The sequence below is a fragment of the Perognathus longimembris genome, chromosome 19 (assembly GCF_023159225.1).
Source record: "Perognathus longimembris pacificus isolate PPM17 chromosome 19, ASM2315922v1, whole genome shotgun sequence".
Classification (NCBI taxonomy): domain Eukaryota; kingdom Metazoa; phylum Chordata; class Mammalia; order Rodentia; family Heteromyidae; genus Perognathus; species Perognathus longimembris.
The window spans coordinates 5,217,573-5,344,661 of record NC_063179.1 but is presented as its reverse complement, the minus strand read 5'-3'; the positions used below and the strand labels follow the sequence as shown (position 1 = coordinate 5,344,661).

Below are 127,089 nucleotides of genomic sequence, written 5' to 3'. Positions count from 1 at the left end.
GTTCTGACTCCCAGGACCTCGAAATGGGAGCTTATTTGCTAAGGGATTTTATAGAGGTAATCAGACCTTGAACTTGGTTATTGAGAAGGAAGTCCCATTCTGCAAGACTGATGTTCTCATAAAATAGGGAAATTCAGATGCAGGGCAGAGGGAGACAATAGATAATAAGACACAGGGAGAAGATAGTCTTCCACAGACGATGGAGAACCATCTGGAACAGGTTCAGAGAGAACCAACACCCCTGCTGGTAACTGAGGCTTGAATACTCCCCAAAGCCTGTGCTTCGAAGGCTTGGTCCCCAACCTGGTGGGGGGGGGGGGGCGCTCTGGGAGGTGGCTACCTCGTGGAGCGTGGCTTTGAAGGGAAATCTGACCTGGTCCCCTTCTTGTCTCTCTCCTTGGCCTTCCGGCTGCCGTGGGGTGAACTCCGGCTCCCACCACGATGAACTACGCTGCACAGGCCCAAAGCAGGAGGCCAAGGGCCATCAACCACAGCCGGGACGAGCCCTTGTCCTCCGAGGGAGCCATTTTCCATAGTGTAAAGAGCTGACCCACATACCCGTAGCCAGACTTCTAACCTTCAGAACTGTGAGATAATGAATTCATGCCGTTCCGGCCCCTCATCTAGGGAAGATGGAAATGGTCTAGATGACTCCAGGGCTAACTCATTATGGAACTAGAATCTGTCAAACACGGAGCCTGAGCTCTCTCCCTCCGGCTCCCAGCGGGGGCCTTACCTGCACTTTTCAAATAGCCACGGCTTGCAGAGAACGGGGAGCGGTTGGTTGTGAGCCGCCGGGTGGATGAGAGTGACAACGTTTCTTCAGCTCCCTGCTGTCCACGGGAAGCAGAACCTGAGAAGGAAGTGGCATCCGTGTGCCTGGGTGTCTGTACTGTCCTCGGCACGGCCCCGGGCCCAGAAAGTGTCTCCAGCATTCCCGAGATGCAAACAAGAAGGCACAACTTGATTTGTCTGTATCAAACCGGCATCCATCTAACCAGGCCCTGGGCAGCCAGCCAGCCCTGCCTTCGTAGGCCCTGCGGCTCCAGCCGAGACCACAGAGCTCACGGACTCCGCTGGCCACGACTGTCAGGGGACCTGGGGGCTCCCGCAGTGGCTACTGCTCTGGCCTTCTTGCCTGTGGCAACTCCACCAGCTGCTGGGGATGCTGGAGTTCGGTGCTGGCCAGCGGCCAGATAAAGGTCAAAGCTGAGTTGGTACAAAGTCTAGTTGTGGGCATCATCTGCGAAACGCCACAGCTCCGTTCTCAAGGGAAGAAGGAGCTCTTCTGCCCATAGCAGTCCACGCTTAGATACGAAAGCCCTTGCCCCCGAGCTACCATATTAGGTCTGGGCGTAAGGACACGTGAAGTCCCAGGGCTGAGCCACAGGCAAGCTAGAAGGGAGGAGACACACTGGGCGTGTCCGAGAATAGATGCAGACTCACGAACTCACGTGGGGGTCAGACCTCCCCACCCACCCACCCGCACGCCACATCCACGGATTCCAACCGCAGGCTGAATATGCTTTTAAGAATTTAATTTTTTAAACAAAGGAAACATTTAAAGTGCATAGGTTATGTGCAAATATTATGCTACATTATGTAAGAGATTTGAGCATCCATGGTATTTGCATCTGTCAGGGACCCTGAAGACAATGCTCAGGTATCAGGCAGGGGTTGATTATAATCCAGAACAGTGATGCATTTCCTGTCCCTGTAATATCTCTCTATTTTAACTTGAAGAAGGTGGACTGAACAAATTACATCAGCCCCCAAGCTCCTCCATTCCCTATTTCTCTAGGTCCCTCTGCCCCCTGGTAACCGTTATAACTGCCTAACAAATCACACCCAAGAGTGGTCCGCTAAAGCACCACACATTTTTAATCTCACGGCCTCTCAGTGCGGAGTGCAGATGTGGCTCGCCATGGACTCCGAGTCTCTCACCAGTCTGGGCCCGCTTGTCTGTCAGGGATGTGGTCTCGCTTGAAGGCTCAGCCTGGGATGGGGGTTGGGGGGAGGCTTCCACCACCCATGTGGTCACGGGGGGGGGGGGGGACATGCTCACATCTCATTTCCTCTTCTTTGTGGCAGGAAGGATCTCACCAAACGCTGGCCTCTTGATCCTGGCCCCCAAAACCGTAAGCCAATACAAGGAGGCCCAGGTCCTGGGGGTTGGCCAGGAACCCTGCTCTGCTGTCCACCCCTCCTCCCTCTCCCCCACCCAAGAGGAGCTCAGATTGTTCTAGATCGCCTGTGTGTTCTGCCTTGTATTGGAAGATCTCTGTTCTGTGTTGTTCCAGCAGATTAGTGCTCAGCTCCGAAGGGCTCAACTCAGTGTGCTCTCATCTGCTCCCCAGAACATTCTAGAGAGTGTTATGCCAGACTTCCGGTCCCCAAAGACCACCAAGGAGCCGATACCGATGCAAGCACATGAGAATCTTTATTGCAAGCTCAAGCCTTGACTCCCAACCGTCACCGACGCAGCAGATCTGGATTGAGAGCCCCGACCCTCAGATAGGCAGGGTTTTTATTGTGATTACTAGAGGGGCAGGGAATTTCCAACTTGGCAGATACTTGATTGGATGGCATTTAGCAAGCAAGTCTTGTCCTCTTTCTATTGGCTATCTACCCTTTCAGTTATCTATTTTGGCTTTGATATTGGGAACTGGCCTCGATATCAGGAATTGACAACAGGTGGTCACATAGCACTGATGCAAGGGGTTAGTGCGGGGAGGTAGAGCAAGTCACAAATGGGTTAAACAAGCCATTTACAGAAGCAGAATATGCGGTCAGGCTGACCTAGTACCAACTTTAACAATTGCGACCATGTTTCCCATTACCACTAAGCAAGCTTGAGCAGGCTAAAACAATCCAATACTCAATCATAAGTAAACCAACCCGACAGTTACCATGGCATTTCTACTAGTATTATGGTTATTTCTATAGTCTATGACTATGATCAATTTTTACTGTCTGTTACCATGGTTGTTACCCAGGTATAGAGGTGAACAAGTGCCCCCTACATTTTTAAATGTCAAACTATAAGAAACTAGTCTCACAGGTGGGGGTGCAGTCCTCTATCATGGAGTCATCACCAGGATTTAGAAGCTGTTATCATTTTAACCTAAAACTTATATTTAGTTACTCCAGTTTTCAGGTCAGCCTTACAAGAGGTGTCACCCTCCCATGTCAGGGACTGCCAGCACTCTGAGGTTATGTATTTGACTGTGGTCAGGCCAGGCCTCCACCCTCAGTCTAGCTCAGAGCTTGGCCATGTAGAAACTTTCTCCTTGCCTCGTAGAGGGGCTGACCGGAGCGTCGGAAGATGGAAGAGCCAGAGACATCCCCAATTCCCTTCTGCTACTTGTCATTCCACCATGCCATCTGAAGGCGACTTGTTCTCGCCTAAGGAGCCTTTTAAACGCTTCCCATGCATTTTCTTAAAGGCAAAGGAGTAAAATGGTGCTCTTAGTAACAGTCTCCTAGAGTCTTTAAAAAAAAAATGGCAGCAGAAATATGCCGTTCTTCATTTCAAATTTCAGGCTCCCTCAGGATTGTCTTGTTGAAAGCCTCCTTATTCCTTGATGACTTTGCTGTGTGTTTTTTCTCACATATATATTTAGAGCAATTCACATAGCATTGTAGGAAATTTTATACAAGGAGACAAATGTCAAGACACAATATTGAATAACAATTTGAGTCCCAAAGCAAGATAAGTATTATTGCCTCTAGAACCAAATGATGCTCCCAGACCGTGAAACCAGCTTGTGCAAGGTCAGATGGCTTGCAGGAAGAGTCCACTCCATGATTTACCCTCCCCTCCCCTCACTGCTTGGCTAAAACACATCAGTATTTATCTTCTAACTTCCAAATAAAGATAAGAGGAATAATTTGCCAAGTTTCAGTTGGTTAGTTTTTCCTTCAGAGGTCATTTACTAAGCTATAATTTCATATGGGACTAAAGTTGACTTCGTATTTCTTGTTAGCTGTGAATCTCTTTTGAAAAGTACCCCAAAGTTTATCTCAATTACTCTGTGACAGAGTGACAAATTGAAGCCCAAAGAACACCCAGGAATTCCTCGCCCATGTGCATATATGTGTATGCACGTGTTTCTGCATGTCTGTGTATGTGCGGGCACGTGTACAGATAAAAATGACATGTGTGATACATTCTCAGTTTTATTTGGATTTCAGACATGGGTGTCTTGTTTATCTTTGTGTGTACATATGTCAAATCAATTATAATTTTATTTAAAGCTGTCTAACATGATAAAGAAATTTTCTGCATGTTAAAGCTAAGACGGACTAGTCCCCTCCCTTTATGAGCCAGATCAACAATGTTAAAGGAATTGCATCATAAAACAAGGATATAAAAACTCTCATCCATCAGACAGAAAATAAAGGCTAGTCTGGGGAAAAAAAAATGGGCATCAAATGGATTGATACATGGAGCGATCTTAACGCACTGTGGGACAATTCTATTCCGTAAATGGCAATGAAAAATCCCCGTGGCAGAAATAACAGCACATTCTCTATGAGTTTGCAACTGTGCTTTCAAGACAGTGGAAAGAAGAGTTCTCTCCACCCTCCTCAGTGCCTGGCCCTTCCCAGGCTGCTTCTTCATCCATAAACGGCCGAGAGGCCTTTGAGCTGCTGACAATGATCCTAACAACAGCATCGCGACTGACGCGTGGTCCCCAATCAGTTATGGAAGGAAGGTGGGCACTCCCCGTGCAGTAAGTGTCCTCTTGAAAGAAAGGGTTGGGCGGGGACTTCTGAGACCCATGCATCTGGGTTTGGTCAAGATGAGAGAAGCAGAACTGTAGACATGGTGTCCATAAACAAATGGGTGAAGCCTGTCTTCCTTCGGTGGCCCAGGCTTGTAATCCTGGCTACTCGGGAGACCTGACAACAGCAATTCATGAGAAACAGCCCAGGTGGGAAAAGTCTGAGGCACAGCTCATCTCCAGTTAATCACAGAAAGAGCCAAAAATGGCACAAAAGTGGCTCAAATGGGAGAGCAACAGCCTTGGGCAAATGGAGCCCAGGGATGCCCACCCCCCCCCCGCCCCCCCCCCCCCGGGCCCAGGGTTCAAGCCCCAGGACAACACAACAACAAAAAGCACAGGATGGAAGTCCTTCCTGTGGGTCTGCAGGTGACAATCTGCTATGGTTTGAACGTGGAGTGGCACTCTGAAGCTGGGGGTGGGGGGAGGGAAGGAGGGAGGGCGGGAGGGGGGAGGGAGCTGCCTGGGGCGGGCGCGGAGGAGGGGCCGGCGGGGGCGCGCGGGCGTCCCGTCCCGGCTCCCCTTCCCAGCAGTCACCGTGCACCCCGGGGACTCGCCCGGTGGGACCCGGCACCCACCACCCGTCTGGAGAAGCCTTCCGAGCGATTCCGCGGGGGGGGGGGGGGACAGCCGCCAGCCTCGCGCTGAGCCCCCTCCCCACCTCCCCGCCCCCCCCCCCCACGACTCCCCTCCACTCCCGGCGCCCCGCCCGCCTTCTCTCCACCGAGGAGGTGACTTCCAGCGTAGCGCCGGCCACGGCGCATGCGCGGCGCCCCGGTGACGTCGGCGCGCAGGGCGCGGGTGGGCGGGGCCGTGCCACGTCGGCGCTAGGCGGCGCGCCCCCTACCCGGCGGCGGCGGGACGGCGACGGCGGCGGCGGCGGCAGTAGTGCGTGTTCCCGCGCCGCCCTCTCAGGGCCGCCCTCGCTCGCTCGCTCCCGCCCGCCGCCGCCGCCGCCGTCGCCGCCGTCCCGCCGCCGAAGCCCGAGCGCCATGTCGTCGCCTCCCGAAGGGAAACTGGAGACTAAAGCCGGACACCCGCCCGCCGGTACTGACCGCTCTCCGCTTTCTCTGGGGGCGCGCGGGGCCGGGGGAGGGGGCCGCGCGTGGCCGGGGGAGGGGGGCGCGCGTGGCCGGGGGAGGGGGGCGCGCGGGGCAGGAGGAGGGGGCCGGGCCGTGGGAGGGGGCGCGCCGGGCCGGGGGCGCGCGGGGCCGGGGAGGGGAGCGCGCCGGGCCGGGGGAGAGGGGCGCGCCGGGCCGGGGGCGCGCCGGGCCGGGGGAGAGGGGCGCGCCGGGCCGGGGGCGCGCGTGGGCCGGGGACGCGCCGGGCCGGGGGAGGGGGGCGCGCCGGGCCGGGGGAGGGGGGCGCGCGGGGCCGGGGGCGCGCGGGGCCGGGGGCGCGCGTGGGCCGGGGGAGGGGGGCGCGCCGGGCCGGGGGCGCGCGGGGCCGGGGGCGCGCGTGGGCCGGGGGAGGGGGGCGCGCCGGGCCGGGGGAGGGGGGCGCGCGGGGCCGGGGAGGGGGCGCGCCGGGCCGGGGGCGCGCGTGGGCCGGGGACGCGCGGGGCCGGGGGCGCGCGTGGGCCGGGGGAGGGGGCCGCACGGGGCCGGGGGCGCGCGGGGCCCGGGGGAGTGGAACGCGCCGGGCCGGGGGCGTGCGTGGCCGGGGAGTGGGTTGCGGGGACCCCCACCGCGCTCCGCATGCGCGCACGCGCGAGGAGTTCAATTCTAAGCCCACGGGGATGCACGTGGCCCTGGTCCCCGCGCCGCGTGGCCGCACGATCGTGTGGAGGAGCCGCGGGGTTTCCAGTGCCCAGGGCTGGTTCTTTAAGCGCACCCTCAGTTCTGACACCCCACCCCACCCTACCCCCACACACAGGGCCCACATCCTCAGGACGACCCCAGTGTGTGTGCCTCACTGAGGACCAGCAGCCCAGCTGTTCCCGCCGGCAGGACCCAGGGGGGCAGGGAGTTAGAAACATGCCCCCCCCCAAATAGTGGGGGAGACTTTAGTTGGATGGGTGCCAAGTGTGTAGCCAAGTGAAAAGAGCTGGCACAAAGCCTATGCGAGGCGCTGGTGGCCCTAGCCTGTCATCCTAGCTGAGGATCACGGTAGGAAGCCAGCCTGTGATACTCAGATCTCCAATTCACCACCAGGAGAACAGACGTGGAGCTAGGGCTCACAGTGGTGAAACTCTTAACTTAGAGCAAAAACAAAACTCAGGGACAGCACCCAAGCTCTAAGTTAAAGACTGATCAACCCAAAACATCCTTCAAGGGGCTCCTATTGGCTAGAACTCTGATAACTGTGCCTGCAGATCTAGGCTGCACTGTGAGGACCCAGTGTTTACTTAGGTTCTGGGCAGGGCCAGCCCCTCCCAGCCTGGAGGTGGCTGACTGCCCCAGGGCCTTCCACTCTGGAATAGTGACTTTCTTAAAGGGAATGGGGTGAAATGATACTAAATCAATGCGGCAGCAATGGAAATGCATCCATACACAGTCGTGTGGAGCTTTTTTAAGACTGGAGGAATGAGTTGAATGGTTTTGATCCCTTGGAAAACTTTCCTGCGGAATTCTGGTTTTCTTTGACTTGGAAAGTAAACAGGCTTTTGAATGACAAGCTTAACAGCTGCTTTGTGCCTCTAGCAGTGTACTTCAGTTCCTGTTTCTGAGCTACACCATTTTCTTTCTCTAGGGTGCAAGTTTCCTCATCTGAAATGTCCAGGCTGGAGCAGTCACTCCTCTTCTCCCTAGGCTGTCGCTGGTGGGGCTGCCTTTGCTGCTGTGGCTTCCTTCTGTCTGGCCCTTCCTGGCACCCAGGGAAGTTGATCCTACAGATAAACTCCAGTGAAGTCCCTGTGGGGCCCGAGTCTCAGACGGGTGCTTAGCACGGTGGTTACTTCACATTTTCCCAGGGCAGTGAGATTTGGCGGGCAACAGGAAAGGCTGTTGCGCTGGTGCAGAGGTGTGAGTTAAGACAGTGTCCTTTGTAGACTGCAGTTCTCAGCAGCACCCTTGGGCACCCCACCACCACCACCACCAATCTGTTGAGGGCCTGATGTACAAAGATTTCTTCTTTTCCCCAGCGACGCCCCGGCGTTTTTGTTCAGTCTGGTGTTGCCAGAAAGTAGGCAGTTCTGCAGAATGAAAAAAAAAAAAGAAAAAAGCCAGGCAGCCCACTTTAATACAATAATTATCAAGAAGGGGGGAGGAGGGGCAGTAGCCCAGAGCACAGTTCATAAATCGTAATAGCTGCCTTTAAAATGTTGGAAACACTTGGATTAAGTGCTGCAATTGAATAACAGATTTGTGCTTAAATCCTCAATCAGAAATAATAAAAACTCTCTCGCTGAATCTCTCTCGCTGTGCTTTCTTGTGTTTTCTCATTTTCTTGCTGTCTGAGCCAAGTCCTCTCCTGTCCATCCCATAATACCTCTGATTTCCTCGTCACACTTAACCTGCCCTGCACGGCTTCTCCTCTCCTCCCTGCTCCAGTGAGTCTCCCCTCGGGCCGCTCCCCTCAGCCAGTTGAGGAGCCGAAGAAATGGCAGCTCTGGGGTTTGCTGGGTCTTAGCAATACGCCTGTGCAATCCTGAGCACTTAGTCATGGAGCAGCCACTTAGCCATGGGGATGTGAGGACTGTCCTTTAGGACACCAGCTGAGACGCTTGCAGTGCACTGCCAGGCCCAGCGGATAGAGCGCAGAACTGTCTGGTAGGAGATTATCCAAGTGTGGGGTCCAGGTATGCGCACAGGTATGAGCTTACGGAAGTTTATGAAGAGTCGCAGGCATGCGATGATTATAGAAGCTTATGGAGAGTCTCGGGCATGAGATTATGGGAGTTTATGAAGAGGCGCAGGTATGAGATTATGGGAGTTTATGAAGAGTCTCAGATACGAGATTATTGACGGTTATAAAGAGTTGCACAGGAGGAAGATGCCATGCCATGCACAGTATGGTTACTTGGGAGTGATTGGCCAGGCTGTATCGCATGTTCCCTGTGTGTCTTCCTAACTTAATCCTATCCTAATATTAGACTTCTGACCCCCCCCCATGTCCCTGCCACAAAATATCTGCAGAGCAATGGGCTGAGACTGCTTGTTTTATGGGACATATTGCAAAACTAACTTGGTAAAGCCAGAAGGTAGGGGAGGAGAAGGGAGGATGGAATTCAAGCCTCCCTCCTATTCATCTTGGCCAGGCTGAGCTTGGCAGAGATGGAGGGTACGGTCACTGGTACATGTGTGTGGCTGCACTGTACCCACCTATCCCAACACGTACTCCCTCATTTCCCAGGGTGCCTCATAAATCTGATACACAATAAATTTGATCTCAGGTTCTCTGTGAGAAGTAGCTTTACATCCCCTATTGAACCAAAATCAAGTATAAAAAGTATAAAATGAAAGTATAAAAATGACAGTTCAAATAAAACAGGAAGCAGATCGCTTGACTATTTTTTCATAACACCCCAAATCTCTGCTACACTAATCAGTCCAACACGAGCTAGGGACACGTTAAAAAAAAGTGTGGGTGATCATTCTCCCTGAACTGCCTTCCTCCAGGAGGTTTTTCACATCATGGAGACCATTCTTTTGGTAGTAGCAGAGTGAATTTGTCCTCCACTGTGTTAGCATCCTGTCACAGACAGACGAAACAAGGTCCTGTGTGCTCAGCCCACTCACTGATGACTCGTTGACGAGTACAGTGGGGAGCTCTTGCTCCCAGCATGCCAAGGGGCAAGATACCCCTTAGTTAACTGCCTCTTTCTAGAGACTTCCAATCAGGATGGGCTATAGCACTTCCAAGACAGTTGCAAGTTTCGCCTCTGTTCTTAGCAGAGGAGTTGGGTTATCTTCCCCTTCTAGCACTTCTCTGTGGGCTGTTTCTCTTCCCTACCTGAGTGATCTGCTTGTTTGTGGAAGGAAGATCCACTTCTGTAACACACACTGGATGAGGGATTTCCCACGGCGGCCCTCCTGCAAGGAGCCACCCAGAGGCCCAGCCCTTGGGTGCTGCCAATTCAGTGCCCAGCTGCTGCCGAGGCCGTGAGGGTGGTCAGGATTGCGGCGTGACCGGCATGCCACGAGGGGTCTCCACCGCCTGCTTCCTTCCCGGTGCTAGTTTCTGTGGTGATTATCAAATCGCAGTAAACCACAACTTAACATTACTACTCACATAGTGAGGAGTCCAAGGTCAAGGTGTTGCTGGAACGGTTTCTTCTGCAGGCTGTCTGGGAGAGTTGGTTTCCTTGCCCTTCTCCAGTGTTAGAGGTCACCCACCTGCCTTGGCTGGTAGGCCCCGCCTCCATCTTCAAAGACTGGCCCAGAATGAAGGCCCGTGGAAAGTGCTGGCTTACAGGTGCTGTCATCTTCACAGTGAGCTGTTCGAGCACCAAGGACGGAGCCCTAGGGAGGACTCTAAATATGTAATGCTGCATTTTAAAGCCTGTGTCGTGAGTCCCGCTACAGTCAAGTGCGTCCTGAGTGCCAGGCCCCGTGGGAGATGTCTCGGGGTGTCTGCCGATATTCATTCCACCCTCAGCTGTCTCTGGAGAAGGAGCCATTGTCACTCCTTCAGTGTCGGCGAGCCCCGAGGCCCCGAGCCGTGGCAGCTCACTCGGGCACAGACATGCATTGCGCATGTATGCGTATGCACCTGTGCGCATGAGCGGAGATGAGACTTGAACCAGGGATATGGCTCCAGGCTCAGGGCCCTTAAATTCAGCCTAGCACTCTTGCTAAAAGGAAGCCTGAACCTCTTACTAAGACAACAGCTACCACCCAACAAGAACTTGAGTTATTTTTTTTTCCTAGATTTGCAAATAATCCTGCAGTGATTACTGAGAAAAATGATTCTGCCATTGCCATTTTATAAATAGAGTTCTAGAGACACTGGTGCAGCAATCACAGTAAATATGTGCAGTCGAGTTTTTATTTTGCGGGGGGGGGGGGGCAGAATAGAGAGTTAAAATGAATCTGCCTCAGCCTTATTATCACCACTTCTTATTGCTGCATTAATCACCAGATACACTGAGTGGTATTAATGAAGTTAATTGTTTTTAGGAAGCGAACTGGCTGCCAGAGCTCACGTGAGCGCGTGAACCCTGCAGTGCGCGCACCTCCGGCGGAGGAGGGGACCGGCCTCTCCAGACCCTCCGATGTCACCCTGACATTCATTACTGGTTCCCTTTGTAGCTTGTCGTACAGCCTGTCCTAGTGTTTGTTGTCAAGAACCGCTGTAGCGGAACACCATGATTGGACAGTTCCAATGGCAGACATCTTTTCCTCGTCTCTAGTGGCTGGAAGTTGAAGGTCAGCGCATACACAAGGCTGATGTCCCCGGGGCTGCCTTTCTCCCCCTGGGGCTGGCAGATGTGGCCTGTAGTCCCGGAAGGTCTGGCGCTTGCCTCCTCCCTGGGCTTTCACCTGGCCTTTTCTTCATATACTCACATCCCCTGGCACCTCCTCCTCTTTACACCAACACCAGCTCTGCTGGACCTGCCCCGGGCTTGACTTCCTGACCTCTGTAGAGGCCCTGTCTCCATAGGCAGGAAGCCTGTGGTTCTAGGTTTACGGATTTCAACATGCATCGGCGGGAGGGGCCTAATAGCATCTTCCTTCAGCGTCTGATTGCCACAGGAGTGGCCGGGGAATGAGGAAAATGTATTTTTTTTTTTTTTTTTGCCAGTCCTGGGCCTTGGACTCAGGGCCTGAGCACTGTCCCTGGCTTCTTCCCGCTCAAGGCTAGCACTCTGCCACTTGAGCCACAGCGCCGCTTCTGGCCGTTTTCTGTATATGTGGTGCTGGGGAATCGAACCTAGGGCCTCGTGTATCCGAGGCAGGCACTCTTGCCACTAGGCTATATCCCCAGCCCAGGAAAATGTATTTTTTTTAAAGATTACATAGGACAGTTGTTTTAGGTTCTTACTCTGGTCAAGAACACTCGTAATTCTCAGATCTAACATCTCAAAAGAGTAGAAGATCGCATTAACATGCTAAGAATTTTATTTCCGGTCTCCATTTCGTAGATTAAGAAATTGCCTGCACATGATAGATCTTTTCTGGGTTGTGTTTTTTGATTTTCAGTCTGAGCTGAAAAGTGATGAAGAAAATCCCTAGGGACCAAAACCAAAGAAAGAACTCGTGCTATTCAGATAATTAGCAGGGGACTGGAGCCCATCCCAGGAGACAGGACAGGGGACCCCAGGCCCCAGCATAAAGCCAGGCGCTCAGAAGCCCAACCCTTCAGAAAATGGCGGAGGGAGGGGCCTGCCCAGTTACTCAGTGGGATAGCAAGAAACCCAGTACTGTCAGCCTGGGCCCTGGGTAGGGACGAGAATGTCTCCTTGAGATTTTGTAAAAGCTGGGCTGCTTCTCATGGGTGGAGTTCATGTTTACATTGTGTAGTCTCCAAGTTGCTGTGCTGACAACCCTTGGCCAGGGTTTCCAGGCGGCTGGACTGGCCTGGCAGACCCAGTTGCACACCTCTGTAAAGGGCTGCTGTCTGCACCGTGGGCCACAGAATAAGCCCAGAGAAGACAAGCAAAAGCCCACAGTCACCTGACCCAGGAGCAAGAATCTGCAGCAAGAATACACAACCCCGAGTAGACCCACAAAGACCTCAGGTCGCAAAGCAATCAGACACAGGTGTAAGACAAGCGTGTCTGAAATGATTACAGAAGTCATCGGAAACATGAGAACAGAGTAGGACCTCATCGATAAAGACCTGACAAAGCGGGGGCAAAAAATAAAAAGCTCTAGAAATGATTAAAAATCAATTCGTGGGTAAAAAGCAGATGTCTGGGAGACTTTCTGCCTTGGACTCTGATTTGTTTGCATAGTAGAACACGCCCTGTGCGTTGAAAAGCTGAGAGTGTGGCTGAGAGAGGGGTTGGTTCCAACTCGAGCGCGTCAGATCCACTGTTGCAGCTCAGCCTTTGATTCTCCTCGCTCCCTGCTTTGCTCTTTCTAATGAGCATCTATCTGCGCGGACGCTGCTGGCCCTGAGAAGCCAGCCTGCATCTTCATGGTCCGGAGGCCTGGACGTGGCCGTGTCTCCTAGGGACATGGGAGATGATGAACTTGGAGTGTGCGAGCCTCTGCCAACCTTGTGTTCAGCCTCTGCTTGCTGGTCGCCAGCATCACAGACTTGTGCCAGGCTCAGTGTGTTCCAGCCAAATGTGAGCACCACACGAGCCAGCTGCACCAGGAAAGTGGGCTGCATTTGCCCTGACGAGGTGCAGGCAGGGCTGGGGGGGAGGAAAACCAGGACCCTGGAGCCAATGAGTGCCAGGAAAATGGCTGGCCTGCTCCGGCACTGTCTCTCGGTCTTAGACAAATCCATTACCGCTCCGCTATCGAGCACTCTGGACATAAAGTAACGAGTGTCCTTTACAAGAAAATCGTCGAATCTGAAATGAAGGACCAAGGCTCGGGGACTCAAGATTCTAGTGAATCTGAATGACATATTCTAATGTGAACCAGGTTGTATAGCCTCAGCATTAAAAATAAACGAGTGACTAAACCAATACATTTAACAAATGCAGCATTGGAGGCTTGGGAAGGCAGGCCGCAGCAAAGCAGGGAGATGGTCTTGTGCATTCTGAGCATGGGGGCTTGGGGAGGCTGGAGCTCTGCTCTGCTTTGCCATACATTCTAAGAGTTCGCTGGGTCAGATACAGAGGTGGGAAGTTAATGGCTGTTAAGCAACTAACATAGCCCAACACCATTTTGGCTCTCAGCATCCCATCTCTTCACAGTCACAGTGTTCAAGATCTTGAATACAGATGCAGCTTCTTCAGAGAAGCTGGTGGTATGCTGCCAAGGAAGGCCAGATTTTTGGATGTAGGGTTATCATTTCCAAACACTGTTGCATGAACACTACTTCAAGATGATAACCAAAGCCTGACATCATTGGTTCATGCTTATGATTCTAGCTACTCAGGAGGTGGTGATCAGAAGTTTTGAAGTCTTGAAGCCTGGGTATACATGTGCAACTCCCATCTCCAGCAAAACCAATAGCTAGAAGCAGTTGGTACACACCTGTCATTCCAGCTATCTGAGGCTAGAATCAGGAGAAACACAGATCCGATCAGCTCAGACATACAACATGAGGCTCCATCTCAACCAGTAGTTGTACTAGTGGTGCCTCCTGTCAACCTACCTGTATGGGAAACACACATGGGTAGATCATAGCCCATGCCCTTCTCAGGCATATATGCAAAACCCTATTTTAAAATAATGAAGGTTATAAAGGGCCAGGATGTGACTCAAGAAGTCCAGTTCTCGTGTAACAAGCTCAGGGCCCTGAGCTCAGCCCCAGTACAGCCATCGGCTCCTCAAAATGATAATGATCACGATTACTAGGAAAAACATGCTCCGCGCCCTTCATAAAGCTTTCCGGTGACTCACGCCATCTCTCTGGAGGCAGTCCAGCTGATTCTGTGTAGCCTGGCATTTTTCACGTTCATTAGGTCCGAGACTCCCCAAGCCCTCGCCAGTTCCTTGCAGAATAGTGTTCTCTGGTTAGCCATCAGGCGAATTCAGGTGAACTGCTGCGAGGGCCTGCCTCACACCCGCTAGGATGGCTGTCACTAAGAGGTGACACAGTGATGCGTGGGGTGAAACGTCCAGAAGCAGAGCACTGGGGTGCAATGGCCCCACGGCTGACGGCGCCCCAAAAGGGCAAGTGAGGTTGCTGTGTGATTCCTAGGAATACACCCAAGAAAATGGACACACACACACACACATACACACAGCACGTACAACTGTTGCTCGCGGCTTCCACACTCACAAGCGCTGCATTCGACAGCTCGGTGTGTGAAGTCTGTTGTTCATGGCCTGCGTCTCAGCACAGCTGTTTGTAAAGCAGTAACGAGCGTCTACCCGGGTGAGGGCTGAGGACAGTTTGGGGAGGACCAGCCCACCCTCTTCACTGCTCCTGACTGGACTCTGCCTCTGGCCGGCGGCGGGGGGGAGGGGGGGCAGGAGGGGGAGGGGGCCCACACTGTGGCCAGGGCCCCCGGCCTGCTCTGTGGTTACACTATGCGCTCTCCAAACACTGGGGTAGGCCCGCCTGGGGACGTTTCTAGAAAGGCCTGAGGGTCTAGCCCCCACCCCCAGTTCACGGCTGTCACCAGTGGGTTCTCCACTCTGCTGTGGCCCCGGGCAGCCGGTCCCCGGGTCCCTGGGTGCTTCCTGGCCCTCATCGCGCCATCTCTGCTTGCTTTCAGTGAAAGCCGGCGGGATGAGAATTGTCCAGAAGCATCCTCATACCGGAGACGCCAAAGAAGAGAAAGACAAGGACGAGCAGGAGTGGGAGAGCTCCAGGTGAGTGAGGCCTTCCCGGGCCCACGCGCGCGTGCCTCTGTTCTCTCTCCCGGGCTGTGTGTCTCTTGTCCCTGGTGCAGATTGGGGGGGGGGGTGCAGAATTGAAGGGCAGGGCACGCCCTCGTGCACCCCGCCATCATCGTCCTGGGCCTCTCTGGTAAGGCCAGACACCGCCAGACGGAGGAAATGCCATCTCGCGGCTCCTCTACGTGGCTTGCATTGCACTGCCATGCTCGGTGTGTACGCTCGGGCCACCCACACACAGTGATTCTGCACCCGGACCCCGGCCCCTGGGACCGAAGCCCCTGGGCACCTGCGGGTTAATAACCGTGCTAATGAAACCTCAGCCGCCCATGCCGCCAACATAGAAAGTTCTGAGTTCCGCGGCGTGGCTGTACTGGTTGCGGTTTGGTAGTGTTTGGTAGCTTATGGAAGTGCTGGTGGTGTGCTTGCTAGACAGACACTCTGCCGTTGGAGCCAGTCCTGTTCTGCCTCAGTCGTTTTTCAGATGGTCTGGGGCTGGGCCTCGAGCCATGGTCCTCCCGGCTCTGCTTCCTAAGGAGCTGAGAGGAGCGCTGGGCGCCACCACTCCTGGCCTTGAGTTAAGAAATGTTTGCAAGGACATCCGGACTCATGGAGGCATCAAGTGACATCGCTGCCCCGGCCCTCGTGGGTCCTCGACCCTGTCTGCTACGGGCTGCTGATTTTCCCCGGACGCTCCGGTGATGAGGTTTGGCCCGGGGCCGCCGGCTCGGCGCGGATGCGGCGGATCTGTGCGTGCGTCCGCGGGAATGAACGGGGGCAGGGAGGTCTGCTGTCAGCTCCCCAAGGCGTCTCAGCCGGGGGGAGGAAAGGAGGCGTGGGGAGATGCGACCCTGACTTGGACCCGGCCCCTCACCCCGGCAGTCCTGAGGGCCGTCCTCCCCAGATGCACGTGGGGAAACAGAGGCACAGGCCCACCCGAGCTCCCCACCCAGTCGGCCGGCATTTACATGCAGCTCCGCTGGGGTCTTGAGCAAGCCAGGCCCCCGCGAGAGGGGCCCCGGTGCCCCCACGGGCCCACGCCCACGGGAGGCCGATGCGCACGTGCTCCGTCGGCTCTGCGCGGCTTCCCCGGCGGGAAACGTGTGTGGATGCGTGTGTGGCCCGGCGCAGGTCCAGCGTGCTCCGGAGGAGGCGGGCATTCTCCATGAGGTTTCCAAATGGTTGTCGTTCATGTTAAATCACGACGTCGGCCATGCGGCTCAGGTTCTGGTTTTGCTGTTTTTTGTGTATGTGTGTGGCGGTCCTGGGGCTTGAACTCGGGGTCTGTGTGCTGTCCTTTAGCTTCCTCCCTCAAGACTGGCAGTCTACTGCTTGAGCCACAGCTCCACATCAGGCTTTTTGGTGGTTCATCGGAGGTGAGAGTCTCACGGCCTCGCCTGCCCGAGCTGGCTTGGAACCGCGATCCTCGGATCGCAGGCTCCCGAGTCGCTGGGATGACAGGCGTGAGCCCCCGGCGCTTCCCAGCTGGCTCAGGCTGCGGGCTGGAGATGCAGGGTCCATGCTGGCTTCATCAGCTTCCTGCTGCCGGCGGGCAACTCGAGGACCTTCCCCTCCTCGCTCCCTTGCTGTTGCCCCGAGATAGGCCGTGAAGGCCCAGTTTGCCTTCTGACTCCCGGCCTCTAAGTCTCACCTGGCCGTCCCGGCGAGAAGAGCGGCTGGGTAGCAGCTGGCGTCGCCCCACTTTCCTTCCCAGGGCAGATGAGGTGCCTGTCAGGTGTCTCCCAGAGACCAGCATGGAGCCGCAGGGCAGGGCCCCCCCCTTACCACGATCCGCCCCTTCTTCCGCCCTGCCCCTGCTCACAATGATCTGCAGGCCTCCCTGTTGCTCAGGTGGACATTCTGGTCCCATCAGGGCCAGCTGGACTCCTCGGGGCCCAGCTGCTTTTTGGGGAAGCTCAGTCATGTGGGTCCGGGGTCCAGCCTGCCACACGGAGGTGGCGTTCTGAGGGGCCGGGGGGGACCTCCACCTGTGCTCACGGGCGGAGCGCAGCCCAGCCCCTCGCGCTGTCCGCAGGACAGGGTGGGCCGCGCCCAGCCCGGGGGCATCTCCACCACAAACGCGGCGCAGTCCTCTGTGTGGCAGATGAGTCCTCTTCCTGCGGTGCCCACACTGCTGCTGCCCAAGCCGCGCCCCGCAGCCGTCAGCTTTCCAGAACCGAGGGGGGGCTCCATCCGTGCAGAACCCCACACTGATTTCGCACCCCAGCAATTCAAAGGAATGTGTTCTGCATTCATTCTCAATTTATGCGTGTTCTTCCCTTGAAACAAGGTCTCGTAAGGTAGCTCAGACTGGCTTTGAACTTGCGAGCCTGCTGCCTCTGCTCCCCAGTGCTAGGATTGGTGCCCGGTTACACATTAGATAAAGGTGAAATAGGCACTATTTTGAATGTGTTGGTAATCATGGTGACTTTGCACCAGTATCTCAAGGACCAAATACCCTTGAAGTGACGGTTCTCATTAATGATTCCGGATGTGGATTTGAATTTCTAATGACTTCTGGTTTTGCAGGGGGGAAGGGCTGTTTCTTGTCACATCTGATTAGGTGGCTGCTGTTTGTCCTGGTGTTGATGAGCAGACCTGTGAGCTCGTCCCTCTCTCCCTTTCATTTTGGTCACTTGCGCTTATAAGTGGGATTGACTCGAGTCTCTGCCGGTTGGGGGCAAGAATCCTAAGTCATTTGTTCACTTTGTAAAAGTTGGTCTACATTCCTTCACGGTATGACACGCAAGCACAGCTCTCGGCGCTGGGAAGCATCAGGAATGAGGGAGAGCATTGGATTCGGTCCCCCGCGAATCACACAGAGTCACCACGCTGTGGGAGATTGAACTCAAGCGAAGAGACAGGCACGGGTTGGTGGGTGGAGAGCCAATCTGCCTCCTCACCACTCAGTATATAATGGCAGGCTTAGTTCATTTTGCTTTGTTTCACAAGATAAAAGAAAACAGATTTCCAGTGAATCCCATTTTCCTAACTAAATTGCAGTCCTCCTGGTCGCTCAGTCATTGATTGGCTGTGTTGGCACCAGCGCTGGTTTTGTTGCTGTGGTCAACATTTCTTCTCCCCATCCCCGTGGGAGTGGCTGTGTGTTATAGTAGAATCAATAGTTACACAACCATGTCCATTTGAAGCAGTTTTGCCAGTGGGCACACATGTAATCCTGGCTTATTTGGGAAGCTGAGATCCAAGCTAGTATGGTCCAAGGCCAACACGGGCAGAAAAGTTAAGAGACCCCCCCTTCTCAACCCAAGCTGGTTCCAGGAGCACATGCCTGTCGTCCCAAGCTACGTGGGAGGCTGAGGTTGGACGGAGGGCATGCCAGGCTGGCCGGGGCAGGAAGGCCGGTCTGCAGGGAGAGAGGCTGGGTGGGGGGTGCGCTCCTGCGGTCCCGGCCAGGGGCGAAGCCTGCATGCAGTAGGCTGACTGTGGTTTAGGCGCAGGCCTGAGCCAGAAGCAAGAACCCGTCCTAAAAACCATCCGTGAGAAATGGGCTGGAGCCCTAACCGTCTAACAAGCACCGGGCCTTGAGTTCAAACCCCAGTACCACAAACGAAAGGAAGAGTTTTTCTCAGAATTGTGCTATGACCGCCCTGGAAGTCACTGGTGTCAACGCTGCGGAGGGAGGACTCAGCTCAGGCGTCGCTGGCTTCTGGACTGTTACACACAAACACACACACACACACACACACACACACACACACACACACACACACACACCCCGCACTAGGAGAGCAAGGCTGGACTCTGGCAGGCAATGCATCGCATCCTCGTGGTATAGCCACGCGCATGCGGGCGTCCGTACGTCCTTGGACTCGGGATAAGAAAGCAGCGCGCGGGCCTGGCTCTCCCCGGGGCCTGTGTGCCAGAAATGGGCTTCCAGGGGGTTTGTGCAGCACCGTCTTGATGGATGAGGTTCCCGGGAGCCCTCTGGAGGTGGCTTCTTCCTGGAGGGGGAGGGGGAAGGAGGGGGGGAGAGGAGGGAGGAGGAGGGCTGCACGCCCCTTCCCAGGCCCTGTTCCTCAGCCCTCACTCTTGTTCGTGGTGGGACTCAAGTGTCCCCCGCTTTATGCAGAGTGTTTGTTTCTCACTCTGAGAAACAAGCGCGCCAAACCTAAACCACCTCTCTCGTGGTTGGTTTTTAGAGGGTAAAATATATAATCATGAGTGCACAGAAACGCGAGCCCTCTGTTGAGCCTATTGCATTAAAAGTACATTGCCGGAAACTTTTAAACCCTCTTTAAATAAACCTCATTGACTTCAGCCGTCTCGGAACCAGAGCCCTCTGGAAGCCCTTGGCGGATGTGCTAGCACAGTACTTGACACATAAAATCGCTAAGCAGCTCACTGAGTTACTCGTCTCTGTCGCTGAGAACGAGGCAGGTGGGACGGTGCTAAAGGCAGTCTCCGTGTGCCGGGCCCTCGGCGCACCAGGCAGGGTGCCCTGGCCAGTGGTGAACCACCCCCATGTCCCCTGGTGCTCCCCCGAGAGCACAGATTCAGAGCAGGGCCCGGGCTGTGGTGGCCCCTACCCAGGCTTGCCCGGGGAGCCCTGGAGAAGTAAGATACCAGAGGCTGCTGAAGGCCCGGAGGGTTCGAGACACCAGAAGCAAACCAGCCCTGGGTCAAGGCATCCAAAATCTACTTCTGTATCTAAAAGAGTCGAAAACCAGGTCTCTGGGAGATATGCGTACTCGATAACCAAGAGGGGCTATGGGCCATATGTCCATCCGTAGACGAGTGGATGAATAGAGTGTGGTTCGTGTGGAAGGGAAGGAAATCCAGACACCTGCTTCGAGGACCTCTCATTGTGTTCGGCGACAGAAGCCAGTCACGGAAAGACACATAGCCATGGGTAGCGTTTCGGAGATCCTCCAACATCCTATTCAGAGGGACAGCACTTAAGAGTGAGGGGTGGAGAGTGGGACTCAGGATGGAAAAGCTATGATGACCTGTTTAACAGCAATGTAATTTTGAGTCTACCTAACACTGCTGAATGGTACGTGCAAAATGGTAAAAGTAGTGAATTTTATTATGTAATACCTACCATCACGTAAGAGATGTGTTAGATAAAAGACCCCTGAAATGCCTCTGTGGCTGTGCTAAGTGGTTTGGTGACTCCTCGGAAATCTTAACAGCATCTGCGCGTGACCCATCGCTTCTGAAGAACCCAGATACCCGTGACCACAGCCCTGTGAGTCCCCCAGGAGAAGCAAATCTGTGGCGACAGAAAGAGATCACTAGCTCCAGCGATGGATGCAGACTGACAGCTTAGTGGGTCTGGGTTACTTGTGATGATGATTAAAAAAAAAAAAAAAAGTTCTAGAATTAATGGTGGTGGTGAGTAGCGTAAGATAGCATCGGACAGTGAATGCAATAAATGCCACTGACATGTAAAAAAGAATCCTTCTGCATAAAGCGTGGGCCCCTGGTCGTGGCCCAGGCCCACGTTCTCTTGGCTGGGAACATGGCTGCCCGCCCTGGTGAAGGGCGTTCTGCAGGGCTGCGGCTGCAGTTCTGGGGACTCGAGGTCCTTCTGAAAGGAGAAGGGGAGGCAGGCCCATGCCAGGAGGCGCAGACACTGCTGTCCCCTTGGACGGGGGCCGGGAGGGAGGGCTTAGCTGCGGGGAAGGGGGTCCCGCGGCTCCGCAGTGCCCCTGTCCACCACGCTGGCCTCCCTGAAGCTCCAAAAAATGGAGCAAGATGGTGGCCGAGACCATCAGAGGTCTCCAGGCTGACTTTCCTGTCCATCCCTTCGGCTAAATCTAAATGTTTTCCCTGGCACTTTCAAGTGGTGCTGTGTGTGTGTGTGTGTGTACACATGTGCACATGTACATACACATTCAAGTATACACATGTGTGTGCATGTGTGTGCCCAATATGTGTATATAGCTGTGATAATAAAAAAAAATTCCAGTACATACTTTCAACACGAATGGGAAAAATCCCACAGTTGAAGAACATCACATTCCCAGAAGATTAAGGAGAACACAAATGATTCATCCAAGAGCAAATATTTTGAAAACTAGTATCATTAGTAAGCAAATACAAAAAAAAAAAAAAACACGAAAGTTCACTTTCCCTGGCATGAGGAAAAGGAGACCATCTTGGTGCTCTGTTTTTCTCTGACTCATAGACTGGGTCACAGACTGCATTCTAGTCTGTAGCAGAGTGCCTCCTCCCACGCGCACGGTCTCCTCCCTCACGCGTGTTTCCTTCTTCCTACATGCCTCCTTCCTTATGCATGTCTCCTTCCTCATAAATGTCTCCTCCCTCTTGTGTCTTCTCCCGGAGTGTCTTCTTGTTGGGCTCTGACTTCTCAATGGTCTTTGCCAGAACAAAGCAATCAACATTCCCTTCTCCTCCCATCCCCATGACCAAAACCTCAGAGTAAGGTGGGGCCCTTCATAGCGCTCCAGCTACTGCCCATCGTGTGAAACCCCACACCCACACTAGAGACAGGCTGTGTAAACCCCGCTCCAACACTAGAGACAGGCCGTGTAAACCCCACACCCACACCAGAGACAGGCCGTGTAAACCCCGCACCCACACTAGAGACAGGCCGTGTAAACCCCACACCCACACCAGAGACAGGCCGTGTAAACCCCGCACCCACACCAGAGACAGGCCGTGTAAACCCCGCACCCACACTAGAGACAGGCCGTGTAAACCCCACACCCACACCAGAGACAGGCCGTGTAAACCCCACACCCACACTAGAGACAGGCCGTGTAAACCCCACACCCACACCAGAGACAGGCCGTGTAAACCCCGCAGCCACACTAGAGACAGGCTGTGTAAACCCCACACCCACACCAGAGACAGGCCGTGTAAACCCCGCAGCCACACCAGAGACAGGCCGTGTAAACCCCGCAGCCACACTAGAGACAGGCTGTGTAAACCCCACACCCACACTAGAGACAGGCCGTGTAAACCCCACACCCACACCAGAGACAGGCCGTGTAAACCCCGCTCCAACACTAGAGACAGGCCGTGTAAACCCCACACCCACACCAGAGACAGGCCGTGTAAACCCCACACCCACACTAGAGACAGGCTGTGTAAACCCCGCTCCAACACTAGAGACAGGCCGTGTAAACCCCACACCCACACCAGAGACAGGCCGTGTAAACCCCGCACCCACACCAGAGACAGGCCGTGTAAACCCCACACCCACACCAGAGACAGGCTGTGTAAACCCCGCTCCAACACTAGAGACAGGCCGTGTAAACCCCGCAGCCACACCAGAGACAGGCCGTGTAAACCCCGCAGCCACACTAGAGACAGGCCGTGTAAACCCCGCAGCCACACTAGAGACAGGCACACCCCTGGATCTCAGAGGCCAAGGAAGTCAGGAAGGAAAAATACAAACTGGAGGACATTGGAGTTGCCACTAAAAAAAATGAATAAAAAATGACTCACTGAAACTAAAATTCATGATGACTTAGAAGTGGAATCAAAATTTCCCCTAAATGGGAAGGGCCATGCCAACGGGGCCCCAAGCAGATCGTGCGGAAGAAGGCAGGGTTTGCTTTCCTTTCACCGGCTTCCAGATGCGATTGTAGATAGAAAGGACTGTGACCTTTTCCAGCCCCGCCAAAGCAGAGCTGCCTGGCACCTGGGCGGGGAGAGGCAGGGAGAAGACGGGTGGGGAACCCGACCTCTGGGAGGAGGTGGAAACCTACAGACACCCCGGGGACTTTGGGGGTTTGTCAGAGGCAGACTCCCTGGGTGACAGGCCCCGAAAGCCCAGCCTGGGAGCACAAGGCCCTCCTCTGCTCCTGGCCCCTGGGGTCAGCACCCTGAGGAGACAGAGCCCAGGGCGTTTGGCCTTGGGGCTGGCGCTTAGCACAGTGGAGTCAAGCTTCTCAGCGGCTGGTCTTCGTCACTTCTTCTGATCCTAAACTGCATTTATGATGCTGCGTTTAGCAATGTGGGAAGCAGTCTCGTCTCCTAGGGCTGGCCTCTCCTCATCTGCCTGAGGGAGTTTAGTTTCGAGTTAAGTAAGGGAAGGAACCCTAAACTCACCCAGGTCCTGGGTGGTCCCTGGTCAAGGTTGGTCTCTGCTGGGACTTCAGGGGTGACTTTCAGTCCTGGAAAGAAGGGAAGGCTCAGGTGTGGGCTCGCCTCTCCCTGCGAGGCTCCTGTCGGCGGGCCCCGAAGCCCGCCCTGTGCTAGAGGAGACGGAAGTGTAGCAGGTGCTCAAGGTCAGCCGGTCCTCACTGAGCTCTGGAGGGAGGGCGGCTCCCAGGGAGGACTTGGTACACTATTTCAGTCCTATCTAGAATGAGAGCGGTGTGCTCTTAAACCCTTTTAGTTCAGTGTGTGTTGTTGGTTTTTAACTGGAATGGTTGTGCCTCGTGTGGACAGCACAAGGAACAGAGTACCTGGTCTGTGGCGCACTTGCTACACACACACACACACACACACACACACACACACACACACACACACACACACACACACACACACACACACACACCAGGCTGACTGTGCTCTACCCAAACACTGTACCACTTGTGTTTGGGCATTTGCTTCAGGAACCTTCCAGACTGATGCCCGACAAGGGCACTGGATGACAGTCACCAGGATGCAGGGCAAGACGGGGGAATCGCCCGCACCCATGACTTCGCAGCCCAACGTTGTAATTAGGGTGAAGGTCCCGGCTCATAATAAGATGCGTAGCCAACGCAGGCTAGAGATCTGGGTGAAGGGGGAGCTTGATTTTTTGCATATTTAGTCTTTTGCCTTAGTGTCTGGCCTGTGATAGAATCTGTTCCCCGGCAAGAGCGACGTGATCATTAGTGTTCTGTAGCTTGCAGTCTTCTTCCTTACTAAACAGGCGCAGGAACTCTTGCATTTGCCCTTTGCCCAGACTTCTTACTGCTTGTTCCCGAGTGCGCTCGGCCCCTCACCTGCTGCCCTTCACAGGAGCCGAACGATGGTGCCTGGCTCTGCTCACATGACCGGCACGCCACAGGGGCTGTTTTCCGAGTCGCTGCTCCTGTGTTCTGGAATTGTTCCTGCAAGGCGGCCTGGGGAAAGGCAAGAAACCCTTTGGGAGACCCGACTTGGGCCCTCCACCTGCTAGCTCACAACCTTGTGCAAATCAAATTGCATTTGGGGTGTGCGTGTGCGTGTGCGTGTGTGTCTGTGTGTGTGTGCGCGCGCGCGCGCAGAGAAGACTGGTTAGTCCATCAGCCCCTGGCCCTGTGGCTCCGCTCTGCGGGCTCCTTCCTCGCTGCAGTTCTTGGAATCCTACCGTGGGGAAAGCCTTGCGTGTCCGCGCCGGGTGCTCCGTGGCGGGAGCACCGGCACTCTCCTCAGTGCTCTTCATTATCTCGCGGGCCCAGGTGGGCACGGCCGCCGGCAGCCGGCTCTGTGCAGCAGGGCGTAGGCCGCGAGTTAGCGGAGGGGAGGGAAGAGACTTAAAGGATTATGGAGATTTCAAGGAGGCTATTGGCCCGGTAGGTATCTTCCTGAGACGTTCATTATCAGTCACGATTTTTAAATCACATTTGGCACTTATCCCAGCCTTATTTTTCCCTCTACTTCTCTCTCCATGGCTCTCCATTTTTGCTTCTCTCTCATACCCTCCTGCCTACGGAAGTGGGAAACAATCTCCAGGCAAGCCAGGTGCATCGGTGCTTCCCAGAACCGGCCGCGGCAGTCCGTTCAAGCCGGCAGAGTTGATCAGAGGTGAATGCCGAGCCGAGTGGAATGGAAATTAATGACAGTGACCCTGACTGATACCCACATCCCCTGCTGGGGAAATTAACAACTGTGTTTATCTCTGCTAAATCTAGGCCTGGTGTAGCAAGAGGCATCCTGTCAGGACCAATTTGAGATCATCAAATTAATTGTTACCTGTGACAGGCTGACAGGTACGGGAAGTGATAAATAGCTCCTGCTGAAATTCCACTGCCAGTGCTTCTCATGGCCAGGGGGTGCGGGTGATGAAGCAAGCAACACCCTCCCTCCTGACAGCAGCTCGCCCCCTTCCAGAACGCCGGGCCTGCCATCCGGGTCCCTCGTTAGCCCGCGCTCTCCCCCGCCTTCGTGTAGCCCCTGCTCCAAGCACGGTTCCCGTTGGTTTCAAGAGTGCTGTTTACCAGGAGGCAATGTGGCTGATATTTTCTGAGGCATTTTCTGGGTCCCTGGGAATTGCCAGGTGACTGTCCATGAGACATGCCGGGGAATGGTAGCTGTACACACACACACACACACACACACACACACACACACACACACACAGTCTCCATCCCCGTGCTGAGACGCAGTGGGCGTGGCCAGAGGCCAGGCCGCTACACCCCCATTGTGTTCAGGAGCTTGGACTGTGCTTGCCATGCCTGGTACTGCAGGAAGCCGCCGCAGAGGACGCTGGGCGAGCGAGTCCAAAGGCTCTTCAGCACTTCCCATGTGCCCCTCCCCCTCCCAGACAGGAGGGTGGCAACCGCCCCTGTCGTCCCGTCATCTCGGGTGCAAGCCCACTGGAGTCGCAACTCCAGGAAACACGGCCCTCCTTATCGTCTGTTCATCTGGGCTTGCTCCTTTTTTTTCTCCCAAATTCTTTCCTGTTGTTGTTTTCCCCCCCCTTTAGGTCTTACCTGATGTTGTTGTTGTGTATTCATGTTACAAGTTTTCATGCCCTAAATACTATGGAATGCAGATATCAAGCCCTTTTAAGTGGTTATTTCTTCCTGCAGGGATTTAATAACCAGGTCAGTGACCGCTGTCTCTTAGACGTCGTGATGAATGTAAACAATATTTAGAACTGCGACTCTGTGATGTGATTGGAAAATGGCAGCGACTGGATTGATGGCAGGGTTACAGTACCCCGTGCTACTGGGCCCGTTCTAGGACGTAGATGCTGAGCGAACACCGTGCTCTGGGAATAAAGATGTCAGTCGGTCCGTTGGGTGGTTGTCCCCCCGCCCCCAGCCTACTTCATGGGTGCCCTGAGTTCTATGTCTGACCCCCTGATTTAAGAACTCCTATGCTATACGTCTTAGGTCTGTGTTAAAGCAAACCACACGTGTCCAAACTTACACGTCAGGTCTGCTCTCATTTCCTGTCACCTTGGGCAGCTTGTCAAAGGCCTGGGTTTCCACGTGACTCGCGGTTCTGAGCCCCGTGGGTCTCTTTCCGTAGAAGAGACCCGTGGCTTCACTTAAGAGGCTGCGGGGCAGGTCTGCTTGCCGCTCCCAGTCCTCATCACCCTTTCCGTTTTCAAGTCAGAGATAAAACACTGATGGAATGGCGCTCCCCGGAGGGATGACACCCCTGATGTTCAGCCCCCAGGCCTCGCCCCTTCCAGACTCTTCCTGTGCACACTGTGTGCGCCTCTGTATGCCTGTCAGGAGCCAAGTCCCACCGTCAGGGCGGCACTGGTCGCTGTCCCCTCCCGCCAGAGGCTGGAAGCTGAGGTCAGGGAGTGGACCGGGCTGCTTCTCTGAGGCCTGTCCTCCCGGGCTTGCCGATGACTCCTTCTCCCCGTCGTCCCTCGGCTGGTCTGCATCCTAATGGCTTTTTCTTTTATACCTGTTCTGGGGCTTGAACTCAGGGCCTGGGTACTGTCCTGGAGCTCCTTTTACTCAAGGCTAGCGCTCTACCACTTGAGCCACAGCTCCACTTCCAGCTTTATGCTAGTTAATTGGAAATAAGAGTCTCAAAGACTTTCCTGCCTGGGCTGGCTTTGAACCACAGTGCTCAGATCTCAGCCTCCTTGAGTGATTAACCAACGATTAGCCAGGGCTAATCACTTCTTATAAGGCCGCCCATTGTATTGGATCCCAATCCCACCCTGGTGAGCCCATAGCTGAGGTTCTGGGAGGAGGGACTTGAGCATGGGGGCGGGCTTTGGGGGGAGAAAGCATCTCAGCCCCGAGAGTCCCTCACTTGCACCGGTTGCTGCTGGCAGGTTTCCCCAGAGGAAGGGCGGGTGCCACCGCACACTTTCCCCTGACCCACTTACAGTGCTGGGCTCCCAGTCCTGAGTCGCAGCCAGTCGTGGAAGGCCGATTCCCAGGCTCCGTGAGGAGCAGGCCAGGTGCCTGTCCTTTGACTAGGAAAATAAGACAGATAGCAAAACCCCCATGTAGGGTGGGGCAGTAGAGTGTTCCAAATGACCAGAATGCAAGGGAGAACTTAAAGCGCCAGGAGTCGAAAGGCGGACAGCCTAACTCTCTTGAGTGTAAGCCCAGCAAGTCCCACTGTTTTCATAGTCCAAGGAAAATGGCCCTCCGGTTGGGCCTCTGCCCCAGCCCCACCCTGTGCAGGGCCGGCCTTCAGCAAGGAGCGAATGTGGATGGGCCACAGAGCTCTTGGCTTGAGGTAAAACTCTCATGGAGGTGAAATCCAGACCAGACTTGCCGAGGGGAAGACCCCTCTGCCATAGAAGCCACCCAGGGCCTTGGCCACTGTGAGCCGTCATCTGCCTGGCCCTGTTACTTACAGTGTGCAGAATATTCCACACACACACACACCCCAGGCTGACATCCCCATCACCCCAAACGTGGAGGGGCGGCCCCGTGGCGGGATTGCTTTCCTGTTTGACAATTTCAGGTATTTCTGCAGGTCAAGTCCTGCGTTCACTCAGGCTTAGCTAAAGCCCCGAGTGCTGCTTATTAGCTACACCATGTTTTCCCTCTGCCTCCTTTTCCCATGGTGCACGCTCAGGGGAATCTCATTTCAACCAATTTTCCACGCGGGTTCTGTCCAGCCCACGCCGTCAGTGCGGCCTGCTTCCGTCAGTCGGTCCTGCTCAGCTGCTTGTCCAGCCCTGAATGCCCACGGGCCTGCTTTTCCTCCGCCCCACCTTGTCCATCAACACGAATGCGCACACACACACACACACACACACACACACACTCGCGCCTCGGGGCCGTGTTCCAAGCAGGGGACACTACAGCACGCGTGAGCGGACAACCTGCCAGCTTGCGTCCATTGTCGTAAATGGCAGACCTGTCTGCTCCCTAACACACCACCCAGACTGTAACGTACTGGTGAGGAAGTGCGCGCTCGCTTTCGCATCCCACCGTCACTGGGTCCCAGCGAGCCGCCAGCTCCTCCAAGTGGGGCGCGACGAGCTGTGTGCGTGGAGGCATTCCTCGAACATGGCAGGTGCGTGTGTACAGATTGTTATTCGTAGGCTGTGTTAGATCTCTTCTCCAAACCTTGTTTTCTTGAAGGAGTTGACCGTTTTCCCTGACTTCCCTGTGGCTCTTTGCCCAGGGAACACAGACTTTAAGTGGGTGGAGGGTTTTCACGCATGGAAGCCGCCCTCATGCCTGTGTCTGGTTACGGGCTCTGAGAATGAGCTATGGGCCTGTCACGTGGGAGTGTGTTTAGTCACTTTTTCCATGGCTGGCAGAAATACCTGAGAAAAACAACCGATGGGGAGGCATTATTGATTTTGGCTCGTGGCTCTAGAAGTTTCAGTCCACTGTCCTGGGCTGTGTTGATTCTGGCTGCAGAGCATCATGGGAAGGAGCATGAGGCCCAGCCCAGTCACCTCCTGACAGGAAGCCATACGAGAGGGGGGCTTGGGACAAGAAACCACTCCCCAGTGACCTGCGTCCTTCAGCCAGCCCCCTACCCGCCCCCAGAAGAGTGCCACCCACTGGGGGGCCCAGCCGGGCCGGCAGGGGACATTGCCCACCTAGAGCATACCCAGTGCATAACACGCAGAGTGTGGCCGCAGCCCACGGTCGCTGAGAAACACAGGCGTGGGCACTCCGACATGTTCCCACAACAGCCCTGCTGTGCTGTCCACACCAGGCCTGGCCGTGAAGCGGGCTTAGTGAGTGGCTATCAGCTTTGCTTTTGTTTTGTTTTGCTAGCCCTGAGGCTTGAACTCAGGGCCTGGGCACTGTCCCTGAGCTTCTTTTGCGCACAGCTAGCGCTCTACCACTTATGCCCTCACTCTACTAACAGATTTTTGGTGGTTACTTGGAGAGAAGAGTCCTATGGACTTCCCCGTGTGAGCTGGCTTTGAACCACGGTCCTCGGATCTCAGCCTCCTGAGTAGCTGGGATTACAGGCCTGAGCTGATCGCGGCATTTTTAAACAGTGAAGAGGGAGCAGAGACTGTTAGTAGAATGCACAGCATACTATAAAAGCCAATATTGTTTAAGAGTGTGTGTGTATCTGTCTGTCTCTGTTTGTAGTGAGCTTCTTAATCCCCATGGGAAGAGGTCATGGGTATGTGTACATGAAAATGCACATGTGCGCTTGCACACACACACACACACACACACACACACACACACACACGGAAGATCCAGGGACCCAGGGTGGGCGCAGCCAGGCTGACCGGGCAGCAGGCCGGTCAGCCCCGGGAAGGCTGAGATGGGCCGGCGGTGGGGAAGGAATTCCCGGATCATCCTGCTTGGCCAAGGCAAGAGCTCGTTGTGCCCTGTGAGGGTCCCACGCCGAGGGTTCCACGCCGACGAGGCACGAGTGCCGAGGCTCCCGGTCCCTCTGTCCCCCGCAGGCCCGTCAGTCCTTCCACACCCATCACCCAGGACGGCCCTGCTGGGTCCCCACCACGGGTGGCCAGCCAGGGGGAGGGCTCCCCGGAGACGCCACACCCAGGCTGTGACGTCGCGGCATCTGGCACAAGCCCCGGATGCTGGCTACCTCCGAGCCAGCCATAGTGCACAAGCCTGAGGAACCTTGTTGTTATCGGTCCCTTGTGAGTTGCTGAATTACCTGGCATATTTATAGCAACTTCCCGAGAGCTGAGTCACTCACCCACCCCTTATGGGTCCTCGGGTTTATTTCTTTCCATTGCTAGGGGGAAGCGGCTTTTTAGGGCTCACATCGCGGGCCGCTCCCTCTAAGTGGTACTTGCAGAATTCGAAAATAGGATCCCACGAGCCGGCGGCTGACGCGGGAGCCGTGTGGCGTGCGGGGAGCGGCCGGCCGTACGGGCCTTCCCCGCGAACCCCCGGCCTCCTTCCCGGAAGGCCAGCCAGTCCACTCCCGGCCTGGACAGAAGGCCAGCCAGTCCACTCCCGGCCTCCTGCCCGGAAGGCCAGCCAGTCCACTCCCGGCCTGGACAGAAGGCCAGCCAGTCCACTCCCGGCCTGGACAGAAGGCCAGCCAGTCCACTCCCGGCCTGGAGTGCTTGGATTGGCCTGTTATTCTTAAGAAGAACCTTCCCTTCGGTGCCCGCAGCCAGTGGGTATACTCCCCTGCTCTTCGTGTTCAGTGATCAGTGTGCTTCGTCAGAGTAGCCACACACACACACACACACACACACACACACACACACACACACACACACACACACACACCACCAGTGACTGTGATGGCACAATGGCCCTATGTGAGAAGGGAATTGCAGAATTAAGACCTGGGTTCTGCAGGGTTTGATTTTTTTTTTCCAGTCCTGGGCCTTGAACTCAGAGCCTGAGCACTGTCCCTGCCTTCTTTTTGCTCAAGGCTAGCACTCTGCCACTTGAGCCACAGCGCCCCTTCTGGCTGCTTTCTATATATGTGGTGCTGGGGAATCGAACCCAGGGCTTCGTGTATACGAGGCAAGCACTCTTGCCGCTAGGCCACGTCCCCAGCCCCCTCCGCAGGGTTTGAGAATCGGGCTGAGGCGCCGGCCGCCCGGCCCTCGTACGCGTGATGGCGGCCGCAGCTCTGCGTCTTGAGGACGCGCCTTGGACGGCACGGCCCCTGTGGCCCTGGGTTGGGTCGTTTGCCCTGAGGGACATCCTACAGCGCCACCGTGAGCTGCCTCTGAGCTGAATCGGACCTCATTTCCTGCCGTGTCTAAGCCATCGTAGAATTTTATTTGTAGGGAAGTGCAGCCCTTCCTGGCCACCAGCAGGAGAGTAGGGCAGTCCTTTCCTGCCCCATCTGTTTACTCAGTCTCCCCAGAGTGGTCTTTAACAAGGCTGCCCCCCAGGGAACCCTCCCACTCACCTTCAGTGACGGAGATTTGACCGACTCCCTGCAGAAGGGCTTAGCCCCAGCCCCCTACCGAAAGGTGGAGAAATGGCCACGGGCTTCCAGGGCCCAGAGGACCCAGGAGGGGGAGCCTGGCTGCTTGGCAACGCCGGGACGGTGTCCCACTCCGGCCAGACTGTGAACAGCAAAGCTCAGTCTGCACATCGCTAATCACTGCTGCAGACTCCGAGGCTCGCCACGCACACGACGCCTGGGAACCGAGCAGCAAAGGGCCGCCCCCTGGCCAACCGCGCTCCTTGTGTGCATTTGCTGAGCACCACGCTGGGCGCTGGGTGTGCAACCACGTGCACTGCTGTCCTTACGGTGGACGGGAAGTGTTCACGGCAGCCGGCCGGGAAGACCCCAGCCCCGCCCTCCGCGTGGGGGTCGAGGAAAGCGGCGGGAAGGCGGCATGTGGGCAGCCTCCGAGGTCGGCATCTAGCAGCTGGCTCACAGGCGAAGGTCATAGCAGGCAGGCAGAGGGAACGCTAGTGTGTCTCCATGAGGGAGGGAGTCTTGATTGAGAGCCCCAGTAAAGCTGAAGATCTTTCTGGAATGGTGGATCCGCTTGGAGTGACCAGACCTGGTCGTCCTGCCACATCTTCAGGACTGAATGAAGGCGCTGTTAGTGACCACAGGCCCCTTCAACTCAACTCTCCCGCCAGGCCTGTGGTACCCGAGGCCTGATTCGCTCCCCACATTAAGTGTCCCCGCCCTCTGCTGGTGGCAGGGGTCACCGCAGGCCACCCGAGCCCTTTGCCTTTTTTTGTTTGTTTGTTTCTGTTTGAAAAGGACGGAAGACAAAACACAATGCCATCTGCCAGCGCAATCATTTCTGAAAACCACAGTGCAGAAAATGTGTGTACTTAGGTCCCGACAGCCGTTTAAGGGCTCTCTTGGCCCTGTTATTGAGCCATAAAGATGCCAGTGTTTTCTTTATATTCAGATCGGTTCCTTATTGAGGCAAGTGCTGAGGAAAAGCAACAAATTGCTTCTTGAGCTGGAAAAGAACTCCTGATTCACCCGTGCGCTTCGTGCAGGAGGGAACTCCGCCTTTCCGTGCTCAGAGCCAGTCCTCCGCGCCGGGCTTCACCAGTCGTTGGGAAACAAGCCATAGAGCTGCAGACGGGTTTTACCCAGGCACTTTGCTCCTGCATCTTTTTGCCAATCCTGGGGCTTGAACTCAGGGCCTGAGCCCTGTCCCTGAGCTGCTTTTACTAAAGGCTAGCACTCTACCACTTGAGCCACAGCGCCACTTCCATCTTTTTCTGTGTATGTGGTGCTGAGGAATCGAACCCAGGGCTTCGTGCATGCTAGGCCAGCGCTCGACCGCTAAGCCCCGTTCCCAGCCCTCTAGAACAATTCTGTATTGACCTTCCCCTGACGCAAGGTGGTCAGGCGGGCATTCTGGTCTGGAATAACACGGTGCAGAGCAGTACAGGGCCAACAGCACATGACCCAGAGAAACAGGGTTCTTGGGTTTTGTTTTTGGTTTGGGGTTGTTTTGGTTGGTTTGTTTTTGTCAGTCACGGGGCTTGAACTCCGGGAGGGTCACTACCAGCAGGTCAGGTCCTCCCAGTGTCCCCCACAGCTGGGGGCCGACAAGGCGGCGAGGCCTCGTTCCACTGTGAGAGGGGTTGGCAGCTGTCACCGGCTCCCTGGGCAGCCCGGCGCTCTGTTCTTGCACTTCCCTCACTCGGAGTAGACGCTGGTGGAAGAGGAAAGCGCACTGGCGTGACAGTCCACTCGTGAGCACCCTCCCCGGCGTGGGAATCGGCCCGCCCTCCCCCTAGGCGCTCCCGGTGACAGGATCGCAGCATGACTCGAGTTCGTCCGTGCTCGGCGTCGTGTTTCCCGGAGGTGGGCCTTGTCCAGCCTGCGAGGGGCGGCCCGGGCTGCTCCTGGCCGCCTGAGCCACCAGGCCTGTGGAAGGAGCGCTGTGGGGATGGCTACGGAGTCCAGCAAGGGAGAGTCACCCCATGCACTGGACCCTGGCCCGAGCTCTGCCCTGAGCTAGGTGCCTTGCCCCGGGACAGAGGGGGGAGGGGGGCGTTAGGTGCGTAGCCCCAGGACGGAGAGGGGGGGCTAGATGCTTTATGCTTGCTAGACAGTCACTCTACCAGCTTTAGCCGTCCCCACTCAGCCCTTACGCAGCTTTCTCTACGGCCATCCTAGCTGTAGTCTTGTGACTGCACGGGTCATTCTCCGGCTGTGCTGGGCACATTTTCCTGTGTGGCGCACAGACACTTCCTAGCCAGTTCTAGACTTTTCCGAGCATCAGAGGACCCGTCGGGGCTGGGCGTACGTGGGGGCTGCCACCCTCTTCTAGCAGGGAAGCTGAGAGCTCACCACAGCAGAACACCCCCCCACACACCAGCCCATCACTGAGTGCGGCAGGTGCAGTACCTGTGTTGACTCTGAAATGTGTTTCTTTGATGCTAGGCTGTGTTTATCCTAAAAGATGTCTTCTTTAGCGAAGTCTGCAGTGGGGGGAGGGGGGTCGTGATTGTGCATTGCCCCATACTGTCTGAAATAGATGAGGCAGCTGCAATTGAGTGGGTACTAGGGGACCCCTTCCTCCATGTAATTTCCTCCTGCCTGTGGTACCTGCCCCGGGGTGCTTAGAACAAAGGAGTGAGCAAAACTCAGGGTGGGTGGGTACCCTGGATTCTTCAGAGGCCCTGGGAAGTCCGGGGCTTCTCTACTTTTAAGTGGGGGGGTGGGGGGGGAGGGAAGATGGCTCTTAAAACAGCCAGCAGCTCCTTCGCCCATCCTGAGGGAATGGAACACGTTGATCGCGCAGGCTCTGCCCCCGCCCCCGGCTTGGGGTGGGCTCCAACGCCGTAAGGGGGGGCCAGGGGACAGGGGTACAGGAGTCACGTGGCTCTACCCACCCAGAAGCACTGGAGCAGTGGGTGCCCGTCACAAAACCACATCCCCGGCTCTAGACCGTGTTCTCTCCGGCCTAGACTCCCGCTTCCTGCGCGGGCATCGCGCTGATTCACCTTCGTTCAGGCTCCCCCGACCGTCTGGGGGACCTTAAGGAGAAGGGACCCCAGCTTCCGCCCAGCCTGGTGACCGCCCTGGTCAGCCTTCTCCCGTCCTCGGAGGACTGGCAGCGCCACCTGCTGGGCACGTGCGTCCTCAGCACCTGGGCCAGCCCGGCCGAGGCTCAGAAGAATGACCTCACGGAGAAACGGCCGCTCCCCTCTGCCGACCAGCCGCGCTAATGACTACTCTGGTGCCCAGAAAATGAATAGCCCCAATAAATTAAGACCAGGCCAGAAGCATAGTCCAAGAATTCAAAATGGGCAGGGAAGGATTTGCTTTCCATCTAGTTACTGGGAAATGATTCGAAAGCATTCCAGGTGGGAATGTATTCTTTCAACAGGTTCCACGAGCGGCTGAAATGAGGCTTGAGAACTTGTTTCCAGGTTGCCAAGGGGGCGGTGTGCCCTCCCCACCAGCCTGTCTGCGGTACCCAGGACGAAGCTAGCGAAAGCAGGCCCCTCCCTTGACACTGCCCGGCACGGCTGGAAGTCTTCCATCCTGTGGAGGGGAAAGTGATGGAGAGTTCCCACCCTTAGGACCAGCTTGGATCCCGCCTCTTCTTTTGACCTGGGACAGAAGCCCTTACTCTTCCTCCTCCACCTCCTCCTCCTCCTCCTCCTCCACGTGAGGCCCTCCCAAATGAGGGACTTGAACTCATGGCCACAACCATAGGCCCTAGACAGGCTTTGCTCCAGCGACACTGTGCAGCCTTCAGGGAGATGCTGACTCTCTGATTCACTGTTATCTATAAAATGGCAACAACACTGGAGAAGAAGGTTCCATGGGCTAGTTCCCCAAGCACGTAACGCGGTGTTGTACCCACAGTAGGTGATCCACGAAGAGTAACTGTTACCCTCTTAGATCGCCCCCTCCTCTAGAGAAAGCAGAGCCAACAGCATCTCGAAAGCTGCTCATCTCCCACCAGAGCAGGGCCGGGCGGGGCAGCGGGGCAGCGGGTGCCCGGCGGGTCTCGTGCGCGTGACATTAGCCGCGAGTCCTTCCAGAGCCCCCTGCACTGGCTTGGCGGGGTGTCTTCTCGGCATCTAACTGGAAGCTGTGCTCGAGCACAGCTGAGGAAAGGGGTGGAAACAGAAGCCACTTGAAGCCGTGCCGGAGGCCGGGCCAGCCAGCGTTCCTCCCGCCCGAGGCCCTGCCCTGCCCGGGAAGAGGTGCCACACTGGAGTGGAGTTGCACCCGTGATGGACGGCCACGCCAAGCAGGAAGCGCAAGTGTGTGTGTGTGTGTGTGTGTGTGTGGTGTGTGTGTGTCGCTGGGAGCCATCAGGCCGTCCCCAGGTCCACAGAACGGCGGGGCCCAGCGCACACGCACACCGGGGACAGCCCCCCCCCCCCGGGGCTCCTGCCCTGGCCTCTTAGGGCGAGGCCTGTGCCCAGAAATGTCACCTTGTAGCCAGAAACACAGCCGTGTTGTTCCAGACCCCTGCCGGCGAGGCCGCTTGGGAGTCCTGGAGCACGGAAAATGTCGGTGATGGGCAGGAGCGGCAGTCATTGGGACTCGGAGTCGGGCGGAATGTTGGCATCCAGTCCGGTGATGGCCGCGTTGGAGTTCGGGGGGAACTTCAGGCTCCATGGTGTCAAAGCACGTGAACCTCCCAGCCAGGCTGCGTGGGGGTTGTTTTTTCCTCTCTGGGCACAGCCATGCACCCAGCCTCGTGGCCAGGCCTTTCTCACTTGTGCACTGCTGCGTAGCTTCCCTACCTCGGAGAGCTCGGGAAGCCTTTGCTAGACCGCTCTGACCAACAGATCACACACGTTGAAGAAAGAGCTTGCGAACTAGGGGTGGGAAAGGCCGGGCCTTGGGGCTTGGGGCAAAGCTTGCCGGGGACCCGCCAGGCGGCTCGAAGCAGACGTGCCTGCAGGCTTCGCGGGGGCGTGGCTCTCGGTGTTCGTGAGACAGAATTTGGGGAGGGGATAAGGAGAATGTTCTGGAGGTGGGTCGTGACTTCCTATTGCACCTGTACCTCGCACTGCTGAATGGCAAGGCAGCAAATGGTCTGCCCTGAAGCAAGCTGACCCTCAGAGGTGCAAGACCAACCCCGCCCAGGCTCCTTCTTGGGGCACGTTTCTTTTTGTTTTCTTGTTGTTGTTTTGCTTTTGTTCTGTGCTGGTACCAGGCCTGAAACTCAGAACCTGGCGCTCTCATTCCGCTTTCTTGCTCGTGAACAGCGTTTAACGGCGCTCTACCACTTGAGCCACACCCCCCGACTTGTGCAGTTTGCTGGTTAACTGGAGATGGACTCTCGCAAACTTCTTTTCTGCCCAGGCTGGCTTTGAACCGCAGTTCCGAAGGTCTCCGTGGGTGTGAGCTGCCGGCATGTGGCTGTTTTGATTTTCTTTTTCAACACCTCACCTCCCACGTGGTGGGGGCACAGGGATTCCCCTTCTTTCCCCCCCCAGAACGGGCCCAGGGCCCATCACGCGGGCATCGCAATGAGCAACAGAGGAAGACTCCCGTCTCCTGGCTTGCTGAAAGGCTCATTGTGCACCCTGGAAGATGGATGGCCACATTCTCGTCGTCCCTGCTCCCCTATCGCAAATCGCGTCACTAAATCCACGCCTCCTCTTGTTTTCCAGCCCTCCTAAGCCCACCGTGTTCATCTCCGGCGTGATTGCCCGGGTAAGTGCTCCGAGCTGCCCCGTGGCATCTCCCGGTGGGGGGGTAGGCCCGGCCCCTGTCTGGGGATGGTGTTTCCCTCACGGAGCGTGCTCCTGCGGTCGGAACTGGGTAGAGCCCCCAGCCAAAGCCGCTGGCCTGGGAGGGAGGGAGGGAGGGCATGTTGTGACACATGACAGCTATATGCAATGAAAATGTGTCCCTGAGTTGAACAGTGCTCAGTCACATCCATTCATTTATGCCCCACCCCACTGCCCCATTGAGGACATCCAGAACCTTCTGTGGGAGTGACCCAGCGGGCCCCGTCTGACTCCTTCCCCGTCCTGTGCCTTTCCTGGCGGGTCGTGCCAGCAGGAGACTGTGGGTTTGGTGATTGGTCACAAACAGCACAAGTGAGGGGCCCCTCCAAGCCACCGACCCCCCCCCATCCTCCGGCCACGGCAGGCCCTGCGCCCCATCATCCCGCGGGTCCCCCTCCCCGGCTCCTCAGCACGCGTCTCCCCGGCTCCCCACAGGGCGACAAGGACTTCCCCCCAGCGGCCGCCCAGGTGGCCCACCAGAAGCCCCACGCCTCCATGGACAAGCACGCCTCCCCCAGGACCCAGAACATCCAGCAGCCCCGCAAGTGACCCCGCAAGCCGCCCCCCGGCCCCCCACCCACCCACCGCAGCCCCCCCCCCACCCACCCCGGCAGCCCGCACGGCCCCGCGCGTGCGGCCACGAGACCGGGGCCAAGCTCCTCCCTGCTCCTAAACTTCCACAATCAAATGAGAAACGGCTCACCCGGTAGGCGGCGGGGGCCGGGCATGGGAGCAGGGCCCCTCCCCCCCCAGGTGCCCCGTGCGCCCAGGAAGAGGAAGTCCTCACTGCCGCCCTAAGTCTGCGCTGGCGCGGGGGGAACGGCGGCCCTGCCCCTCCCTGAAAGCAGAAGGGCGCACACACGTGTGAGGAGGGGGAGGCAATGGCCTCGTGCTGGTTAGCAGGAGGAAATGCGGTAGAATAAGCCACGAGTCGCCATGGTACTGAGTCCGTCCCCCACCCCGTGACCCGGGAGCCCTCCCCCCCCGCCTCTCCCCCCCTCCCACCCCACCCCACCCCCCCGCCGTGTGGGTGACCCAGCAGGCAGCTTGAAGTCCGCTTTCATTCCCGGAGTCATTGTCCTCCAAATGCCACCCGGTCTGCTCCAGTTCAGACAGGCTCCCCGGGATGGGGGGGCAGGGGAGGGGGTACCCCCAGACTCACCAAAGAGCTGCCTGGGCGCTTAGCAGGTGTCCAGGGTAGAAGAGAGAAAAGCAGGTATGGGAGAGAGTTGAATGTGTGAAAAGATGGCGGAGAACGCCCCCTCCGCCCCCCCCCAGGGACCTGAAGCCCTCCTTCCTCTGGGAGGGAGAACGCAGCCGCCTGCTGCCCCCCCCACCCTCCACCCCAGCACAGGTCCACCCAGACCCTCCACCCTGGGCACCTCAGATCCTCCAGGTCCTGTCTTTGCCCCCACCCCCACCCCCAGGCTGCCCTGTTCTGCCCCCTGGCTCATGGCTGCTACAGCATTCCCTGCTTTGGAAGCTTCCAGAATGCTGCTCGTGGAGAGGGCGCGCCTGGCTCCCCGGCACGGCACGGCGGGGTTGGCCGCGGGCCTTGTGGAGCTGGGAGCGGCGTCTGTAGAGCCAGCCCCCCTGAGCACCATCGCCAGGCCTCGCGCGTCCCCGGTGCCCCCCCCCCCTTCCCCGACGGAGGGACCCGGCACCCCGCATTTCCCAGCCAGTGCCTGGTGCCTGGTGCTGGGCTTACAAGAAGCAGGCGTGGGCCCGGTGCCCTGTGCGTGCCTTACCCACGCGTGCCGGCGTGACCCAGGCGGCTCGGGCCATCCGGCGCCCGCCATGACATCCGGAAGCATCCATGGCCCCACGTCCAGAGGTGCGGGCCCTGGGCGCGGCCAGCCGGACGGACGCTGGACCGACAACCACACGCTGCTGTCCAGAACGACCTTCTCCATCACTGACTTCTCAAGAATAACAATGATGATTAAAAACCCCCCGCATGTCTTCTCTTGGTTTGTTGTTCTTCCGCCTTACATCTTACGGGGGATGCCAAATGGTTTCAGAAACGCACGCACACGCACGCACACGCACACGCACGCACGCACACACGCACACACACGTGGTGGGTATTTTCCAAGCTCGTTGCCCACACACAGAGGTGAACGGTTGGACACCTGGCACCTCGAGTGTAATCAGCTACCGTAATTGTCAGTGAATGAAAAGCTTAATGCAGCGGGCTGAAGCTTTATGACTTGGGCCGGCGGCTGGTCCCGTGCCAGGCTGGCCCGGGGCGGGGGGGGGGGGGGTGGGGGGACACATTTAAAAGAGAATCATTCCCGGTAAGCCCGCGGCTTTGGATACGCAAGGCACGTGCTTGTCTCAGAAGGTCCAGAGCACAGGAGGAAGACAAGCAAACGCCGCTGTCAAGCTGCGCGGGACAGGTCTGGAATCCGCAGCCCCCGATGGCTGGCCCTCGGCCAGGTGTCCCTCCTGCCTCCCGTACCACATGGAAGACACGCCAATGCTCTTACTCATTGTGTATCGTAGGGCGCCAAGCTGTGCTAAGTGATAAGCGATGGTGGGAACGCCAAGCAAATGAGGCCCAGGACCGAGCCAGAGCTTTTCCCATCTCCACGCACACCTGCTCCTCCACACGCGTGTCCTCATGACAGAGGACCACACCCTGGAGCAGCGCAGCACGAGGCCAGACTGGAGGTGTGACTCGAGTGGTAGAGCACCTACCTAGTAAGCGCCAAGGTCCTGAGTTCAGATTCCCAGTATCTCCAAATGTGCTCTCCGTTGAGGGGGAAGCAGTTGAAGAACGGCAGTGTGGGCAGGGCCCCCCCCCTCCCTCTGGGGCCCCTAAGGGCGGAAACTGACCTCCGGCCTCGAGGTGTCGGCCAGCATTGCTGTTCTCGGGCTGCTTGGTAGCAGCAAGATCCACTCTGGGCCGCGTGGCCGCGTGGCCGTCTCCCTCCGTGAGCCTCTGTGTCCGTCGCCCCTCTCCGTGGACCCCACGCGGCGGGTCAGTTCATGGCCTCGCCACTCCCGCACGGCCGGATCCACGCGAATGGCCCGCGAAGTCCTCGTCTGCAACCACGACCCGTGCGCAAGTCCTGCGGGTCAGGACCCTGTTCAACCCACACCACCACCCGGCGCTGCAAAGCCAAACCCCGGCGCCCAGCTCACGGCGTAGCGGCTCCCGCAAGCCGCTTTGCAGAAAGGCCCTGTGAGATTTCCTCACCGTGACTGGGCACAGAAGGCAAAACAGAGGAGACCGGGGAAGAGGAGCCCCGGGCACGGAGGCTGCTGTGCCTGGGCCCGGCAGCTCGCGACACTCGGCCACACTCGGCCTCGGCTGGGGAGCCGCCGTGTTTCTGCCGGTTTTTCTGTGTGACAGTGCCCGTCAGCAATCTGTCCTGCTCACGGGTGGGGAAACTCCACGGCAGCGTCCAGGGTCCAAGGTCCGTGTTGGCGCCGGGCACCGCTGGCTGTACCTGCCATCCTAGCTACTCAGGAGGCTGAGGATGGCAGTTCGAAGGCAGCCCGGGCAGGAAAGTCTGTAAAACTCTTTATCGCCAAGGAGCCACCAGAAAATCGAAAGTGGAGCTGTGCCTCAAGTCGTAGGACACTAGTCTTGGGCAAAAAGAGTGCAGAGACGGCACCCAGGCCCCAAGTTCAAGCATCAGGACCGGCACCCAAAAACAAAGTCACTGCGAGCAAACATTTCTCCAAATAGGAGACATCAATGGCCCATAAGAAAGGTGCTCCTTTCCCGTTACCAGGGAAGTGTAAATTAAAGCCACAGTGAAATGCCATTTCACCAAGATGGCTGGAATAAAAGAGTCAGGTAGTAACGGGTGCCGGCGATCATCAGAGCCCGGCACGGTGCCGGCGGGCGATCGGCACTTCCTCGCGCGGTGAGCCGGAGCCCGCGTGGCCCGGCCATCTGCCCCTGGCGTGGCGATGGGGCTCGGTCACGGCCAACGCCAGGAGGAGCCGGCGGCCGCAGGGGTGGGAACCTGAGCTGAGCCGAGGGGCCTCGAGCTCCCAGTGGCCAGACACAGACGGGCCCACGACTCAACAGCCCTGCCCTGCCTGGAGACCCGTCCCGGAGGTGCGGGGGGGGGGGGGACCCCCTGCGTGCACGGGAGTGGAGGGGCAAGGGAGGGGACCCCCAGCTCCGGCAGCCCAGAACTGGCGTAAGCGGGCAACATCCAGCCCGGCGGGTCTGCAATTCGTTATTTTTCCCAGCATCTGTCTCCTGCCTGCGCAGCTGCTGCTGTGCTGGGTAAACGCTGCTTTTCACACAACTGAGAAGTAAACTCCCCGCCCCCCCCCCACCCCCCCCCCACCCCACCCCAAGACTTAGCACCCTGCTGGCCGCTGCGGGATCAACACAAAGCAAACCCCCAAACCCAGGAGGCTTCGCAGAGCAGAGCTCCCGGGAGATCCGCCCGCCATATGCCACTGAAGGAGGAGGGGAGGCGGCCGCGGGGGGGGGGGGCTCCCAGCGCTCGAAACTTCTGCAAAGCAGGTGTGCGAGCCTGCGTCCCCGCACTTAGGACTGGAACACACAGTCAGGAGCCACCGCGCACGGCTTTCAGGCATGGCAGGCCACACACACAACACGAGTGCGATGCCACCGGAAGACTTACGAGCAATACAGCCCTCCCGTTTTGTATTTAATTCAATTAATTGCATGATGTCTGCAAGTAACAAAATCACCTATCAACACATGGCTCGGGATGCATTCTGCATTCCTGCCTCCAAGCTTGGCCTCCTGCCCGGTGTACTGGTGTATGCACTGTGTACTGGTGTATACACGGTGTACTGGTGTATGCACGGTGTACTGGTGTATGCCCGGTGTACTGGTGTGTGCACTGTGTACTGGTGTATGCACAGTGTACTGGTGTATGCACTGTGTACTGGTGTATGCACAGTGTACTGGTGTGTGCACGGTGTACTGGTGTATGCACGGTGTACTGGTGTGTGCACGGTGTACTGGTGTGTGCCCGGTGTACTGGTGTATGCACTGTGTACTGGTGTATGCACAGTGTACTGGTGTATGCACTGTGTACTGGTGTATGCACTGTGTACTGGTGTATGCACTGTGTACTGGTGTGTGCACGGTGTACTGGTGTATGCACGGTGTACTGGTGTATGCACGGTGTACTGGTGTATGCACGGTGTACTGGTGTGTGCCCGGTGTACTGGTGTATGCCCGGTGTACTGGTGTATGCACTGTGTACTGGTGTGTGCACGGTGTACTGGTGTATGCACGGTGTACTGGTGTATGCACTGTGTACTGGTGTATGCACGGTGTACTGGTATATGCACTGTGTACTGGTGTGTGCACGGTGTACTGGTGTGTGCACGGTGTACTGGTGTATACACGGTGTACTGGTGTGTGCACGGTGTACTGGTGTGTGCACTGTGTACTGGTGTATGCACTGTGTACTGGTGTATGCACGGTGTACTGGTGTGTGCACGGTGTACTGGTGTGTGCACGGTGTACTGGTATATGCACGGTGTACTGGTGTGTGCACGGTGTACTGGTATGTGCACTGTGTACTGGTGTGTGCACGGTGTACTGGTGTGTGCACGGTGTACTGGTGTATGCACTGTGTACTGGTGTAAGCACGGTGTACTGGTGTGTGCACGGTGTACTGGTGTAAGCCCGGTGTACTGGTGTATGCACGGTGTACTGGTGTATGCACGGTGTACTGGTGTAAGCCCGGTGTACTGGTGTGTGCACGGTGTACTGGTGTGTGCACGGTGTACTGGTGTATGCACTGTGTACTGGTGTATGCACTGTGTACTGGTGTATGCACGGTGTACTGGTGTATGCCCGTACTCCCAGGTACGAGGGGGCACGAGTAGATAATCCAAGACCATTCTTACCACCTTGCCCAAATAATAATAACTAAAGCTGAAGGTGTGTCTCAAGCGGTAGAGTGAGTGCCTGTCTTCAAGCATGGGGCCTTGAGTTCAAAGCCTAATCCTGCCAAACCAAAAGGGAAGAAATCATCTCCTGGGCTGGCGGAGGCTTCAGGCCCACCACCTGCAGGGCCGGTGGGGAGCTGGAGCCGTGGGGGGGGTGGGGGAGGGGGAGGGTAGCAGTGGGGTCTCAGCTCATCCACGGCAGAATCTCCTCTTGCTCAGGATGCGCAGCCTTGATCGGAGGAGGCTGTCTGCAGGGCAATCCACCGATTCAAATGTAACCCTCAGCCCTCAGAACCAACCACGCATCGGGGCCCCGAGGCCCCTGGAGCTCATTGGCTCTGGGTGGCGAAGCCCCGTGGGTCCGCCGGGCTTCGGTCGCCGCCAAGTGTGTGCGTGGCTCCAGCGCGTTCCGGCTGGCCTGGAACTCGCTCTTCCACGGCCGACTCTCTCAAATTCAATTAAGGAACGTGCGTGACAAGAGGAAATTATTTTCTCCCTGATCCTAAATATTATTGTAAATCTAGCTGCCATGCCTTTTCATATTTAAAAAAAAAAAATCCAACTTGTCAACTAGGGAAGAAAAACAAACCCACCAAATCGGATACAATGACGTAATCTGATCTCCAGGGTTCGGGTCTCGACCCGGAAGCCCTAAATGTGCTTTCTTTAATTCCATTCCCGCAGGGTCGTGTTGTACTGCCGCGGCCACACGACAGAGAACGCCCAACACCGTGTAGCACGGGGACTCTGTTTTCCCCCAAGGAAATTACCAGAACCTGTGTGTGTTGCTCCCCAGAGACAGCGAGAACTAAGGACCGCCTGGGTGACAAGGGTGGCGTCGCCCCCCGGGAACCCCTGGCGTTGTTGGGAGATGCGTCTGCTGGTCACACAGGGGGAGCGGGGGAGGGGAGTCGGTGGTAGCAGGTGTAAAACTAGGGGTGCGGCTAAATAGCCCCTGGGGCCCCGGGCAGCCCCCTACACAGGGCACGAGCCCGCCCAACATGCCCACGACACCCGAGCCCTGCCCTACAAGACTTGAAGTAATGTCGTGAGACCGTCGGAGGCGGCTTCCCCTCCACCTGGAACCTTGAAAACGCGGGGCACATCCCCATTTCTGGGGTGAGAGCATGTTGAGGGGGGGTCGCCGACGCAGCCCCCATGCTCCTGGGCGCTCTCCATCCCTGCAGCGGAAACGCAAATGGCTGTGGTGCGGATTGGCGCGTTAGACGCAGCAAAGCTGAGGGGGTGGGCGGAGGCACGGGACTGTCCTCGGACCCGGCAGGGAGGCAGGGAAACCACAGCAAGCACAGGGCGGGCCTGGCAATCAGCCCCTTCCACTGCCTTAAAGAACAGCCTAGAAACCTCTCTGCACCGTGAACGTGTGTGCCGCGAGCAATACCGGTCAAAGCTAACAGGACGTGGCGGAAGCATCTCCCTGTCTGCAGCTGACTAGGTCCTGTAACCATCCCCACAGATGGTCTTAGCACACCAAAGGGACCCCCCAAAACATTAACAACAAAACCACGAGGTGATTACCTCGCAGGCACAGAACTGACTCTCAGATATACAAAAGAGAACCAGCATCCATTTGCTGAGCAGGTATTTCTCCAAGGCCATAACCTGAACATAGTGAGATCATGATAAATGTTTACTTTGTTTAAGCCGCATAATCCTAGCCAGAGTTCTACTATCTTCCATTAATCATGAGGGCACTGAGACGGACATTTGCTATTGGAAAAGGTTCTGGGTCCAAATCGCCATTGCTGGTAGCACTCACCACCATTACCACCTATCCATCCCTTACCTGCTACCACCACCGCCACCCCATCATCATGACCACCTCCATCATCATCACCTCCATCATCATCGCCATCACCAGCACCATCATCACCGCCGTTCTCCTCACTGTTAACCCACTAACCACCATCAGAGCCCCCATTACCACCACCACGTGTCCTGAGCACTGACTACGTACCAGGCACCTCCACCTGCTAGGTACTCCTTCTTTGTGGATGTAGAATCTGAAATTCAGTGAAGTAAAATAGCATACTTAGTTCACATAGCTACTGGGTGGCAAAGCTTACGTGAATCTGACGCCAGGTTTTATGCTCCCTGCGACCCATATTTAAAGAACAAAATAAATAAAGGACTGCGGGGGGGGAGGGTAAGAGAGTTTGCCTGGCCTAGCAAGACCCTGGGACTGATTCTAAGCACTGGGGGGAAAAGGAGAGAGAGAGAGAGAACGAGAGAGGCTCTTCTCAACTGGTAGAAGTCACCCCAAATAGGGCCTCAAGATTTTGGGTTTTGCTTTTTTTTTCTTTTTTTGCCAGTCCTGGGGCTTGAACTCAGGGCCTGAGCACTGTCCCTGGCTTCTTTCTGCTCAAGGCTAAAGCACTCTGCCACTTGAGCCACAGCGCCACTTCGAGCATTTTTCTATATATGTGGTGCTGAGGAATTGAACCCAGGGCTTCACGTATACGAGGCGAGCACTCTACCACTAGGCCATATTCCCAGCCCCGGGCCTCAAGATTTTGAGGAACAACTAAAGCCAGAGATGTGTGCACTTCAAGTCTGAAGCCCATTTCTCTTGAAGGTGCCGGGTGGGGGGAAGCGGCTACACCGTGGAGGGAAGTAATCTTTGGAGGCAGGAGTTAGGGCCGCCTCCAAGCTGGGGCAGCTCGCTGTGCAGCGCCACGACCCTTCCGCGCGGACTTGCAGGTGCAGAGAGGGTGGACACGGAGCTGTGGACACGGAGCTGGTGGCTCCCGGGCAAAGCTGACGGGAAGCACAGGTCTAGCGTGGCCCAGGTGGGTCCCGGAACTCCGCCAGGATGCAGGCCGGGCCCCTCCCTCGCCTTCAGGGAGCTGCTTTTGCATCGCTTCCCCTTTCCACCTGCATGAGGAGGTCCGGCTGTGTATGTAAATGAAATAAATCCACTGCAACACCCGGACTCTGACTGCGCGGACCCCTCTCCGGAGGAGGTGGGCTGGGCGTGATGGAGAAAGTGTTTATTTGTGGCGAACTCCCAGTTGTAAAGCCCTTCTCTTTAGGAGGTTCAGTGGAAATGTGAGGAAATGACAACATGCACCTCTACCCCAATCCAAACAGGTCTCTCTCACACACACACACACGCACACACACACACGCACACACACACGCACACACACACACGCACATGCACGCACAAACTGGAAATTGCCATGCATTTCTTCCCATCTATAAACCTAAGTCGATCCAAATACCACACTTGTGTACCATGAAAAGGTTTATTTTGTAAATGATGCTTAATTATTTCAGCATTAATTTCCCTGTGTCTTTATGTCACATCGTTTTTTAGCTTCTTTGAAACATGACAAAAGTTGGGTGTTGTTGGAAGTCAAATAGGGAGAACACATTCTTTCTGCCGGAAAGTATCACATTTCACTGAAGGATAAAGAACCTCATGAATACGAACTGAAGCTGCTTCGGGGCTCAATCATTCCGAGGTCCCAAGATTGCCCTGAGGTCTAAATAGAAAAGCATCTTTTATAAAAATACTCACCTGAAAATAAAACCAGAAGTGTGCACAGTTCTGTCCCTATTCAACAGCTTTACAGCATCCAGAAGTTTCCTGGATCTTTATACAAGACAGAGCTCTACATTCAGAAAACAGCTTCTACCGTGATAACAGGCTCGCTACCACTGGTCCCCGGTGCCCAAGTCTGTCCCTCGCCACACATCACAAGGTCGCCTTTAAGTCCCAGACCCGTGGACATACAGGCGACGCCACGCAACCGCCATTAGAACGCAGGAAGCTCCAGTCAGATCAGCTCTGCTCCTGCGAACGCTTAGGGAGCCCCAAGATTCCAGCAGCCCCTGTGGGGTGCAGTGTCCTTTACGGATTCTTCCTGAACGTGGATCTAATACCCCCCAAGGTGCTGCTGGGGCTGTGTGGACACAACAGGAGCCGCGGCCTTCCCTAGAGCTAGGCGGAGGGAAACCGCTCTCGGCACCATCGTCCGGCGGAGTCACTGGAAAAGGCGTCAGGTCAGCTGGCACCGGGGGCTCGTGCCCGTCAGCCTGGCCACTCCTGGCCGCTGAGACCGGGAGACCATGGTTCGAAGCTGGCCTGGGAAGCCTACGAGAGTCTTATCTCCGGTGAACCAGCTCAGATCTGGAAGCGAAGATGTGGCTCAAGTGGTGCCTTGAGTTAAAAAGCCAAGTGAGAGCGGGGATCCCCGGGCTCCAGCCCCAGTCCCGGCTTTAGAAAGTGGCCAAATCGGTCCAACCAAAAAAACAACTTTTAAAAACTCAAAACCCTTCCCGTGATTTTGTAGCTGCTCCCTTAAAACGTCAGCGAAGAACAGTGACTCGAAGGGCGTCGGGACGCGTCGCGCAGCACACCCACGTGGGAATCGACGCGCAGCACACCCACGTGGGAATGGGCGCGCAGCACACCCACGTGGGAATCCGAGAGGCCGGCGGTGGCTCCGAGGCGGCCCGCCTCGTCCTAGGTCCTTCGTGTGGGCCCCGGGCTCTGCCGTCTCACAAAGCGGTGGCCCGCGGTGGGCGTGCCGTGTGGGAGCAGCCCGGGCCTGCGCGCCCGCACGGCGGGGGTGGGGGGGTGGGGGGGACACGTCGCCTTGGAGATGGTCCGTCCGGCTGGTTTGTAATTCGCACAAATGCTAAAAAAGGGAAAAGCATAGGAAAGCAGCGGCGGTGGGGCTGGCGGCGGGCTGCACGCGCCCCGGGATCCCTGAGAAGGCGCCCGTCCGCGGGCCCCGCGAGCAGGTGCGCCCCGCAAGGACGCCCGTCCCACGCCCGGAGCGGCTGGGGAGGCCGGCTGCGCGCTCCGGGGCGGGGGGGGGGGGGGGGGGGAGGGGGCGCCCCGTGTCTCCATCTTCTTTTCCGCACTGGGGCAGCTGGAGCAGCGCCAAGCAGGCCACGCAGGAGAAGCAAAGCGCTGAAGGAACAAGAGGAGGAAGAGGGCGGAAGAGAAGGGGCGCGGCCCAGAGGGGACGCGGGGGGGGGGGGGGGGGGGGGGGGGGGGGGGGGCGCTGTCCCCCGCGCCCTCGTGCACACGCTCCCGGGCAAGGCCGACCACGCAGGGCTCGGGAGCCGGAGCCCCCCGTGGACGCTGCCAGCACTCGGGGGCCCCCGTCTCATGGGACACTGGAAATGGGTGGCGGGGGGGGGGGGGGAGAGGGCTGGGCACACCCAAAAGCACAAGCGGCGTCGCACGGCTGTTGACACGGAGACATGCACGCGGGCACAGGCCTGCACGCCCACAGGCAGTGTGCACCGGCTCAAGGGGGGTGGGGGGGGCTCCCGCCATCCCCGGGAGGAGCTGCCGGGCTCACCGCAGTGTCGTCGGCCTGAGAACTCCAGAATAATCCTGGGGTGCATCCCCCCCCACCACCACCACTGCATCGACAACTCCAGCTGTGCACCTGCCGCCCAGTGGTTCTTGGGCGCAGCCGTCAAGACCCAGCCGAGATGAACCCCTGCGCTTCACAGAGGGCCTTGGGAAGTCAGGAGCTTCCAAGACAGGCTTCATAGTTTCAATCCATGGCTTCCAAGTGCTCTTTAGCTTACTATTTAAATAAAGTGCATATGTGACAGACACGCTAAGACCTAGCTACACTGCCTCACTGTCACAGGGACAGAGGAACCGGAAAGCTCCCACCGACTCAGAGCCTGCGGCGGGGGCCCTGCCCGAGTCCCGCACCTTGGAAATCCCGCACAGTTAGGCCTGGGAGGAGCTGAGCCCATCAGGGCGGTCATCAAAATAAAACAGAGTGGGGCTGGTGATATAGCCTAGTGGCAAGAGTGCCTGCCTCGGATACACGAGGTCCTAGGTTCGATTCCCCAGCACCACATATACAGAAAACGGCCAGAAGGGGCGCTGTGGCTCAAGTGGCAGAGTGCTAGCCTTGAGCAGGAAGAAGCCAGGGACAGTGCTCAGGCCCTGAGTCCAAGGCCCAGGACTGGCCAAAAAAATAATAATAATAAAATAAAATAAAACAGAGTGAAATCCACACAAGGAAATCTTTGGGTTTGAGCCTGGAGGAGAGGGCCATAGAGACGCAGGCCACCCAGGAGGAGCTGCCTAAAACAAGTTCGCTTAAAGCCAGTGGCGACCTCTCCCTCCCCGCCTCGGTGTCTCACGTACAGCATTCCCACTTCTGCACCCTTTGCCTCGTTTTTACACTTTAAAGCTACCCAGGTCGGATTTGCCTAAAAGCACATGCCGTCAGTTCTGTGTTTCCATCAACCATTTCTTAAATTGACCCCATTTTATGATGATGTTTTTCTTCTTCTAAGTTTAGCATGTTGAAGGTTTCCTACCCAGTGTGCCTACAGTTCCTTGCTTAACATGGTTTTAGTTCTAGCAATAAATGGGTATGCACTGGTGCATAATAATTTGACAACTTTTTCATTATTATTACTATAGTGACAATAGTGTTAAAAAATAAAACATAGCTGGGCATGGTGGTTCACGCCTATAATCCCAGCTACTTGGGAGGTAGAGAACGAGAGGGGGGAAGAGGGAGGTCTTCGCCACCACCCTGGGCAAAAGGGAGCCCCTATCTGAAAAATAAAGCACACAGGGCTTGGGGTGTGGTTCCCGTGGTAGAGCACATCAGGTGCTGAGTTCAAATCCTACTACTGCCAAAAAATAAAATCAGACAAATAATATCTGGTTCTCACTTGGTTATCTCACAGTAAAAAGTCAAGGTCTTCACAAATTGGAAACAAATATTCCATATCGCTGAATCAAATTAATATTAAAACCCGCTGCCTATGGGCAGTAACAGGAGCACAGCCAAGGCCCAACCAACACCTGCGGGAGAGCTCAGGGATCCTGAGTGTCTCCTGAAGAGATTGCAAACATTTATTGCAAGAACAGTATCGTGTGTGTGTATGTGTCTGTGTTGCGCACGCACAAGTCCTAGGACTTGAACCTGGCCTGGGTGCTGTCCCTAAGCTTTCTTGCTCAAGGCTAGCACTCTGCCACTTGAGCCGCAGCGCCCCTTCCAGCCTTTTGGGGGCTCATTGGAGATGAGCGTCTCAAGGGCTTTCCCGCTCTGGCTGGCTCTGCAGTTCCAGGTCCTCCGATCCCCGGCCACCTGCACAGCTAGGGTGACAGTCGGGAGCCCCAGTCCCTTGAGCCCAGGGTCTTCAGACGCCCGTAGTGACGCTGTCTTCACTCCAAAGCGCCCGCTCCGCGCCAACGCTGGAAAGTGTGCTAAGGGTCGCAAACACAAACCCAGGCGCCATGCCGGTGGTGAACTGCGCGGGGTTAGGTTCTTAGCCGAAGTTCCGCAGGAGGAGGCTTTCAGGCGGATTCCCCTGCGCTGTGGTGATCGCTGGGGAAACTTGATGAGGCAAAGAAGCTCGTGCTGTTCCCAGCTCCCTCTGGGGAGCAGCCTGAGCGCCCCACTTGCGGGGCACCCCACTTCGAGTGGGTGCACACCCCACTGGCGGGGCACCCCACTTCGGGCGCACCCCACTTGTGGGGCACCCCACTTCGGGCGCACCCCACTTGCGGGGCACCCCACTTCGGGCACACCCACTTGTGGGCACCCCACTTCTGTTGCACCCCACTTGCGGGGCACCCCACTTGCGGGGCACCCCACTTCTGGCACGGCCTCAGGGGGTCGGGGTTCACCCCCTCTCCTCCCCCTCGCTGGCCCCCTTCCCGGTGCGCGCCCTGCGCTCCGCGTCCCCGGCCCCCCGGGCCCCTTCACGTCCTCCTCCTCCAGCGCGGCGCCTCCCGGGCCAGGCGCTGCCTCTCGGCCTCCTCCGCCCGCCGCTTCTCCTCCTTGGCCTCCTTGTAGCGCCACTTGGGGATCTGCAGGTGGGCGCTGTCCTTGGTGCCGGCCGCGCGCTCGGGCTGGAAGGTGGGCGCGGGCGCCTTGCTGACGCGGACGCGGGGCACCACCAGGCCGGGCCGCACGCTGCCCCGCCGCCGCAGGAGCGGCAGGGCCAGGAGGCCGGGCTGGCGCGGGGCCGGGGGGCGGCGGGCCGCGGGGCTCGGGGGCGGCGGCGGCGGTGGCGGCGGCGCGCGGGCCTCGCCCCCGGCCCCGGTCCCCCGGGCCGCCAGGATCTCCGGCACGGCCCAGCGCCTCTGCCCCACGCGCGGGGGGCTGTCGGGGCACACGGTCCGGCAGGCGATGGCCACGGCGGGGCTGCGCAGCCCGGTGGTCACCCGGACCATGTGGTCCAGCGCGCCGCCGTCCTCCGGGCCCCGGGCGCCCCGCGCCGCCAGCGCCCAGCGCAGGCACCGCCGCAGCCTCTGCAGGCAGCCGCGGGGCGCCGCCGGCTTCCCCGCCAACGCCTCGCCGGCCGCCGGCCACTCGGGCCGGTACTTGTCCCCCAGCTGCTCCGGGCAGGGCCGCTCCAGCAGCCTCCGCATGAGCCGGGCGGCCTCCGCGCGGCCCGTGAACGCCGCCCACTCCTGCGCAGACAGCCCCCGCCGGGGGTCCCTGGCGTCCACATCCGCCCCTGGAACGCAACAGAAAAGGCGAAGCTGCGGGGGGGGGGTGCGGCCCCGAGGGACAGCACCCCCCAACACACCCCACCCTCCACCCCCACCCCCCCTCCCCCGCCCTAAGAGCATCCACCGGCTCCTGGGCCCCAATGCCGCCCCAGCCTGCTAACTCTGGCATGGGACACTCGGTGCTGGGCCCAGGTGGCCCGTGCCTGTAAATCCTAGCTACTCAGGAGGCTGAGGAGACCTGAGGTTCAAAGCCAGCCCAGGCAGGAACGTCTCTGACACTATTACCTCCAACTAACCAGCAAAAAGCCACCAGTGGAGGTGCGGATCCAGTGGTAGAGCACAAAAATGCTCCGGGACAGTGCCATGTCCTGTGTTCAAGCCCTAGAACCACCACACACACACACACACACACACACTACCACCAACACCACCACCAACAACAACAACAACCCCGTCTGCACTCAGCACCTAAGTGTGTTGTTTTCTTACACTCCATAGCTTTCCAAAAGCAGTGGAATGGCCAGGAACCATGGCACTATCCCAGGTTCCCATGAACAGGGGCCCTAGAATGTTCTGAAAACGTAACAGTAACAACCGCGTGGTTATCTCTGTCACCTTGCTGGCGGGTGACTGTGGGCCCTGTTGGGTGGGAAAGAGCCCCCCTCCCCGGCCCCCTCCACCTGCGCACACCTGCCTTTGCCAGCCAGGGAGCTACTACTGCCTGACGGGGGCGGGGGGGGGGGGAACGCATCTTACCCAATGCTGTCCCCCACACACCCCCTCTGATCCTAATGAACCAGAGGCGTGCAGGGATGGTGGTCATGGGGGGGGGGGGGGGTCCTGAGGCTGGGAACTGGGCTTTCTACCCACAGCACGGCAGGCAGGATGCTGCGTTCGCAGTGTCGGTGTTACGGGGGGGCGGGGGGGGGCGAGTCGGACCCTTTGCTAGGTGCTGACCTGAAGGTTACCTTCCACAACGCAGGTGGGCCTCGCCCAACCACTTGAAGGTCTTAAGGGCAAAGACGAAGGCTTCCTGGAGAGCACAGTCTACCTCGGGGCCAGAGCAGAAGCTGACTCCTGACGTCCTTGAGACTTCTACCTCTAGCTAGACACATTCTAGCAGCTCCGCTTCCCCCAGAGCCTTTTCCAAGTCAGGCTTCCCTTTCACTTGGTGAACCCTGCCTAGGTCTCCATGTGGTGTGACTGGAGACTGGAGAATTGACACCCGCTCTCTCTCGGTCCAATCCCAGGCCCACGGAGGGTTAAGAATGCGTTGGAGATTTCAAATCCCATTAGCTATACCTCTATTGGCAAAACCGTGTGGAGAACTCGGCTGGGGGCCTCCGAGGAATGGGACCCAGCCAGCCCAGCACCTCCAAACCCATCCCACACAGACGAGGGGCTGAGGGCTCAGGGCTTGGCCGCCTGTCAGCCATCACGACGACCCGCCGGGGCCCAGGCGAACCCAGCTCACCTGAGCTCACGCCCGCCCGCTCACGCTCCTCATTCCCTGACACACTAAAGAACAGTCGCGACTATGTGGAGCTGGGAAACAGGAACGCATGAGCTCCTGTCCGCGTGATAAACTTAGGAGGCGGTAAAAATGCCACGGCACAAAACAGACGACACAGTAAACCTTGATTCATCGCGTGTCGCTTTGAGAAAGGGACACGCTACGGAATTAAAGCCTTAACGAACACAGCACACAAGAGACATTGTCCAAATGTGAATGGAAAACAGAAGCAACCCAGCCACAGCTCCACACCCTTCCTCCGCTGCTCTTCAACGGGCATGCTCTCCTTCAAGACGCCCCTAAGACCCGAACCCGCGCGGCGGAGGCGGCCAGGGCCGGCTGACAGGACAGCTTCCCTCCTGGGTAGGTGGGCACTCGGTGAAGGACAGTACTGAGCGCACGAATGACACCCCACGAATGACGAGGCGCACCTCCCGCCCATAGCACATCACGGCTGCTGCGGCACTGAGACCGCGCGCTACAAGGCAAGCGCTAGGTCAACCGCTGCTACGCTACAGTGTTCAGGGACGAATGTGAGAAAGGGGTCTGTGGGTGTTGGGTAGAGATGCATTGTTTAAAAAAAAGTGGAGCTGTGCCTCATGCAGCTAGCCTTGAGCACAAAAGCTCAGGTCCTGAGTTCAAGCCCCAGGACAGACACGTGCGCCAATACCTCCTACGTGTGGGTGGCACCGTGCCGGGTCACACAGCTCCCCGCACTGGTTGATCACGGGAATTCCCTTCCGAAACGCCACGCCACACGCGGGGACCCCAGGAGGGCTCGCGGGCGCCCCCCTCCCTCCCACTCGACGCTGCTCCGCTCACGGCTCAGTCTGGGTTACCTCCGACCTCATTCTCAACAGCAGCGGCAGCCCCGGCCGGGCCTGGTCCATGGCCTGCCGTCTCTGCTCCCAGGATGCCAGGGCCCAAAGGTCCCCAGCAGGGGGACATCGCCCACGCGGAATCGCCAGTCTCGCAGTGACTGCCACCCGCAGCCCACCGCCCAGACTCCAGCGGCCCAGAGACCCCGACTGTGGCCCAAAGGCCCCTAAGGAGAGGGGTGCACTGTCCGTATTTGCTGCGGATTCCTGCCTGAAACCTGGAAGGAGAGGTGATGGCCAAGGGGAAGGAAGAACCAGGGGTGGGGGCTGGGGCGCCCGCACAGGATGGAGGCCAGTTCTGCACAGTGTCTGCCCACCTCCAGACTCCTAATGAAATAAAACAAGGAGATACGCTGGGCACTGGCTGCTCACTCCTGGTACCTTGGCTACTCCGGAGGCTAAGATCAGAGGATCCTTGTTTGAAGCCAGCCTGGGCAGAAAAATCCAGCAGACTCACAGCTAGAGTTAGCCAGCAAAATGCCCTCCCTCCCCCTTCTCCCCTCCTCTGTCGTGCCGGTCCTAGGGCTTGAACTCAGGGCCCAGGCACTGTCCCTGAGTTTGTGTGCTCAAGGCTGGCACTCTGCCGTTGGAGCCACAGCTCCACTTCTGGAGCTTCTTGTCTGGGCTGGTTTCAAACCAGGATCCTCAGCTCTCCGCCTTCTGAGTAGCTAGGGCGACAGGCCTGAGCCACCGGCGCGGGCCCGGCCCCCGACGCCACTGTCGGGTTTCCAACACGGGCAGCCCAAGGCCAGCCGAGCAAGGGCTGAAGGAGGAGAAGAACTGACTTTCACCACGCGTTCCCAGAGTCGTGTCCACGGTCCTCGCGCTCCCTGGTGTCCAGCCCCTCCCCTCCCCCGGCCGTGGACACCCCCCCCCAACACCCACCACCCAGCCACCTCTGCCTGTCTTGAGCACGGGAGGCGCGGTCAGTGCGATCTCTCAGGACTCACGGTCACAGGAAAGAGCCCAGCGAAGGCCGGGGGGGTGGGGCGGGGGGGACCAGGCCACCCCGGGATAGGATGGGTGGGCTCTGTGCACTGCTCCCCACGAAGGAAGGGGAAGGGGTACGCATCGCAGCCGCTGGCCCCTTCTCCAGAGCCTTCACCGAGGGGGCGTCCGAGCCCTCGCAGCCCGGGATGCCGGATAGAAGCCCGAGGGTTTCAACAGGCAGGGACACAGCGAGAACGAACGAGGCCTCGGCAGAGGTCAAATAGGTCAAACCTGCCAGGCCTCCGCAGATGCGGGGCTTCGGCCTTCGGACCCACGCGTGAGCAGCTCCGGTGGATTATGAATTCCCGGGCCCGCTCCATTTGCTACAGCAGCAGGAACGGACGAAGGCCGAGGGGAGCCACACTCCCTGAAACTCCGGCACCGAGGGGGCTTTTGTTCTTGGCTAAACCCAGTGCCGAGAACACAAAGAAAACCCACGACAGTGGCAGCACGAAGGGAACGCAGCAGCCCCTGGGATGTTGGATGTTAAAGCTGTGTCGCCTGGCACCGGGGAACCGTTGATTTCAGTTTCAAGTCGGGAAGGATTTTCACTGAACAGTTCCTGAGGGAAACCCACGGCCCGAGAGGCTCAAGGTCCTGTCCTGCCACATTTCAGGGACGGGAGAGGGGGGGAAGGCTTTCTCCAAGGTGACGGGGCGAGGAGGCACGACCCGGCTTCAACCTCACAACGGCCCACTCTGCGACTCATCAGAGACACAGGAAAGTGCCACGCGGCACCTCGCCACGGAACTCCGAGCCCAGCATGCGGGGAGCAGCCGGCCGGTCCCCGCGCCATCCCGCAGACCCTCAGCTGTGCCGCCTGCCAGCCTGTCCTCTGGGAACACACATGCCCGAGGGAGAAGAACTGTGAGCCGTGCCGGAGCAAACGGGCCAGCGGGGAAGGAGTCTTCAGCCGGGCTCAGGGGGCTGAGGTCAGGAGAGGATGCGGTGCAAGGCCAGCACTGGCAAAATGAGTGCAAGACACCATCTCGACTAATGAAAAGCTGGGTGTGCTGAGGAGCAGGGAATACTCCCTCCACAGCCGGATGGCCCACGCAAAGAGAAGACTCTATTAAGAAATGAACGGCGGGCTTGGCACTGGTGACGCGTGCCTGTAACCCTAGAGACTCGGGAGGCTGACATCTAAGGATCGCGGTAGGAAGCCAGCTTGAGCAGGGAAGGCCCTGAGACTCTTATCTCCAAACAAACACCAGAAGTGGAGCTGTGGTTCAAGTGGTAGATCTAGCACTCGCCTTGAGCAAAAACACTCAGGGGCAGTGCACAGGCCCCGAGTTCAATCCTGTGGACTGACATAAAATAAAAAGACAATAATAGTGATGGTGCGACTCAAGTGGAAGGGCACCTAGCAGCCTAGCAAGTGAAGCCGTTGTGTGGCACCCACCCGCTCTGTTCTGTGAGGGGTCTGTTGTGTTAGGGTGATGGCTGTTCGCAAGCTGTATTCTTCACAGGAGGAACTTCGCGTTCCCGGGGCCTGGAGGCTGCGTGGGAGACGCGGATGGACGGTTGGACGGACGGGTGGGCGGGCAGAGAGACGTACCTGCCAGCATCAGAGCTCGGATGCAGTCTGTCCGGCCCAGCATGGCGGCTTTCATGAGGGCCGTGAAGCCAAACACGTTCCTCCTCTCAAGGTCCACGCCCGGGAAATAGTTCAACAGGTAGTTGGTGATGGTGGCGTGGCCTGAAAGAGAATTGAACGTGCGTGTGAGTTCACGCAGCTATGGAAAGCGCTGGCTCCCACCAAGAGGAAAGGCGGGGGGAGGGGGGGCTGTGCCATCCACCTGCGTCTGGCCATTTCCCTGTCTGGCTCCCCAGAGCCCGGGGGGGGGGCAGGCGGAGGCTGTTGCTGGGTGGGAGGGGGGGCCCCACGTGGCAGGGCGGGGTCCCCTGGGGTGTAGAGGCCGAGGGGCGCCGCCTGGCTTCCCAGCCCGGCCAGGCGGGGTGCCACCAAGGCCAACAGATGCTGCTGAGCTGGGAAACGCAGTGCACGCACGCGCGCACCCCCTGCCCCCCACCCCTACCCCCACCCACCCCACCCCAGCCCCACGCACACGCCTGTCAGGACGGGAGTCACCCGGCCCCAACGTAAACCTCAGCAGGTGAGAACATTTCCTAGACCACAGCCATCTTCCCTCCCTCCCTCCCCTCCCTCCCTCCCCTCCCTCCCTCCCCTCCCTCCCTCCCAAGGAGACCATGCTATACATCGTACTCTGCACAGTGCTTCACCCACAGGAAACCCATCCTCGACCAGGGCTCCCTGCGCCCCGGCGGGCTCCCCGGTCCACCCCGCTGTCCCCGGGGCCCACTCACCCCTCCTCGCTCCTCCCCCCCCAGGGGGGTCCTGGCCTCGTTGTTGTCGGCACTGGACAACTTTCCCGTGGGGCCACCCCGGTGGTTAAACCACCCGCAGATGCCAGCAGCCCCCCAACTCCCACTCCTGCCCAGGCGGTGAGAACCAGGGAGGCGTGCAGACATTGCTGCCTGCCCCCCCCATGGGGAGGGTGGGGAGCACATCACCCCCACCGCACAATTCCACACCACTGGCACGCGTGTCCACCCCCCACACCCCCCCCCCCCCCGTCATCCCTCCCTTGCTGCGTCCCCACCCCAACACGCCGGTGTCCTGGCTGTGCCGGCCCCAGGGGAGGTGTGGGGTGTCCAGCCGCCCCCCCCCCCAGGGTCCTCAGCCACCTGCGGCCTGGCTCTCCGGCTCTGTGCGTCCCTTCCCCGTGGTCCTTCCAAGCCCCCTGGCGTGGTGGGGACTCAGCCCGGGCCGGCCCCTCCCCTCCCTCCCCTCGCCTGGGCAGGCCTGCACCGGGCCGGGCCGGTCCACCCGCACAGTCCCCTTCCCAGCCCCATCCAGAGGCCTGAGTGCGGGACCAGAGCCCAGGCCCTCGTTCTCCTGAGCTCTGGCAGCCCTGGGGGGTCCCCCAGCCCGCCCCCCCCCGGCATTGGTCCCCGAAGCAGGAGAAGGCGGGGTGACCCCAGGGCTGGCCGGGCTCTGGGAGCACGGGCATCGCCGAGGCGCGGAGCGTCCTCAGTGGATCCCGTGGGTCCCGTGGCCAAGCGGACGTGACATCCCCCCCACACCCCGCTCAGCAGCTTCCGGGCCCAGCTGCAGCCGGGGGGGGGCCACAGCTGTCTGGAGGGGAACCCCCCACAATCCTGAGGTACACGTGGCCACTCCCTGCTGCCGTCCCTCCCCCCGGCCCCAGCGCTGCCTAAATCCTGGGATTATCCGGTCACCAGCTGTCCAAATAAAAGCCAACGCGGAGCTAAGTCAGCAGCGTCCCGCGAGGAGGAGGAGGAGCGCGGCCAGCTCAGAGCTCACGCCGGCGGGAAAGACAGTGTCGCCAAGCCAGCAAGCGGGTGACAAGTGACCGCGACACACGCTCCCCGGGGTCCCGACAGCCCTGGGCCTCCTCTGCGGAGAGGAGGGCAAAGGCCGAGGGTTCAAACCGCTGACCTCCACCACGGCGGGGTGCGAGGGAGGGAACCCTTGGATCTGCTGGGCTTGGGAGCAGATGAAGGCCCGGAGCACCGCACCTGGCACTGAGACTCGGCCGGGGCCTTCGTGGGCAAATGGAGACTCACGGAGAGCCCTTTCTTCAAGGGTGCTAGCCTGTCGCCAGGATTTTCCACGCTGTGCCCCTGCACACACACACACACACACACACACACACACATTCTCTCTCTCTCTCTCTCTCTCTCGCTCTCGCTCTCTCCGTCTCTCTCTCTCTCTTCGGTAGCATTGGCAGGCAGGGAAAGGAAGAATGGAAATTCACCAACAGACAGCCCAGTGCCCAGACCCCTTCTCAAGCCACAGCCCCCATGGTCTGAGATGACGCGGACACCCCAGTGGCTAGTCGCCGGTTCTCCCAGGATTGTCCCGGGTGCTCACTGAGGCCAGGAACGCGGTGGCGGGGGACGCGATGCAGCACTGATCTGAAAGCGGGGAAATGGTCCCGCTTTGGCTCAAGCCGTAGTTCCCGCAGCCGGCCAGGAGAGGGCGCTGCCGGCTTTGGAAAGCGTTCCATTCCCAAGCTGCGCGGCCCCGAAGACGGAGAGGACGGCAGGTGCAGAACAACCCTCCAGACCCCCGCGCCCGGACCCTGTGCGCCACGCCCCGCCCAGAGCGGACCACGGGTGCACCGTCTAGCCAACTCCCAGTAGCCCGTCCACAGCCACGAGGGACTGGCTCCCGCGTGTGGGCCCCGGGGGGCAGCCACGGCAGAGGCCGCGTGTCCGTCTCCGGAGCGCCTGGGACTGTCAGGTTTGGGCACAGGCTTGGTACACAACCCTGGCGGGCGCGATGTTCACCCAACGCCCGTGGTTCCAGAAGCACCGTCGACGGGGCGCGTTGATGCTGACAGTGCAGGAAAATGTCTGCTGACGGCACGGATCGGGAGACCAAGGCAGCGGCCACACTGCTCTCCCCACCGGCCGAGTGGAGGGAGGGGGGGGGAGGAATGTGTGTGCCCGGGGCGGGGGGGGGGGGGGACAGGCTGGGCGGGTCGGATCTACGGGTGACAAGAAGGGAAACTCCTGGCTGGGGTCAAAAGCAACCCAGAAGCTACTTCCTAAAGGAAACCCAGCCCCCCCCCCACCCGCACAAAGGAGGAGAAACTGAGGAAGAATGAGACCCGGGAGGGGGGCGGCGGAGACTTTCCCATGGAGGGGAGGGAGGGGCGGGCAGGAGATTGTCCCAAGACGTCCAGGAGGACGCAGAGCGGACAGGGCCCCAACTACTGTCAGTGGAAACCAAGATGACGGAGAGAGGGAGGGGAAGGGAAGGGAAGGGAGGGAGGGAGGGAGGGAGGGAGGGAGGGAGGGAGGGAGGGAGGGAGGGAGGGAGGGAGGGAAAGGGAGGGAAAGGGAGGGAAGGAGGGAGGGAGGAAGGGAGGGAGGGAGGGGAAGGGGGGGGGAGAAGGGAGGGGAAGCAGGTGCAATATAGCACCGGGTAGTAACTCCCCTAGGACAAGCTGTTACTCATGCATAAAGAGAAAGTAAGAACATTCTCGAATGGGGAGGATTCAGAAGGTCCCCCGGAGCAGGAAGGCCGGGTGATCGGTCGCACGCCGCTCAGGACTCTGCCCGGCTCCGTCCGGCAGGGAGCAACCTGGGGCTGGAACGTCTCCCGGAGCTTCCAACGCCATTTCCAGCTAGGCGGGAGGGGGGCCGAGACCAGGAGGCGCGGACGCAGGACAGCCCTGGCAGAAAGCTCCAGAGACGCCACGGCCAGCAAGGGCCAGCACGGAGGCGCACCCCTGCAATGCCCGCCCCCCGGGCACCGCGGAGACGCGCGGAGGAGGAGCACCCCGGGAGGAGGACCCCGGGAGGAGCACCCCGGGAGGAGCACCCCACAAAGAGCACCATGGGAGGAGCACCCCGGGAGGAGGACCCCGGGAGGAGCACCCCGGGAGGAGCACCCCACAAAGAGCACCATGGGAGGAGCACCCCGGGAGGAGGACCCCGGGAGGAGCACCCCACAAGGAGCACCATGGGAGGAGGACCCCGGGAGGAGGACCCCGGGAGGAGGACCCCGGGAGGAGGACCCCGGGAGGAGCACCCCACAAGGAGCACCATGGGAGGAGCACCCCGGGAGGAGCACCCGGGAGGAGGACCCCGGGAGGAGCACCCCGGGAGGAGCACCTGGGAGGAGCACCCCGGGAGGAGGACCCCGGGAGGAGCACCCCGGGAGGAGCACCTGGGAGGACCCCGGGAGGAGCACCCCGGCCCGGGCCAGCTGAGGACGAGCAGGACCGGCTGAGCAGAGCCTCCGCCCGGCTGCAGCGGCCCAGCGCCCGCCTGCCAGCCCCAGGCCGAGTTCAATCCCTACCCCTGCCAAACCAGAGAGAAACAAAGCCAAAAGAAAGGGGGAGGGGGTGGAACCCAATAAACAAGGCGGCGGCACCGGCACCTCTCCCAGCTCCCGGTCTCGCTCAGCCCCCTTCGGGGTACGTGGGGGCCCTGCGCGGGCTCCCGGCCCCCCCACAGCTACGCCCACGGGCGCGGGCGACACGCGGGGCGACACACGACACCCCGGCTCACGGGCCAGAGCTCAACGGGCGCAACAGCCCCTGCCCAGCTGCGAACCACCTGACCCCACCACCCCCAAACCCCCCAACCCCCTTCCTCCTGCCAGCCAGAGGCCAGCGCGCAGCCGAGTCCTGGCTGACGAGAGGATACACGGCCCCCCCATAGAGGACACAGGGCCCCCCATAGAGAACACAGGGCCCCCCATAGAGGACGCACAGCCCCCCATAGAGGACACACAGCCCCCCCATAGAGAACACAGGGCCCCCCATAGAGGACACAGGGCCCCCATAGAGAACACAGGGCCCCCCATAGAGGACACAGGCCCCCCCATAGAGTCACCCTCCCCCCTCGATAACCTTGGAGACGGGATCCAGGTCCCCTTTTGGAACCCCAACTCCTCCACAGGACCTCACATACCCAGCACAGCATCGAGGCCCGAGGTCGAGGTCGAGGTCGAGGTCAAGGTCAGCGTCCCCCGGCGCCCCCGCCTACCTGCCTGCGCCGCCGTCATCAGGGCCGTGTTCCCCTCGCTGTCCTGCCAGTTCACGTCGACGTGGGGGACACTCCGCCAGGGCCACCACGGCGTCCACGAAGCCGTGGTGACAGGCCACGATGAGGCCGGTCCTAGAAACGGAGGAGGGAAGCCGGTCACCACCCAGGTCCCGAGTGCCCGCGGCGGGGTCCGAGCGGCTCGGCGTGCGGACACCCTACCCCCACCCCCACCCCCACCCCCACCCCGCCTTCTCCAAGACGGGGGCCGGGGTGACTTCCTTCCGGGTATCACCGAGGACCGGCCCTACCCCACAGCACCACGCCGGCCGCCCGAGCACCGGGGCCGGGACCCGGAGCCAGGAGAGTCGTGTCTCGGGCCCAAGAACCGACGGCAAGAGGACGCACCAACCCCAGTCAGCGCCCTCCCTAGGGAGCGCCGGGGGCCACACTGCCTGTCTGCCGGCTTCATGTCCAACAAGTACGGTCATTCTTAGGGGGATTAGCTATTCTCTGCCAGGAGGACTGGCCATCTCCGATCCAGCACTCGAAGCCAACCGCCCCTCCCTGATCTCCCCCCCCCACCCCACGGGGTGGTGGGGTTAGAACCTGGGAACTCTGGGAGGTGACTCCATCATCTGCAGACCTCCTCAGCTGCCAGTAACAGTGCGCTGGAATCAAGGCCTCCCTCTCTCCCAGGCTTCTTTCTGCCTGTCGTCCTAGGGCCCCAAGAGGCTGAGGTCTGAGGATGGTGATTTGCAGCCAGCGGGAGTAGAAAAGCCTATGAGACGCTCATCTCCAGTGAAAACACCAAGAAGCCAGAAGGCTCAAGGAGTAGAGCACTGGCTTTGAGCACAGAAGCCAAGCAAGAACAACTAGGCCTCCGATCTCAGGCCCAGTACGGGTACACGCGCGTGTGCACGCACACAAACAACAACAACAAGAGCCCCTCCATCTCCTCTCCCGACGCCAAGCTGGAAACCATCGTAGGCTGCTCCACACCGGGCAGCTAGGCCAGCTCTATTCTCAGGGCCTGGCGGGGCCGGGCTGGGGCGGAGGGACGCTTAGTTCTGCCCACCAGGTGCCTGCACCACACCCTACCCATAGGTTTCTGGAGGTCAGAAATGCCTCCGCCCATTGCCACCCGTCGCGGGGAAGCAGAACTGTCCCCAGAAGAGAGCCACTGCTGCGCCTGGACAAGCCGGGTGACAGCTACCGGTGCCTCCTCCTCTCCCCGCCCCTCCTCCCATCCCGTCACGCCAGCACCTTTGCAGTCGCACTGGTCCAATGCATAGGAATTGTTCTTCTAAAACCGCATTACCCAGGGGCTGGGAATCCGTACGGCCTCGTGGTAGAGTGCTTGCCTTGCATATACACGAAGCCCTGGGTTCGATTCCTCAGCACCACATATATAGAAAAAGCAGAAGTGGCGCTGTGGCTCAAGTGGCAGAGTGCTAGCCTTGAGCAAAAAGAAGCCAGGGACAGTGCTCAGGCCCCGAGTTCAAGCCCCAGGACTGGCAAAACAACAACAGCATTACCCAGATCGTTAGCAAGACCGACTTTTTGTTCCATGTGTCCACTGGAAGTCGGCCTTGATCTCCTCTCTATAGAGTGATTGATTGGTTTCCTCTCCCCCTTTCCTACTGGGCTTCTTCCCCATTGATCCGTCCGTATTCAGCCACGGATGTCACTGAACATTTTCTATGGCCACACTAATCAAAGCAAGTACGAGTTGGGTGCTGTGGCTTACGCCCTAAATCCCAGCTGCTTATGAAGCAGCAGCCAGCAGCCTCGTGGTTCAAGTCACAGGTAAGAAGTCCACCACACCCATCCGGACCCATAACACCCCAAAGGGACCTGCAATCACCACACCAACACCCCCCCCCCCGGAGTGGGGAGTGGCTTCGGAGGGGACCCGTGGCCGACACCACGGCCTCTCGTGGGCACAGTGGCAGCCAGTGTCTCTTCTTCAGTGTGCATTAACTGCACAAAGGAGTTCCACCGTCCGAGCGCCACAGAACGTGCTCTACGTTCGTCTACGTGGTTCCCGAGCCACAGCAACTAGGAGAGAAAATCTCAACTTGTCTCCCGCCAGCAGGTCACGCGTTACACGCGGGCGGGCCCTGCACCAGCGCGTCCCGAGGGGGCGGGGGCGGAACCGCGCGCAGCCTCAGGACACCTGCGCGCAGGCGGGTGGAGAGTCCTGATTGCCACCGGCGCTGTCCTGACCACCCTGGAAACCCACGAGCGACTGTGCGTGCTGGGTACCAGAGACCGTCCCCTCTGGCTCCAGAAGGACTGGCTCGCGCTTGCGAGTTACGGGAACCTAATCTAACCGTGCACGGGGAAAAAGGAGCAGGAGGCGCAGCCGGATTCCAGGCGAGCCCATTCTGCGGATGAGGTTATGGGGCCTCTGGTTTCCAGTGCGTATCAAGGGCTGCTCATTTTCAGGGTCCCCTCCCCCACCCACCGCCCCGATTCGCCACAGACGCTGGGAAGTCAGCAGGCTCCCCTTGCCCCCCAGTGAGGCCCCCCATCTTTTTTTTTTGTGCCAGACCTGGGGCTTGACCTCGGGGCCTGGGTGCTCCCCCACTCACGCCCCAGCTCTACTTCTGGCACTGTGGTGGTTGACGGGAGAGAACTGCCTCGCAGACTTTCCTGCCCGGGGCGGCTTCGAACCTCGGTGCTTAGACCTGAGCCTCCTGAGTGGCCGGGGTTCCAGGCGTGAGCCGCCGGTGCCTCTACAGCCTTCTTCCAGACAATATCCCCACGAAGGCTGCTTCACAGCCACACACACACACACACACAGAGCGCGCGCGTGACACCGCAGTGTGAGGTCACATCGCGCGTGACGTCACACGCACACACACGCACCACGCGACACCACAGAGCCACCCCTTCCGGTTCTCCATCTCTAGAGGGCCGGGATTACAGACGTGCGCCACGGCACCCAGCCCACGTTTCTTTTAACAAGTCCCCGCCGAGTGACCCGCGGCACCTGCTGGTGTGCCGGGCGCGGCCCCCCCCCCCCCAGGGGACAGGGGGGCCCCCCCATCCCGCCCCTGGGCGCCCCCGTTGAAGGGCAGCAGACGCCGTTCCGTTCACAGTGAGCTTTTCTCTGAAGGACATGGCCCGTTCACTTGTTCATCACCGCACCCCTCGGCCCCTGACCCTCGGGGGGGGGCCCTCCACGGGGGTGGAGGTGCGGGCAGCCAGCAGGCAGGGCCCGGGCTGGGCACTGGGCGCTCAGGAAGCTCAGTGTGTGGCAGGAAGTAAGCAATGACGACACTCAGCTGGCCCAGGGGACTGGAGCAGCACGGACGGTGGCGGAAGCCAGTGGGGGATGGGGCGGGGGGGGGGGCGGGGGGCTGGCACAGGGACAGGCCCCGTGGGGCCAGGAGCTGGCACCCAGGGACCTTCCCAGGTCGGGGCGGGGGTGGGGGGCTCCTGATGACATCACAGCAGGGGGGCTGGGTCCCGCCCCTTCCCAGGCTGGGGGGGGAGGGGCCAGCCATGCCCTTCTCTTCCAGTCTCAAAATACCCCTGGAGTGGGCGCCCCTCCCCGCCTGCTCCAAGGAAAACAAGCCGCCGCCTGGCGCGTGATCAGAGAGAGAAAGGAAAGGGACATCTGTCTGCCTGACTCACGGCGGTTGGGGCGAGCGAGGGCTCCGGCCCCCCCCTCCCCGGGATGTCTGCTTGGCAGGTGTTTGTTAATGTCTCCTAACGTGATTTTTTCCTTTAATGTAAAAGATTTAAATTATAACCTTTTCCAAACGTGAAAGTACCTGACACCGTGAGTCATGGGAGGGATGCAAATTAAACCCGGAGAGGCCCCACTCCCACCCACCAGCGGCTAAAATTAAAGACGCTGACAATACCCAGTGTTGGCGCGGGTGTGGAACTCTGGTGTTCCCTGTGGGAGGGGGTGGAGAGCGGGGTTCCCTCCCCCCCCCCGCCCCGGAAAAGTGGCAGTGTCCATTCAAGTTCAGATCCGCCCCCAGGAGACATCACACGAGCCAAGCGTCTGAAGAAAGCTGCTCTGGGGACACACACCTGTAATCCCAGCGCGTGGGAGGCTGGAGTGGGCGAATCGAGAGTTCAAGACCAGCCTGGGCTACCTAGTGAGACCCTGCCTCAGAAAGAGACAGGCAGACAAGAGACAAAGGCAGACGGTGCAGACCCTGCTGGATGCAAACGTAGGAAAACTGCTGAGCAGCCACACCATAGACGACGCATGCAGTGCTTCTGCTGTAGCTCAAACACCTTGTCTTGAACAGAAACAACCCACACACCCAAACGTGCACACACTCACACACACACACAACCAGCAAGGAAGCGCAACGCTCTTACCAAAGGCACCAAGGGCCAGAAACCTAACCCCCAAGGAGAGGAACCCCACAGGTCCCCAGCGCCCCTTCCACTTGAGTAAGAGGCATAGTGAACATTCAGGGGGGCAGGCGTTTCGTCGCCATGGTTTGCTTCTTGTTTTTTTCCTAGCCTGGAACCGTCGTTGTCGTCGGTCCCTCTCCTGGGAAGAACACAGGTCCCAGGCACAGGCCGCTTCTTCCCAGCCTCTAGCTCCAGGGCCAAGCCCTGCAGGAAAAAGCCAGCAACAACTGGGAGTTGAAGATCAGGCGACCGCAGCTGAAAGCCAGTGGGGAGGAGAGTTCACGAGACTCCAACCCCGCCAATGGCTGCATGCAGAGCCGGGGGCCCGTGGGGGGCTAACGCGAGGCCCAGTCCTGAAAAACAACCAGCACAACAAGGGGGCTGGGAGTCTGGCTCAATAGGGAGAGGACTTGCCCAGCAAGCATGAGGCTCTGAGTTCAAACCCCACACCACTGCCCCAAAAAACCCAAGTCCAGGTCCCAACCCTGGAAGCGTGGCCTCGTTTGGAAATAGGGTCTCTAGGGGAGTGGGGACAGACATGACAGAGCTGCAGCCGGTCCCCAGAGGCGGGGGGGAGGGGTCCCCTCAAAACCGTGAGGAGCTCAGCTCTGCCATCACCGGGACGTCACCTGGATTTCGGGACTGGGGGTCCCCGCGTGCGGACCCCCTTGTGCCGCCATTTCGACGGGCTCTGGAGGGGATTCACACGTCTTCTACGCAGCACCAGGGGCCTCCGTTCTTCTGGCACAACCCCACTGGACCGGCCCCACCACACACCCCATCGTCCCCGTCTTCTCCCTCCCGCCGAGTCTCCTCCGCTCACACACCACAGCGATCCAGGTCTGATGTTTCCTCCCCTCTTAAAAACGGCCCTCCCCCCTCTCCGTGGAAAAGCCCAGAAGGCACACAGCTAGCTAGCTGGCCCCCAGGCACACGGGCTACCCCCGCCGTCCCTCCACCCTGCCTCCCAGGCCAGGCAGACGCCTCAGCCCAAGTCCCTGCCCAGGGCCTGGGATACCACCTGGCCAGCGGCCCTTCCCCATCTTCCACTCGCCACAAGACCCCTCCCCTCTAAACACCCGTCCCTGGAGGCCACCCTCCCACCCCACCCCCATCTGCAGTTAGCGAGGCCTCCACAGCACCCAGTCTGGCAGCTCTGGAAGTTCCTGGCCTCATCCGTCAGTGAACTCCCTTCCGGTTACCTCATCTTCCGGCAGGAAGTTGTTATTCTTAGAGTCCTGCCTCACCCCAGCGAATGGGAGAAACGCCCTGCAGGGACTCAGAGCCCCAGCTCTCCTGGAAGCCTTGCAGAGCCTGTGAGGACGGATGGGTGGGTGGAAGAATGGATGGGCAGGTGGATGGATGGGCGGTTGGATGGATGGATGGATGGGCAGATGGAAGGATGGATGGGCGGATGGATGGATGGATGGATGGATGGATGGGTGGATGGATGGATGGGCGGATGGATGGATGGGCAGATGGATGGATGGATGGATGGGCAGATGGATGGATGGGCGGATGGATGGATGGATGGATGGGCGGATGGATGGATGGATGAGTGGATGGATGGATGGATGGATGGACAGATGGAAGGATGGATGGGCGGATGGATGGATGGGCAGATGGATGGATGGATGGGCGGATGGATGGATGGATGGGCAGATGGATGGATGGGCGGATGGATGGATGGATGGGCGGATGGATGGATGGATGGGCAGATGGATGGATGGATGGGTGGATGGAAGGATGGATGGGCGGATGGATGGATGGATGGGCAGATGGATGGATGGGCGGATGGATGGATGGATGGGCGGATGGATGGATGGATGGATGGATGGATGGGCGGATGGATGGATGGATGGATGGGCAGATGGAAGGATGGATGGGCGGATGGATGGATGGGCAGATGGATGAATGGATGAGTGGACGGATGGATGGATGGGCAGATGGATGGATGGATGGGCGGATGGATGGATGGGCGGATGGATGGATGGATGGATGGGTGGATGGATGGGCGGATGGAAGGATGGATGGGCGGATGGATGGATGGATGGATGGATGGGTGGATGGAAGGATGGATGGATGGGCAGATGGATGGGCGGATGGATGGATAGGCGGATGGATGGGCGGATGGAAGGATGGATGGATGGGCGGATGGATGGATGGATGGATGGATAGATGGGCAGATGGATGGATGGATGGATGGATGGGCAGATGGATGGATGGGCGGATGGATGGATGGGCGGATGGATGGATGGATGGATGGATGGATGGGCGGATGGATGGATGGATGATGAATGGGCGGATGGAAGGATGGATGGATGGGCAGATGGATGGAAGGATGGATGGATGGATGGATGGGCGGATGGATGGATGGATAGATGGGCAGATGGATGGATGGATGGATGGATGGGCAGATGGATGGATGGGCGGATGGATGGATGGATGGATGGGCAGATGGATGGATGGATGGGTGGATGGAAGGATGGATGGGCGGATGGATGGATGGATGGGCAGATGGATGGATGGGCGGATGGATGGATGGGTGGATGGGCGGATGGATGGATGGATGGATGGATGGATGGATGGATGGATGGATGGATGGATGGATGGGCGGATGGATGGATGGATGGATGGGCGGATGGATGGATGGATGGGCGGATGGATGGATGGGCAGATGGATGAATGGATGAGTGGACGGATGGATGGATGGGCAGATGGATGGATGGATGGGCGGATGGATGGATGGGCGGATGGATGGATGGATGGGCAGATGGATGGATGGATGGATGGATGGGTGGATGGATGGGCGGATGGAAGGATGGATGGGCGGATGGATGGATGGATGGATGGATGGGTGGATGGAAGGATGGATGGATGGGCAGATGGATGGGCGGATGGATGGATGGGCGGATGGATGGGCGGATGGAAGGATGGATGGATGGATGGGCGGATGGATGGATGGATGGATGGGCAGATGGATGGATGGGCGGATGGATGGATGGGCGGATGGATGGATGGATGGATGGATGGATGGGCGGATGGATGGATGGATTGATGGATGGGCGGATGGATGGATGGATGATGAATGGGCGGATGGATGGATGGATGGATGGGCAGATGGATGGAAGGATGGATGGATGGATGGATGGGCGGATGGATGGATGGATAGATGGGCAGATGGATGGATGGATGGATGGATGGGCAGATGGATGGATGGGCGGATGGATGGATGGATGGATGGGCAGATGGGCAGATGGATGGATGGATGGGCGGATGGATGGATGGATGGATGGGCGGATGGATGGATGGATGGGTGGATGGATGGGTGGATGGAAGGATGGATGGTTGGATGGGTGGGTGGGTGGATGGATGGATGGATGGATGGATGGATGGGCGATGGATGGATGGATGGGCGGATGGATGGGCAAATGGATGGATGGATGGATGGATGGATGGGCGGATGGATGGAAGGATGGAAGGATGGATGGGTGGATGGATGAGAGGATGGATGGATGGATGGATGGGTGGATGGATGGATGGATGGATGGGCAGATAGATGGATGATGGATGGATGGATGAGCGAATGGATGGGTGGATGGGCAGATGGATGGATGAGCGGATGGATGGATGGATGGATGGATGGATGGATGGATGGATGGATAGATGGATGGGCAGATGGATGGATGAGCGGATGGATGGATGGATGGATGGATGGATGGATGGATGGATGGATGGATGGATGGATAGATGGATGGGCAGATGGATGGATGAGCGGATGGATGGATGGGCAGATGGATGGGTGGATGGGCAGATGGATGGATGAACAGATGGATGGATGGGTGGATGGATGGATGGGTGGATGGATGGATGAGCTGATGGACAAACGCATGAGGAGCAGCAAGCCAAAAGGATGTGTTTATACATATGTGTGTATATGTGTAATATTTATTTGGCAATAGGGAGGCTGAACTCAATAAGCACACACTCTTGTTACTTGTCACACTGCTGCCCAGGAAGTGCACCCATGGCTTCCCCCAGCGAGGAGAACTCCTGGCAGCCGTGCTCAGCAGCCTGGCTCTCTATGGAGTCTCAAAATTCTGCCATCCCCACCCACGACCAGCCTGCGGCGACACCCCCTCCCCCTGCCCCGAGTACCACATGAAAGCAACCCCATTTCAGTTCAGAGCCAGCCTGGTGCCTAGGTCAAGCACACCAGCTCCATGGCCAAGAAGAGGAGCCCGAGGGGCTGCAGGCAGGAGCTGAGCCAGCCTCGTGAGGGAGGGCTGTGCGGGGCCGGGGTCCCCTGCGGGGCAAGACCCTCCCCCCGCCCCGCCAGGCAGAGGCTGCAAGCAGCCCATGCCCTGCTCTCTGAGGCAACCAGCTATGCAAAGGATGTGGGAAGCCTGGTGGCTCACACCTGTAATCCCAGCCAGGCAGGAAAGTCCACAGGGCTCATCCCCAGTGAACCACCAAAAAAGCCAGAAGCGGAGCTGTGGCTCAAGTGGTGGAGCACTAGCTTTGAGCAAAATAGCTCGGGGACAGCGCCCAAGCCCTGAGTTCAAGCCCCAGAACCCACACCGAAAGAAAAAAAAAAAAAAAAGAATATGGGAACAGATGCTCTAGAAGAATCAGCTGTAGGACAGGTCGTGACAAGAGCCATCTTGCAGCTGAAAACAGAAGGGGAGCCCTCTTAGTCCAAGACGCGGAGCTGCCGCGTGCCCACTGCCTGGCTGGGCGCCATCTCCAGGCTGCGTCCGGTGGGTGCCTGGCTCTTCCTGGTCCAGGTCTAACTCTCAAAAATAAACAGAGCAGGCCTGGGAATTTGGCCTAGTGGCAAGAGCGCTTGCCTCCTACACATGAAGCTCTCGGTTCGATTCCCCAGCACCACATATATGGAAAACGGCCAGAAGGGGGCGCTGTGGCTCAGGTGGCAGAGTGCTAGCCTTGAGCGGAAAGAAGCCAGGGACCGTGCTCAGGCCCTGAGTCCAAGGCCCAGGACTGGCCAAAAAATAATAATAATAAAATAACCAGAGCACAAAAAGGCTGGAGGTGTGGATCAGGTGGTAGAGCACCTGTGTCACAGAACTCTGCACTCAGTTCAAACACCAATGCCATGAGGAGGAGGAAGGAAGGAAGGAGGAGGAGGAGGAGGCCATAGCTGAACACACTGGACGGGTGCTCTGAAAGTCCCTTTATGTGCGGAACTGCTTCCAGCCTCCGTGGCGTTTATTTGTTTTGCTTTTGCAAAAGTAAAATCTGCCCCTGCCACGCGGGCGTTAACCTAATCATTTGCATGGCGTGTCTCCTCCCGACTACCAGGGATTTCAGCTTTCCATAAACAGGACAGCACGGCAGAACGGAAACCAAACCAACACTTTGCAAATCACGCCCAGAACACACATGCCGTTCCTCTGCACAAGCCAGCCGGGTGGGCGGCGAGCGTCACGGAAGAGACCCAACCCGAGGCACCGCTGGGTGACACACCGCTCTGCGTGGGACCCGTGAGCTTCCTGTCCACGCACCTCCTCGGCTCCAGGGACCCGACGCTCACGAGAAGCATTTGCACACGCAGATGGTGGCTGCCGTTACCATGCCTGCCAGCCGCCCCGTGCTGCCTCCCATTCATCCCTTTCCGTTCTGTGATTCAGCTACAGGTGCTCTCCGCCTTCTCAAACCAGAAGTGGGGACGTGGCTCAGGCATCCCGGACCTCCGCCCGCACGTTTCTAACACCCCAAATCATGGCATAAGCTAAGCGATGCCCCAGCGGCCCCATCTGCAAAGGCAGGACTGTCAAAAGAGGAGCTCAGTTTTGCTTTTTTTGCTGAAACGGTTAACAGCTAAAGCTTTGCCAAAATAAGCAATCAATAAACAGATCAAAACGGAGGGAAAGGGGCTAAAATAATTTTAAACAGATAGCAAAGGGCACTCCTAGCCCCAAACAGACCCTTTAAGCAACAAGGCAGGCTTGTCACTTTCATGGATAACAATATGAAGGTCGCCTGTTTCAACTTCTAGACTCAATAAGCTTCATTACAGAGTCTAGAAAATGGCATTGATTTCACCAGGGGAAGAGAAGTGGAAGACAGCGTAGGGCTAGGGATGGAACTCAGGGGTGGAGGGCTTGCCTGGTTGTCAGTCACAAGGCTCTGGGTTCCATCCTGAGCACAGCAAAAACACAAACATTTAAAGAAGTAATAGCTGGGAATGTGGCCTAGTGGCAAGAGTGCTCGCCTCCTATACATGAAGCCCTGGGTTCAATTCCCCAGCACCGCATATGCAGAAAACGGCCAGAAGTGGCACTGTGGCTCAAGTGGTAGAGTGCTAGCCTTGAGCAAAAAGAAGCCAGGGACAGTGCTCAGGCCCTGAGTTCAAGGCCCAGGACTGGCAAGAAAGGAAGGAAGGAAGGAAGGAAGGAAGGAAGGAAGGAAGGAAGGAAGGAAGGAAGGAAGGAAGGTTGGTTGTACGAGAGGTAGAAGGGGGAAGAAAATGGTGACAAGTTAAAAATGTTCCCGCCTCGCATGGGAGAGGCTGAGAAGTCTGGTGTAGAACTGATAGTAAAGGACTTGAGGATGGGGTAGGACATGTCCCACGAAGGCAAGCGTGCAGGTGTCCACCTGGAATCCCAGCGCGTGGCAGGCGGGGGCCTCGATCTCAAGCCAGCCTCCACCAGGTAGCGATTTCCAGGCCGGACGGGGCCACTTCGTAAGACTCGGCCTCAAAAAAAAAATACGCGTTCAAATGCATGTTCATACGTGCACACAAAGACTTGGGGTGGTGCGCAGGGAAAGCTGTGTGTCACGGAAGAAGGTGGACGGCGGGAATCTGCACGCGCTTGCGGTGCGGGCGGGCGGGCGGGCGGGCGGGCGGCTCGAGCCCGGGCGAGCTCTCGGTGCGCGCTGCAAGCCCGCGGGCAGGCAGCTGCTTTCACTCCCGTAGCTGTTGCTTTAACAGAAGATGCCGCCATGGCAAAACAATAAGGCAGATGGCCCAGAATAAGCTGCCGTCTTTCAAGGTAAGAGCCAGGGAGCGATCTAATCTGCACAGAGGCGGGAATACGCACCCGACTTTGCTGAAAAACAGCTGGTTCCTGAGCAGCCAAAAAAAAAAAAAAAACACTCACGAATGTACCCCAAGTCAACACACAACACTGAGGAAAGGCAAGCCCAAATGTAGACATGCATATACGTATATGTTCAGGGTATGCATCGTGTACCCTAAAACAGTTTCCTGATCACAAAGACAAATAGGATGAATAAAACAACGAATAAAGGCCCCACTCCCGTGGCTCATGCCTGTAATCCTAACCGTGATACACAAGGACCCAGTTCAAAGTGGGGACTCTCATCTCTAACCACCAAAAGGTCAGAGGTCTAGCTATGGCTCAAGTTGTAGAGCACAAAAGCTCAGAGACAGCACTCAAGTCCTGAGTTCAAGCCCCAGGAGTGGTGCACGCGTGCACACGCACACGTGCGTATACCCCCCCCACAGTGCCTGGCTACATAAACACATTAATTATTATCACTTGCATTGACCATCATGCTAGACGGGCTAGGAATGTGGCTTAGTGGTAGAGTGCTTGCGTAGCATGCATGAAGACCTGGGTTTGATTTCTTAGTATCATTGGGGGGGGGGGGGGGAAGGGGGGAAGGGAAGAAATTAAAAGAGAAAAAAATTAGAAATCAGGCTAAAAAGCAATTGAAAATCAGCACGATCAATGGTATATTTAAATACCAGCTGAAGTATATTAAATGTCAGCATAAAGTACCAGCAGTATTTTACTCAAATGGGTAGTGAAGAACTAATAAATGTTATGTAAAATATAGATAGAGAGCCACATTAGTAAGCAAAGTAATTTGAATTACAATATTAATGAGACACCATATGCTCCACCATAAAGATATTTCAGGTCTCCCCAGAAAACAGATCCTTCACCGACATGATGGACCAGCGCCCCGGGCGGACAGGAAAACAGAATGTGTGGATCTTCAACTCCTATCTTAGGCCCAGCTGGGTCAGTAAACCCACAACCATCAAAGCGCTCGAAGAAAATTCAGACAGCCGCTTCCATAACCTTGGCTACGGAAAGGCAATCTGAAGCATGGCAGCAAGGCCAGAGACGAGTAAGAAATAAATAAATCTGACAAATACAAAAATATTAAACTTTCTCAGCTGAACAGGTAGAAACCACCAGAGACTTGCACCTTCAACTGGGAGGCCTTCTCTTCCACCGAGATCAACAAAACTGGCTCCAGACCAAAGAGAAAAAAGAAAAGAAATCCGTTTGTGCTGTTGGGGAGGGAGGTCTCATCCTGCCCCCAGAGAGGAGCCAGGTGATCTGCTCCGTAACCGACCCTACCACCTGCACCCAAACTCAAGATCCAACAGCCTCAGGAGAAAGAAATTCGATGGGTGTGCAAAGGCATGGGTGAATCACAGTGCTATTCCTGAAGTATACACCAGAAATAACCCCAATGTCCACGGAAACTCACAAGTTAAATACATAAAAATATCTAGGAAACAGAATGTATTGTCGGACTTGCCAATGTAGGAAGGCGCCCCCGACTTCATTGCTATGGAGACAAGAAAGTTACGTGTACCACATTAGCTGTCTCGAAAGCTACACCTAACGCATGTGATCGCATTCACATGATCCTCCTTAGCTTTTGATGTTTACCTTTGTTATCTGAATACTTTATAACAAGCCTATATGACTCGGAATGCTTCAAGGGCCAATAAAGCCTTTTTGGTACTTCAAACACCGAATGTTTAGTGTGAAAGGATACAGCAAAATGGGACTGATCTAAAAACCAAGACTCACAGTCAATATGTGACACCAAAATATCCATACATCACTGCGTTATTTATTATTATAGCAAGAGTGCAGAAACAAGCAAACTGCCCCCAAATTAGCAGACAGCTAGGGGATACACAGAAGATGCCATTTAAAATCAAGATTCTAACATGGGCATGGCAAGACCCACCCATAATCCAGCCCTTGGAGGATCACAAGTTCGACACCAATGTGGACTACGTAAGTTGAGACCCTGTTACAAAATGAAAAGAAGAAACTGAAGTATGTCTGATGCAAAAATAAGCTAAGAGTAAGCTAATTAATAAAAAGTAGGACCCCCAAAACTGCACTTATAGACAGGAACATAAATATATATATATATGTATATATATATATATATATACAGATCAGCAAAGAACACCTAAATGCTCTCATTAGCCTGGTAGTAAAGGGGGCTGTCTCATTTTCTTCTCTTACACTTTTCTCTTTTGTCCCTCCATTTACCCCCCCCACCCCACCCCCAGTGAATATTCCTATTAGAAGCGGGGTAAAATAATCTGGTAACTATTGCTGTTCACTGTTGTCAGAGCAAAAACAGTAAGGATGACTGTAAGAGTACGAGCACTCACAGGGAAAACACAACACCTTCCAAGTGGCTTAAGATCAGCCACACCTCACACCCCAAAACCTTCCCACACCCCGCCTTCGCCGCCCCCTGAAATCCAGCGGGGGAGACTCCGTCCGGCCGCTCGGCCAAGCACGTGCGGCGGAGTTCACAAGCCAGCGTCCCGGCCTGGAGACTCTTAGCTCCAAGCCAAGGGGGACCCGGGGCTCCCGTGGTGGAGGGCCAGACTTGAGCCAAAAATCTCAGCGCTGGCTTCCAGGCCCTGAGGCTTGGATGCCATGAAACGGAGCAGCGACGTCCGGCTGTGCAGGTGGAGTGGGGAAGGCCAGCGGGGCCTGCGAGGATCTGTGACCCCGGGATCCGCCGACAGGCGACGGACAGCAACGTCTAAGCGGTGCTCTACACTCCCGCACAGCCCGGGACATCCTCCACCCCGGGGCCTCCACCCCGGGGCCTCCACCCCGGGGCCTCCTCCACAGGACCACGGGGCGGGGCTGGGCCACCCCACCCCACCCCACCCCACCCCGCCCCACCCCGCCCCGCCGCACAGGGCCCCCGGCTGGAGGATGTCAAGGAAGCCCCAGCACGCGGCAGGCTGGCCCCGTTTTGGGGTGTCTCAGCAGCTGAACGGAGCCCGGGCGTTCACACTGGCAGGCACCCAGAGACGAAGTCAGCCCTTGGCAACCTCCTGCCAACTCCCCAGCTGCTCTGCCCCTGCCTTCTGACTGTTCTAGAACATTCTATGCGTTTCCTCCAGCTCCATCTGCCCGGAATGCTCTTTCCTAGACTCAAGAACAGCAGGACGTGCTCTAATTTTGGGTCTTTACTCAGAGCTTCCTTCCTTCCTCAGCACGGGGGAGCAGCTCCCTCATCTACCCCGGGGTGCGCAGGGAGCACTGTTCACCCTGCCTGGGAGTGAGGGCCAGGCCCCGAGCTGGACGGCACAGCCCTCCCGGCCTCGACCCCGAGGGCCAGGCCCCGAGCTGGACGGCACAGCCCTCCCGGCCTCGACCCCGAGGGCCAGGCCCCGAGCTGGACGGCACAGCCCTCCCGGCCTCGACCCCGAGGGCCGGGCCCATCTCACCCAGCTGCGCGCACCCGGGCAGAGCAGCGGCGTCCTCTCGGCCCGGCCTCTCACCTCCAGAGCGCCCGGCCCAGCTGAGCCTCCGCTAACCGCGTTCTAGGTTCCACTCAAACGCAGGCGGCCTCGTGCGGACAGAAACGACGTGGAAGGCAAACTGGCTCAGGTTGTGTGTGCCCATTCTGGGGCTCGAACTCAGGGCCTGGATGCTGTCCCTGAGCTTTTCTGCTCAAGGCTAGCATTCTACCACATGAGCCACAGCTCCACTTCCGGACCGGGAGGGGGGCTATTTACTGGGGATCAGAGTCTCACGGACTTCTCCTGCCAGGACTGGCTTTGAACTGTGGTCCTCAGATCCCAGCCTCCTGAGTAGCTGGGATTCGAGCCGAGAGTCGTTGTGCCCAACTTCATCTAAAATCTCCAAGAAGGAGCTACTGACACACTCAGCCCCACACAGCCAAAAGCCTCATGCACACTCACAGGAGGACACAGGAGCACGTGCGGGCACACGCACAGACACGCGTGCACACACGCATACACACATACATGGATGCGTGCCCGACATCCCACCAAGCTGTCTGTGTTACTTCCCGACCCTACATGAAACCTATTACCTTTATTCAGTTTAACCACGTCCTTACAGCCTTCTTTTAATGAAAAAGAATGAGAGCCAAATACCAGTGGCTCGCGTCTATTACCCTACTTACTCACGAGACTGAGATCCGAGGAGCTCGTTCCAGCGGCGACATCCTAGGGTATCCTGACAGGATTCCTAGGTCTCAAGAAACCCATAAACATGCCAAGAAATGGCATCCTACAGATCCCGATCTCTAAATGATGTCTAATTATTTTCCTAAATACAGCTTGAAATAGAAATTTAGGACGTTCTAAGTATATAATCTTAAATAATTCAGGTTTGAAAAAAAAAAGCATGTTGTAAATTAGAAGGAAGCAATAAAAAATGCTCTATATCAAACTTCAGGGGAATTTCCTGAAGTGAAGCTGCAGGAAGAATTATTAAAAAAAAAATATATATATATATGAATTATAAGAAAAAGCCTCAAGAAAGGATACCAAACAGGAGGGTGGGAAGTGACCAAGCAGCCAGGATTACAGATTCAGACAAAAAGTCAACTCTCTAAATCAAAACAAAACAAAAAATAGATACAAGCACAAAACCGTAGAGAAAATCAGTATCTAATACTAAGTACGGAAAGGTGAAGAAGAGGACTCTGTAGCAACCTTGTAATACCTAGGAAACTTAGAAGTGTTTCCTAGAAAGAAAAGGAACAACGTTGCCACGGCCAACTGAAGAAGACCAAAGAAAACCCGAACCATCCAACTCAAGAATGCCGGGCCCGAGAGGCGGGTGCCACAGGCTTGCAGTGCCAGCCCTCTGAGGAAGGAGGATTAAGGGTTCAAAACCAACCTGGGCTACGCAGTAAGACCCCTGAGTGTCAAAACAACAACAGACAAAATTGTAAATAAATGAATGCTTGGGCTTAGCACATGGCATCCCTTGCAAACAGAAGCCAATGGACACCTGAGCACCTGCTGCCAGTTCGTCTCCGCTCTGACTGCTGTCATCATCACCAACCATCAGGCCTTTGGTTTATGAACAGTAATGAGCGCCCCGAAAATGGGAGGGATTTCTCATCTTCTAGAGCGGCGACTGGGGAGCCAGCCCACGGTCAAGCTGCCTGCAGCTCCCCCACAGACAACAGGTAAGGCCACGGCCATCGTGGCTTCTCCTGGGAGAACCCCAACTTTCCCCTCCTCCCGGCGGTCCCCACCCCCCCCCCCCGCCCCGCACTGCGGATGGGGCCGGCCAGGGCGTGGCCCTGCAGGAATGGCGGCTCCCCGGCTCATCCACCACCACACCCAGCCACCGGGCCTCCGAGTTCTGTGCCGAGGCCCCAGGGAGCAGCCGTGGATTTCCGTCCCACGTGGATCTGGCCTAAATTCAGCAGCAGTGGGGCGGACCGTGGGGCAGGCTGGAGCCTCCCGAGGCCCCACGGGTGCTCCTGGAGCCTGCCCCTCCATGGGGGACAGCCCCGGCCTGCTGGAAGGGGAACCCACACAGGGCAGGGCTGAGCCACCCTGGCTCGTCCTGGTGCTGGTCCCGCCGCCTGCCCGGCCCACCCTCTGACTGCAGACCGAGGGACAGGTGTGCCGTCCGTCAGCTGATCTAGGCTGCCCTTCGGGAATAATGTACCGCTACGTACCACGTTCAAGAGGTGGTAAGGGTGATGTCACAGACAAGTGGGGGAATCCCTTCTAAGAGAGGCACGGTGGGAGGTACCAGCAGCTCCTACCTACAATCCGAGCTACTTGGTAGGCAGAGATCTGACTGCAGTTCGATTCTAGCCAGGACAGGAAAAGTCCATGAGACTCTTACCTCGAACTAACCACCAAAAAGCCACAAGTGGCTCAAGTAGTAGAGTTCTAGCCTTCTGCACAAAGCTGCTCAGGGACAGTGCCCAGGCCCAAAGTTCAAACCTCAGGACCGACACGTACACACACAATTTTTTTTTGTTAATACACCAGCCGCTCAGCCATTGGTGGGTCTCGCCTAGAATCCTGGCTTCTCAGGAGGCTGAGACTTGGGAGGATCAGAGTTCAAAGCCAGCACAGGCAGAAAGTCCACACGATTCTATCTCTAATAAACCAGCAAAATACCGTACTGGAGGCATGGCTCAAGTGGTAAAGTGCCAATTGTGAGCCAAAAAGCCCAGCAAGCGCGTAAGGCCCTTGGTGCAAGGCCCAGTACGGGCACAAAAGCAAAAACAAAAAAGTGAAAAGATCCCCTCTCTGCTGCATCAAGCTAGGGTCAGTACAGAGAGGCAGACACAGCCAGGAGCCAGTGGCTAGCACCTGTAATCCCAGCTACTCAGGAGGCTGAGATCCGAGGATTGCGGTGGTTCAAAGCCAGCCCGGGCAGGAAAATCCACGAGACTTGTGTCTCCAAAAACCAGAAGTGACACTGTGGCTCAAGTGATAAGAGCACTAGCCTTGCGCACAAAGAGGGTCAGGGACACAGCACCCAGGCCCCGAGTTCAAGCCCCAGGGCCCACAAGAGACAGAGAGACAGACACGGGTCCACGTCCCTGCCAGGAGCCTCGACCATCCCAAGACTGCCTGAGCAGACACGAGTGTGGGACCCGGGAGTCCCGGCCCCAGCTCTCTCCCTCCACCCCCTCCACCCCCCTCTGCCCCCGTCCACACGGGAGTGCTGACTTGTGCATCCCGCAGGCCTCATCCTGCGCCCGCTCCGCGCATGTGCAGCAGGCACGAGCAGGGTCCCCACTCCGCCCGGGCGCCTGGGGACTCAGCGCTGGGCGAACGCCGCCGGTCCTAGGCGCTCACAGGCCGGGCAGGGAGGCGGGGACAAACGGGTTCGCTTCCACGGAGCCCTCTGACCTTGTTACGGAACGCCCCCCTTCACTGGGAAGGGGGGGGCTCCCCAGTGTACTGGCGCAACGTGCAAGTGATCACAGGCATCCTCCCCCCTTCCTCCCCCCCCCCCCACTGCATGTGGGAGCTGTCATTCTGCCACCCAAGCTTTGGGGCTTCCTTCAAAGTTTTCCACACCAGTAAGTGTGCAGACTGGAGGGCCTTGGCCCGCGCTCTCCCCCCTCCTCCTCCGTCCCTCCCGCCCCCCCCCTCCCCCACCTTGCCCAGCCCAGCCCCGAAGGTCACCTGCTCTCAGCTGACCCGCCTGTTGACAATCTCAGTCCCTAACACCAGATCCAGGTTGCCGGTTCAGTCAGGGACAGACGAAAGGTTACGTGTGGAACTAAAATAGCAGCCGGCGGGGAGGGAGGGCGCCCCGGAGCCGGCAGGGGGCACCCACCCACCGGCCTGGCCCTCGCATGCCGAAACCAGCTCCCGTTCCTAGTTCTTGGCTACTCTGAGTCAGGTGAGCCTTGGCGACCTCTCCTCCACGCCACACCCTGACCAAACCACGCTGACCAAAGGTCCTCGGTCACCTGCCCCTCCCTCCAGACATCTCTCCGCCCCGTGTTATCCCGGGAGGGCCAACTCCCTGACACCCAAAGGCAGGGACTACAGAATGCATCTTCAAGCCTCCACCCAGCACTAAACACACCGGACTCTTTCAGCAGCCAATTGGAAGACTGAGGCTATTTTTGACCGGTAAGATCTCGGGTTAACAGGCTCCTTCCGAGGGAAACAGAAGCGCTCAGAACCCTGGCCTTTTGCCCCCACGATTTGATTTTGAGCAGAGGAAGAGGCTTGAAGCAGAAAACCCAAGGGCTCTGCGTCTCCATCTTCGTGATCAAGGGGAAAGAAAAGCAGAAAGAGTGGCTTTTCCCCGCAGGAGGAAGGCCCCAGGTCTGGAAGGAACCCCTCTTCTGTTCAAGGGGGAAGTGTGTGAGGGAAAAAACCAGACCAGAAAGTGAGCATGGGTCCGGGCTTGGCGCCTCACGCCTGTCATCCTAGCAACTCGGGAGCTGAGATCTGAGGGTCACGGTTCAAAGCCAGCCCGGGCAGAAAAATTCCAGACTCTCATCTCCCACGAACCAGCACAAAGCCCAAAGTGGAGCTGTGTCTCAAGTGGTAAGACTACCAGCCTTGAGGGGGGGAGAAAGGGACACTGAGGCCGCGGGACTCATGTGGCCGCCTTGGGGCAGGTGTGCCGGCCACCTGCTCTAGTCTCCGGGACTTATTATGGTGTCCTACACGCTCAGCTGTTTTCAACTTCAGCCTAGGAAGGAAATAAATTAAAGAGAACTGCAAGGGAAGCGAGAAGTGGGGCACGGTGCGCTGGGAATGACCAGGCTGCCCAGAACAGAGCGACCTTCCCTACCTGTGCCCTTTGCGGGGGACAAAGGGGGGATGTCCCCCGGGGAGGGGGGGCTGCTTCGGAAAGGAGAGACTTTCTCATCTGAAACTCCTGCCTAAAAACTCCCACTAGGTTAAGCTGAAAGGGGGGGCAGCTCCACCCACCCAAGGACCCCAGGGCCCCCCCCACCTGGGGGCCTAACGGCTGGGACACACCGGGACCTGCGGGAGGGCCGGGGACCCCTCCCCCTGCCTGACACCCGAGACAAGCAAGGCTATGGGTTCAAGTTGAAGCATGAGTGTCCCCCGCCCCCCACGCTCGGCCCGCCCCGGGAGAAGCCAGGCCCCCAAGCGGAGGCACCTGTCTTCCCGGGCATGTCTAATCGGTGCCGGTGCGCCAGGGCCGCGGGGACTCCTGGGGAGGCCGGGGAGGTTCTCGGCTCCCGGCGTCTGTTTTTTCCCTTCCCGGGCAGTCCTTCTGGAACCGTCTCCAGCTAACTTTCTCGGAGCGTCTCGCGCGCCCCAGCCTCGCCGGACGCACGCAGTCGGGGGCCAGGCCCCAGCCCGGGGCGCAGCGGCGCTCGCCACCGGCCGGAGGGGGAGCCGGGGGAGCCCCCAGCCGGAGCCACGGGCGGGGGCGGGGGGAGCACGCGATCCGAGGGGCACCCCCACCGGAGGCGGCGCCCCGATCTCGGTGAGCGCCAGCCTCCCCAGGTCGGGGGCAGCGGGGGCGCAGCCCGGCCCCGGGGCGCGGGGTGGGGGAGCGACCCGCGGGGTGGCCCGCTTACCCGGCCGTTGCGGTCGGTCTCCCGCACCTCCTCGAGCCGCGGCCCCCGCCGCACGAGCGCCCGCAGCAGCTCCACGTCGTTGGCGCCGGCGGCGCGCAGCAGGGCGGCCGCCTCCGGGACGGCCTCCGGGACGCCCGCCCCGCGCTCCGCGCCGCCGCGCTCCCCGCCGCCCGGGGGGTAGAACGCGTCGTCCGCGGCCAGGCTCCGGGCGTCCTCGCACCCCTCGTCGTCCTCGGGGTCGGCGGGGGCCGGCGGGGACGGGCAGCGCGCCCCGCCGCCCTCGGGCCCGGACCCGGCCAGCAGCAGCAGCACCATGCCGGCGCCCGGGGATCGGGGCCGGGGGCGCGGACCGGGGGACCACCGCTCCCCGCCCGCCCGGGCCGGCGGAACGCGCTCACCCGCGGCGCCCGGGGAGCCGGCGAAGCCCCCGGGGTGGGCGGAGCCGCGGGGCTCCGGAGCGCGGGCGGGCGGGCGGGCGGGCGGGGCGGGGCGGGGCGCGCGCCGGGGCGCGGTCGGGGCTGAGCCGGGGCGGCCGGGGACCTCGGGCACCTAAGCCTGCGGATTTGCGCGCGGAGCCCGCAGCGCTGAGGACAACGTGCGGGGCCGAGGGCGGCGCCGACTCCCCCCGGGCGCGGGGGGGATGGGGTGGGGGCTTCCAGCGGCCGCGCCCGCAGACCCTGGGGACGCGCCCCGCGGGGCCCCGGGCCCGCCGGAGGACACGGCCCGGGAAGCCGCGTCCATTTCCCCCCACTCGGAAGTTGTGCGGCCCGGCGCGGCCCGGCTCGGCCGTCTGCAGGCCGGGAGCCCCGGGCGCACGGGGGCGAAGGCGCGATCGCGCGTGGGGAGGCTCCCGCCCACCGCGCAGGGTCTCCCCGCCGCCCCGGCGGGCTGCGGTCCCGATCCCGGGAAGAGCCAGGCGTTTGGCCGGCGCCCGCCGCTCCACAGCGGAGCCCGGGCAGATTCGCCCCCCCCCCACCACCCCAACGCCCGCCTCGGACGCTGACCCGGGGCAGATTCCCCCCCCACCACCACCCCGACGCCCGCCTCGGACGCTGACCCGGGGCAGATTCCCCCACCACCACCACCCCCCGACGCCCGCCTCGGACGCTGACCCGCCGCCCAGCCCGGGCGCCGCCTCGGAGGCCCGGCTGCCCCCGTCCCGCGCGGGTATGGGGGGGGGGGGATTGGTGGGCGAGGATTTCCCACCCGGAGCCTCTCGCTTTGTGGTTGAGCTTGGGGGCTGGACCAGCGCACGCGCGGGGGGGGGGGGGGGGGGCTCAGCGACATTGAGCACCGAGCACCCAGCACCCAGGATCTGGAGGTCCGGGGAGCCCATCGCCCCCACGCCGTCTGCCTCCCCTCCCCCACGTTGCTCCCCCCCTACCCCACCCCCCATCATCTCGACGCGTGCCAGCCCAAGCAAGGCCCTCCAGGGTGGACAAGGCGCGAGCCCCCCAGGGCACAGCCTGGGCGCACAGGGGAAACACTGGGTGAGGCCCGGAACTCGGTGTCCTTGAACCCCGGATGCCACAGGCACGGGCTGGGTCATCCGGTCACCAGCGCGGCACAGCGGGCTCAGAAACTGGCGAGGGAGAGGCCCGGGGTGCAGGCCCCGAGCCGCCACGTCAGGTGGAGCGCCCCTAAACCTGGCCAAAATATAACACACGCACACACACGCACACACACACACGGTTACATTCTACTGTTTTCTTAACCAGCCACAGAGGCAGAAATTCCCACTGGGAACTCCCCCTCCCTCGTGAAACAGTTTTAGTTTCCACAGCCTGCTACAATGCCGTCGGGGGAGTCACATGCCCAAGTGCCCTGGGAGGGCTGGGCTTGTCAGCCCCTGATCCTATCCCCCCAGCCCGGCAGAGCACGGTCAGCGCCCCAACGCATTGCCCAGGGGGCTGGGAGGAGGCCAGGACCTGGAATGGGGTGGGGGGAGAGGGGACCCCCCCCTCCTGGAGCCACTGGCCCTCAATTCGCAGCCTAGAGGGAGAGTGGCCCCTCTTTCTGTCTTCAGGCTTTGCTTCTTCCTCTTTTCTTTTCTTAGAAAGATGAGTCCGGATAGTTCTGGGTTGCTGTTCCGGCTGGAAACAGACAAGAGTGGACTCTGGGCCGCTCCTCTACCTTGCCCTGCTTGGAGTTTGGTCCCCAGCACTGAAGGGAAAGAGGAAGGAGAGAAAAAGCCACAAAAGAGAGTCAACTCTAAATAAAATCATCGGCTTTCTTCTTGACTTAAAATATATACACCCTTTTACCACAAAGACAATAGACTGTGTGGGAAGATGATAAAAAAAAAAAAAACACAACAAATCAGGCGTAGAAGCTTTTGGTCATGTGCGCGCGCGCGCACACACACACACACACACACACACACGCTATGTGTACAAAACCTAAACCAGAAAAAAAGACAAGAGTTCATCAAAACTTCAGATTCAACTCAGGCTATTGTTTTTTTAAATCCTAAACACCTTTTGAGAAATTGTGCTCTATCCGACACTGTTGAGATTCATTGAGCTGCTTTTAATGTGTGGTTTCGTAGACTCGATACAGGCGTGTTCGTTTTGAGTAAGTTCTCTTTGGGTCAGCGCTGGCTGGGGCACATTTCTACATCGGGCCTTCCAAAATGACAAGGTGTTTTTTAAGATATAGAAATGGGAGAGCCCTGTACAATGGGGCTCCCCCCCTTCTGCTTGGAAAGGGGTGTGGTGAGCACTAAGAGGGAAGCAAACCCCACTGTCTGGAATTAGCATACTGCAAGCGTTAACCTCCATTATTATGAAGATTAAAATCATCTCGATGATGTAAATTATTCCACAGGAGCTGCTTCTCCAAATGTGTTAACTTATTAATTTTTGTGCCTGTACTGGGACTTGAACTTGGGGCCTGGGTGGTGTCCCTTACCTGGAGGCTGGTGCTCTACCACTTGGGCCACAGCTCTACTTCCAGCTTTTCGGTGATAAATTGGATTTAAGAGTCTTAGGGACTTTCCCACCCAGTCTGGCTTCAAACTGAGATCCTCAGATCTCAGCCTCCTGAGTAGCCGAGATGGGCTGGCTTTTTAACAAGAGAATGAATGGCTTCCTTTGGGTGCAGCCTAACTTGGAGCACCAGCCCAGGAGCGAGGCCGAGCACACAGTGACTGCAGGCCAACTTGCTTCCAAGGGGCTCCCCCCGCCCCAGTTGGTGGAGCCAACATGTTCACATAGTGCTGGTGTGTTTCTGTAGGTCTGCAGGATGTGTCTTCTTTAACAACATCCTACCTCGACTGGCTTGAGCCTTCTCCCACCACAATGCATGGTTTCTAGCTAGATTCCGAGAAGCAACCTCTGCCCCAGCAGCAGACAGGAGGGGTGTGCCCCGTCCCTACAGTTCCTGCCATGATGTCACCAAATTCCAGAGGAGGTTCTAGGGAGGGACCCTGGCTAGGCAAACTGAAGTTAAATAATCTACATTCCTTTGTTGTTGTTTTGGAGTTGTTGATTAAGCTTTCTGGAGCTTCCCGGGCTGGGCGACTAAAAGAAACTAAATTCAACCAAAAAGAGAAAAAGAAATCTTTTTTTTTTTTTAAAGCCAAGTGGAGCAAAAAAACATAAATTGTTGGGAAAACATTCATTGGGCTGGCTGCCTGTTACAAGGGGCTTGGTTCCTAGCCAAGAAGAGAAAAATTGCTTACAAATCAAAAAGGCAAAAAACAGTGGTCTCCTGGTGAGTGAATGAAAGTCATTGAAATGGAAAAGGCCTATGTAGGGCAAGGAGAAAGCAAAGGATGCTAGATTGCCCTGGCTAGTTCTCTTAAGGGAGGAGAGAAGCAGGGGGGGGGGGGGAGAAAGAAAGAGAGAGAGAGGGAGGAAAGAGCCAGTCATGGTGGTTCATGCCTGTATTTCTCCCACTAGATATCTGAATTAGAAAGACCTGAGCTCAGACTCACAATGAGACTCATGAGAGAGACAAAAGGAAAGGAGTCCGTTGCAGAGTAAAGCATCAGATAAGAAAACGGGCCATGGCTGAGGAGGGGACTCCAGAGCTTAGGGCTCCAGAAGGCTCTTATCCCCAATAAATTACTCAGAAAAAGCCAAGAGCGGTGCTGGGATTCAAGTGGTAGAGCCCTAGCCTTGAGCACAAAGAGGCTCACAGACAGCACCCAGGCCCTGAGTTCAAACCCCACAACTGACAAGAAAGGAAGGAAAGGAGGAAGGAAGGTGCTCTGGCAGGTACTGGTGGCTCACACCTGTAATCCTACCTACCCAGGAGGCTGAGATCTGAGGATCACAGTTCAAAACCAGCGGGGAGAAGACAGTCTGTGAAACTCTTAGCTCCAATTAGTAACAGAAAAACAAGTGGCGCTGTGGCTCAAGTGGCAGAGTGCTAGCCTTGAGCAAAAGGAGCTCAGGGACAGTGCTCAGGCCCTGAGTTCAAGCCCCAGGACTGCCCCCCCCAATGTACTCATTATTTGACTTATGAAACGGTAACCCCTCTGTACATCACCTTTATCATAACAATAAAGCATTTTATTTTTTTTAAACCCTGCTTATTAAAAGGATGGAGGCTGGAGCAGCTCAGAGTCCCGAGCTGGCGGCGGGCTCTCCTCCAGCTGTCCCTGAGAAGCAGAAGTGAGGGGCTGATGGGCGTGTTTTGAGTCATCGTTTTTCAAATAGCTTGAGTTAAGCCAGGGGGAATTGTGGAGGAGTTCTTGCAAATTTCCCGGAGTTGTTCACACGGACAGGAAGATACCTCGCGCGACCGCAGTCCAGCCAGAACCCCCAAGCCGGCTTGCTGCCGATCTGGATCTGCCTAGAACTGCCAAGGAAGCTCTGGCCGAGAGTCCCCGGGTCTCCTGCCAGCGAGGGCAGCTGAGGTTTGGCCCTGACTGGCCTGGATTCAGGCGCGTGCATCCCCCCAACAGCACAGGAGCCCCAGAGCCAGCAAAGAGACGAGCGAAAGGGCTCTGCCTTTGTGGGTGACTAGCACAAGACAGAAATCCACGTGCGAACTTGCCTGCTGCTTCGCTCAGCTGTGCTCAGCAACGTTAGCAAACGGATCTCCTCAACAGCAGCCATGGAGGATCTGACCCTCCACGTCCTTGCGGGGCGCCACGGACACCGAAGGCAGAGGGAAGACGAAAGACCTCGGCAAACCTCACAGCTGGAGCAGGCCTGCTCCCTGAGCTTACTGTCTCTCCAGTCTGTTCCTCGCATCCTGACGTGCCACCCGGCTGCTGAGCATGCGCTGCATGCTGGGGGCTGCTCTCCACACCTGTCGCCTAAGTTACCTGCAAGACCAGAAGCAAGGAAACGCGCGGTGAAGCGTGGCTGGTGTGTGCCTTTGCAAGGGTTGCGCCCGTGACACACACAGGCGCGCACACACACACACACACACACACGCCCTGTGGCGGCAAACAGAGCTTTGTTCTGTCATCGTTTTCTGAGGATCCGTGTGTAAGGTCAGCTGTCCCCAGAGATTGTTCCGGGGGACGGGGGGGGACCCCGCTAGCTCTGAGGATGGGTCTGTGCAGGACCTGCACCCTTGGCTTAGGGTGATGTGTTCATCCCAAACATCTGTCCTTGGGGCGCCTCTGTTCCCAGGGGAGACACATTATAGAAAGAGATGAACGCAGGGGAGCCAATCTGTTAACCAGTACCATGGGGGGTGGGGGAGGGAACAAGGGGGGGGGGAGTGAGAGAGCCCAGGTTTATGTTTTAGATTCTAGGGGTCGGAAAAGGTCCTCTGGCGCCAGTGGCTCACGCCTGTCATCCTAGCTACTCAGGAGGCTGCGACCTGAGGATGGGGGTTCGAAACCGGCTCTCACAAGCGGTCTCTGCCCTGATTTGCCCCTCGTGTATGCATTCTAGATGGCCGCCCGGCCTGCTCCGGCCTGCAGCCACCGGGAGGAGAGGCTCCCTGCGTGCCCCACGCGCCATCGGGGTGCTCAGGGCGCCGCGTGAGAACCCCCACCCGTCGCTGTCTGTAAAGCGGGGCACTGCGTAAGCTGTGTCCGTCGTCCCTCTCCAGGAACGCCCAGGGCTGGAGGGGGTGCTACTGCTACTGGGGACACCTGGGCCCTCTTGGGGGCTCAGGAGCCCCCTCTCTGACCGCCCCCCGGCCTGGGGGCCTTCACTCGCCCAGCAGGGCCCAAAGGTCCGGATTGTTCCTAGCACTCGGGGCGCAGGGATTTCTCCTGGGCTGAGACTGAGCCATCGTCCATTTTGTTGCTTATCTCAAATTCCCCAAAGGCAGCTAACCCAACTAGGAGCGTTCACCGTGCGTGTGCGCGTGCGCGTGCGCGTGCGTGCGCGTGTCAGGCCTGCGGCCGCACACAGCAACTCAAGGGACAGGGATGGTTTACTGGCAAGGCTGCTCCCCGCACAAGCGAGCCTCGCTCCTCGGGCCCACCTCCCCGGAGGACATCAGGAGAGCCAGGGCGGGAGCCATTTTCCATCTACCATTCTCCCAGTGGCTTCTTTCTGTAGGAGAGAGAAGAAGAAGACATGCTTTTCTGGTCATTAGTGGCTCCCGCCTGTAATCATGGCTACTCAAGAAGCTGAGGATCGTGGTTCAAAGCCAGCCCGGGGAAGGAAAATCCGTGACACGCTTATCCCCAGTTAGAAAAGACAGACATGGAGCCAGGACTCAGGTGGTAGAGCAGCAGCCTTGCGCACAAAGGCTCAGGGACAGCACCAGGCCCTGAGTTCAAGCCCCAGAACTGGCACGAAAGACACGCTTTTCCCAGTATGTGTGTATGTGCACACAAGTGTGCGTGCCACGCCGTGTGCTCTGCAGGACTTAAAACAGCACCCGGCACGTAACGAGCGCTGGGTAAGGGTTAGAACAGACACAGCAGGCCACGGGGCCTCCCCGCTCGAGGTCCTGAGGGGCGTGCGGGGTCCTCCCCTGTTCTGAACACTCCGGGAAGGGTGGAGACAGGAAGCTCAGCCGCGCGCGACCCGGATAGCGTGATGAGAGATTCAAGATCCGAGCAGGGAAAGATGGCGAGGGGAGGCAGGTGGGACTCCACATCCTTGCAAACTTCCACCACCCCCCCCCCCAATCCCTGGACCTGCCTGCCTTCCGCAGCGTAGGTACCAAGATGCACGGAGAAAGACGTCCAGCTGCCTCCTCGCACAGAACCGGTTCTCAGCACAGCTGGCTCCTTGCCATCCCTGAAAGAGGTTCCCTAAAAAAAACATCCACAGCCTCTCCCAAACTGTACAGCAGTCAACCGGAAGGTCATAACCTCATTTGAATAATCTAATGTTTATGAACTCTTCATTTATTCTCAGAGGTTACTATTGGTTACTATTGGAAGCAAAACTGTAATGCAAATCTAGACATATATGTATATATACACATGTATATTCATATATTCATACTTATGTGTCATATACACACGTACATGCATACACATGGACATATGTACATACGCACAAGAGGTGACCTTTCTAGCTGTGTTTGCCACCCGGCCACCATAGGAGAGAGGGAAAAAGTGGCAGAGTTCAGAGGTGGGCAGGAAGAAGCTGGCAAGGCCAGCACGTGGCCCAGTGACATCACTGGAAATCACGTGGCATTGTGATTGAACTGGGCCAGTAACAGCATCTTTTCAAAGAGCAGGAGATGGTGGGATGTTTGGTGGGAAAGGGGGTCAGTTGTCTCCCACTCAGAGCTTCCTTGGGGCCACTGGAGAGAGTGGACCTGGGCCTGGGAAAGGAGACAAAGGCCCTGGGAGACATTTGACGTCTACGCTCAGGCCCTGGCAAGCAAGACACAGTGGGAAACAGAGAAGAGCTCTCCTGGGAAGCAGAGGTTGCTCCAGGTCGGTCAGGTTGGCCCAGGGCTCCTTGGGCTTCCTTCCCAGCCCTCACCGTTAAAATAAAAGGGAACAAAGATAATGACTTTCATACAAATACAAACGCTTAAAGATTTGAATTTAATGATGGAAAGAATAGGGCAGGTGCTCCATCCAATGGGAGAATGAGAATTGGGAGACCCAGATGTGTTTGTCAATGGGGAATATTGAAATAAACAAGCAAATGAAGTCAAAACTGGTTTTTGTTTTTTCAAGATGACTGGCAAGGAAGAAGTCAACTGACCCTCTTCTGGCCAGGATGATTTGCATACCTAGAAACAAGCGCTATTTGGCCTTGCTATGTCACTGTACTGCATAGGATTGTGTCTATTAGATCACCTCCCCGTAATGTGTGAATGTGACTTAATAGAAAATAGGGTCTTCACAGATGTGATTGAGTTAGCAGTAAGGCACTGGGTTACACACACACACACACACACACACACACACACGTGCATGTGATGTTGAGTGTCAAACCTGGGGCCTTACATTCATCTACTCTGTCACTGACCGACACCCCCTGCCTAAACCTTTTTATAAAATACCAAGCCCCTGGCATGTTGCTACAGTAGCAGAAAGTATACTAATGTAAGGATACTCAAGATAGCATCAAACTTTTGAACAATGATTCTTGTCATATATGGATTTGTGCAAATGGAGTATTTTTTTTTAGTATAGGTTGTGTAATTTTGCCAGAAATTCTTGACTTAAATAATGCTCCAGTCACAATATTTTAAGAAGTATTTTTGTATGTTTAGAATTTGTTTCTTCTACAGAGAACACTCTCTGCTGTGTGCAAGACTGGGTAGAGTTAGAATATGATACCAGAAACCTACAGATTGACTCAGCTTTTTCAGCTCATCATCAAGATAGGGACAACCACCACAAAAGCCAATCTCTCATGGCAGAGAAACTCCTGTGAAAATCTACATCCTGACTGTTGCCAGCATTTCCTTTGGACAAGAATCAGAGAAAAAAAATTTCAGATTGTTGTTTAAGCCACTCCAAGTTTTTTTTTTTTTTTTTCCAAATAATGATGGGTTGAATTAGCTTCAGTATTCCTTAGGATGAAGATACCAATAAAAGGAGCTGAGCATAGTGTTTTGTTCAGGCATGATTGGTCAAGATTGCACTGGAAAAGAAGTGTGGGCCTCTCAGATAATGGGGATCCTCACAAAGCTTGTGTTTTCCCAGAGGTGTGAAAATTCTGCAGAGCAAGACAACAGTGAAAGAGAAAAGACACTGCTGGCTGGGTTTAGCCGGAGGGTGCTTCTGAAATGCTGGGCTTTGCAGAAATTCCTTGAAATCCCAGGGATCATAGGAAAACAGGTATTCCTGGAGCAGCTTCGCTGGGGGAAGGGGGGCTCCTTCTTTAACTCTGACCAGGAATCTTTCTGAAAATGTTAGAAATCGTCAGTTACATGAAAGGCCCCTGCCCCTGTCATGATTGGGTTTGCTCTACAAGCTAATCTCCACCGGACACGGGAGATTGTGGAAAATTTGGGAAGAAGGGCGGAGCTAGAGGACGAAGGCCACTAGGGGTGGGCCTTTGAAGCAGATCCTCTTCTCCTCCTGCTTCCTGTCCACCATGAGATGAAGCCTCCTTCTTCCACCATGATGTCCTACTTCACCAGGGCCCAGAATAATGAGAGCCAAGGACTGTGGACTTGACCCTCTGAAACCGGGGGCAGAAGATATCTTTTCTTCTGTAAGTTGTTCTGGCAGCCATTTGATCACTATGAGGAGAAGAGGAGCTGGTACCGTTGTCAAAGGGTAACACACTTCTGCCAGAGGGATGAGACAAGAATTCTATTTTGGAAACACCAGGGGAAAAAAAGGCATGCAGCTTAAAACTATTTAAAAATTACACTTCTCCACAAAGCTTATCATTTTTTGGCTTCTATCCTCGAAAGAAGGGGTAAATGCAAAATTCCAAGCTTACTTAATGTTTATGTGAACCAACACTATTTCATTTTTAAGTAGTTGCGCAAAGAGGTTACAGTCCCCTAAGTCAGGTTATGAATGCAATACTTCTTGATCAATGTCATCTCTTCCGTCATTCTTCCCTATTTCTCCCCCTCCTATCCCTACCCTCGAGTTCATTTTTATAGAATGCACATGGAATATAATGACTGCATTTGCTCACTCTTCATCTCTCCATTTGTGTCCTCCCCACCATTTTGCCCACCTCTCAAAACAAATTTCCACTTCCTGGCATTCTTCTTGTGTTGTGTTGTGTTGTGCTGGTTCGAGTGAACTAGGGGGTGGGGAGTGGGGTGCTCTCCCTGAGATTTCTTTGCTCAAGGCTAGAGGCTCTACCACTTGTGTACAGCTCCACTTCTGGGGTTTGGGTGGTCAATTGGAGATAAGAGTCTCATGGACTTTCTTGGGCTGGCTTCAGACCATGATACTTAGATCTCAGCATCTTGAGTAGCTAAGATTAAGACACAAACCCCCATCCGTACCTGGCTCCTGGTATTCATCTTGATTAACACTCTTTTCGTTGTTCAGAGGAGTTAGGCCTTTGGACTCCTCCCCTAAGTATACCATCCTTCAGTCAGTTTGTGTGTACAGGCATAGAGCACTGTGTACATTATCATGCATGATTGCATTTGATATTTAGCTGCCCCATATGAGACAAAACAATTTTAAGTGTATCTTGAAAGACAGAAAAAAAAAAGGATTGGTAATCACCAATGTGTTGGTTCAATTTTGTTCGTTAAGCTATTTGTTTTGAAATTGCAATCTCACTTAAGGAATTCCTATGGTTTAGTGCTTCAAAGCGTGGTATTTTGAAGTTGGAAAATATTCCTCAGGAATTTCTGGAAACAGAGAAACTAACACTGCTTGGAATTATTGTCAAGGGAGCCAACCTGAAATAATGGGAAGAGCACAGAACACTCACATTTGACAAGAAGTAAAGTGGAATGTGATGTATGAACCCAAAGTCACTCCATCTTTCACTTTTATAGTGCCTGTCTATTTGGAAAGGCAGGGATAATTGAGATGATTCCCACTTTCCCCCACCTGCCTGCCTCTGTTTCAAAGCGTGCACTTTTCTGATGATGACAATGTCGGTGCTTGCTCTCAGCTCCAGGAGCTGGGTGCATTGTACAGACATTATCTGATTAGTCCTGATTCTATCCCCAGCTACCTGACAGACATTCTCCTGCCTTTTAAAAAACGATTGCAACTCAAATAGAAAATGACATCAGCTCCTGCAGCAATCTTCTTTTAAATCCTTCATGTAAATACATAAACCTGGATTAGTCTACCTTCTCCACTGCAGAAAACAGAACTCCTACTGCAGCCAAACAGGAATTTATTTAAAAGATATCAAACAACTCGCAGAGTTTCCTGGAGAGACAGATATTCTGGCTCTCAGCCTGGCTGTCTCAAGTCATTGATGCAGAAGGATTGTTGTGGTTTTGTTTTTTTTTTAATCTATGTGAGTTTCCAAAAACAGTTTTAGATTGAAAGATGTGTTAAGTGGATAGAACAGAGTTTCCTATATGCCCTATCCCCCATTTCCCCTATTATCAATATTTCACCTTAGCAGTCCATTTTTGTTACATAATTAGTGAAACAAAATGATTCCTTATTGTATTCATTCATTTTCCACTAATAATAAAGTATCTGAGGTGGAGGTAGACTACATCTTAGAAAAGAAGAGGGTTTGTTGCCGTTATTGTTCTTGTCTGGTTTTTTTTTTTTTTTTTTGGTGCCAGTTCTGGGGCTTGAACTCAGGGCCCGAGTGTTGCCTCTGAGCTTTTTCTTCTTTTTGCTCAAGGCTACCACTGTATCCCTTGAGCCACGTCTCCACTTCCAGCTTGTTGGTAGTTGCTTAGAAATAAGAATCTCACGCACTTTCCTGTCCAGGATGGCTTTGAACCGTGCTCTTCAGATCTCCGCCTCCTGGGTAGCTAGGATTACAGGCGTGAGCCACCACCGCGGGGCCGAAAGAGGGTTTTCTAAGCTCAGGCCTGTGAGTGGTGCTGAAGGCCCGTGAATGAGCTCAGAACGGGGAGCGGGAGAGTAGACGGGGCGCGGGCTTGATCTTTTATAAAAACTTCCTGGAGAGAGCTCAGGGGCTCCCATGGACGACCTGAGCTCCTTCTAAGGGGGAGGCGTCCAGTGACCTAGGGACCCCTCTGGGGGAGTGTTTCATGGCTGAGCCGAGAGGACAGGCTTGCCCGATTTACAGGTGCAATGGCCAGGAAGGTTCCGGAGTCGCCTGGGGACGTGGCAGGGGCGGGACTGTCCAGCCGGCGCGGTGGCATTGAGTCAGCGCCGCCCCCAGTGCCCTATAGAAAAGTCAAGCAGAGTTCGACCCGTTTCAGAAGACGACGCTTTCATCAAACCGGCCTAAGCGCGTTGTCACGCGTGTCCTCCCCGCTCCGTGGCGCAGGCTCGGGGGTGCAGACGCCCGTGAGCCCAGCCGCTCTTCCTGTCCCCGCCTGAGACCCTGGGGCAGCCGCCCACCCCTCCCCCTTCCCTGGCGGGGGGTGACGGGGACCGGGCGCTGACTCGAGGGGGGCTGACGCGGGGCCCACAGGGAGCCGCCCCGGGTTACGTAAGTGTTTCTGTAAAGAAGAAGGGAGAGGCAACTTGGCAGGGATGGCCGCCTCCCTCCCACCTTCCAGCTGCAGCCCGCGGGGAACAGGCGGGGGACGGGGGACGGGGCCGCCTCGCCTTCAGGAGGCCCCAGGGGAGGCCCGCGGGAAGCGGGGCGATGGCGAGTGTGAGTGTGTGTGTGTAAGGGGGGTGTGGCTGAGGCCTGGGCATCGTGAGTGTGAGTGTGTGTGTGTGTAAGGGGGGTGTGGCTGAGGCCTGGGCATCGTGAGTGTGAGTGTGTAAGGGGCGTGTGGCTGAGGCCTGGGCATCGTGAGTGTGAGTGTGTGAGTGTGTAAGGGGGGTGTGGCTGAGGCCCGGGCACGCTCCACACTGCCCGTCACTGGGCGCTGCCGTGGAGTGCATTTGAGGAAGCTGCGAGTGAGTGGAGATGAAGATGGAGATGAAGATGGAGATGAAGATGGAGATGAAGATGGAGATGAAGATGGAGATGAAGATGGAGATGAAGATGGAGATGAAGATGGCCACCGCCGGTTCCCCGGGAGCCGTCGAGCAGGAAACACGACAAGCCAAGACGGCTACTCCACGACAGGAGAGCCGGCAAGCGAAACGACACGGTTCATGCGTTTACACTTGCTTACAAAGCCCCCCAGCCCCCCGGCCCCCCCCCAAAGCAAAACCTGGGAAACACGGGGAGCCACAGGTCCTGGCCATCGGGGACTCGCTTGGCTTTTCCTCCGCGCAGCCCTGCAGGGCGGGGGTGGCAGGAAGCAGCTGCCGGTGGCGTCCCCTCCCCACACGGTGATGGGGACCCCCGGGCCCCCCCTCCCCACACACACACGGTGGGGGGGACCCCCGAGCCCCCCCTCCCCACACGGTGACGGGGACCCCCCTCCCCACACGGTGACGGGGACCCCCGGGCCCCCCCTCCCCACACGGTGACGGGGACCCCCCTCCCCACACGGTGACGGGGACCCCCGGGCCCCCCCTCCCCACACGGTGACGGGGACCCCCGGGCCCCCCCTCCCCACACGGTGACGGGGACACCCGGGCCCCCCCTCCCCACACGGTGACGGGGACCCCCGGGCCCCGCCCTCCCCACACGGTGACGGGGACCCCCGGGCCCCTACACACACACGGTGACGGGGACCCCCGAGCCCCCCCTCCCCACACGCTGACGGGAACCCCCGGGACCCCCTCCCCACACGGTGACGGGGACCCCCGAGCCCCCCCTCCCCATACACGGTGACGGGGACCCCCGAGCCCCCCCCTCCCCACACGGTGACGGGGACCCCCAAATCCCCCACACACACACGGTGACGGGGACCCCCGAGCCCCCCCCTCCCCACACGGTGACGGGGACCCCCGAGCCTCTGTTTGAGAGGACAGAGCGGCTCCCAGCGCGCAGAGGGGTCCGCGTTTCCAGTGCACGAGGTTGAGGAGGGGCGCGCCTCCAGCCCCCCAAGTGCACACGCCGCCCATGCTGCCTGCTGAGGCTCGGGGGCCATGCATTCGCTCGAGGCCCCGGATTCTGTGCCCACGGGGGAGCTGAGCCACCAGAACCATTCCCTCGGGGCGGGCTGCGTGTGTGAGTGCGCGTGTGTACGCGCGTGTGTACAGGTGTGCACTCAGGAGGACCCCACCCACGCCTGGCCCTTATTTAGCCTGGCTTCCCACAGAGCCCCCAGAAATTCTTCCCGGCGCCCGCTGCTGCACCCAGGGGTGGACGCCCAGGGGCCCCTGCCCGCCTCCCTAATCCCCCCGGGACTGCCCCCCGCCGCCTCGCTCGGGTCCTCGGGGCGCTGTCCCCAGGGCTGCCCGCCCCCCCCGCCTCGCTCGTGTCCTCGGGGCGCTGTCCCCAGGGCTGCCGGGAACCCCCCCCCCCCCGCCTCGCTCGGGTCCTCGGGGCGCTGTCCCCAGGGCTGCCGGCTCCCCCCCCCCCCCCGCCTCGCTCGTGTCCTCGGGGCGCTGTCCCCAGGGCTGCCGGCTCCCCCCCCCCGCCTCGCTCGTGTCCTCGGGGCGCTGTCCCCAGGGCTGCCGGCTCCCCCCCCCGCCTCGCTCGGGTCCTCGGGGCGCTGTCCCCCAGGGCTGCCGGGACCCCCCCCCCCCCGCCTCGCTCGGGTCCTCGGGGCGCTGTCCCCAGGGCTGCCGGCTCCCCTCCCGCACCTTCCGCCAGGGACTGGGGTGCACCTCGCTCGGCAGGGCGGGGGCCGAGGCAAAGGGTGAGGAGCGAGGCGGGGTCCCCCCCCCCCGTTCCTCCTGGCGGTGTGTGGGAAGCGCTTGCACGATGGCTGACTGCACGCGCCAGCCCGCTCCTGACGCTTTCCACGGTCGGCCCTGCTTGCGCATGAGCAGCGCTAAGCTCCCGGCCCCCTGCCCAGCGCCAGGGCGGCTAAGCTGCCTGCTCAAGAGGCGGGGGGGGGGGGGGGGGGGGCACGAGAACCCCGGCCTCGGGTCACCCGCAGCTTGCCACCTGCCGCAGAGCTCCTGCTCCCCTGTGCAGAGCGCCAAGGCACCCCAGCCTCCCACGCCGGCTCGCCCTGCCCCAGCTCGGCCCAGGCCCAGGGGACACGGGGGGGGGGGGGCGGGGGGAGGACTCGCTGGCCTTGGTAAAGCGTGTCCATTTCCTGTGGCCACTAAGACAGACACCCCCCCCCCAAACAAGGGGCTTCACGACAGCAGAGATGTCTGGGCATCCGTGGCTCACTCCCGTCATCCTAGCTACTCGGGAGGCTGAGAGCTGACTGGCGCAGTTCAAAGCCAGCCAGGGCAGGAAAGTCCGTGAGACTCTTGGTCTTTTCGAGTTTTTTTTTTGTTTTTACCAGAGCTGAGGTCCGAACTCCGGGCCTTGCGCTCGCCAGGCAGGCGCTCTTCCGCTAAGCTAAGTCCCCAGCAGCCCCCCACCCCCCTTATCTCCAATTAACTACGGTTAGGGCTGAGCTGAAAACTGGAGTAACTAAATATGTTTTAGTGTTAAAATGATAACAGCTTCTAAACCCTGGTGATGACTCGGTGCTAGAGGGCTGCACCCCCACCCGGGAGACTAGTTTCTTGTCGTTTGACATTTAAAAATATAGGGAGCCCTTGTTCCCCTCTGTACCTGGGTAGCAACCATGGTAACAGACAGTAAAAAATGATCATAGTCATAGACTATAGAAATAACCATAATAGTAGTAGAAATGCCATGGTAACTGTCGGGTTGGTTTACTTATGATTGAGTACTGGATTGTTTTAGCCCGCTCAAGCTTGCTTAGTGGTAATGGGGAAACATGGTCGCAATTGTTCAAATAAAGTTGGTATTAGGTCAGCCTGACTGCATATTCTGCTTCTGTAAACGGCTTGCTTAACCCATTTGTGACTTGCTCTACCCCCTGCATTAACCCCCTGCATCAGTGCTACGTGACCACCTGTTGTCAGTTCCTGATATCGAGGCCAGTTCCCAATATCAAAGCCAAAATAGATAACTGAAAGGGTCGATAGCCAATAGAAAGAGGACAAGACTTGCTTGCTAAATGCCATCCAATCAAGTATCTGCCAAGTTGGAAATGCCCTGCCCCTCTAGTAATCACAATAAACACCCTGCCTATCTGAGGGTCGGGGCTCTCAATCCAGATCCGCTGCGTCGGTGACGGTTGGGAGTCCAGGCTGGAGCTTGCAATAAAGACTCTCGTGCGTTTGCATTGGTATCGGCTCCTTGGTGGTCTTGGGGTCCGGACATCTAGGCATCCACCACCAAACACCAGAAATGGCGCTGTGGCTCAAAGCGGTAGAGCACTAGCCCAGGGACAGCACCCAGGCCCTGAGTTCAAGCCCCAGAATGGATGAGGAGGAGGATACACATAACCAGCAGAAACTTGTTATGCAGCTGTTCTGGACGTCTGAGAAATCAAGAGTCCGCCACACTGGTTCTCTGTGGAAGCGTGGAGGGGGAGCTGTTCCTGGCTTCGCCCTGTGACTGGCGACTGAAGAGCCCCCTGTCCCCCCTCTGCGGTCTCCGGACCTTCCCCTCTCCGTCTGGCTTCGCGGGACTATCTTACTGTCGTCTTACAAGCTGAGACAGGCATCTCCGCTCCGTCTTCTGCATGTGGACATTCAGTTTCCCAACACTATTGGTTGGAAAAGGCTGTAATCTCTCCAACATATGTTTCTGGCTTCTCTGTTAAAAATAAATAAAAAATGAGACGGCTGTAAGTTGTGTGTGGGTTCGTTTCTGGGTCTCAAATTCCATTTTTTGTTTCTTTTTGAAGAATCAACTTTCTATCTTGCTGATTTCTGTAAATATTTTTTAGGATATACTCTATTGGTTTCTTCCCTAATCTTTACCATTTCTTTCTGTGTATTGTTTTGAGTTCGGGGTTCCTGGTTTTCTAAAAGCTTGACATACATCATTAGGATATTAATTTGAAGTCTGTCTATTTGGTCAATATGGGCTACTTAGAGCTATAAACTTACTCCTAGCACCTGCCTTTCTTGTGTCCCCCAAATTCTAGTAGGTTGTGTTTTTATTTTTATTGGTTCTAGCAACTTTTGGATTTCCTCCTTTATCTATTCAGTGACTCATCCGTCATGAAACAGTTCAGTCTCCATGAGTGTGATATTTTCTGTGGTTTCTTTTGCTGCTTACTTCTGGTTTTATTCTGTTATGGTCCAACAGGATATGGGAGGTTATTTCAATTTTCTTGCATTTGCTGAGAGGGTTTGTTTTTAAGACTTAGAATGTTGTTTGGAGAATGTACCACCAGCTGCTGAAAAGAATGTGTATTGTATAAGCTCCTGGATGAATTATTGGTGCCTTGTATATCCAACTGGCCAAAACTGTCATTTTAAATCCGAGGTTTCTTTCTTAAATTTTTGCCTAAATGATGTCAACGAGAATGGGACAGTGACCTTTCCAACTATCACTGTGTTGGGGTTTCTGTGTTCTTTAAGGCCAGTAGTGTTTATTTAACAAAGTTGGTTATCCCAGCATTTGGTACACATATGTTAAGAATTGTTATGTCTTAGAAGTGAGCTTGACTCGCCTGATGAATTTGATTTGAAATCTGCCTTTCTGGATGAGTATAACTACTCCTGCCTGCTTTTGGAGTCTGCTTGGAAGACATTTCACTAAGCCAGATTAATATGCTTCTTATACACAATAGATTTATTCTTTTGTCGGTTGTGGGGCTTAAACTAAGGCCCTGGGCCCTGTCCCTGAGCCTCTTAGTGCTCAGGGCTAGTGTTGTACCACTTTGAGCTACCATGCCACTTCTGTTCTTTGAGCGGTTAGTTGAAGGTGAGTCTCACAGAGACTTCTCTGCCTTGGCTGGCTTTGAACCACAATCCTCAGATCTCAGCCTCCTGAGTAGCTAGGATGGCAGGTGTGAGCCACCAGTGCCCGGCTAGCAATCTATGTCTTTTGATTAGAGGACTGACTCCATTGAGAGGAACATAGTAGTTTCTGTCACTTTCCCCTCCCACACCCCCCAATTTTGTATTTCTTCTTATCCCTCTTGTGTTGATGTACTCATCTGACACAGTATCCTGTTCCTACCGGTCTTGTACAAACATGTGGAATGTCTTTGAGTATCTTCTGTAGTGCTGCTTTAGTGGTGTTAACTTGTTCTAGCTTTTGTTTAGCATGGCATGTTTTCATTTGCCCTTCCGTTGTGAATGAATCTTTGCTGGGTATTCTATTCTGAGCTGTCAGTGCTCTAAATGCCTAATTCCAAGCCCTCTGTGCTTACAAAGTGCAGCTGAACTGTTTTCTTTCTTTTCCTTGATGATAGTTTATTCTACCTTCTGCCTCTTTTTTTTTTCATTTCTTTATTTTCAGTGCGATGTGCAGAGGGGTTGCAGTTTCATACCTAAGGCAGTGAGTACATTTCTTATCCAACTTGTTTTCCCCTGCCTCCCCCTCCCCCTTTCCCCTCCTCCCACGAGTTGTACAGTTGGTTTACAGCATATAGTTTTGTAAGCATGGCTGTTGCATTGGTTTGTCTTTTAATCCTTTGTCTCTCCATTTTGATGCTCCCCTCCCTTCCCTAGTTCCAGTACATGCATATACAGTATCCAGGGCACCGAAATCAGTTACAGTGACGTCAGGGGTAAAACCACGGGGAAGAAAGGCAAAAGGAAAAGGGCATCATTTCACATGGCATGTTGAAAAGAACAACCACCATGATAAACCACTTGTTTCCATAACGTGGAGTTCATTTCGCTCAGCACCATCTTATGTGTTCATACGGACAAAGCTCTTGGGATCTTGTGCTAGGACTATTCTAGACGTGTACTCATTCTTCCCAGTGAGGGAGACCGTAGCGTCCGTGTTGCTCTGGGTCTGGCTCACTTCACTTGGTAGGATTTTCCCCCCGCCTCTTCTTTACTGCCCCTTGCATAGGCGTCACAGGGACCCTCAACCTCACATTCTACTGCTCTGGGCCCCGTCTCCCCCAAAAGAACTCACCGTTTTGTCCTGGGCAGCTGTCACTGACACTGACAAATGGACAGCTTTGGGAACAGGAGACGGGAAGCGAAGCCGGCTCAGTGCCAGCCTCGGGGCGCCAATCCCTCCGAGCGGCCTCCCCGGGCAGGTGGAGGGGACAAGAAGAAGACCCGGCAAGGCCAAGCCAGGCCGCCACGGAGCGGATCTGACGACGGGAGAGAACCCCAAACCCTCCGTGTGCGTGGAGAACTCCCCAGCGCCTGCCGGCCTGCACACCTCTGTTCCTTCTTCCTCCTGGGGAGCACGTGCGCCCTCACCAAGCCCCACGCGAGAGTACACGCGCCCTCACCAAGCCCCACGCGAGAGTACACGCGCCCTCACCAAGCCCACGCGAGAGCACACGCGCGACCTCGCAGAGCCCACGAGAGCACACGCGCCCTCACCAAGGCCACGCGAGAGCACGCGCGCCCTCACCAAGCCCACGAGAGAGCACACGCGACCTCACCAAGCCCACGCGAGAGCACGCGCGCCCTCACCAAGCCCACGCGAGAGCACGCGCGCCCTCACCAAGCCCACGAGAGCACGCGCGCCCTCACCAAGCCCACGCGAGAGCACGCGCGCCCTCACCAAGCCCACGAGAGCACACGCACCCTCACCAAGGCCACGCGAGACCACGCGCGCCCTCACCAAGCCCACGCGAGAGCACACGCGCCCTCACCAAGCCCCACGCGAGAGCACGCGCGCCCTCACCAAGCCCACGCGAGAGCACGCGCCCTCACCAAGCCCACGCGAGAGCACGCGCGCCCTCACCAAGCCCCACGCGAGAGCACGCGCGCCCTCACCAAGCCCACGCGAGAGCACGCGCCCTCACCAAGCCCACGCGAGAGCACATGCGACCTCACAGAGCCCACGCGAGAGCACGCGTGCCCTCACCAAGCCCACAAGAGCACACGCGCCCTCACCAAGCGGGCGGGGCGGGCGCGGGGCGGGCGGGGCGGGCGCGGGGCGGGCGGGGCGGCGGGCGGGGCGGGCGTGCGGCGGGCGGGGCGGCGGGCGGGGCGGCGGGCGGGGGTGTGCGTGCGGCGGGCGGGGGGCGGGCCCGCGGCGGGCGGGGCGGCGGGCGGGGTGGTGGGCGCGGGGCGGGCGGGGCGGGCGCGGGGCGGGCGCGGGGCGGGCGCGGGGCGGTGGGCGCGGGGCGGGCGCGGGGCGGCGGGCGGGGCGGGCGCGGGGTGGGCGGGGCGGGCGCGAGGCGGTGGGCGCGGGGCGGGCGGGGCGGGCGGGGCGGGCGCGGGGTGGGCGGGGCGGGCGCGGCCGTGGCTCCCCGCACGAGGCGCCAGCCAAGCCCTCCGCGCTATAAAAAGCCGGCGCACAGCTCGTTATGCAACGGCCGCGCGCGGGGGTGGGCGGGGCGGGGCGGCGTCGAGCCTCCGGCTCCCGGGGCCGCTCCGCAGGGCCCCCCCAGGCCGACCGGCGGGTGTGCGAGCGGCGTCCGGTCGCCCGTGGCGGCCCTCGGGCTCCGCGGTCCCCCGGTTGCAGTGCGGCCTCATTACCGTCCGCTCCGGGAGCTGCAGCTCGGCCCTCCCCCCCCCCCCGCCCCCTCCAGGCCGCGGAGGCCACGCCCCGTCCTGGGGCCGGGAGGGGGGCGGCGTCCAGGGGCCGGGAGGGGGGGCGGCGTCCAGGGGCCGGGAGGGGGACGGCGTCCAGGGGCCGGGAGGGGGACGGCGTCCAGGGGCCGGGAGGGGGGCGGCGTCCTGGGGCCGGCAGGGGGGCGGCGTCCTGGGGACGGCAGGGGGGCGGCGTCCTGGGGACGGCAGGGGGGCGGCGTCCAGGGGCCGGGAGGGGGGCGGCGTCCAGGGGCCGGGAGGGGGGCGGGGGCCGGGAGGGGGGCGGCGTCCAGGGGCCGGGAGGGGGGGCGGCGTCCTGGGGCCGGGAGGGGGGCGGCGTCCCGGGGCCGGCAGGGGGGCCTCCTTGCTGCCTTTACACCGCAAACGGGCCGAGGTTCCCGGGCCTCCAGCGGCCCCCGCCCCCCCCCCCCCCCGCACACCTGGCCAGATCCCACCCCCACCGCTTCCCCACCTGCCCGTGTCGAGAAGCTTCTAGAGCATCTGAAACAAAACTATGCCTCACACGACGAAGACCTGACAGGTATCCACTGCCACAAACGCGGATCGGGACTTCCTGTGTCTTATTTCACTTGGGTGCATTACTACGACGCCTCTCTGTGCCTCAGTTTCCTTATCTGCTACCTAAAGCTACTAGGACTGAGAGCGCCACTGCGCAGAACGGACAGAACACACAGCACAGATCCTGGGGTGACCAGCCCTCCGTACAGGTTGAGACTCCTCCTTCTCCTCCCCCTCCTCCTCTCTCTCCTCCCCCTCCTTCCTCTCCTCCCCCTCCTCCTCCCCTCCTCCTCTCTCTCTTCCTCTCTCTCCTCCCCCTCCTCTCCCCTTCCCCTCCTCCTCCTCCCCCTCCTCCCCCTCCTCCTCTCTCCTCCCCCCCTCCTCTCCCTCTTCCCCCTCTTCTCCCCTTCCCCTCTTCCTCCTCCCCCTCCCCTCCCCCCTCCTCCCCCTCCTCCTCCTCCCCCTCCTCTTCTCCCTCCTCCCCCTCCTCTCCCCTTCCTCTCCTCCTCCTCCTTCCCCTCCTTCTCTCTCTCCTCCCCCTCCTCCTCTCCCTCCTCCTCTCCCTCCTCCCCCTCCTCCCCTCTCTCCTCCCCTCCTCCCCCTCCTCTCCCTCCTCCCCCTCCTCTCCCCTTCCCCTCCTCCTCCTCCTCCTCCTCCTCCTCCTCCTCCTTCTCAAGACAATGTGGCTGCAAAGCCTTCCTGAAACCTCCCGGCAGTGTTTTCATAATTGACTTTCAAATTCTTCCATCCGCACCTGTGACTCTCACATCCTTTCTCCAAAACCCTTCGGAACTCAGGTTTTATGTCCTGACCCAGAACATACACACATAAAATAAAGTTTCACCAAACGATTCTTCCTATTACTGTGTTTGTGGGAGGCTTCCTTCTAGTAGGTTTTCAATTTATTTTTTCCCCCTTGAAGTCAGGGCTTGAGGTCAGGGCCTGGACGCTGTCTCTGAGCTGCTTTTGCTCCAGGCCAGCGCTCTACCACTTGAATCCCAGTGCCGATTCTGGCTTTTTCTGAGTAATTTATTGGGGATAAGAGTCTCCTAGGTTTTTCTGCCCAGGCTGGCTTCCGACTGCAATCTTCAGACCTCCGCCTCCAGGGTAGCTAGATTGACAGGCGTGAGCCACCAGCGCCTGGCTTCCTTTTCTTTGTAAGGCTCTGGGGTCAAGTGGCTTTGCCTGGTAGTTTGAAAAACTACCCCCAGGGGCTGGGAATACAGCCTAGTGGTAGAGTGCTTGCCCTGTATACATGAAGCCCTGGGTTCCATTCCTCAGCACCACATATATAGAAAAGGCCAGAAGGGGCGCTGTGGCTCAGGTGGCACAGTGCTAGCCTTGAGCAGGAAGAAGCCAGGGACGGTGCTCAGGCCCTGAGTCCAAGGCCCAGGACTGGCAACAAAAACAAATAAAAAAGGAAGATAGACGCCCCTGTGCTGTTGAAAGAAGTGGTGTTATGTGGTTTGGAGACCAAGTCCCAGCTGGTGCTCGCTCGGGAAGGTGGCCGTGAGAAAGAAGAGGAGAACAGCCCACAGGAAGTCTGTCCCAGGAGGAGCTGCTCAGTCTCCACCTTGGCTCAGATTGGGTTCAATCCGTCTCTCGCCCAAATTTGGGTCCATTCAAAACCTTAGCCTGGAGAAGTCATTTGAAGATGGGGTCTTTGCGGGTGCAATCAAGTCCTCCTGAATCAAAGGCCCCGGGGACCCGGCGCAGCTGCAGTCCCGGGAGAGGACAGCGGGGCGCAGCCTGGCAAGGCCTTGGCTGGGGGCGTCCGGCCAGCCGAAGGGCGAGGAAATCAGCTCCTGTTCACTGGGCACCTGGTGTGCGGGCGTCTGCCGCGGCAGAGCCACGAAAACGCTGTGCTGCAATCGAGGCTTTTCTTTGAGCGTTAGCTGACACCCCGGGGGGAAGGGGGGGATCGTCCTTCTAGCCTCAGCCCCCCAGGTAGCAACAGGCTCGGGCTCAGGGCCTGCCTGTGTGCATGTCCTACTTCACTACAGGAAATGCCAAGTGTGCACACGAAACGATTCCACGGGTGCTGGTGAGGAGGCGCGTCACTGCTCGCTCTGCTCACGGGGCTGCTGTTAGGGAGTTTGCACACCCACCTGTCCGCGTGCTGTGGACTCCGTTTACAAAGTTCACAGGTGAGGGGTGACATTGTCCAAAAAGAAACGCGGCATTGCCTGACGTTCGGAGCTGTAACCCCTCTGTACATCACCTCTAAAAAGAACCAAGTTTTATTTTTAAAAGTTGATGGGCGGTGAGCGTTCACTTACATAATTCCGTTGTTTATCCGTCAGTCTGCTTCCCGAGTTGTGCTGGACAGATGGTGGATTGCGTGCAGAGACAAGATGTCGCCTCATTCTGCCTCTACATTCGCACTCAGAGCGGAGCAGACTCCTGCTTTAGGAAACAGCCCCTCAGAGGCAGACCCAGCCGGAAGGGGGCGCTGCGCAGCGCGGAGCAGCTTAGAGCAGGACACGGCCCGGCCCCCCCCAAACCCTGCAGCAACCTGTGCCTCCCCGCTAGAACCAGGGTCTGGGGAGTGGCCCAGCGTGTCTTCAGGATTGCATCAACAGACGGGAGTTGTTGGGGGACAAGTCTAACCTGTGGCCCCTCCTTGGAAGGGTTAGACTGTTCCCAATGGGCTACAAATGCAGGGCTCTACCATCATCACGCTCCCTCTTACTCCCTTCCCCACCTCCGCCCCATTTCTCCGGGGCGGGGGGGGGGGGGACAAGCGGCCCCCAGCTGCTCATGACAGGGGTAGGAGGATCTGCCCCAGGGGGCAGGTGCTGCTGTGCTGTGCCCAAGTATGAGAAAGCCAGGAGAACCCAACCATGGACCCCGGTGTCGGCGGGGCTCTGCCGGTGCTGGAGCTCCAGCTCATCCCAGCTCTTGCCGGGTTGCTGGTATGGGGAGCCCCTCGGCTTTGCCCCCCCATCCCTGCTTACCTGGGGACCCACCCTCTTGCACGATGACCTCACCTTCGCATTTCGGATGCTGGGGGTTAGGACCTCACTTTCTATTTGGGGAAGAAGAGGTATGCAATTCAACCCAACACACCAACCTTTCTTGTAGCCAGTTCTAGAATGGTCCTTCACCACATTTACCCATCCATGGATCCTCAGGTACTTTTTTATGTATATAGACATTTTTTGGGGGGGGGGCAGTCCTGGGGCTTGGGCTCTGGCCTGAGCACTGTCCCTGGCCTCTCTGTGGCTCAAGGCTAGCACTCTACCACTTGAGCCACAGCGCCACTTCTGGCCGTTTTCTATATATGTGGTGCTGGGGAATTGAACCCAGGGCTTCATGTATACGAGGCAGGCACTCTTGCCACTACGCCATATTCCCAGCCCCTCAGGTATTTTAATCTACGCAACCAATCACTCAAACCACTTTCTGTGGCTGCGATCCCAGGTTTCTTCCGGGGCCTTCCAGCCACGTGCCGGGCTCTTCCCGATCTTTCATTTCCTTTCAACACTTCAGCACCTGCACACTTGCCGGGGTCCGATCCCGTGTCGTATTAATTAGTTTTACCTGATTTTCCTCTCTCTGAGCTGTGGCCCTTTCAGAGGCACCACGGGCCTTGTGATTCTGTGTCTAGCCCACCTCAGAATGATAGTGAAGCAGGACAAGGAGACAGGAACATTGGAATGAATCCATATTCAAGAGCCATGTTGAGTCCTTCTCCTCCCGCTCTCTGCATGGGAGCAGGCCATGTTTCTCCTTCGTTTCCAGCATCTCCCTACTTCCGTCGACTTACACTCAGTTAAATCCTTGCGAAAATCTCCACCTTCTGAGACTCACCCTGGAAATTCTTTGACGTGCAGATCTCAACTTCCTGAACTCGGCACGGGACGTGGGGAGCCCCGGGGGACCCCTCACCCACCATCTGGCTACCGAGGTGCTGATTGCTGGTGCGGAGGCATGGTGGGTGAAGCCCCCCCCCCCCCGTCCCCTGGATCATCACCTTAACAGACAGACAGGGAACAGCCACTTTGCCCGACTGGCTCTCGCTCCCCTCATCCGTGGACATGCTGATTCAGCGGCTGTGGACTCGCTCTTCCCGGGCCTCCTCTCCACCTCTGGGAAGCCGGGTAAATGGCCCCTCTCTCTGTGCCCAGGAAGCCGATAGGACACGGATCACCTGACATCCGGGAAGCAGCTCGGGGTATTGCCTGTGTCGCTCACATCCCCACCCCCCACCCCCTTCCTCGCCCCGGCTCTCCCCCTCCTTCTCTCCGGGCCCTGTCTCTCAGCAGAGCCAGTCACCTGATTGTGTAAGCGCCCGTCATCCCTCCCGCGGGGGCTCCGCCGGGACGAGCTGCCGAAGGCTGGTACCTATCCAGTCCCACCCCGGCCACCCCGTCTACCCACTCCACTCGCTTCCTCCCATCACCACCCGCGTGCCACCGTGCGGATCGCCTCCCGGAGCAGCCAGTGTGAAACCCACGCACCTAGTCACGGTAACCAACCTGGGTCCCCACGGGAGCAGAAAGTGTCCCCACACCGCTTGCCCCAAAGGTGAGAGTCGACTCTGCCCCGAGAGTGCTCACCTCGCTACTCGGGAGGCTGAGAGCTGAGGATGGTGGATGGAGGCCAGCCCGGGAAGGAAAGCCATTGAGATCCTTACCTCCGACCAATCCCCAAAACGCTGGACGTGGAGCCGTGGTACCAGTGGTACAGTGATGGCCTTAAGCAAAAAGGCTCAAGGACAGCACCCGGCTCTGGGTTCAAGCCCCAGGACTGGCATGTGCGCATGCGTGTATGCACGCGCGCACGCACACACACACACACACACACACACACATACTTCTGCATGGCCTGGTGAAGCCCCGCGGGTGTGTCCGTTTGCTTCTTGTCAGTGAAGTTTTATGGTAACAGCTGCACGGTCGTTTCGCTCTGTCGATGGCTGCTTTTGTTCTACCACAGTAGTTTAGCCACGTGATGTGCAAAGCTGAAAACAATTTGCTCTCTGGCGCTCTAAGCGAAAGCCTGCGGAGCCCTGGCATGGATTCTGGACCAAATCATCCAACTTCAAACCCTAACTCTAGTGCTAGCTGGCTGCGTAACTGTAGACGTGCTTGCCCCTCTCTGGCTCCGTTTCCACATCCCTACGGTGTGGGTCATAGTCCTTATCCCGAGAGTCAGGTGACGATTGGGACGCTTATGTTTAAGCTCGCAGATCGTTTGTTGGCCCATTGAAGTACCACAGATGTCAGTCACGGTTTTCTGTCACAGTCACAAAATGCCCGAGATGATCATCTTATAAAGCAAAAACAACGTTACTAGGCAGGCATTTCTAGGAGCCTCGGTCCGTGATTAAGCAGACATGCTTCTTTTAGGCCTAGGGTGTAGGGATAGTGCATTAGGGTGGAAGGCACAATGCAGCAAAATGTTCACACAGGGGATTATGGACTCACAATGTCCTCACGACCTCCCGCGAATTTCTCAAGGATTCTCCCACCCCGGGACCCAATCTTTAACCATGGGTCTTTGGGAGACAATGAGATCCAAACCATGGTAGGTTGGATGACTCTGGGGTCATCAGTCTCCTCCTGGGCTTTCCCTGAATCTGTAACCCTCGCCGTCCTTGACCACCGCCCGAGCTGGGTGAAACCCCACGCGCCTGCTTCCACCGGACGCGCAGAAGTTCCTTGAACGTGACTCGTCCTTTTCTCAGCTCTTCATTGTTGCTCCACACGCACACGGACCCAGGAAGCCTTAGCTCAGACTGCAAATCCCAGATGGGTTGGAATTTGTTCCGTGGGGGGGGGGGGGGGGGACAATCTGTATTCCCTAGCAGATGCAGCGAGAACTGTTCTGTGAGTCACATCTGTCACCTTCCTACTTTACAGCATGAAAAAGGCTTTCCTGCAAGTTCTGTGCGTCTTGATGTGCAAAGGCGAAAACCGAATCATGAGGCACATTTCTCCCACCAAGCCAAAAATCTCTTCCTGCGTGTGTGTGCGTGTGCGTGCGTGTGCGTGTGTGTGTGACACGAGGATCGTGTTCCACCACAGGGACAGGCCTGGGGGGCTGAGCGGGCCAGGGGACACTCCCCACAGCCCCTCCTGTCTTCCACACGACCGAGTTGTGCCCTGCCAGGCTCTGCGCCCCAGGTCAGCACGGACACGGGACCCAACGCCCCTCCAGCGCCTCCTGGGCTCCCGCGCACGCCTCGCATACGCCACGGCCACGTGAAGCGTGGGAAAAGCAAGGGGACGGACTCCCCTGGGCTCCGCAGCGCAGCCCCGCCGTGGGGGCCTCCTTGAGGACTCGTACGCCAACAGCTGCTTTGTTACAGCAGCGAAAGGCCCTGCAGTTAGTCCGTCACCTCACACGGGCTGCGCGGGAAGAGCAGGGAGTTCTGCCCGCCTCGGTCCCAACCTTCCTCGCAGAAACAGGTCTAGAGCTCTGCCCCTCACCCGGCAGCCCCGTGCTCCGTCCTGCCCCCACGGGCGATGTGTCACGGGGACACCGTGTGTCTCTAGCCATCCGAATGGCCCACTGGTCCTTGACACTTGCTTATCCATCTGAATCTGAACAGAGCAGATACACTGATGTGAACAGGGATAGTGCCATACACAGACGCAACAACCGGCTGCTGAGACCTGTAGAAGATTCCCTAAAGATGACCTGGCACAAGAGCTACATGAACGAAGGAATAACTCCGCAGACTGAGAAGGTACAAGGAGAGACCCCAGGATGAGGTTACGGGGGCCTTCACGGTGCCCATGCCTCTCACTAGAATGTTCTAGACCACCAGAGGGGCTGCCCACTCAATAGACACACAATTCTCTGTCCTTCTCTCTCTTTCTCTCTACAAAGATATTCATTGTGATAGTTCTTTTTTGTGAGTTTTTTTTTGCCCAAAGGATGTATTCCATAAATCAAATTGTGTACAATTTATTGCTTTTCTGAGATGTTTTAGCTTTCTGTGCTTTTTAGCACTTAGATCTGCTCAAGGTTATACAGTGATTTTAGTTAGACTTTCAGTTTTCAGGTAGAGCGGCTTGGGAAATAAGTTCAGTAATGAAGGTGGTGGGCAGAGCGCATCTCTGTGGGGAGGGCTAACGGGATTGCAGGGCAACAGAACCACCACAGGAGGGGGGGCTCATGGCTGTAGGCGCGGGCCTAGGGGTCATCTACTTGGATCACGGTGATGTTTCTATCCGTGTGTAATGGACTTTGGCTCAAATTCTCCCATTCTAGGACGCATCTTTATCCACTGCTCCCTCCTCTCACCTTTTAGATGCTATTTAGCGGGTTTCAGGATGCTGATGCCGGGGCTTGGATTCGAGGTCTGGGTGCTGTCTTCGGGCTGTTCCGCTCGAGGCTGGCACTCCACCACGGGAGCTCCACCTCCATTTCTAGCTTTTCGGTGGCGAGTCGGAGGTCAGGGCCTTGCAGCCTTTCCTGTCGAGATCCTCAGAGCTGAGATCGCTGAGATTACAGGCAGGCGGCACCAGCGACATGCTCATGCTATTCGCATTCATCCCTGATGCGATTCGATCGCGCGCTCCCCCAGCACCCACTCCTCCCCCTTCCACCAGGAGCAGACGCAGCTGGTGTTCGCGAGAGCTCAACCTCCGTTTGCACAGCCAGGGGAACGTATTTCTGCATAAACCAGTCTTCATCCTTGCTCATCTTTCCTCTAGCTCGTGATCGAAATAAGATCTTAAAGATACATTCATTTTTAAGATTGGATCATTTTTTAAAAAGCATATGAGTAACACAAAACATACAAAAACAAGGTTCGAGGCCAGGAGCTCCTGTTCCAGTTCTGTCGGGAGCCTGGCTGGCCCGGGGGGTGTTGTCTGACCCCCCCCCCTTCTGCTATAGGATGCCCTGCAGACACTCAAAACCCCGCCAAGGCAGGCCTTCAAGATGAAGCCTAAACCTCTGCCTGGCCTGGGCTGTTCAGAGTCAGCTCTTCCCCAAAGCCGGCCTCACCAACACGTGCAAGTGTGTCTCCTGGATGACGTGCAAGTGTGTCTGCTGGATGACGTGCAAGTGTGTCTGCTGGATGACGTGCAAGTGTGTCTCCTGGATGACGTGCAAGTGTGTCTGCTGGATGACGTGCAAGTGTGTCTGCTGGATGACGTGCAAGTGTGTCTGCTGGATGCCCAGCTGTGTACCCTTCCGACGGCAAATCGAGACGTGACCTGTGAGCGCAGCCTTCTCAGCCGTCCCAGGGCGCCGTGCGCAGACAGTCACTGCCGGGAGAAGGTGGTTTATGAGGAGGTTTATTAGTGGGGCCCTGTCTCCCACGGGAGAGGGAGCACCTTAATCCGGGTGGTGGCTAAAGCTCAAGGGGAAGTAGGTAGAGCTGGGGGCTGACGGGCGGGGCTGAGGGCCTGGGGGGGGGGGATACCACCCACCTCTCCTCCCCACTGCTGTCCTCCCCACCTAAGAGCCACAGTCCTGGATTTTTTATTTGGAATAGGGCTCCCCCAAACGTCTACTTCCAGCCCCCCACTCGGGTTTTTTCCAGAAGGTCCTCCCTCGGCACCGGGTCCCCGCCCGGGTGTCTTTCCGGCCTCCCGAGGCGTCCGTGTCCACCATGGCGCCGTTCTGCCCCGTCCCCTGTGAACTCCGCTTCTGCGTGTGATGCTGGGGCTCGCACTCAGGGCTCCCACTTGCTCGGCCCAGGGCTCCTGCCACCCGAGCCTCGACTCTGAGATGCGAGCGTGGGGTGGGGGTTGGGATGAGCGGCAACTGGGACATGAGCCCAGAGACCCAGATAGAGGCTGCTCTCCACCCAGGGGTCCAGAGTCCTCCAGCGCCGTCCTCGGGGGCTGAGCCCTCCGCTCCTGTTCCCCACAGTGACAGAGGCCGAGGGCCGGGGCGTGAGCGGATGTGGGCAGGAGCGTGAGGTTGGGGGGGGCTGAACCCCAGGCCCCTGGCATTCCTGCTGGAATGTGGGGCGTGTGGTGAGGGTCCCCTTCCTCCACAGGGAGAAAGCAGCTCCACAAAACAACCTGAGGCGGCTGGGGCTCCCCCTGAGGGGGCGTTTGGATCCCCCTCTTTCCTTAGACACCAAGGCAGACAGACTCAGCCTCCAGCAGCTGCAAGGCCTTTTGGTTTGATTTAAAAAATTAGCTGCAAGTTATGGAAGGAGCAACATGATTTCCAATAAAAGATTCATATATTCACTCTTCATTAGTTGTTCAATTGAGTGTCCACACAACTCTCACGACATTTGAAAACCATTTGTAAGCTAGGTGTTCTCACTTTACAAGGATTCACAAGCGTGCTAGCAACTGCTGGGAAATAGCAGCCAATCAGAAGGTAAATCATTAACCTCGTTAATGTGGAGAGCAAAACCACTCAGCCTTCTCAACCACTGTGCAACGCCACGGGGCCGTGAAACCACACATTTCCACTCACTGTTTCGGCCTCTTACATAGCCATCATAAATACCAATTTAACAAAACAACACCCCATTCCCAACTTTTTTTCTGGTTAACTGGAGGTAAGAGTCAGTCAGGTTTATCTGCCCATACTGGCTTTGAACCACGGTTCTCAACTCTCAGCCTCCCGGGGAGCTAGGATGACAGCTGCGAGCCGCCAGCACCTGGAGATGAATAGCAGGAGGCGGCAAAGCGAGCTGGGTGGAGAGGGAGCCATCTCCTGGTTGCCACTGGAGACAGCCTCCAATGTCTTCCAAAGGAGCAGACTGCTCTTGAAGTCACAAGACCCAAGTCTCCAATTCTCCCGTTCGGCCCTCTATTTCCAGCTCTCCTTCAACTAAAGGATATTAAGCAGGTATTTTTTTTTAAGACCTACATGTATTCCTCTGTTTTTATAGTTATAGCAAACTACTTGAACCGGGGTCGCATGAGAGGAAGGCCATCTGCTCACCGTGACACAGGGAGCGTGTGCAGGTCCCGCTGGCTTTCCCAGCTCCTTGCGCTCGGGAGAACGGCCCTCCGTGAAGCTCTGCCTCGTGCAGGAAGTTCCAATACCTAAGCCCTTCCGGGACAAACAGCCGCTACCGGGACCGCAGCACCACACCTTGCAAGTGCCCGGATGTTTTGTTTTTATTTCAGTGTGCAAGGTGCATCGGGTATGGCCAATGACCTTCACTGGGAACATCTTCTACCCGGTTGCCCGCTGCCTGCCCCCTCTTTGCGGGGAAGCAGGGCCCCTAAGGACCCCACTGGGGGCCTCCCAGAGGCAGGGGTTCATCTCTGGCCTCCTCCTGGAGGAGTTGGACAGTTGGTGTGGTCAACCTAGCTTGTATAGGGTTCGTGAATTCAACCACCGGGGCTTTCCCGAAAGGCAATGATAATCTTCTCAAAAGCTCAGCTTCCCGTAGATATTTTAACAAGACATGACTGCCAGGGATTAAGAACCACGTGGATGAGTCAACCTGAAGTCAGCCCGAGAAGAAACAGTTCTCTTTCATGAGGTGAAGCCCTTTGTCTCTGCGGAAGACTCTAGAATTAGGAACCAGGTTTATAAAGAACAAGCCAACCTACTTCCAAGTTCTCAGAAAAAAAATACTCTCAAATGCATTCTGTGATCCTGCCATTCGGAAGCGTTTTTAGCAAAGGAGACAAGCGAAAGAGCCAGTTATTCCTGGGGCTTTGCAGACATTCCCGTGCTTCCGGGGAGCAGCAGAGCCCCCCAGGTCCCACCCTGCAATCCTCAAATAGGTCCTTTCCCACAAGGATTGAATTCCCAACCGGGGGGGGGGCGGGGGGGGAGGTGGTCCAAGAAGGGAGGGAGGCCGGCAAAGGGCTAGATGCACCACATTCCACTTCCACGAAGAGAAGATCACACTTGCAGTTCAAGTGGTTTATGACAACGTGTATTTGGTGCCAAGGGTTTCCAAAAGCACAATTTCGACATTAAAATGTGTTCTTCTCTGTAGTGATGGTCCACATCTTCAGAGATTTCAAAGTTTTCTAAAGTTTCCTCTTTGGAACGAAGAAATCAGAAAGTCCTACCATGCCATTCTTTCTAGCTTCTCTGCGTGGGGAGCAGGTGGAGACAGGATTAGTCGTTTCTCGCAGCCCACCCTGACAATCCCAAAGGTTCCCTTCCAAGCCTCTCACCCCTGACTCCAACCTCCCAAAGGCAAACATCCTGTTTCTTTACGATAGTGTGTGTGTGTGTGTGTGTGTGAGAGAGAGAGAGAGGGTGCCGGGATTTGAACTCAGGGACTTGTACTCTTGCTTGGCCTTTTCTGCTCAGGGCTGGTGCCTTATCGCTTGAGCCACCGCTCCACTCCTAGCTTTTCGGTGGTTAACTGGAGATAAGAGTCTCATGGACTCCTTTGTCTGGTGGGGGGGGGGCTGGCTTTGAACTGCACTCCTCGGACCTCAGCCTCCGGAGCAGCTAGGATTACAGGGGTGAGACGCGGGTGCCTGGCTAGAGCCGCATTTCTATTCGGCCTCTGAACTTTGGAACATCGGAGGGAGGCGTGAGGACCAAAGTTGCCAAGGACGCGTGACACCGGGACCCTCGTGGTGACCCGAAGGGGCTCCCCTACCTAGCCTTCCAGGAGTTCTAGACACTGCCCCGGGAGAGCCGGGGCCGGTCCTCCTGGCCGCCCGGTCCAGCCTGCCTCTCGCTGGCCCTCGAGGCAGAGGGGAGCCAGGACAGCGGCGCCGGCACTCCAGTCACCACCGGGGTGCCAGGCCGGGTGGGGGGGGGGGGGCTGCGCGTGCTCTCGGATCCAAGCAGGAAGCACATGAGTGCATGGGCGCATGTGTGGAGGAGCCGCAGGGTGGGTGTGTACACGGACTGCTAAATCGCACTTACGCTGAGGGATGCACCCCTGCCTTAAGCGGCTTAATTATCAAGCTGGGGGGGGGGAGGCAGGGAGGGCCTGGCAGGCGGGGCTCTCATTGGCCTGCCGTGCTGTCCGTCACCGGCCTGGCCCCGTGGCTTTTCCTTGGGGGCGGGCTCCTGCGGGCACCTCCTCGCCTGGCTGGCCCCTAGCTTCCATCTCCTGGCCGCTGTCCCCGCTGTGCCGAGGGCCGCCCCCCCCCCACCCGCCCTCCCTCAGGGATAATCTTGATGGGTCACCGGGGAAGCCCAGAATCCCTGAAGGCCTGCGCCGGCCCAAACACAGGGCAGGCCAGGGGAGGCGTGGGGGGGGGGGGGTCCCTCCCGCTCCCCAGGCCGCTAACCGCCCCCCCCCCCCCGCACTGCTGAGAGCCACCCTGGGCGTCAGAGGGAGGCAGGGGCAGGGGGAGCCCCGCCAGGGCCATACTTACACATTGCTCTTTAGATTACTAAGGTAGGACTCCGTCTCGGCGGGAAGGATATTGGGGTCCAACCCAGCCAGGTAGCGGTAGATGTAGGCAAAAGTCTCGAACGGGATCCGAGCGGGGCCCCCCTCGGGGTCCTGGGTGAGGATCTCGCAGAGGTGCTTCATGGCGGAGTTCAGCGACTGGAGACAAGGGGGGGGGGCATGGTCACGGGGGGGGGGGCAGAAACGCTCAAGCTGGCGTGTGCCGGAGCACACGCGTGGATCACTTCCGTGACCTAAAAGAGGAGCCGGAGCCGGTGGCCCACGCCTGTAATCCTAGCTACTCTGAGGATTGGGGTTCAAAGCCAGCCCAGGCAGAACAGTCCCCGAGAGACTCTCATCTCCAGTGAATCACCCCGGAACTGGAAGTGACGCCGTGGCTCAAGTGGTGGAGCGCCGGCCTTGAGCACAAAGAGGCTCAGGGACGGCGCCCAGGCCCTGAGTTCAAGCCCCACACCCCCCGAAGAGGAATGTCACCGTCCAGAATCCAGATGTGAATTCGCACTGGACGCATGACCACGACGAGGGCAAGCGGCCGCGTCGTCCAGGAGGAGCTCCCTTTGCCCTGTGCTCCTGGGGACAGACTCTGGGGTGTCGCGCGTGCTGGGCAGAACCGTGCGGCCCTGCCAGCCGCAGAGTCGCCCCCAGGGGCGCTCTGGGGAGCGGGGGGGGGACTTCACCACCCCCCGAGGAGGGCAGGGCTGACGGAGCGGAAGGCGCCCGTCCCACGGCCCCGCGTGCCGTCCCCGGCGGTCCCGGGGGAGCCCCGGGCGTCCACCCGCCCCTGCGGCCTGTGCCCCCCCCCCGCGGGGCTGCCCTCCTGCCTGGCTGGCCAGCACCCCGCCCGTCACTCCGCCTGCAGCCGGCAGCCCGACTTGTCCCCGCAAGTCCAGTGGCAGAGCTCCGGGATGGCGCCCGCGCCTCAAGTTCAAGCCCAGGACCGATTTAGGAAAGAAAAATAGATGCCGCTCCCTTTCTCCTTTCCTCCCCCACCGCAAGCCGGGCGGGGGCTCTGAACGCGTGCCCCACCCCAGTCTGCGTTGCGGTGATGCAGGCCAGTGCGGGGGGGGGGGGGGGGGAAGGGGGGAGGACGTGTCTGGTTAGGGCGCGGAGGCTCCGGCCGGTCGGTAACCCCAACCACTTGGAAGATCAGAATCCCAGGTTGGGGGTCGGCACCCACAAAATCGTAGCCCGCATCTCAGCCCAGGGGCTGGGCCCGCGGCCCGCACCCCCATCCCGGCGACAGGTGACAGGCAGGGGAGGGGGGCCGGCCCCACGGGTGCGTGCCCACCGCGTGGGCCTCGGGGTGGGAATAGGGATGGAAGCTGGGCACACAGCCTGGCCCCGTGGAACCTTCCGGAAGCAGGGGCCGGGCCTGGGCTAACGTGGAAGGTGGGGGCTGCCAGGCTTGTTGATGGCTGGAAGTGGGGTGGGAGGAGGGGCAGCCAAGGTCCCCCCCCCCGGGGGGGCTGTCGTGCTGAGGGGGACGGGTGTCCCGGGGCTGGATGTCTCCCTCGCCGGGCTCCTGGGCCCAGGCTGGGCACCGGGACGCCGCGCTCGGGGGAGCAGCGCCACCTGGAGGTGGCACGTTTGGTGGCATCCCTGTGTGTGTGTGGGGGGGCGGTTCTTAGAGCCGTCAGGGATGGGGCATGGACGGCCAGGGAGATGGGGACGGACAGCACACGGCCACCCCCTCACCCCCGCCCACAGCCGCGGGCCAGCCGTCGGGGCGGCCGGGGACACAGGCGGGCCCGCTGCCCCCTTCCAGAACCGTCAGCGGCTGCTCAGGGGGTGTCCGCCCCCCCCCCCGCCCCCCTGGAAACCCGCTTCCCACGCGGTGGGGTTGGGGGGGGATCACAGGCGGGCCGGCCATGCTCTGCTGTGCGTCACGCTGCACGGGGCCAGGCGCTCAGTAACGGAGCACAGAAGACGCCCTCCCGCCCCGTGCCCACCGCCCACCTGCCCCGTGCCCTCCCGCCCCGTGCCCACCGCCCACCTGCCCCGTGCCCACCTGCCCCGTGCCCACCTGCCCCGTGCCCACTGCCCACCTGCCCCGTGCCCACCGCCCACCTGCCCCGTGCCCACCTGCCCCGTGCCCACCTGCCCCGTGCCCACCGCCCTCCTGCCCCGTGCCCACCGCCCTCCTGCCCCGTGCCCACCTGCCCCGTGCCCCGTGCCCTCCTGCCCCGTGCCCACCTGCCCCGTGCCCACCGCCCACCTGCCCCGTGCCCCGTGCCCTCCTGCCCCGTGCCCACCTGCCCCGTGCCCACTGCCCACCTGCCCCGTGCCCACCGCCCACCTGCCCCGTGCCCACCTGCCCCGTGCCCTCCTGCCCCATGCCCACTGCCCACCTGCCCCGTGCCCACCGCCCACCTGCCCCGTGCCCCATGCCCTCCTGCCCCGTGCCCACCGCCCACCTGCCCCGTGCCCACCGCCCACCTGCCCCGTGCCCACCTGCCCCGTGCCCCGTGCCCTCCTGCCCCATGCCCACTGCCCACCTGCCCCGTGCCCACCTGCCCCGTGCCCACCTGCCCCGTGCCCACCACCCACCTGCCCCGTGGTCACTGTATGAGCCATTTCTTAGGCTGATAGATTTGCTAAAAATAATAATAATGGAGTGGTGCTCCTTGCTGCCCCCCGGGGCCGCTCGCAGGGACCCCCATATCGAGAGTCATGGGTGGCTCTGCAAAGGTGGACGCGGCCCGGGGGCGGGGGAGGGGGGGGGCGTCTCTCCAGCAGCCCAGGCTCCGCAGACACGACGGCACCACTCCACCTGTGCCAGCCGGCTGAGCCCCCCCCCCCCGCCCCACCGCACGTCAGGGAGGGGCTGGCCGCACCCCCAACATGCAGATTTAGAACCTGAGGAGCACCCCGTCTCACGCCAGGTCGCTGCCGGCTGCGTGGCGATGGCAGCCGCTGTATTTCCCACGTGCGACATTGTGACTCACACGGAGAATAAGGTGTCTCCTCCAGACACAGGGGACAAAGTGGTCAGCTTATAAAATGATGTCAAGAGCCAGCGGCTCCCGCCTGTAATCCTAGCGACTTGGGAGGCTGATAGGTGAGTTCAAAGCCAGCAGGAGCAGGACACTCTGTGAGACTTTCATCTTTAACCAACCACTAAGAAGTCAGAAATGAAGCTGGGGCTCAAGCAGCAGAGTGCTAAAAAGCTAAGGAGAGTGCTCAAGCCCTGAGTTCAAGCCCCAGGACTGGAACACACACACACACACACACACACACACACACACACACACACACACACACACTTAATTTTATTATTTTTTCCAGATCTGGGGCGCAGGACTCAGGGCCTGAGCACTGCCCCTGGCTTCTTTTTTTGCTCAAGGCCAGCACTCTGCCACTTGAGCCACAGCGCCACCCTAGCCTTTTCTGTTTATGTGGTGCTGGAGAATCGAACCCAGGGCTTCTTGCATGCTAGGCAAGCGCTCTACTGCTAAGCCACATTCCCAGCCCCATACGTTAAAAGAAATTCTTTCCTAAAGCCTATATTCAAGTCAAATAATATCTATGCGCTCCCTCTGCAGCTAGTGCCTTTCTAACTGAGGCAGGTATTCATAGATCACTTTAAAAAGAACTAGAGGCCTGAAAAAACCCGTCATCCCACCCCCATGCATGCAAAGGGCTTTGTGTTCTGGTGGCATCCTGGGGCTTGAACTCAGGGCTGTCCTTGAGCTTTTTTTTTGCTCAAGGCTAGCACAGCTCCACTTCTAGTTTGGTTGTGGTTTTTTTGTTTTGTTTTATCTGGTCCTGGGTTTGAACTCCGGCCTGGGCTCCGTCCCTGAGCCTCTCTGCGCTCGAAGCTAGAGCTCCGTCGCTCGAGCCACGGCGCCACGCCCGGCTTTTTCTCAGTGGTTTATTAGAGATAAGAGTCGCGTGGGCTTCCCCGCGTGGGCTTCCCTGCCAGGGCTGGCTTCCGGCCGCCACCCTCACACCTTACCTTCCTGAGTGGCAAGGGTTCCGGGGTGAGCACCTGCTCCCAGGTCAGGGACGGGGTTTTCACTGCTAAGGTAACGAGCGGGCGCCTTTCCTTTTGCTACTGAAAGGCACACTGCTCCCGAGCGAGGCGTGCAGTGGGCGGGGTGAGGAGGGGCGGCGGGGTACGTACCCCACCCAGGGTGCTGCAGCCCAGCGCTAAGAACTTCCTCCACTCTATCCTGTCGACGCAGGGGTCCAGGAGCAGGAGCGCCCGGAATTTCTCCACCGGCAGGCACAGATTTTTCCACTTCTTCTCAAGGTCATCTAATTCCACGTATTGCCTGTGGCCACACTGTTCAGAAACACAGAGAGGCGCAGTCTAAAATCTCCACGGGAGAGTAGAACACACACACCCAGGGAGTGTCCCGGGCAGTGGAGGGCCAGGGCCGCCCCAGGGGAGGATGGGAAACACAGCTCTGGGTACACCGGGGCCGCCCCGGGGAGGATGGGAAAGACAGCATGGGGGGGGGGGGGCGAGACACACTAGCTAGATGTCAGTAAAAAGTGGAAAGGAGCCCGGCACCTGTGGCTCATGCCCAGAATCCTAACCACCCAGGAGGCTGAGATCTGAGGACTGCGGTTTGAAGCTAACCCGAGGAGCAAAGCCTGTGAACAGAGGCTTTTCTCCAATTAGCCACCAAAAGCTCAGAAGTGGAGTTGTGGCTCAAGTGGCAGAGCACCTAAGTCTAAAAACTTAGGGACAGCGCCCAGGCCCCCGAGTTCAAGCCCAGAATCAGAAAAATGTTTTTGTTTTTGTTTTTAAAAAGGTGGGGGGAGCAAATACAGAACGGTGGTATGAGCACGTGCAAGGAGTGTGCGGGCTGCTACTTTAAGGGGTCTTCTGTAGAGACTCCCCACATCTCGGCTTGCCGGAGCTGAGAAGGCACTGCGGGTGCGGGGTCTTCAGAACTCCGCGCGCACGCCTGGAAGGCAGCGCGGTTCTCCAACATGCACGTCGGAGCCAAGCACTTTCAAAGTCAGCATCACACCAGCGGTGCCCATTTTAGCACCATGACCTCATCACCACAAACAGCCCAAACTCCTTCCACTACGAGCTTTCTATTAACTCGCGTCTTAAATGTGGAGGGCAGACCTCTCTCCCCTCTCCTGGCTCTCCAGCTTGACTTTACCACTTGAACTCGCTAGGCAACCACTCTACCACTTGAGTCACCATGACTGGCTTTATTTTCCAAATAGAGCATTCATTCATTCATTCATTCATTCTATTTATTTTGCCAGTCCTGGGGCATGAACTCAGGGCCTGAGCACTGTCCCTGGCTTCTCTTTGCTCAAAGCCAGCACTCTACCACTTGAGCCATAGCACCACTTCTGGCTTTTTTTTTATATACGTGGTGCTGAGGAATCGAACCCAGGGCTTCATGTATATGAGGCAAGCACTCTACCACTAGGCCATATTCCCGCCCCGGGTATTTATTTATGCCTGGGCTGGCCTGGCCAGTGATCCCCCTGTTTGCACTTCCCATGCTGTTGGAATAACGGGCACACATTCCCATGCCCAGCTTTTTATTTTTATTTGTTTATTTACTTTGTGCTGGTCCTGGGGCTTGAACTCAGGGCCTAGGCACTGTCCCTAAGCTTTTGTATTCGAAGCTAGCGCTCTACCACTTGAGCCACAGTGCCACTTCCAGCCTTTCAATGGCTAATTGGAGTTAAGAGTCCCACACGTTTTGCTACCTGGGCTGGGTTCAAATCACAATCTTCAGGTCTCAGCCTCCTGTGTAGCTAAGAAAGACAGGCGTGGGACAATGGTGCCAGGCTATACCTAGGTGTTTTTTGTTGTTGCTGAATAAAATGGAGTCTTGGGGCTAGAAATGTGGCTTAGTGGCAGAGTGCTTGCCTTGCATGCATGAAGCCCTTGCTCTGATACCTCAGTACCACATACACAGCAAAGGCTAGAAGTGGCGCTGTGGCTCAAGTGGCAGAGTGCTAGCCTTGAGCAAATGAAGCTCAGGCACTGAGTTCAAGCCCCAGGACTGGCAAAAAGAGAAAGGAAGGAAGGAAGGAAGGAAGGAAGGAAGGAAGGAAGGAAGGAAGGAAGGAAGGAAGGAAGGAAGGAGTCTCACAACTTGTTTGTCCAATATGTCCTTGAACGGAGATGGTTCTCATCTGACTCTGGAGTAGCTGGCATTATAGACATGGGTCAGCATGCCCAGATTAGCACTGTCTTAGTTTTTCTTTTGGTTTGTCCTGGGGCTTGAACTCAGGGTCTGAGCACTGTCCCCAAGGCTCTCTGTGCTCAAGGCTAGCACTCTGCCACTTGAGCCACAGCACCGTTTCTGGCTTTTTCTGTGTGTGTGGTAGAGGAATCGAACCCAGGGCTTCATGCGTGCTAGGCAAGCTCTCTACCACTAGGCTGCATTCCCAGCCCTTAGTTTTGAGTTTAAAAGAAATCATGTTCCACTTTTCTGAAACCAACCCATGAAGAGCTCTTTCGGGTTCTTTCCACTAGAGAAAGTCACGGTGTGTATACACTCCTCCACTGAAGAGCCAGGCCGGGTGGAGGACGCAGGGGGCCTGGGCTCGCTAGCCCATCAGCCCCGAAACAGACGTAGCCACTTCCTACCTGCTTGTGCAAGACTTTCAGGAGCCCCTGGGTCAGGCCCGAGTCTGTTTTCTGGGTGGCCATGGGCATTTCGATTCTGTCCTTTACCGGAAGAGGATCTCCTCTGGACAGAGCTGAGAAATAGCTGAAAAGAAGAGAGGTCCTGAAGTCCTTCAGGATGTAAGAAACATCCCGAGTTCAGGCAGCGTCTAAGACGGCCCTGGCCACGCCATGACGGAGAGGCTTCTGACGGCACTGGTCCTGGCGCTCACCTGCTCCAGAAGCGGCGCCTCGAACCCGCACTGTTCTTACCGGGCGCGGAATGGTGGTCGGCGAGGGGTGAGATTTGGGTCTGTCATGTCCTGAATCTAAGGTCAGGCTCCATGGCCCACTTCTGCCAGCACCCTCTCCCCCCCCCCCGCCCCCCGCCGCTTTCTGAGGTGCACCTGCGCAGGAACGCAGGCTCCCGAGGCTCACCCAGCGTCCACTGTGGGAGCCCGTGGCTGAGGCCCCGCCGTTTCTGCTTTGATGTCAGTGCCACGTAGGCTGATGGCAAGAGAAGCCATGGAAAGAGTGCAGGGCACCAAGTCAAGCGGGGAGACCCACACGGGCCTCAGGGCAGGGGGGAGGGCGCGAGACTGTGTGCCAGGGAGGGTCTTCTGAGAAAGTCGCTGTCACAGAGGGGCAGCCCAGCTCGGGAAAGGATGGCAGGGCAGGCGGCAAGGGACACAGGCGCGCGCGCGTTTAAAAGGTCGGATCATTAGAAACCTCCTAAAAATGCAGCGCAGATGGACACGTCCATCTGGTCCACTTGCTCCCCTAAGCCCTGAAATCCAGATCTTCTCTCATGCTTGAACGACAACGTCCGCTCCATGTTGCGGCTTCGCTAAAGATCAGAGGGAAAGCCGAGCGGAGTCAGCCACGAGTCAGGCGAGTGCAGGCCTGAAGGCCTGAGGGCCAGGCCCAGGGAGGCTGCATCGCTTGACCTTGGGGTTTGTTTTGTGTCCTGTGTGCGTGTGCCGGGACTGGGGCTTACCATGTTCTCACTCAGCTTCTTCACCCAACGCTGGCACTCTTACCACTTGAGCTTTTTGCTTCGTTTTTTTTCCCCCCTATTTATTGTCAAAGTGACGTACAGAGAGGTTACAGTTTCATACGTTAGGCCTTGGGTACACTTCTTGTACTGTGTGTTACCTCCTCCCTCATTCCCCCCTCCTGCTTCCAGTTTTTTGCTGGCTAATTGGAGATAAGTGTGTCTTCCCAGGCTGGCTTTGAACCATGATCCTCAGATGTCAGCCTCCTGGAGTAGCTAGGATTACAGGCGTGAGCCCACTGGCGCCTGGTTCTAAATTCTTAAATTGTTCTTAAGACAATTCAGTGGCGTGGAACACTCCTAGAATTCTTGATCAAAGCCTTTTGGAATAACTTTCTCTCAAGCCTCATCAACTAGGATTACATGCTCACAAATGGGTTACATCTTTGATTTTTTTTTCCGTACTGTGCACATTAACTTTTACAAGTCCTTACTATGTGTGCGCCAGTGTGTGTGCGCGCGCGCGCGTGCACGCGTGCTGATCCCGGGGCTGGAACTTGGGGCCTGGGTGCTGTCCCTTGGCTGTTTTGCTCAGGGCTGGCGCCGCACCCCGCGCTCCACTTGCAGCTTCTGGCCCTTTGGGCTGTGAATTGGGTATGAGAGAGTCACCGGCTTTCCTGCCGGGGCTGGCTTTGAACCACAATCGTGGTCGGATCGCGTCCATCCGGAGCACCTAGGACGACAGGCGGGAGCCACCACCGGGTGGCAATCCTGTGCCCACGTGGTAACAAGGTTGGGGGGGGGGAGGCGCGCGTCACGCAAGCGGGTGGGAACCCCAACCATCACACTTCTTTACCTTCTTTTTCTTCTTCTTTTTGCAGAAGGCAAACAGTGGGTGAACAGGTTGCCCTCCCCGTTGTTTGGTTAAATAAGCGCCCCCCCGCCCCCATACCCAGAACCTGATTCCCAGAGCCCGTGAATGGTGCCCCTGGGGGCTCTCGGGGCCCGGGCCGCCCCCCCCCCCGCCCCGGGCGCGCCCCGCCTACCCCGCGGACCACTGCAGCACGTCGGCGGGCTGCGTGCGGATGGCGGCCTTGGTGAACTGCTTCAGGATGTCCGGCAGCTCGGGCGGAATGTGGATCTGCTGCGCGCAGAACATGGTGTCGGGGAGCGGCATGGCTCTCCGCGGGCCGGGACGGGCCGGGACGGGCCGGGACGGGACGGGGAGGGCGGCGGGACTCAGCGGTTCCTCCTCCAACCGCCCCTGCAGCCAGCGGCGACTCCGCTCGCCCCTCACGGCTCGCGCGGGCCTGTGGCGGCGCTGGGGTTGGCGTCGCGGTCTCCAGGCAACCGAGGCGCCTGCGCGCGGGCGTCCGCGGCGCCATGGTGACGTCACGGTCACCCGGCAACCGGGGCCCCGCCCCTGGGCCCGCGCAGGCGCCCACGGGAACGACCCTCCATCCCTGCTCCGGAGGCCGGGAAAGGCGCCGAGCCAGCCCGGCGGGGATGGCGCACTGGCAATCCCAGCCACCCGGAGCTCCGCGTCGCGAGTTCGGGGCCGGCCGGGCCGAGCGCGCCCCCCCAGCACCCCGCCCCAGGAACGAGGGTGCATCCGGCGCGCAGAGCCAGCCGCGCGGTGGCGTTCCTGCGGGTGGATGGATGGATGCACCGCCCTGAAGGGGCCGCGACCGCTCCGCCGCTCGCCCCCCCCCCCGCACCCCTTCCCTTCCCTTCCCGGGGCGGGGGGGGGGAGGAGGGGGGCCCTCGAACCCACAACAACCGAGTCACCAACACTCGGATGGGCTAGGAGTCTTTATTTAGCCGTGCACTTACTGCACCTGTGTCACCTTGGGGAGGCAAAAAAAAAAAAAAAATCACACGCAGGTGGTGTGTGTGCAAAGCAAGCAGATTTACAGGAGCAGAAAACCTAAGCCTTGAGTTACAGATGCAAAACGTGGGCCGGGTCGGCATGGCCATTGGTTACTTTATAAAAAAAAAAAAAAAAAAAAAGCCTAAAAGCAAAAATGTAGCCTTGAGCAGGGGCCCGGGGTGGGGGGTGTTATGTTCAGATCTTTAATATTAGCAACTCATTCCCATGGTCGGGGGGTGTTACTTGGGGAATATACTTTGGGGCTACAGCTCCCATTGCTAATCCTTCCCTTTGAAAGGGGGCCTTTTAAGGGGGGGCGTGTCTCACAAACACCCATCATTTTCATCCTGAACTCTCTTCATTAGCCTTCCCAGGTCCTGTTGGTGTCAACCTCCCTGCCCCAGCTAGCTACTCCCTCCTTCCCTCCAACCAGCCGTTTGCATTGTGACATTTCAGACTTGTATGTCTTATGAAAAGCAAAAAAAAAGCATGAGGCCTTGAGTTCCAGTCACCGTAATGACACCAGGGGAGGGACAGGAAGAGGGAGGGAGGGAAAAGGGAAGCCTCTGGAGTGATGGGTCAGAGGAAGGGAACAAGGTGCGTCATGTGGCCCGGTGTTGAAGGCCATTGTGGACTTGGGCTTGGTGATGGAGAGTTCACAGGGCAGGACTGGTGTCACCCGAACACACCGCATTGTGTGCTTCTTCACAGGTTTCATCCTTGCACCTAACTCCTTCCCGAAGGAGATGCTGTGGCTCTAGAAACGGCCAACTTAGTGTACAAGAACGACAAGCAGTGATTTAGACGAGTGTGCAATGTCTGGAAGCTGTGGACAAAGACACAACTGCACTTGTCGGGAGATGGGGGAAGGCAGGCAGTGCGCGTGCGCACGCGTGATGATCAGCATGTCAGCAGTCTTAGCCGGAGGCTGAGCTGACCGGGGCAGCAGTGGGGCCCACACTGAGACCTGGGGTCTGTCACCACCAGGAGAGCCGGCAGACATTTTACCACTACAGGCTCGACTGAGCGCAGAGCTCTGGCAGCTGGAATGATGAAGGGCGTCAGCGTCCAGCTGTGTGGCACGGGGAACTCACGCAAGGCCTCGGTGACGTTTCTAAGGGATCAGGTCGCAGATGGGGATGGCCGCGCAGGGGGACAGGTGCGCCCCAGGAGGCGGAGTGCGGGGCAGAGCCCCAGGTCTCACACGGGCCTGCCGCCGTGGAGGGCACCCAGGGCAGGCACAGACCCCACCTGCACAGCCCGATGGCACGGCGCGGAGAACATGGTGCTCAGTTCACCCGGCAGGTGGCGGGGCAGGTCCCGGGTGTGCGCTGTCACCTTGGGAATGTTCCCTCAAGCCGCTTCCCTCTTCTCCAGCAAGAGCCAAAGGAATGAAACCCATCTGGCACATGTGAGCGAGGACGGGCTGGTGGAGCCCACCCAGCATGAAGCCCTGGGTTCAAATCCCAGTACTACCCAAAGAAGTGGCACTTCAAGAGGTGCAAAAACAAGCCGTGAGCTGCTCATGACGATAAACCTGTAATCCTGGCTACTCAGGACACAGATCTGAGGCTCACAGTTTGGCACCAGCGGACGGAGGGAATTGTGTCCAAGGCTTACCTCCAGTAAACTACAAAAAGAAAAAAGAAAAGCTCAAGTAGAGCTGTGGTTCGAGTGGGAGAGCACTAGCCTCGAGCAAAAAGGCGGCCAGGGACAAAAGCCCAGGCCCGGAGTTCAAGCCCCATGATGGGTACACAGACCAAACTGTGAAATCCTCCTTTAAAAGGGCATATAAGAACAGTAATACTTTCTAAATTGAGATGTAACTTGAAATAATTGGTAGGCTTAGGAAGTGTATAATTTTGTCTTGTTATCTGTATGTTAGCCTTTTGTCACTGTGACAATACACCCCGCAATCATCCTAAGGAAGGCCTGACTCACAGGTTGGGGTTTCGACACGATTCGCCGGCTCCCTTGATCTGGGGGCCTATGGTAAAGCAAGAAAAGTGGCTGAGCAAAGATGGGCGCCTGATGGCAAACAGGAGGGAGGTGGGGAGTGGGCAAGAGAGGACGAGAGGAGAGGGCCAATGTGTGCTCCCCAACCCGGCCCAACCTTCCCATCGTTCCTCAATGTTCCACCAGCCTTTGGGGAGACACCCGAACCAACCAAAACAGCCAGCACACCAGCACCCCATCTCTGACCCTTTGTACTACAAGTCTCCCCACTCACTAATGTGTTTATGTTTCTGCAGACCACTTTGCATTTTCTGATTTGTATAAATAAGTTTGTCTTTTACTTTTTCTGGGCCTGGGTGCTGTCCCTGAGGTCCTCTTGCTCGAGGCTGGCACCACGGGACAGCCTTTTCTCTGACTAGGAGCTAAGTCTCAGACTTTCCTTCCCAAGGCTGGCTCTAAACCACAATGCAGAGATCTCAGCCTCTGGTGTAGCTAGCACTGCAGCCATGCGCCGCCTCCCGGCTCATCGTGTAGCTCACTGAACAGCGAATGCCTTTTCCGTGCTGGGTGTGGAAATCCACCAGGCTATCTTCTTGCCTACAGATGGACAAGTGCACGCGTCCACCTAGCGATGAGTGCGGAGGTCCAAGTCCATGGACAGTGCTTTGGTGTCTCAGGGCAAATCACTCCAAGTTATTCCTCTGCTTTCTCCTGGAGGTTATGTTTAATAGTTAGGACTATAATCCATTGTGTTTGAGT

General features: G+C 57.9%; 4 protein-coding genes across 4 annotated transcripts; 1 reads left to right on the top strand and 3 right to left on the bottom strand.

Moving 5' to 3' along the window:
- Positions 1 to 5,702: 5,702 nt before the first annotated feature.
- LOC125367523 (death associated protein) lies at positions 5,703 to 37,486 on the top strand. The gene is made up of 4 exons (XM_048368217.1): positions 5,703 to 5,834; positions 15,016 to 15,112; positions 36,757 to 36,799; positions 37,312 to 37,486. The coding sequence occupies exons 1-4, from the start codon at positions 5,780 to 5,782 to the stop codon at positions 37,423 to 37,425; spliced, it is 309 nt and encodes a 102-aa protein (XP_048224174.1). The 5' UTR covers positions 5,703 to 5,779; the 3' UTR covers positions 37,426 to 37,486.
- A 13,020-nt stretch (positions 37,487 to 50,506) lies between these two features.
- Positions 50,507 to 81,794, bottom strand: LOC125367522 (ankyrin repeat domain-containing protein 33B-like). Its single transcript, XM_048368216.1, has 4 exons — positions 81,671 to 81,794; positions 61,193 to 61,323; positions 56,202 to 56,342; positions 50,507 to 51,267 (listed from the first exon to the last, which is right to left on the bottom strand). The coding sequence occupies exons 2-4, from the start codon at positions 61,209 to 61,211 to the stop codon at positions 50,507 to 50,509; spliced, it is 921 nt and encodes a 306-aa protein (XP_048224173.1). The 5' UTR covers positions 61,212 to 61,323; positions 81,671 to 81,794.
- Positions 72,234 to 81,985, bottom strand: Ankrd33b (ankyrin repeat domain 33B). Its single transcript, XM_048368233.1, has 2 exons — positions 81,671 to 81,985; positions 72,234 to 72,296 (listed from the first exon to the last, which is right to left on the bottom strand). The coding sequence occupies exons 1-2, from the start codon at positions 81,983 to 81,985 to the stop codon at positions 72,234 to 72,236; spliced, it is 378 nt and encodes a 125-aa protein (XP_048224190.1).
- A 31,456-nt stretch (positions 81,986 to 113,441) lies between these two features.
- Positions 113,442 to 123,681, bottom strand: Ropn1l (rhophilin associated tail protein 1 like). Its single transcript, XM_048368386.1, has 5 exons — positions 123,551 to 123,681; positions 121,493 to 121,616; positions 119,039 to 119,200; positions 114,878 to 115,053; positions 113,442 to 113,624 (listed from the first exon to the last, which is right to left on the bottom strand). Exons 1-5 carry the CDS (start codon positions 123,679 to 123,681, stop codon positions 113,561 to 113,563), a joined length of 657 nt encoding a protein of 218 aa, XP_048224343.1. The 3' UTR covers positions 113,442 to 113,560.
- Positions 123,682 to 127,089: the final 3,408 nt, after the last annotated feature.

Bases quoted from the DNA above. Each gene is read 5' to 3' on its own strand.
- Ropn1l (XM_048368386.1), bottom strand. From the start codon at position 123,681: ATGCCGCTCCCCGACACCATGTTCTGCGCGCAGCAGATCCACATTCCG. The intron at 119,201-121,492 runs GTAGGAAGTGGC...GTTTCTGAACAG, and splicing joins TGAAAGTCTTGCACAAGCAG to TGTGGCCACAGGCAATACGT. The intron at 115,054-119,038 runs GTACGTACCCCG...CCTTGTCTCCAG, and splicing joins GCTGCAGCACCCTGGGTGGG to TCGCTGAACTCCGCCATGAA.
- LOC125367523 (XM_048368217.1), top strand. From the start codon at position 5,780: ATGTCGTCGCCTCCCGAAGGGAAACTGGAGACTAAAGCCGGACACCCG. The intron at 5,835-15,015 runs GTACTGACCGCT...GCTTGCTTTCAG, and splicing joins AGCCGGACACCCGCCCGCCG to TGAAAGCCGGCGGGATGAGA. The intron at 15,113-36,756 runs GTGAGTGAGGCC...CTTGTTTTCCAG, and splicing joins CAGGAGTGGGAGAGCTCCAG to CCCTCCTAAGCCCACCGTGT.
- LOC125367522 (XM_048368216.1), bottom strand. The intron at 51,268-56,201 runs GTACGTCTCTCT...GTTGCGTTCCAG, and splicing joins CCGAGCTCTGATGCTGGCAG to GGGCGGATGTGGACGCCAGG.
- Ankrd33b (XM_048368233.1), bottom strand. From the start codon at position 81,985: ATGGTGCTGCTGCTGCTGGCCGGGTCCGGGCCCGAGGGCGGCGGGGCG. The intron at 72,297-81,670 runs GTAAGCGGGCCA...TTTTTTTTTGAG, and splicing joins AGACCGACCGCAACGGCCGG to GCCGAGTCTTACGAAGTGGC.